The sequence below is a fragment of the Mandrillus leucophaeus genome, unplaced genomic scaffold (assembly GCF_000951045.1).
Source record: "Mandrillus leucophaeus isolate KB7577 unplaced genomic scaffold, Mleu.le_1.0 Scaffold448, whole genome shotgun sequence".
In the NCBI taxonomy this organism is placed as follows: Eukaryota; Metazoa; Chordata; class Mammalia; order Primates; family Cercopithecidae; genus Mandrillus; species Mandrillus leucophaeus.
Window position 1 is genome coordinate 2,623,920 of NW_012104787.1, and position 144,179 is coordinate 2,768,098.

Consider the following 144,179-nt stretch of genomic DNA (forward strand, 5'->3'; position numbering starts at 1 on the left):
CTAAAGTGCTGGGATTACAGGTGTGAGCCACCGTGCCTAGCCCCAAGCATTTCTTATAAGGGATGCTCAACCTATAGTATAAAAAAGAAGTGTAAATTATCTCATTTTACATTTTTAAATGAGATAAAAGATATCTCATTTTTTATATTGATTGCATGCTAAAATGATTTTGCTATTTTGGGGTTAAATAAAGTGTTTATTTAAAACTCAATAAATTAATGTATAATTAAAGGTTACTAAATAAATTTCACCAATTTCTTTTTACATTTTAAATATAGCTGCTAGAAAATTCAAAATGACATATGTGGCTCACATTTGTGTTTCTCATCATATTTCTTTTTTTTGAGACACAGTCTGACTCTGTTGCCCAGGTTAGAGTGCAATGGCATGATCTTGACTCACAGCAACATCCACCTCCTGGGTTCGAGGGATCCTCCTGCCTCAGCCTCCCAAGTAGCTGGGATTACAGGTGTACACCACCACACCCAGCTAGTTTTTGTATTTCTAGTCAATATGGAATTTTGCCATGTTGACCTGGCTGGTCTCGAACTCCTGACCTCAAGTGATCCGCCCACCTCAGCCTCCCAAAGTGCTGGGATTACAGGCGTGAGCCACTGTGCCCGGCCTTGCCATCATGTTTCTATTGGACAGTTGCTACTCTAGAGTCTGAGTGTTTAACATTGCTGCCTTAAATATGTGATAAAATACACAGTCATTAAGTATCATATTTTTATATAATATGTAATTAATAGAAAAATGTTAGTGATATAATGTTGTAAGGAAAAAAACTGGAATACAAAACTATATGATTATTTATACATAGAGAACAGTCTGGAGGGACACCCAGCCACTGGGCAGTAGTGGTTACTTCCAGGGAGTTTTAGGGAGAGCCAAGCAGAGTATGAAAGATGATTTTTATCTTTTTATGCTAGGTGTTTTTTTATTATTTAAACATTTTGCCAGGTGCAGTGGCTCATGCATGTAATCCCAGCACTTTGGGAGGCTGAGGTAGGTGGATTACTTGAGGTCAGGAGTTAGAGACCAGCCTGGCCAACATGGTGAAACCCCATCTCTACTAAACATACAAAAAATTAGCTGGTCGTGGTGGTGTATGCCTGTAATCCCAGCCACTCAGGAGGCTGAGGCAGGAGAATCACTTGAACCTGGGAGGCAGAGGCTGCAGTAAGCTGAGCTCGCTCTACTGCACTCCAGCCTGGGCAACAGAATGAGACTCTGTCTCAAAAAAAAAAAAAAAAATTTTAAGGCTGGGTGCGGCAGCTCACGCCTGTAGTCCCAGTAGTTTGGGAGGCCAAGGAAGGAGGATTGCTTGAGCTCAGGAATTCCATACCAGCCTGGGCAACAAAGTGAGACCCCCATCTCTACTAAAAATCAAAAAATTAGCCCAGCATTGTGGTGCATGCCTGTAGTCGCAGCTACTCGGGAGGCTGAGGTTGGAGGATGGCTTGAGCCTGGGAGGTCAGGGCTGCAGTGAAGAGTGATAGTACCACTGGACTCCAGCCTGGGTGACAAAGTGAGACCCTATCTCAAAAAAAAAAAAAAAAAATCCTCCTCAAACTAGACACAGTATGATCCCGGTTTTATGTGAGACAGAGAGAGAGAGAGACTACATCTCTATTTATATCCAAACAAAGAAAAAAGACTGTACAGAAAGCAACTGAATGAGAGACTTTTCTTTTTTTTGACAGAGTTTTGCTCTTGTTGCCCAGGCTGAAGTGCAGTAGCATGATCTCCGCTCACTGCAACCTCTGCCTCCTGGGTGCAAGCCATTCTCCTACTTCAGCCTCCTGGGTAGCTGGGATTACAGGCACCCACCATCACACACAGCTAATTGTTTTTTGCATCTTTAGTAGAGGCAGGGTTTCACCATATTGGCCGGGCTGGTCTTGAACTCCTGACCTCAGGTGATCCGCCCACCTCAACCTCCCAAAGTACTGGGATTACAGGTGTGAGCCACCGTGCCCAGCCATGATAGGCTTTTCTTCTTTTATCAGCACTGCATGTTCCAACTGTTTTACAGGGCTTTTATAATTAGAAAAAAGGAACATTAAAAACATTAAAAACAAAATGATGAGAACTGTGTTCTCTTTCCACCCCCTATCCCTCTGGTCCTCGGGCCCCCTGCTCATTCCAAAGCAAATCTGGAGGGCTTGGTCTGGGATTCATGATGCAAGTGGGCCTGTCAGCAGAATTCAAGGGGCCTGTGAACTTGGATGGGAAAATAACTTCATCTTTAGTTTAACCTCCAGTTGAGATTTGGCATTTTCTTCAATTATGAATGTAGGCACTGAACTGTAGTAGTAGTAGTGATACCTGTGACTTTGTCAATAGAATTATAAATATTTTCATATCACATTACAGTTGTTGCAGGTATCCTAGAATGTCACTTCTGCTTGCCACTACTTTGAAATCTTTTGATAATTAGACCTGGTACTAGATCTTGTTATAGAATACATTAATAAATAAGCCTGTGTATTACTATATCACAAATTTGTTTTTAACATATTCTTAGAGTGCATTTTATATAATTAGTTTCTTTGAGTCTGGCATATATTGTATTTTATACATTTAGAAACATTCGGAGAAAGGGACCATAAAGATTTCCAGACTGCTAATTCTCATTCCTGGAATTTACTGTCTTCCTCTGCCCTCCAGTGACTGCAAGAGGACCTGGGTGTCTCCAAGGGCCCGAAATAACAAAACAGCTGAGCGCCTATGGAATGTCAGCTGTGAGCTTCTAGGAATCCGGTGGGAGTAGCTAGTGGAAGAGCCGCAGCTTTATCAGGCCCAATCTATGCTATAATGAATGGGGACCAAGGAGAAGGCCAACCCTAAAGGATTGTCCTCTTGGCTGGCTGGTGCTGCGAATCCTGCCTGCTCTGATCCTCTTGACCCTTCTGAGAATGTTTGCACTCTTCACACTCTTGTGAGACTGGCTTATGGCATGAGATGTGGATACCTACAGAGCATTCTTCTCTAAGACCTGGAGAGTCAGCAACCCTCTGGGGGCAGCAGGACTGGGTAGATCCCCGGCTGGGCATGTGGGTGGCAGAAGAGCCTGAGAAATTGGGTCAATTCCTTCATCAGCACCAGATGCTCAGCTGAGGCAAGAAGAGCATCATCACTGCCTATTTCCAGGGGCTATACACTCCAACTTTTGGTTGACCTCTTTCTTTTTAAAACTATTTGCCACCACCCTGGAGTCTGGACCAACACACAAAGATCCTGGCTAACCCTGGTCAAGTAGATTCCTTCCTCTCACCTGGACCTTCCCATTTCAATCATGCAGATGGTTTCTTTTTGTAAAGTGTTCCCTTTACCTTTCAAATTTTAGAGAAAATAAAGACTGCATTCATCTTATTGTCTTATTTATTTTCTCAGGGCAGCAAGGAAGAGAAATGGAACAAAGCAGGGAAACCAGCCTGCTAGTTTAGTGAGTAGAATTTCACCCTACCCAGCCACCCATACCTTCTTAGACTATGGCATCTGGGGGCAAAATAAGATGGTCCAGTTGAGTCGTTTGTCAATTTTCTTCCAGCGGTAACATTTTATTATCTAAAAGAGAAGAATGTCTTCAATTATAGATATGCCGAGCTCCACCACAGATTAAGGCCAGATGTAGGACTTCATTTGATCCACAGATACAGGAAAACCAAGCCTTGATAATCTCTTGTCCTAAATTCATAGATTCTCCCACTTCCGGTCTCTCTGCCGTCCTTTGCTGTGGCCCAGGTGACCTGCTTCTTGCCTCAAGGGTTGACGGTCACCATGAATAGGCAGAGAGATGTGCCTAATCTTTCAGCTGATCAACAAAATAAGTCATGCTTATTGGCTCCATTTTTAAGGCATCCAAAGGGCATCAGGTGACAAAAATGTTCTTTTCTTCACTAGCAAGTGGACTTTTAAAAACTTTTATTATGGAAATTCTCAAATAGACAAAAGTAGAGCAAAGAGTATAAGGAATTCTCACGTACTCATCATCCAGCATCAACATTATTAACATTTTATCAATCTTGTTTCTGACATTTTTTGGGGGAGGTGGGCATGGATATTTTAAAGCACATTGCAAGTATCATATTATTCACTCATAAATACTTTGGTATGTGTTTCTAATAAGAACCTTTGCTTTTTACAAAACCAAATACCATTATCACTCCTAACAACATTAATACTTCTTGAATATCATTTAATACTTGGAGTTCATGTTTCCCCATTTGTCTAACAAATCAGGGAAAGAGAATGGTTCTTCTGAAAGGAGAGGAAGCTTTTCTTTTCATAAGCCCTAGCAAATCTCCTTGTGGCTCATTAGCATGAAGTGAATCCTGGGCTCCCTTCTGAACCAATCACTGAGGCTGGGAATGGTCTATGGTAATTGACTTAAGCCAATCACTACCCCCACCTAGAGCTGGGGTCTATCCCTCTCACCTCACCCAGTGGGGAAGAATATAGCTAATGTAAAGCACTTTTAGTAATTAGTTTAGAATTCCTCACAAGAATCTTTTGGGATAGGTTTCATTAACTCCATTTTACAGATGGGGCCAACGAGGCACAGAGAAATTAAATAGCTTCTCAAAGTTCACACACCTGCTAAGTCATAGAGTAGAGCCAGGTAGCCTGACTCCAGATCCTGCACTCTTAACAGCCATTCCCTACTGCTTCCCATGGTGGAGGAAGTTGCAAATCACTGCAAGGAAAACTCCAAGACCATGAATAGGCCAAGGGAGGAAATAATACTGGGGAAGCAACCTTATATGTTTACTACAGGGACCTATGACCTGTGCCTTATACACTGCTGGGTCCACTGGAAAGCTTGGAAAAGAATGAAGGGAAGATGGAGGAGGGGAAAAGCAAGGAAAAGGCAATGCAAGGGTGGGAGACAGAGCATGCAGGGCGTTGATGATGATGATCCTGGATATCTTCCCTGGGCTGAACAAACAGAAAACCAGGAGCATGGAGTATGAAAGGCAAGCATGCCGGGCTGCTCTCTGTGTAGCAAACAAACCATGGGTGTGAGAGCAAGGATTCACACATGTGTGCCAGGTGTTCATCCCAGATCTAAGAGCTAATCATTGTAAACAGTGATGCAAGGGGGCAGGCCTGGATTGGGGCCCTTTATGCATATCAGAGGAGGTTGGCTGTAGGCAGAAGGAACCAAGTCATGTATGGGCTGCAAGGTGCTGACCCCAGCTGCCACATCTGGAGCATCATGCTGGTATTGGTATTGGTGACACAGGGTTCTTGAGCAAACCGGCTCACAAGGCTGAGTTCCTCCATTTCCATACATTCAAACGTAGCCATTTTTATTTCACTAGAATCTTCTTTCTGTAAGACATCCTTTTTTTCTGAGAGAACAGAATAACACCTTGAAAAGAGTGTTCCTTAGTATAGACGGAGTCCTTATATTATGTGTGTTTGGAATCTTTTGGGCTATTCTATTTTATAAACTTTTCAAGCTTGCCACACTACTGGCTAGTATGATTGGCTTAATTAAGGTCATCCTATTCTTGGTTTGTGTCAAATATTTGAAACCTGAACATTTGAGAAATCTCTTCGGATATTCTCTAAGATACTCAGTAACCTTGAGGCCAATTGCTGAGGGTGAGGGACTAGTAGCCTAAATCTGGGCTACAAGAACTGGGGAATAGCAAGGAGCAGGCCTAGGCCTAGAACTCAGGGCAAAGACAGCAGCTGGAATGTAGGATGCTCAGAGTCTGTAGCTGCTGGGAGGAATCCATCTGAGTTAGGCAGACAGACAAAAGCAGTTTCAGTGAGAATCTGGCACCCAAAGGGAAAGGATTTTACACCCCCATAGCCTAATGGCCTTAGGAAATTTGAGTGATGACGGAGACACTCTTCCCCTTGACTTTTAGGAAAGGAGTGCGATTCTCTGTGTTATCCCCATCTCCTTCCTTCCTGAAGGAGGCTCCACTTGCAGAATGCATCATTTCCTGCCATCCTTAGCAAGGATCACAGCTTGGCCAGCTCACAGTGGTACAGGGCTGGGAGTGGATACTCCTGACCACAATGCTGTACTGCCTCTCATTTAAAGGCATTTTGTTAAATATCTGGCTAGAGAAAATATTTAAAATCTGAAAGTTTCCATCATTTCCCAAATTATTAGATGCACTTACAACCAACAGCAAGTGACACCAAATATTGGGAAGCTGAGCAGCAAAGAATGCAAAAGAAAACAGAGGTAGGCACGGGTATTGATTCGGCATGTGGTTGGCATTTTCAGAATATTAAGTGATAGTTGTTCCCCTTGTTCAGATTCCAGACTCCATCATTTCTAGTGTTCGGGTGCTCCTATAAGACACAGCCTCCCTCAGCACTACTTCTTCAGAATCACCTCGTTCTCAGGCTACGTCTCACCTTTCTGTAGTGTCTTGCCAAACACCAAAAAGACCGTCTAGTCTGCTCAGCCTGGGCAAGGAACATGTGCCAGTCTTGGCCTCTTGTCATGTTTCCAGAAAAGACTTGCCCCAAGTTAACATCTGAGCAAGTGAAAGGCCTTGACTCTGCACAAACCATGCTGGGGATTGGTGGCTAAGACACAGTTCGACCTTCCCATCTTGGCTCCCTGAATTCCCCTGCAACCATCCGGGCTGCTTTTCTGCTATTGACTTGTGCTTGGATATGGATATGGCTTCCTGCCTTGACAGAGTGCCCCTTAACGTACAGGAAACAAGATCCCAGATGAGAAGGGCTCAGGGATTTCAGTTGTTCCAGACTTCCCTCCCAGATGCTTCTCTAACTGCCCCAGTTCCACTGCCTTCGCTATTCCTGGCTTCTTTTAGCCTCAAACCCTTAGCTAATGTAGACTGGGGTGGAAAATCTTTTTTCTTTGGCTTGGCCGAGACTGTCCTAATACCCTAAAAATAATACTTCAATGGGAAACTAAAGGAAAAGGAAATCAAAGAAACATATGAAACTCAAGAAGCAAACAGTTTCAGAGCACCGATTTCCTAGGTGGTGACTAGCTGCCACAGATTACCTTGGTTGGCACTTGGCCCTTGTCCAACTCAACTTCGTATACAATGTTGCCATGCATCCCAAGCCCAGGAGGATATACCTTGTGTATTTAGTCTCTTTTAGTTCTGAGATGGACACTCACTTTGAGCAAGCTTAAGTCCCAAACTATGGAATATTTTGCTCTTAAACTCAAGGAAGGGTTGAAACTGGAAAGTGGGAATGGGCAGAGATGTATCTCAGAAATAACTAGAACTCAAGCGCCAAGCAACACCAGACTCCTCTCCCTCTATCGTTGAAGAGTTCCTGCAGCCATTTCTTATTTTTAGAATTAAAAAAATTCCAGGTTTGGCTTGGGTCAAATGCTCACTGTGAAGCATTCAACTGTAGTTGGGTATTGGGTATTGAAAAGCCTCTTCTACAGCTATGATATTCTCATATGTGTTATTTTGATATCGCTATCATATTCTCATATTGTAGAAGAGGCATTTCAAATCAGTCAGAAAAACAGACAATGTCATAAGTGGTGCTGGACAAATAACTATCCAAATGAAACATAAAGTTTGATTCTTTGCATCACACCATTCATACAAATGAGTAGTATGTGGATTAAAAGGCAAAAGAAGTTGTGAAAGTATTGGAAAAAATTATAGGAGAATACCTTTATGTCCTTGGAAGAGGGATAGCATTCTTAAGACAGGAAAAGCAAAAAGCATATGGGAAAAGAGGAATACATCTAAAAAACATACCACAAATAAAGTTCAAAGTCAAGTGATATTGGTGAACATATTTGAAATGGTTTTAGGGTAGATATTCCAGGGAAAATGGACTTTGAGATACAGACATTTGCACACAGCAAATTTATTAGGTGGACTCTTGGGATTGGCATCTATAGGGGAGTGAGAGAAGTGGGACAGGGCAGAGGGTGAAGTGGAACTGCGACGCAGTCACACTAAAGGATTAGGCGATGCTGTTCCACAGGGAGCTCTGGAGCTCAGCTGTCTTGAATTGAGGAAAGGAGGTTGGTCTTTAAACACCTGCAGTGACCAGTAATTGGGTGTAGGCAGCTTTCAGGGAGGGGGCATGACCTGGGTGAGAGCAAGTTCTAGATAAAAACTCAGCTGAGAGTTGGCAGCTGTGTACATTTCCAGCATCTGGGAGAATGAGTGCTTCATTTCTTCTTCTTTTCTTTTCTTTTTTTTTTGGTAGAGATACAGTCTCTTTCTGTTGCCCATGCTGGCCTTGAATTCCTGGGCTCAAGCAATCTTCCTGTCTTGGCCTCTCAAAGTGCTGGGATTACAAGCATGAGCCACTAGGCCTAGCTGTGTGCTTCATTTCTAAAGGGAATATATCAGTCCATTCTCACACTGCTATAAAGATCCTACCTGAGACTGGGTAGTTTATAAAGAAAAGAGGTTTAATTGACTCATACTTCCACATGGCCGGGGAGGCCTCAGGAGACTTACAATCATGGTGGAAGGTGAAAGGGAAGCAAGGCACATCTTCATAAGGTGGCAGGAGAGAGAGAGAGTGCAGGGGAAACTGCCACTTTTAAGATCATCAGGTCTCATGAGAACTCCCTCACTATCACGGGAAGAGAATGGGGGAAACCACCCCCATGATTCAATCACTTCCCACCAGGTCCCTCCCTCAACACATGGGGATTACAATTTCAGATGAGATTTGGGTGGGGACACAGAACCAAACCGTAGGAGGGAATCCGGGTGGTGTACCACAGCATCTGCTGCAGATGTATATGTATATAAGACTGATCTTATATTTATATAGATAATATGTATCACACAAAAGAGTAGTACCCATGTTTTTATTCATTTTTCCGTAGACTCGGGGTCTCGCTTTATTGCCCAGGCTGATCTCGAACTCCTGGACTCAAGTGATCCTCCCACCTTGGCCTCCCAAAGTGCTGGGATTACAGGTGTGAGCCACCACTCTCAGTCAGTTATCATCTAAAGAACTTCTACTTCTCAGTAAGAACAAGACACAGAACCCAACAGAGAACTTTGCAAAAGTTATAAATAGGACATTTTCAGAAGAAATGCAAATGGCCAATATACCTAAGTCAAGATATTTAACCTGACTAGTGATCAGAGAACTACAAATTAAAACAAGATGCCATTGTACCATTTTAAACCATGAGATTGTCAAAAATTTGAAAGTTTAGCAAATATTGGCAAAAATATAGAAAAATAGATATTCTTATACACTGCTGTTATGAGTGGAAGAAATGGTGAAGCCATTTCTATCAGCAATTCAGCTTCTTAATATCTGCAGTAACATTAGCCTATGTATGTAAAGAGGAGGCATTGCTCATATTAGCAAAAAAATGGAAATGGCCTAAAAGTCTATCAGTTGGGGAAAACTAATCTCTGGTATGATTATACAATCTGACATGATTAATGATTACATACTAATATACTTATATATACTAATATACTTATAAATATATACTTATAAAAATATACTTATAATATACATTGTATTTATATACATATATATTTATATATTATATACATTAGTATATAATAAACAATTATATACTAATCTCTGTATGATTATACAATGAAATAATTATTTTGGAGTAATTATTCCAAAAATCATTATATTTAAAAAATAATTATACACGTATATACTTGGCTAAATCACACTGAATTTCAGAATGATGTGTTCTGTGTAGTAAGACTTATATTTTGAAATTACACACATATAATATATATTTTCTATGAGTACATATATAGGTATGTAAAAGCACGGAAAAAGATCTAAAACAATATATAATGAATGTGTAAGAGAGGTTATCCTGGGGAAGGATTAATGGGAAATGATTTTTCTATTTTTTAAAAGCAGAATATTCTTATATCTTACTTGAAAATTAAACATTAATAACTTCAGCAGACACTGTTAGTTGTCACCCAATAGTCATTCCCTACTCTGGCTTTGTTCCAGTGTCTACCTCTGCTTTCTGTGAATGATTAACCGATCGCAGTTGTTCTCAACTCTGGCTGTGTATTTTTAAATATTTAAGATGCCAAAGCCCAGGCCTCACCACAGAGATCCATATTTCATTGTTCTCACCTTGGGAAAATGTTTTTGAAAGCGACCCAGGTGATTCTGATGGGCTGTCGGGACTGTGAGCCACTGGCCCAAAGCAACCGTGCGGATCACATTCCCTTGCAAGTGATGGTGATGGAAAAGTCATGTGGTTCAACCATGGCCGGTGGGATGTGGAAGGAGCCTCTTCAGTAGCTTCTAGGAAAGGCTTCCTCATTGATTAAAACATGAGGCACAGGAAGAAATTTTCTGTCTCCTGTTAGATGTTGTCATGGCTAAATGTGTCATGGCTAAATCATTCACAAGATGATTAAAACCATCATCTTGAGTCCGTGAGTGAAGCTGGCTGGCCTCAAAACTAGCTCACATGCTGAGGGTGGTGAAAGGAAAGAGAGAGAGAATCTGGGTTGCTGATGACGTGGTAGTGAGTCACTGAATTAACCAAGACTGGAGCTGTGTTCCCTTGGGACTTCTTGTTACACAACATAATAAATTGACCTTATTAAGTCTGTGTCCTACTGATACTATCATATTATGTTGAACCCTATAAAGTTGTTGACATTCTATGATTTTTAACCTATTTTTTAATTTTTTTTTTTTACTTTTTTTTTCTTACCATCACTGCTAGTCCAAGGCAGATATCTTCCTGACCTACTTTTATCACCTTCAATTTCCTCATCTGCCAAGTGAATGTTTGACAACTTTTTCGTTGCATTTTGCTCCACCCCCAAGATCTGTCATCTTCCATTGATTTCTGCATGTGACAGATATCCATGGAGGTAACTGACCTAATATCCTAGCACAGAGAATCCTAATAGTCCTGGCACACCCTCACAGGTGTTCACCCAAGTTTTCATCTATATGTACAATCTATTTTATCTACATATGGGTATATAATCTATATTAGCCAAAATGATCAGCTAAGAAAATCACAGGAGATGAGGTACAGCTTGCTCCGATCGGAGATTAACTGCTGTAACAAACAATGTTAACTTTAGTGGTACAATATAATAAAAGTTTATTTCTCGCTCATGTCACATTCCAATGCAGGGATGAGGGTGGGAGGGTGGTTCTGCTCCCCATGGCCAAGAAAAAAATCAATGGTTCCATTGTGCCCCAGGGCCTCAGTGTTCTCTATTGGATCCCCTGTAGCCAGCTGCCAGATGATGCAAAAGAGAGCATCCAGCTATATCCAGCTATTCCATTTCTGGGTCAGGGATGTACAGTAATAAGAGCCCATAAAAATTGTTTTTCCTGTTTTCATCTTAATAAAATCACTATGCTGTTATAGTCATCTAATAATTTATGTTCCAATGACAGCAGTTACTTAAAGGATTAAATGAATATAACTGTATTGAAAGTATACACAATTTAATATATTCTCATAAAAATGGAAATCAAAGAAATGCAAAAATAAAAATTATTTAAAAAATGTTTTAGGTTATTTTTCTTTTAAAATATTTAAATTATCTATTAAAATTAAAAGACAAATTACAGTATTGAGTATCAACATTTTAAATTCAAATTATTTAAATAATGCTGAATATTTTTATTTTTTGAAAATTTAGTTAATTCTATGATTTTTGTAAAATAGAACAATTTACAATTCTGAAGTTCATTGTCCATTTAGTTGCTAATGTAAACAATGGATATCATACTTCATGCATGTTTCCTTTATACCTATATGCCTACCAATTCAAAAGTTATGTGGGCCAGGCGCAGTGGCTCATGTCTGTAATCCCAGCACTTTGGGAGGCCAAGGCGGGTGGATCATGAGATCAGGAGTTCGAGACCAGCCTGGCCAAGATGGTGAAACCTCATGTCTACTAAAAATACAAAAATTAGCAGGGCACGGTGGCAGGCACCTGTAATCCCAGCTACTCAGGAGGCTGAGGCAGGAGATTCATTCGAACCCAGGGGGACGGAAGTTGCAGTGAGCCAAGATGGCACCACTGCATTCCAGCCGGGGTGACAGAGTAAGACTCCATCTCAAAAAAAAAAAAAAAAAAAAAGTAATATGAATTGTTTAATATTGCTAATTTTTAAAGAGTCCATAGACAAGTGTTGCAAATACACATTGGAATATGAAGAAGGACAAAAATCTAGACCCTTCGACTACTGAAATGACACCCGTTTTAATGCAAGTATTTATTATACTCATGCTGGGGAAGAATTTGGCAAGTTAATGAATTTGTCTTTTCTCTTCCCCAACTGCTTCCTTTATTCCGAGCCTCCCTATGCTCAGAAGCAGAAGCACAATCTGCACACATTCAAAGCCTTTGGGTGCAGTTAAGGGTTTCCCTGGCCCCTAAACAGTGTGAATCGTGAGAGTAAATGTTTAGGGTATCAGGTTATGTCAGCACAGAGTTCCAGAGCCTCATGTGTTTGTAAATACACTTATTATTTTCTTGTGCATTCTGGTGAAACATAAGGCTTTCAAAGTGGCTGGTGAAGGGAAGGAGCCCTTCTTGCCTGGGTCTAAGGGCAATACTATTCATGTAGTTCATATTCATGTAGTCCTGACATGTCCAGTGGGGGCCCAACCATAGGAATTCCCAGAGAAGAGGGCCCTTTGATGTGCCAGATAGAAATATGGTAGATGCCAGACCCTAACTAGCATCTACCATAGAGGTTTAATGTCAGTCTGGCCTAAAAGATCAAGTATTTATTGAACATATGAGAATTTTGCCTTATAAAGTATCTGAGAAAGTATGATTAAACAGTAAATAACTCACCTCAAATAACAACATGGTACTGAAGGAAGACCAAGTGAATGGTGTGATAACTGTGATATACATGGGTTGCCCAAAGCACTACTATTTGAAAACGTGATGAATATTCACTCAGATTCAGTTCTCTGACCTTCTCCTAATCACTGACTCCTAATCACCGACTTCTACTCTTCTTCAGTCCTCAATTCCCATGACAAAGACTACACCTGCACATCTTGCCATCACATGAACTCTCTGCTCTCTAGATAACTTTTAACATCCCACTCTAGCCACAACCTCCTACTCCTCCAACTTTCTTCCTGGCTGATTCACTTGCCCCATTATCACTCCTGTCTAGTGAAGGCCAAGCACCCATGGAGTGGTCCATCTCTCTGATTTCTATATACCAAGAGTACGGCTGGAGAAAATCACTCAGTCTCACAGATTGGAGCTACCGTGAATCACTGGTCACCAACATCAACTGGGGTTTCCATTATGCTAAGTGAAATAAACCACACACAAAAGGACAAATACTGTGTGATTCCACTTGCCTGAGCACCTAGAGTAGTCAAATTCACTGACAAAAAGTATAGTAGAGGTTACAAGGGGCTGTGAGGAGGGGTAAATGGGGAATTAGTGTTCAATGGGTGCAGAGTTTCAGTTGGAGGATGAAAAAGTTCTGGAGATGGATGGTGGTGATAGTTGCACAACAATGTAAATGTACTCAATGCCACTGAAGTGTACACTTAAAAGTGGTTAAAATGGTAAATTTTATGTTATGTATATTTTAGCACAATAAAAAACATCAAGTCTTTCAAGGATCCTAGGCTCTGTATCTGCTTAGCCTCTCCATACCTCAATATTATAGAGAAGTCCTTTGATTCTTCTAGAATTATTATTTGTTCATATGGAGTTGGTAGAAGGTGCAACTCTAGGATGAATGTTTAAGACGAAGAGGCTTCTGCAACAATCAGGGGAGGAGGTGATAAGGACCTGAACTACAGTGATGAAGTAGAAGGGTCAGGTTCTTCTGGCTGGAAAGGTAGGATGATAGGATTTGACTTTGGATATAGCTTGGACACAGCTTGATGCATGGCAGGTACTTAAATGTTTTCAAATGAGGAGGTGGGGGAAGACACAGTCAACACAGAGTTCCTTCCTTCCTCCCTTCTTTCCTCCCTCCCTCCCTCCCTCCCTCCGTCCCTTCCTTCCTTCCTTCCTTCCTTGTCTTTCTCTCTTTCTCTCTCTCTTTTTCTTTCTTTCTTTCTCTTTCTTTCCTTCCTTCCTTCCTTTCTTCTTTCCTTTTTTCTTTTTCTTTCTCTCTCTCTTTCTTTTCTTTCTTCTTTCATTCTTTCCTTCCTTCCTTCCTTCCTTCCTTCCGTCCTTTCTTTTCTTTCTTTCTTTCTTTCTTTCTTTCTTTCTTTCTTTCTTTCTTTCTTTCTTTCTTTCTCTCTCTCTCTCTCGTTCTCTCTCTCTCTCTCTCGTTCTCTCTCTCTCTCTTTTTCTTTCAGGGTCTTACTCTGTTTCCCATGCTGGAATGCAGTGGCACAATCTTGGATCATGGCAGCCTCTAACTCCTGGGCTCAAGTGATCCTCCCACCTCAGCCTCCCCAGTAGCTGGAACTACAAGTGCCCACCACTATGCCTGGCTAATTTTCTTATTTTTTGTAGTGAGGGTCTCGTTATGTTGGCCAGGCTGGTCTTGAACTCCTGGGCTCAAGTGATTCCTCCACCTCAGCCTTCCAAAGTGTTGGGTTACAGGCATGAGACATTGCACCTGGCTGGCACAGAGGTTTCTAACCAGGCAGCATACACAATAGTAATAATAACATTCTGTAATACTATATATTCACAGCTGGATGTGGTGGCTCATACCTGTAATCCCAGCACCTTGGGAGGCCAAGGTGGGCAGACTGCTTGAGCTCAGGAGTTTGAGACCAGCCTGAGCAACGTGACAAATAAACCCTGTCTCTATAAAAAAATACAAAAATTAGCCTGGCCTGGTGGTGCACACTTGTAGCCTCAGCTACTCAACAGGCTGAGGTGGGAGGATGGCTTGAGCCCAGGAGGCAGAGGTTGCAGTGAACTGTGATCACACCATGGCACTCCAGCCTGAGTGACAGAGCCAGACCCTGTCTCAGTAAAATAAAATAAAATAAAATAATAAAATAAAATAAAATAAAATAAAACAAAACTATGTATTCACTGAAGAAGGAAGTTCAGGTTTGTGGGTAGAATTGAATCCATTCCATTTTGGACATGCTGTTAATTTTAGGTGCAGGTCAGCCTTGTGGTGAGTTCCAGGAGGTAGTCAAAAGGCAGATCTTGTGTGGGAAAGAGTTAAGGGCGGCAGTCAACACGACTGCTGAAGCTATGGGATTGTATGGGAGAATATGAGTGTCAAGAAGGAGTGGCTAGAACCTTGAGGAATTTGTCTTTAAGTGGGATGAAGAGAAAGCATAGGTTGAGAAGCGAATAATCTGTACAGGAGAAGGCACTCGATGCAGGACTGAGGGAAGAGGTTTGACAATGGTAGACTGGGGGGTAGGGTAGAGGAGGTGCTGAAGGAAGGGCTCCAGGCAGAAATAACAACATGCAGAATTAGTGAGCAGGAAAGCATTCCACCAAAGAAGCCATTCAGTAACCAGATATTGAATGAATTTGTTGTGGAAGAACTGAAAATTTCAGGGATAGGTCAGTTAACATTGTCAATGTGGAAGAAGAGAGGAAGGCCAGGAAAAGGCTGTTTCCTCTGGGGTTACTGTGACTATCAATATTTGGTGGCTTGGGTATTAAAAGAATCTAATAGCCTTTGATCTACTTTGCTTAAGCTCCAGCCAAAGATATCTGGTAACCTTGGAGTGTCTCAGGTTTCTAAACATAGTGGTCATCTATCCTCGGTTTAGAGTGGGTGTTCCAATTTTCTCTGTTGTGACATATCTTTGTGCTATGTACACTACCAAGTGGTTTTCAGGTCTACTTAAATCATTACTGTTGTTTGTTTTCAGAGCTGTTTTTTTAATTTTTAAATTTATTATGTATTTTAAGTTCTGAGATACATGTGCAGAACGTGTAGGTTTGTTACATAGGTATACATGTGCCATGGTGGTTTGCTGCACCTATCAACCCATCAACTAGGTTTTAAGCCCTGCACACATTAGGTATTTGTCTTAATGCTCTCCCTTTCCTTTCCCACCTCCCTACGGCAGGCCCGGGTGTGTGATGTTCCCCTCCCTGTCTCCACGTGTTCTCATTGTTCAACTTCCACTTATGAGTGAGAACATGCAATGTTTGGTTTTCTGTTCCTGTGTTAGCTTGCTGAGAATGTTGGCTTCCAGCTTCATCCATGTCTCTGCAAAGGACATGATTCTTTTTTATGGGTGCATAGTATTCCATGGTGTGTATGTGCCACATTTTCTTTATCCAGTCTATCACTGATGGGCATTTGGGTTGGTTCCAAGTCTTTGCTATTATGAATAATGCTGCAGTAAATACATGTGTGCATGTCTCTTTACAGTAGAATGATTCATAATCCTTTGGGTATATACCCAGTAATGAGATTGCTGGGTCAAATGGCATTTCTGGTTCTAGGTCCTTAAGGAATAGCCACACTGTCTTCCACAATGGTTGAACTAATTTACACTCCCACCAACAGTGTAAAACCATTCCTATTTCTCCACAGCCTCGCCAGCATCTGTTGTTTCCTGACTTTTTAATAATTGCCATTCTAACTGGCATGAGATGGCATCTCATTGTGGTTTTGATTTGCATTTCTCTAATGACCAGCGATGATGAGCTTTTTTCATGTTTGTTGGCTGCATAAATGTCTTCTTTTGAGAAGTATCTGTTCATATCCTTTGCCCACTTTTTGATGGGATTGTTTTTTTCTTGCAAATTTATTTAAGTTCCTTGTAGATTCTGGATATTAGACCTTTGTCAGATGAAGAGATTTAAAAAATTTTCTCCCATTCTGTAGGTTGCCTGTTCACTCTGATAATGTCTTTTGCTGTGCAGAAGTTCTTTAGTCAGTACTCTACACAGAGAAACTTCTCTACTAGCGAACTATAGAAATGATCCCTGAAAGTATAGTCTTTTTTTTTTTTTTACATGAGAAATTGGATGAGGTCATGTTTCTGGGGAAAGGAGATAATGAACAGTGATGACACTGTCCATGGCTCAAGTATCATACTGCAAACATATGCCTGAAATGTGTGGCAAGAAAACAGTTTAAGCTAAGTTTGAGTTCTGCTTTCCCCAAAGACCCTACACCTGGTTTCAAAGATTGACAATTTGGTCGATATTGAAAAGATACATAGAGCTTTTAAAATGACAAACAGCCTTTTAAAGAGTTTTAGAGGCTGGGGCACAGGGCCAGGGGAAGTGGCCCTATAATTCTAGCACTTTGGGAGGATGAGGCTGAAGGATTGCTTAAGCCCAGAAGTTCAAGACCAGCCTGGGCAACACAGTGAGATACTGTCTCTATAAAAAATAAAAAAATTAGCCAGGCCACTGCACTTCAGCCTGGGTGACAGAGCTAGAGCCTGTCTCAACAACAACAACAACAACAACAACAAAATTCACTAAAGAAGAAACCTTTCACCCATTGGACTAGCAAAGATCCAAAAAATTTGGTAACAGCTGGGGCAAGGGCATGGGAAAGCAGGTACGCTCTACAGTGCTGGTGGGAGAGTTAATTGCTACGACCTCTTTGGAAGGTAACTGGCAATATTTGTTAAATGCACTTATTCTCTGACCCACCAATTCTGGACAAGATAATTCAATGCAGCATAATCTGTAGTGGCGAAAGATGGCAACAACATGAAATGTACATCATTAGAAAGTGGTTAAATAATTGTGGTATATCTTCACAGTGGAACACTTTAGTCATTAATATTTGTTTATGCATAAGTAGCTCTGGAACTATATGCTAGACACTGATAACAATGGTGGCCTCTGGGAGGGGACTGGGCTGGGTGGACAGGGTGGAAGGGACTTTTCACTTACCTTTTGTACCTTATAAATGTATTACCTATCTCTACCCATCCCCCAACTAAAGCAAAAAAAAAAAAAGTTTTCCGGTGGTAGAGGGTGCACTAATAGTTTTTAACACACGGGAAACGAGATAAATCCAAAGCAGAGTCATTAGTCATTATGGGGATTATTTAGAGTAAGTCTGAATTGAAGGCCATCTGATCTTCCCCACCCACCTTTTCTCTCCACAAGGAAAAAGGACAGGAAGGGTAGGCGCAAGAAAGCACAAAGAAGTTACGAAGCCAAGAAACACGTTGATAGACACTTTATTGTGGCTTGTTTGTAGTAAAACATTCAACCCCTCAACATGGATATCTGTTTTGGTGGTTTTTCTGTTGGAGACTACAGCGTGGTATTCAAAGGCTTTTAGCCTCATCTCTTATCAGTCTAGTCAGTGGTTACCTATAATTTGATAGTTCAATGAGTTAGAGGAAAATGTCAGGAAAATCTGGTCTTATCCCAAATTAAGGGCTGCAAGATTTGTGACCCATTAGTATAAAGTGCTTATGTTCAGTGCAAAAAAGGCAGACTCAGAAGGGCAAGCAGATGCCAGAGAAGGACATTTCCTGGGAGATGGATACGTTCTATGACTCAAGGAAGGAAAAGCCAAACTTTAGCCCAAATGGATCTAGTAGTTTCCTTACGGTCTTTTTCCTCTCTAACAGGACCAAAACTTCTCATCTGACAGATGTCCATGAGTTGTTTATTTTACTACTAAAAATCTCGGTTCAGAGGGAAATCCACAGGGTTTCTAAGCACCAAAGACACTGACTTCAGCTTTCAGTTTCTGTTTGTCTTAGCATCATGGGTGGAACCAATAGGCTGAGCTCTGGCCAGTGAGAGGTTCAGAGCTGCAGAGCTTTCTTTAGGCCCCTCATTTGCAAATTGAAGTCACTGAGTATGACACACCTTTTCTCAAACATTGTCACATCTTGGGTGGGAAGACAAGCCAGTGCATATTAAAGAAGCACTTCACCTAGTTTTCCACCAACCGGATGTGACCTATTCATTATGCCCTCATTCTGACTCTGTCCAGAGGCCCAATTCCAAGCCAACCCTTGACTCCCTCTTCTAAGACAGAGAAAAGAAGCGCACTCCCTTCCCAATGACCCCACGTGTCTGCATATCCATCCCGTGGTCCTGAAGAGACTGAATGGAAGCAGGAGGGAAAGGGAAGCAGCTTCCTGACCAATTCAAGCAGCACGAACAGGACTGCAGCTCAAATAGGTAAAATCGAGTCATTCAGTCCTACGATCCTGGCCACCATTTCTCTCCCCAGACCCTCAAATAGAAAGTCACGTTTTCTCACCCACCAACTTTGCAGGAGGGACATTGACAAGAGGCAGCTCTGTGCTTGTGAGCACCCGCTCCGCACCGCTCCCCTCACCTGCCTCCCCTGTATCCCTGTTTGGATGGTGGCCTTTCTTTCCCCTCTGGATGAATGTGATGGAGACCCTCTTGCCCATGTTAGCCTCACAGATCTGATCATTTATACATGTACCCACAGCTTTCAGATGCCTGCACCTGAAAACCCTTCTATTCAGACTACCTTCCAAAGACTCCAGGACTTCTTGTGCTTGGGAGAAGAGACACCTGGAAAACAGGTTCATTCCACAGGTAGCACTTGCCCCAAAGCCATCTCTGAATTTTGGAATGGGAAGGAAGGAAAAGAGGCAATCCTTTTGGTGTTGCTCTAATTCTCTGTAAAAGTCCTCTAGGTAAGAGGAGCTACTAAAGCACGTCCACAGGGAGGGGACTGTACAAACAGGACAACCCGGGTCAAGAACCAAAACGCAGGGAAGGTTTCCAGAGTGGCAAGTCTAAAGTAAAGTGCCTCTTTTCAATGGAGAAGAGTTTCATTTGTTCAGAAATGCTTGGGCGTAAACATCAGTGCACAGGAACATGCACACGTGTGTGAACACACACTCACTCACTCTGAGGTAGAAAGAACTGGCCATCTCCAGACAAACACACATAGATTCCACAATTTTAGAGAAACATGGCACTTGCGTGAAAAGTCCTATACTTGCCCGGGAAGGCAAGTAGGGTTCAATCCAGCTCTTTCCAACCTAGGGCAGAGCCAGAGAAGTTCCACTCCACAGGAGGAAAGAGGTGGAGGGCATCGCCATCACTGCTGTTGCCCAGCTCTCAGGTTACGTGTTCCTGGCCCCGCTGCCCAAGGTCACTTCCTGGAGCCTGAGCCATGAGCACCCCGGGGGTGGCTTGTCAGAAGCCACTGGGCACAGATATCTTGCACTACTGCGTCCCCGCTGCTCTTGGCGGCCTGCTGCACCTGCTGGACGAGGGCTGTGGCCCGTGAGTGTTCTTGCTTCACAGCAATCAAGTAGGCAGAACGCAGCTTGCAACATATCAGGTAGGCCCGAACCTGGCAGTCAGTTATAAAAGAGACAGCGGAAAGGCATCCATCACTGACAAATCAAGTACACAGAGCTGCAGCAGAAAGCTCAGGCAGACAGACATCACGTCTCACCTGCTACATTCATAACGGGATTCGTGCATTTTATGGTATTATAACAACTCTTTCAATATTCTGGACATACGCTATAACACTGTGCTATTTTATAGTATAAAAAGTTATGACAAATAAGCTAAGAATTTAAAAAAGAAGGCAGGCCAGCAGGCAGTCTGGTCTCTGTCCACTCCCTCTAACACTCTCCTCCTCACTCTCCCAGGCTCTCCAGCAGCTTCTGGGCTACAGGATCAGCACTGCTCTCACCCAGAGTTGTGATTTTGTAGTTACTTGGGTGATTATTTGATTGATGCCTGTCTCCTTAACCAGACTCTAAGGGGCAAGAGTAGTGTCTGTTTTTTCTACTCCTGTAGTATTCCTGGTGCATAGCACGGGGCCTGGCATGTAGTAGGTGTTCAGTGAATATGCATTACAGGGATGAATAAACCATCAGAATCCTAGAATGAACACATAGATCCTCCTCTATTTTTCTGTTTTCAGCCTGTTGAATCTAAAGTTTTTTTAATAATTACTGGAAATTTGAGGAGAAAGACACACACATGCAATTGGAAAAAGTCGAATTAAGTTCTAACCCCACTTAGATCTGATTTGACTCTGCCTGTTTGGACCAAAGGCAGCTGTTTCAGGATGTGCGTATGTGTGTATGTATCTCCCAGAATTGCTATCTCATGAATCCCCAGTTTGGTGGAGACAAGAGTCCCTTCCTTCCTGGCCCTGGTCTCCCCAGCACCCCCTGGTTAAACAGTGTTCTAGGCTGGTGAGCAGAGAGGCCTTCACAAGCTGCCACAGAGCTTCTGCCAGCAGTTGCCTTTCTGTCGCAATAATCCCCGTTGGTTAGTGAAGGGGACTCGCCTTGCTTCCTGTATCAATGCTCCATCTGTTATTTGTTTTGGTCACTAAAGTCTTTCTTTCCTCTCTAAGCTGAATTACAGATAATCTCCTACAGCTAGATGATGTCTGGCATGTTCTGAGGTCACTGAAGTGATCCAGTCCTGTGCTGCTTGGGTATCCACTTGCTGCCCTAGGATATTAGCTCTCCCCAGGCCTTGAGCTCCCCTTAGCATCTATGTACGCTAAGCTAAATACATCTCACAAGTTGGCAGGCAAAATTCCTACCAAGAGAAGAGGGGCATTTTGCCAGAGAGTCAGGAATGGAGTTGAATGAAGCTGTTTTTCTGGTAAGCCCCCATTGCCTCAGGTCATTTAACTGCGTTAGACAGCTGCTGAGAGAAAAATACCTGAAAAAGTAATAAGGACTATCTCTACTTTAGTGCATGTCTTTCCCAGGAATAGAGTCGCTGTCCTGCGGAGTGGGAGGCTCCGTGAAGGCTTGAGAAAGAACTGCAGTCTGGGAATCAGAGGATCTGGGGATCTGTCCTGGCTGTTGGGTCCTCAATCTGACTCTAGAAAAGTAATTCTCTACATTTCAGGATGTCAGAATTTCCTCCTTTCCAAGGAGTGCATCATGACGTTACAGAAATAAATGAAGAAATGTTTAGAAGTTGTTCTCCTTAACCCTGGAGACTGAAAAATGCCCAGTAAATTCAGTCCCGGGATCAGCAATACGGCCATGGGAAGCATGTAAGAAGCTCTTTGCCTGACGTCAATTTTCATCACAGGGGACTCAGCTGTCAGATATTTTTCCTGCCGCTGGCCAGGGCAGCTCAGACTGGCTTGGCTTTCTCATGCCCCTCCTGGCTTGGAGCCCTTCCTGCAGATGGCAGAAGGATCAATCCAGTGGTCAGCCACAAATGGGGGCATCTGGGAAGATTTTTATTCTTACTGGCACTCCTCCCAAAGGCAACGGGAAGCAAAGGTTCACCAATTTCCCAAACAGGGACGAGTTCTTTGGCCCCTGAGGAGAGGTTCATTCTGGAAACTGAGACACTGGTGGACATTGTTGGTCAAAGCATGGGGTGGGGTTTTTTTCTTACTGTACCTTTTTCCCTCTAGGATAAAGAGATACCTGCCTACTCTGGGAACCTCATTCCATCAGTCCATCCAAAGATGGAGGTGAGGTGAAGGATTTCCTAGGGATCTCTGAGAGAAGACATCAGTTTAAAATGGAGATTCAAGAGCAGCCTAGGACACATTCGTCTTGGGGATAAAGACTTGGGAAGGCAAAGACTCATGCAGTCCATGTTCACCTACTCCCCATCTATTCCCTCCTTCCTACACCCCTAACCAAGCCTCGGTTCCACCTCTGATAATAAAGAAGCTGAGATACGGGTTGTAGGGAGCTATTGTAGGGAGCAAGGGATAAAGGTGACAAGGCAAGCCTGAGACACTATTCATTAGCATCACCAGGTTTGGAGACAATTCAGCTCACCTTGTTGTCATCATTGTGTATTGCCTGGATCAGGCCCTCCAGCTCCTGTACAGAACAGAAACAGCAATGTGAGAGGGAGAAGAGTTCCATAGTCTGGGAGCCAGGGCCCAACCCAGCCTCAGCCCAGCCATTCTGACTTCAGAATGAAAATGCCTGCCTGACTTTTTTTTCTCAAAGATATGGGGTCTCACTATGTTGCCCAGGCTGGAGTGCAGTGGCTTTTCACAGGCATGATCCCACTATTGATAGCACAGGAATTTTAATCTGCTTCATTTCCAGTCTGGGCCAGTTCACCCCTCCTTAGGCAACCTGGTGGTTCCCTGCTCCTGGGAGGTCACCAAATTGATCATGAACTTAGTGCAGGCACTAAGTTCTAACACTAAGTATGTATCGGCATAATAAACTATAGTACAGAACTCCTGGGCTCAAGTGATCCTCCCGCCTCAGCCTCTAGAACAGCTGGGATTACAGACATGTGCTGCCACACCTGGCTGACTCTTCTTTGTAAACTCAACTCCTGCTTTAAGAACAAGAAAGAAAATTCAACCACAACACTAAGCTTCAGAATTTGGGGAGAAGGACAGTTCCCAAGAGGCCTGTCCACGGCCTTCACAAATGGATGTGGTTCTGTTCACTCCAAAAAGCCACCATGGGAGGACAATTCCACAGGTAACAGGCTTCAAAGGTCATCTGCTGGCCGACCCTGACCTCCTCTACAATTGTAGGAAGAAGCTCAACTCCATAGACACTTCCAGGTGCAAACAAATTTACACAGTGGGATGTTGAGGGCCACCCTGGGTATAGACATCATCTCCATAAATTTTCTTTACAGGGAAGGGTCAATTAAGGTGAGGCCATTATTGCAGAGGGGTTCAGAACGATAAAAGGATCTTGTAGAGTTTCAGGCACATTATGGGAAACAGAACAATAAAGACGGGGATGTGAAGACACTGAAATTGATGGAGGAGCCAAGAGGTACGGGAGGGAGCGTGCCTGAGGTGGAATTCTCTTGAACGCTTCCAGGCAGTTGAGGAGGATGGTGTCCCCGTCACTTTTGGCTGCCACGCCTGACTCACTGACACACTTGAGCAGTTGCCGGATCTCACTGTATTTCTCCTTCTCCACCAACTGGCGGGCAGCTCTGCAGTAGGTCATGGCAGCATCTAGCTGGAAGTCCTAGAACAGAACACGAGATGATGGGCTTAGGAGCAGGAAACGTTAACAGTGGGGAGGGAGGCAGCATTTAAAAGCTCTCACTATGCTTGGTGTAGATAAGCCATATTGATTGTGGTCACAGTAGAAAACATAAATAGACCAAATGAAAAGCAAGCATCAATTCCTCTTTGGCGTCAGGTAGAACTTTAGGAAGCAACCCCAAAAAACTGCAGCCAAGTATCTAAAATGATACATTTAGCTTGCTGCGGTGGCACTCACTGAAAATATTCTTATCAAAATCCTAAGACGAGTTCATTTTCTCTCTAATAAGTCTGCTTTTTCTTGAGAAATGGGCATTGGGGGCTAGTATTTGCTACCCTGGACACCTGGTGCTCTGTTAAGAGGTAGTCGACTTAGTGTTCAGAAACAGACCCATTCACTGAACGACTCATTTGCTGAAAACTGCCAGATAAACATCGTAAATCTGGTCTAGGAGAACCCTTATGCCACAGGGCCTGGGCGGAGCTGCCCCTCTGCCTGCCTACCAGGGTATCTGTGTGTAGTGAGCTCTGTCCAACACTGAAAATAGATGGGAAGAAAAACACCTGACTAATCATATATGAAGCCATTGATCACTGACACATGCACAATGCATGAATACCCTGCCTGCCCTAAGCTGCCTGCTGTCAGCTCCTGGGGTATCTGCATGGAGCTGTGTGGTGGTGGGCAGGTCTGTAGAGACTCTGCCCCTCATGGTCTCAGTGCCCTGCTCCAGCCCCTGGTCCAGTGCCACAGCCGGACCTGTGTCCTTTTATCACAAGCAATAGAAAACGTATTCCTCCAGCCAGCTCCTATACAGACTGAGAAAGGGGAACAGCCCTTGTGGCCAGTGGAAAGCTCCTGGCCAGCCCTCCAGCCATGCTCCCTGTGAGAACGAGCAGTGTTTCTCAGGGAAACAGCTATGGGAAACTGTCTGAGACTTGGCTCCTGGTATTTATTTGGTAGCTTTTGATGAATTTGTCGTGGGTTACTTGGTTTCTGGCAAAGTGGCCTAGAGTCTTGAATTTGACCCAGTTCTATAATAGTCACCTCCTTGATTTCATCCCTAATGTGCGTGTAAATCTACTTTTCTTGGGATAAGAATTTCCTAAAGAATAATCTCTCCCGGAACTGTGGTCAGGTGCTGATTGTCCTCAGTATGATTTGAGTAATCCAAGTCATACCTGCAGAACACGGAATGCAATTCCAAAACCATCTTCTACATTTTTCCCTCCCAGCATGACCTGAAAAGGAAAGGGAATCATGCTTAAAAACATAACAATTACTAGAGTATCCTCTTGACCAAGAATGAAGGCCCCTATTTATTCAATTATTCAACAAATATTCGTTGAGACCCTGCTAAGTGCCAGGCACTAGGGATATAAGAATGATCAAAATGGACTTGATCACCAGTCTTCAGTGGCTCATATTCTAGTGGCGAGGCAGCCATCAAACAAACAACTGAAATAACACTAGACAACTGCAATTATGATAAGTGTTCTAAAAGATGACAGTAGTCTGCCAGAGGTCTGAAACGCTGCATGTACCTTGCAGGCAACATCCATTTTCATGTGGTTATTTCCAAACAGGGTTGGCAGAGGCAAAGTGGTGATTTGAGAGGTCCCAGCACTTTCGCACCGATGCAAGAACCTGGTCACTTCCATCTGCAGCTGAAGTGTGTTCATGTGCCTGTGATGACAGAATACGCACAGTCCAGCCTCATGAGGGCCCAGGAGTGAGGTGACTGAGGCCAGGAGACTGAGAAGTCGAATAACATGGTGATGGAAAAGGGAAAAGAAATGATGCAGAGGGAAAAGAGACCCCAAATACCTGTGAGCAGTTATGACAAGACCAAAAAATGGTGATCTCGTGTCCTGCACAGACTCACAATATTACGGAGCACTGTGGAACCAGATAGGGTCCAGTCATTGAATCAACAAGTATTTATTGAGCACCTATGTGCCAGGTACAGTAACACTGGTCAAGAGAGATGAGCCCTGCCCTCAGAGTTTATAGGCTAGAAGAGAAATGAATAGTAAACAAACACATAAAATAGTTAGCAATTAAGCCTCTGAAAGTGGTAAATGGTAGTGGTAGAGCGTTTACCTCAGATGTAATGTTCTACGTAGAGGGACTGGCAAGTATTAAAGCTGAGAGGAATTAAGGACTTGGTGTGTTGAGGAGCCCTGAGGAGGCGAGGGATTGATGCTTAGCAACAAGAGAGTAGCAGGAGATAAAGATGGTGACATCAGCAGGAGCCAGAACATACAGGACCCTTTTTGCCTACTGTAAGGAGTTTGGAGTGTAGTCTGATTGTAGCCTGTGATGCTAATCCTCCCTCCACTCCCACTCCGCCTACCAGCTCCTCTGTAGGCTTTCCAGGCTTGCACTAGACACTGTCATCCAGGGATGATTCCTTTTAGATTTTTTTTTTCAGGATTTGGGGAATGGACAAGAGTAGCTTCATCACCAACAGAAACCTGCTCCCACTCTTCCTGCCCCACACCAATGGTGCCCTGAACCTCCAGCTACCTTGACACATCAGCTGCAGTCATCTTCTTTCTGAAGAACGTGGTTTTCTTCCTTCCAGAGCTGCGGGATGTTTCTTGGAGGTAGATCTTCAGGTGGTCCTTGGCCTTAAGTAGCCATGACAGCTTCTCTCCCAGTTCTGTATATGACTTTGCTTTGTGACTGAAGAACCGAATACAGGTCATGGCGGCCCGAACTTGGTCCTAGAAGAGGAAAATAGATGTTCAGGTCAAAGTAGATCAGGGGTTTGGGGGTGGGGTGTGGATTTCCACTAAGAGACCTCGTTTCCGAGCTGCTATTTTGAACCCATCACCCAAAGGTCCAAGAGATCCCGAAGTGCACTGACTGGTGGAGCTCTTCGGTAGGACATTATTCCACCACCAAAGAGATGCTAAAAGAAGATATTTCTGATTCTCCACTCAAATCGGCTTTACTTGTACTTTGGCATTAAATAATTCAATTTCTCTGTCATTTAGTGCTGACAATCCTCAGGAAGATTGGGAGAAACATGTTCCTTCTCCCTTCACATATTTTCTCTAAAAACACTAACTTTTCCATCATTCCTTATGAATTCTACATTCATATCTGATGCTTATCTTGAAACTAACATTCATTTCTTTTTTTTTTAACCTGTCAATTTCTTGCTTTCTGAAGAATGCCATTATCGACAGGATTAAAGTCTACCTCCAAACTTAGGATGGAAATCCTAATATTATTTAACAATGCTGGAGAGCAACATGGATTTGCTCTAGGGTCAGCCAAATAGCAAGGCCAGGGACCAATGACAGTCTCATTCCCTCATAGTGCACTGCCTCCCCTGCAGGGTGGGGTATCAGCGACAGAGGTAGAAGGCAGGAAGGGGCTGCCATTACCTTCATAAACTGCTGCAGCTCGTACAGAATGTGGTAGTAGTTCTTCTTCTGTAAATGTTGGCAGGCAGCAATCAAGTACTTTCCCCAGCTCTCCAAGGTTGGATCAATGGATTCTAGCAAGTTCTCCAAAGTGTGTAGCTTTCCACTTTTATAGCTTGGCTGGAAAATGCCTTCTATAAAAACTTCTGGAGGACTCTCCTGGAGCAGGGCAGGGCGAGAAGTCAGAAGTCTTGAGTCTGGTTTTGGCACTGTCTGGGATCCACTCTGAATTTCCTTCTATTGATGAACCTTCAGCATCCTCCCAATGCATTGCTTCTTAATCTTTTATGTGTCACACATACCTTTGAGAATCTCACTCTAGCGACTGCTTCACTTCTCTCCTTCCTTTTACAGAGAAGCCCCTTGACAGGGTTATCCACCCTCACTGTCTCCAATTCCCTCCTGTGATTTTTCTCTTGAACCCACTCTAATCTAGCTCGGCACCCATAACTTCCACTGAAACTGCCCCTTAGGTCACCAGTGACCACTAAACTCTAAATCTAACAGTTAATTCTTGATCCTCATTTTCTACCTGATCGATCAGCAGCTTTTGACAGAGATGGCTTCTTCCTCCTTGAAAAGCCTTTTTAAAAAATAAATTTTTATTTTAACTGAGAAAAACTCTCCTCCAGTGGCCTCCAGCACACTGTCCTCTCCAGATTTTCTGTCTACGTCTCTGGCTGCTCCTTCTCAATTTTCTTAGCTGATCCCTCCCAGTCTCCCCAGGGCTTAGGAGGAGCCTATACTCTTTTCTATTTATACCCATTCTCCTGGTGATTTCATCCAGGCTCATTGCTTAATATACTGTTGATTTGCTGATGATGCCTAAATCCCATCTCCAGATTGTTCATTCCCCCTGAACTCCAGAACCATACATCCAACTTACATCCAATTGTCTACTCAACACGTCCACTTTGAGATCTAACTGAATGCATCTACAACTACATTCCTGCTTGTTCCTTGAAACCTGCTCTTTCCACAGTCTTCCCTTTCTCAGACAGTGTCTCCATTCTTCTAGTTGTTCAAGTCAAAAACCTTAGTCATCTTTTCCGTCACACTCCTTCATCAAATCCATCAGCAAATCCTATTGACTCCACCACCACCATTACAGCACACAGAATCCGGCCACTTCTCACCACCTCCCTCGGACCACACTGGATCCCGCCATCATCGTTTGTCTGGATTATTGCAACATACTCCTCCCTGGTCTATCAGCTTCCATTCTTACCTCTTGTCAGTCTAACGCCCACAAATGAGCCCGAGTGACTCTGTTGAAACCTAAGCCAGATCACGTTATTCCTCTGCTCACAGTCTCCCAGCAGTTTCCCTTCTCATCCCTCACAATGTCCACAAGGTCCTGCATGATTTGGCCTGTGACCTTTCTGACCTTATCCGATAGTACCCTGTCCCAGTGGACTCTGCTCTAGCCACCCTGGCCTTTGCCCTCATCACACCCTCTGCCTGGACCGTGCCTTCCCCATAGATCTGCATGATTCACTCCTCGTGTTCTTTGGCACTTTACTCAGATGTCACCTTCCCTGGGTACCCAGTCTAAAATTATACAAGCCACCCCTTCCTCATCCCTGTTTTATTTTTCTTGTTCTTATTCATAATCTACACTATCTATTTTATTTCTCATGTTTACTATCTCTCTTTCTACTATGGCGGCAGATATTTTTGTCTTTTTTTTTTTTTTTTTTTTTAAGACAAAATCTCACTCTGTAACCCAGGCTGGAGTGCAATGGCACGATCTCAGCTCACTGCAACCTCTGCCTCCTGGGTTCGAGCGATTCTCCTGCCTCAGAGAAAACTAGACCTAATCTAAAAGTTGTAGGCCACATTTGAAGAAGCAGGGGCATTAGCTCTGTAGGAGAGATGGAGCACCTCAGAAGGGCAGCACCTCAAGAACTTCCATGCCATCCATTCATCTATCCACATACTCATTCATAATTGGTACTAGGTCAGGTGCCTGAATATACGGATAAGTAAAATATAGCCCTTGTTGGTCCAGATGGAAAGACTCAATTGTAAACAAACAGTTGCAATCCAGTAGGATAAATGCAGTGCCAGGGCAATGGAGGCTAATGCTGCTTAAGTGTTCTGTGAATGCTCAACAGAGAGGGCCTGAAAGAATACTAAAAGGATAAATAGAATTTTTTTTTTTTTTTGAGACAGAATCGTACTGTTACCCAGGCTGGAGTACAGTGGCGCGATCTTGGCTCACTGCAACCTCTGCCACCCTGGTTCAAACAATTCTCCTGCCTCAGCCTCCCGAGTAGCTGGGATTATAGGCGCCTGCCACTGCACCCAGCTACTTTTTGTAGTTTTTAGTAAAGACGGGGTTTCACCATCTTCGTCAGGCTGGGCTTACCTCCTGACCTAGTGATCCACCCGCCTTGGCCTCCCAATGGACTGGGATTATAGGCATGAGCCACCACGCCGGGCAAATATGAATTTTTTTAAGAAAACAAGGAGGGGCAGGGCATTCTAGGTAGAGGAAACAGCATATAAAGACTCATGGAAATAAGACAGTGTGTGGTAAATCAGGAAAATTTGGTTAAAAGTAATTTGATGAGTCTGGAGTATAAGGTACAGATAGGATCTGTGGTGAAAATAAATTAGAGAAATAAGGAGGCCTGATCCTGGTGAGTTCTGTAGCATGCTAAGGAATCTGGAGTTCTTCCTGTGGCCATGGAGATCCTCTGAAGGCCTTTTAGGGAGGGAATAACATGAGTCTATTTATGTTTTAGAAAGCTCAGTCTAGGGACAGTGTGGGCAAAGGGAAAAAACACATAGGGAAAAGGCTGGGAAGAGAACGTCTTCCATGCTCCAGGCATTCAGGTGTAATTTTCACAATGTCTTTTCCTCCTCTCCCTACCTGCTTGAGAATAAAGGTAAGATATTTCAGTTCAAGGGTAACTATGATTACAGGAGATAAAAAGAAGGTTTCTTTCCTAGCTCTGGTAAATATAAAGCAAGGGCACTGCTGTCGTCAGCTTATACTAAGCTAATGAAGTAGGCAGCTTAGCTTTCTGGATTACAGCTGTCAGAGGGAACAGAAGTAGGTGATTTCCATTCTCAATTTGTGCCTGGGAGAAACAGCTTTACTGCTAAACTTGTTTGGAAATTGAGGAAAAGGAAAAAAGTTAGCAATTCCACTCCATATAACATGACTTCTACATTATTCTTGAGACCTGGTTAGTAGCTAAGAATAGTCAGTAGCTCAGCACTGGTGAAAACCCCCTCTCTTCACTATCCTGTAGGGGTATAGTCACAATAATTTTGTGAACTGCTGATTTCACTTGGATCAATCTTAGAAAATATGTCTGTCTGTACATTTGCATTGGCTGCTGTTTTGAATTAGGGTGGCAGAATGAAACTAAAGTCTGCCTTGAGCTCATTAAATTTCCTATAAAATTTGGTACATCTCAGCCAATTTCTCCGAAAGTTATTATGGAACATTCAGATAAAAAAAGGAATGTAGCTGGGTGCGGTGCATGTGCCTGTAGTCCCAGCTACTCAGTAGGATGAGGTTGGAGGATTTCTTGAGCCTAGGAGGTCAAGGGAGCAGTGAGCTGTGATCATGCCACTGCATTCTAGCCTGGGCAACATAGCAAGTCCCCATCTGGAAAAAACAAAAACAAAAAAATGGGTCATGGTAAAACGAAGTCCCGATTGCTTATCAAGGGCTCCAAAGGCATAATATTCTTCAGTGGTGCCTTTGCTTCCAGTGGGAGGGGAGCAGAGGATGGGAGAGGAAAAAAAGTAGGGCATATTCTCCTTTCATCATCTATTTGGGGTTCAACTATAGGATTGGTGCCATGGTGCTTCCTGGCCCTTGTAGTAACAACTCTGAATGGACCAGCAGCTGGGTCAGAAGCTGGACACTATCCCAGGCCAGCTAGGGAGGCTTGTGGAAGCAGACTCTAAGCAATATGCCCAAGGTCATGCAAGACTCACACTGAACATCTCATTCCAGAGACCATGCTCTTAACCACGATCCGATTCTGCTGCATGTTTTGGGAGAAGGAATGAAACGTGCCTTTGCTGGTGAGGGCAGATTTGGGATCCAGGCTAAGACTTTTCACACTCCCTGAATAACAGTTGTGCAGAGTCCTCTGTTTTGACCTGGCTCTGCTAGAGATGGCCCCATAGCTCAACACAGGGTTAAGTGTCAGGGGGTTATTGTCCCCCTTAAGGCTGAGTGGTCCAAGCCAGAGGAGCAAGGCAGGCACTGCCTTTTTGAGCTGTGTCCGTATCCCACCTTGTTGAGAAGGTGCAGAAGAGCTTCCCGCAGGCAGCTGTGCCTCACGTAGAAGCTGATGATAGCCAGGTTGGTGCTATAGTTGTGCAGGTAGAAGAGGCATTCCTGGTAGTAGGTGTTGTTCATGATTTTCCCTTCAGGAATCACTGCCAGAGAAAGGCTCTGCGTCCGAAGGGTAGCTTCCAGTTCCCTCAGGGTAGCAAAGTAATCGTCATCTTGCTGACAGCACAGGAGAGCGAGAGAGAAAAATGAAACTCAAAAAGTTCTCGGCAGGCACTGAAAATATTGCTTACAAAGAATGTTTAACAATGTGGAAAAATGTTCACAATGCAGTGTCAAAGGTAGAACAGGCAGGATACACAATTCTACATATTATGATATGGTACAACCCCGATTTCATTAAAACACATAACATAGAAAATTCACCAGAATCTTAACACTAATTAGTCTGTGTATGGGATTATATGTCACATGTCATTTTTATCTTTTTAAACATCGTTTCCTTTTTTTTTTTTTAAATGCATCTATTACTTATCTAACCACATATAGTTACTTATCTAACTATATGTGATGGAAAAAAAATTTTTTAACTTGGTTGACGCTAAGCCAGGACTGACACTGTTAGCTGAATTTCTGCTGATTGTTTTTCCAGGTCATTGCTATTCCTGGGCCTCCCTTCCTGAGCCAGGCACTCTTCCTGCTTTGCTCTTACCAAGGATACGAGGGGCCTCACTGTGGACTCCAGGTACTCGACTACATCCTGCACCAGTCTTGAGCCATGATTCAGCTGATTGAGGTCAAACGGTGGCTTCAGACAGCGACTGAACTTCTCCCGTGCAGCAGTGAGGTTCCCAGCTTTGAGGCAGGCCATGCCCCAAGCATGCCACGCCCCGGTGGTATCAAGTCCAGTCTTTGTGGAGACCTGGGAGAAAAATTGCCCCTTTTAGTGAGGGCCTAAATGTCCCAAAGACCTATTCTATTCCCAAGTTGCCAACCACCTCATCCCCACTATCTGCCATTACTCCTTTGCTGGCAAACTAGTCATGCCCCCGATTCTTCCCCATGGGCAGGACAACTGAAAGATGGCAATATCTGTTTGCAAGGCTAAGCAAAAGCAACTTGCTACAGTGGGGTGGAAGTAAGCTTTGTCTTTGTCTCACCTCAACGCCCAGTTGGTAGTACTCGGCTTCCAAAAGCTGGTTCCTTAGTCTAGTTACCGCAGCTGGCTGCAAGATCTGACTCAAAGATGGCACGTGGCGATAGGCAGCAGCAACTAAAATATTCAGCACGTCTACCTTGCTGATGTAGCTACAAGGAGGAAAAGGGCAAGGCCATGAGGCTCCCTAGAATCTTACTTAGAGTAGCCGCTTAAAGGTTTCCTATCCATTTTCTTTTTTTTGTTTGTTTTGAGACAGAGTCTTGCTCTGTCACCCAGGCTGGAGTGCAGTGGTCCAATCTTGGCTCACTACAACCACTGCCTTCTGGGTTCAAAAGATTCTTCTGTCTCAGCCTCTCCAGTATCTGGGATTACAGGCACCTGCCACCTTGCCCAGCTAGTTTTTGTATTTTTTAAATAGGGACAGGGTTTCACCATGTTGGCCAGGCTGGTCTTGAACTCCTGACCTCAGGTGATTCACCCACCTCGGCCTCCCAAAGTGCTGAGATTACAGGCCTGCTCCATTTTCAATATGAAAGTGATCATGAGAATTAAGAGATGCATAGCATAGTTGCCATGAGTGAAAGCTCTGGAGTCAGACTGAATTCTGGCTCTATCACTTAGTAGCTCTATGACCCGGGGCAAGTTAGTTAACCTTTCTCTGCCTTAATTTATTCAACTGTAAAACGGATATACAGTCATAAGCCACATAATGATGTTTCAGTTAGCAATGAACTGCATATACAATGGTGGCCACATAGGATCATAATACCATATTTTTACTATACTTGCTCTATATTTAGATACACAAATACTATAGTGTTACAATTCCGTACAGTATTCAGAACAGTAACATGTTGTACAGGTTTGTAGTCTAGGAACAATAGGTCATAACCTAGGTGGGTAGAAGGCTATACCCTCTGGGTTTGTGCAAGTGTACTCTATGGTGTTTGCACAATGACGAAATCACCTGACAATGCATTTCTCAGAACATATTCCTGTCATTAAGCAATGCATGACTGTGATAGTGGAGTTTTAAGGATAAAATGAAATAACCCAAGTAAAAGGGCTTAGGATAATGTCTGGAACTTTTCTGGCACTTAATAAATGTTAGATATTAATGTTTGGTGTGGGGATGCTCAAGGGTATTTGAGGCAAGGCCTTTACACTGAACATTGGGGGCTTACAAGTGACCCATCTGCTTTTTGGTCCTTTTGAATCCTCTTTTGTGAGTGAGAGAGCATAGATTCAGTATCAATGGCCTGTACTCCTCGTCAGTGCACAGGCCACATCACTACCATTCCCTGGAGATGCTGCTGGGTGGAGGCATCCTGGTCCTTCACTCTTATTTTAGACTTGACATCTTCACTCTGGGCTAAGGACGGGCCCTCGTTATAGCCTAGTAGGGCTGCCTTCTGTGGTCTCACCTAATGCTTGTAAAAACCTTATAAGGACAGAAAGCCCAGAGGGCTGGATTATACTATCTGGTGCTACTGAGACAAGCCTACACTCAAGGTTCCTGAATATTGTCTCATAACTGCAGCAAAAACCTCTGTGGATCCTGAATTATCCATCAATTACCTAGAAAGGGATTCTGTACATCAGTGATTCTTAACAATGTAGAGATGGGGGAGAGGAAAGTATAGTGTATAAAAGCATCGGTACTCATAATTTGCATATTTGGGAAATGAAAACATTTGAAGTAGGTGGTGAGTTTATTTTTATGTTTTTAGAGACTGGGTCTCACTACATTGCCCAGGCTAGTCTTGAACTCCTGGCCTCGGTATCCTCTTCCCTCAGCCTCTTGAGTAGCTGGAATTACAGACAAGAGCCACTGCACCCAGCTGAATTTTGTTTTTAAACCTATATTTATTTATTTGTTTGTCTATCAGAAAGGGGTATGAGTTAAAAACATTAGAAAAATACTCTGAAAACCAAGAGTTTGTAACTGATTTGCAAGGCAACACGTGAGGAATGAATTCACTCCCATTAGCAAACTGGCGCAAAGGGAAAGATTCTTAGAGTGGGCGTGTCTGAATGCAGGGTCAGAGAAACGGCTGTTTAAACAGAAACCATTGCTGTAAACTGTCAAAGAAGCGCATGACATGTTGGGGTGAGTGAGAATCCGATTAAAGTGAGGACTTCCTTACTTTCTGCTGCCCTCCGCCTAAAAATGGATATTTCCTCTATCTATATTACATTTTAAAGGAAATACAGGACTTGATGTGAAGTTTGTTTTCCCCCAATCTAAGTATCTTTTTCTTTTTTCATTTACCTTACTGATATTTGAACATATTTTTATTTTTGCCTTAAGTCTTTTTTCATGTTTCCTTTGTTTTCCACCTTTTGGTATGTGGAAAGGTTTCCGTTTTTTTCCTCCTATCCTTTTCTCATAATTAGGTAGATTTTTGATTCTTTTCATGGTTATTTCAAAAATTTAACACATATCTGTTTCTTCATTTATCAACTTGAAAAATGATGTAGAATCTATTGCCTCTTGATATAAAGGAATCAGATTAGTTCCTTTTCACTTCCTTCTACTTTCTGTTTCACCTCCTCCTGCTTTTCTCCACCTTCTAGTTTTTGTTACTAAAAATAATACAAATTACTAACATTTTCGGGATACACAGTATATACCAGGCTTAGTTCTTCACCATCTACATGGATGATCTCATTTTACCCTTGTAACAGCCCCATGAGATCAGTATTACCACCCCATTTTATAGAGGAGGAGACTGAGGCCTAGAGGGGTTAACAGAGCTAGGAAGTCATGTAGCTGGGATTTACCATGCTCTATGCTGGCTGCTGAGTTTGTAGATAAGCATTCCGAGCAAATGTCTGAGGGAGGCAATGATACTGCAAAGAAAATTATGCTCCCTTCTCCCAAATTTGGTTAGGACTGAGTGCTGGGAACACACAATATGAGTCACACATCTGAGTGGATAAGCAGGGAATTAGGAGTTTTCATTGTCAGGTTAATGGATAGAGTCAAAGCAGGTTGTACAGGAACCCGAGGGAGGTCTAATCATACCTTTTCCATACACACTTCTACTTTATGACCCAGGTTCCTACTTGTGACACAGGAATAGATCAATTCCCAGAGTGCTTTTAAAAATTTATCATCCAGAACTCACTGAAGTCACAGTTTGAATCTGGTCAGGATTGGAGTAGAGTTTTGTTCAAGGCTAATCACCGGATGTTCAAGGAAGACACATTTTCTTTAAAAGCCTGAAAGTCCCACAGAGACTAAAGGTGCTTCCCTATATTAACTTTAATGACAAATTAGCCAATGAAAGTCTTTACTTTCTTTCTGACTGGGTGTAGGTAGAGTAAATTCTGCTTTGAGGATCTGCTCTGAAAAAGAAAAGGATGTCAGGTAGTATGGGGAAGAACACTTGTGATCTGGCAACACCATTTCGTTGACATTACAGAGATGAAAAATCTTTCAGCATGTCTTGTCAGAGGGGATGATGAGATAAAAAAAAAATCATAGTGAGGTCAGAAAAAGCAGCTGGCTAGAAACTGCTCCTACGTACAAGAATAGACTCATTGCCCTCTACCTGTCACAAAGAGCCAAGTCTTGGCTCTGGCCGGCTTTGACAAACATCATCTTGGCGCTGAACAGCAGCTGCTTCATGATGTCCGTGAGCAGCCCAGCATCCACCTCCGGGTTGGTGAGGCCCTTGGAGAGCCTGCAGCAGTGCTCAATCAGCTGGTGACCACAGGCAATGCTGTCCCGGTGCAGATTCAGGATGGCAATGCACAAGGAGGCACTGGGGGCCTGGCCGGGGTGGAAGAAGGGAGAACACACGGTGAATCCAGGGGCCAGAGCATTCTCCAGAGGCAGCTGGGTGGCAGAAATTATCCTTCCCCTTTCAAAAGGCTGAAAGATCCTGGGAGAAGGAACCAAATTCCACAAGAAAGCAGAAGTGGAACTAAACAAATTTCGTATGTTCTAAGTAGCAATGCCAAAGCTCTGGCTTTTAGGTTTTGTCATTTTACTGGGAAGAAGGGCACTGTGTCCACCTGTTACCTACTTCTTTATTTTGTTTTTTTGGAACAGGGTCTCACTCTGTTGTCCAGGCTGGAGTGCAGTGGTGCGAACTCAGCTCACTGCAACCTCTGCCTCCCAGGCTCAAGCAATCCTCCCACCTAAGCCTCCCAAGTAGTGGGGACCACAGCTGTGCGCCACCATGCCCGTCTAATTTTTGTATTTTTTTTTTTTTGTAGAGACAGGGATTTCACCATGTTACCCAGCCTGGTCAGCAACTCCTGAGCTCAAGCAATCCACACACCTCAGACTCTCAAAGTGCTGGGATTACAGGTAGGCACCACTGTGCCTGGCCTTGTTACCTAGTTCTTGACAATGTCCATAGGTCCCCTCCTTTTTCGGGTCCACTAGTGCAAGTCCTTATTGCTGACTTGGACAACAACAGTCAGCTCACTTGTCTGACCACCTAGAGGAGTTGCTGCTTTAAGCCATGGACACACTGCTGCCAAATGAATATTCCCACAGCACACTCGGAAACCTTTCATAGGTCCCTGATACCTATCAAGTAGACAGTCCTTACTGCAGAATGCAAGACCCTATATATAAATAATCCTTTTCAAGCCTACCTTTTATGAGCTCTCTATTGACTCTATTGATTCTATGTTCCCTTCAAATTAAACAACTTCCACTTCTCCAATTGTGCCCTGCAATTTTGGGCATGGTGTCTTTGATCAGATGTTTTAATTTTGTATTCTTTGTCCTTCCCCATCCCCACTTTCCTCATGACCCCCAGCTTTCTGCTTGTCACACTCCTACCATTCTTCTAAAGCTCATCTTAAATGCTACCTCTTCCACGAAGCCTTTCCTGGTCTCCCCTTGTGCAATTCCCAAGATGTTCATTATTTTCTGCGTTAATGGATTTACTGGTTTAGCTCCCATATTATTGCACTATAAACAAGTAAAGGCCAGGTGTGTTCACCTGCCTCTGTATTTCTCGTCATACTACTACACATCATAAAGAAACTTAAGTGACCATTGCATTTTATTGCTATTACCTGCTCATAGTAAAATTCACTTCGCACCAGCTCATTTTCCTCCTCTTTGAGATCCAAAATCCATTCTACCTCATCTGCTTTGGGGACTCTCACCACAAACGAGTATGGAGGGCTTTCACTCTTGGAGCTGTCTAGAGCTGAGAAGAGAAATACCATTCATGTGTCATTCACTGGCTGGCAGTTCAGTCTAACCCAGTCCTGTGAGCTGGCATGAGTTGCAGGTAGGCACTTGCCTGCTATTTCAGGGCCCTTTCTCTCTCCTTGGTTCCTTTTGTTTGCTTTAGGACACCCTACTAAGCACCTCAAACTGTCTTCCCCAGGCGTAGACCTGGGGTGAGTGTTACAGCATTTGTCACAAAACCTTCTTGCTTCACACAAGAAACCTTAAAAGGGGTGTGTTTCTCAAATAAATGGCTGAGCCACTGGATACTCTAAAAACTAACCTGTTGTGGAGAGTTACAGGCCAAACTGTTAACAGGGATTACCTAGGGGTAAGGAGGGATCATGGGGAGGTAGGATGGTAAAGGGAAACTTAAGAAAAACTAAAATCAAATCACGTACTAAAAGTTAAGAACCAAATTATTTGGTTGCTGGCCTTCTCAATGCTAGAAGCTAATGGGCCAGTGTAATAGGTTAATATGATGAACTTCAGAGGAAACAGGCTGATAGAAATGCCAAGAATTTGCTTTGGCAAACAAGTTAGATGGAGTGCATTAGTCGCAGCTGACATGCTGAAGATAGAGTTAACTTAAGTACACAAATGAAGAGTCACAGAGAATGGGATTTGGCCTTACCTTCTGGTTTTCCTGAAGGCTCCTCTGATACACTGAAAAGAGATAAAGATAAATTATTAAATAAATGCCCGAGTCACTTCTTTGTTTTGAGCTTAGTAGATGCATCAACTCACAGTGTCTCCCTGGGACAATGGAGGGCTCTTTGAGGGTAGAGTTGTTGAATGAAAGAGTCCCCCCCATCAATACGAACTGCCCATTTCAAATCTCAGCAGTATGGTGTGTGGGTAATTCCTCCCTGAGGGAGGGAGGCAGTGGTATGCTAGGGTCACGGAAACTGTAGAATAAATATGGTATGTTTTCCTTCCTATGAGATCAGTAATCATTATGGTAAATAATGACCAATAATGTTCATATCAGGACAAACACAATAATGCTATGAAGGAGAACATAAAATCTATTTAAGTTTGTAAATAAAACATGCATAATTCAAAGTAACTTGTTTTGGATGGTTGCTTTGGCCCATATTCCTGGATGCTCTAGGAGTCTTAGGTTCATGCTCCTTTGCTACTAGAAGGAGTGGAAACAATTGAGCAACCCTGAGCCAACAAACAAAGTCTTGATCTGTCTCACTGGAGGTACGAGCAGGTTCTTAAATTTGTTACCAGGTGAATTCTGTGTAGGCAAGTGTGGAGGTTCTTCTAATTATGGATTACAAGCAAGAATGACTACCTAGATCAGAGTTGATGCAAGCGATGCCCAACCACTCAGCAGGTGTGAACTCCATTTGAGTCCAGCTGAGACCAGTTGAAGCAAGAGAGGCTGGAAAATAGGTGAGCTCGTGAACTAAGCTCAATGGCCTCTGTCTGGGGAAGGGCTAAGGAACCAATGTTCCAATTTCAGAGAGAAAATCATGTAAGAGCCTTGAACACCGCTTCCTCTCACCCTACTTTCTCTCTTAGTAGTTTCTCTGACCAAGGTCAGTGTACAAACACTTCAGTATAGAATTAATGGCATTTCAGTGTGGATGTTAAACATTTCTGGATTTGAAATGCTCTCCATAATGAGACTCCTAGGAGTGTAGGGACCTGGGGGAGGGTGCAGCAGTCAATAATAGCAACAGCCCTGCTGTAGGACACTCACTCTTTGTTGCAGTAACTATAGCACTGATCACACACACGAGCAGGGTTCTCTCTGCAGCCTTCCACTACCATTTTCTTAGTGGAGCAGGAGCTGCATACTAGCCGGCCACAGCGGCGACAATGATGACGCCTGTTAAACTGCGGAATGCCATCAGGAAGAGAAGAAAGAGGGAGGAGAGAAGGGGAGATTGTCATCAATCCATCTATACATGGTATTAGCTGCCAGTGGCTTACTTATTAAGAACACCAAGTGCTTGGGTCTCTATTGAAAAAGGACACACCAGTCTTTGCCCTCAAAAATTGAACATTTAAAAATATCTGTCAGCTGATGGGCAAAGGTGCCAAGTCACGGAGTTTTGCAATAGCTCCTGACAAGTTCTACTTGCGTATGGAGGCAACATGTGAAGAAACAGGAAAAAGTAGTGGGGAAGAAGTCACTTTCTGAGCCAGTGCACATCACATTTCTACATGGTATTGATGTCAATGATTAAAAGGTATCCCTTTTCAAAATGCCTTTATTTATTTGTTTTCCCCAAGGTTACTTTAGCAGGTGCCATTTGTAACACATGATAAACATGAAGCAAGACTTTTAGGCTGGGCGTGGTGGTTCACGCCTGTAATTCCAGCACTTTGGGAGGCAGAGGTGAGCGGATCACCTGAGGTCAGGAGTTCGAAACCAGCCTTGCTGACATGACGAAACCCCATTGCAACCAAAAACACAAAAATTAGCCAGGTGTGGTGGCGGGAGACTGTACTCCCAGCTACTCAGGAGGCTGAGGCAGGAGAATTGCTTGAATCCAGGAGGCAGAGGTTACAGCGAGCAGAGATCGCACCACTGCACTCCTCTGGGTGACAGAGCAAGACTCTGTCTCAGAAAAAAAAGAAAAAGAAAAAGAAAAAAAAAGACTTTAAAAATACAAACACTTAGGTATAATTTAATTTTATACACAAATTCTTAATTTGTATCAGTCAATTCAGAATTTCTCATCAGTCTTTTCCAAATTACATACCTTCTCTATACATCCATATTCTGGTGTGTGTAATACAGTAATAATATTATCAAGCCCATCAGGTTATTGTAAAATTTAAGAGAGATAACTTAAGCAAAGCACTTAGTATCATGCCTGGAACATAGAGAGTAGGCAGTCAATAAAGGCGCACTGTTGTCATGATTAGAAACTCTTTCTATAATCTACCCTATATGTAAGTAAACCTTCTATATGGTGGTCTTAAAGCTAGAGAGCAGCTTGTCATGCAAAACTCCTTTCAGTGGCTTGTCATATGTCTCAACAAGTCACAACCAACTGTCCTCCTTGAAGATTTATAAGTTTAAATAAGGAAAATATCTGACTTTGTTTTCCTCATATATATATATTTTTAAATCTTAATTTTTATTTTCGGTTCAGGGGTACACGTGCAGGTTTATTGTATAGGTAAATTCGTGACTCAAGGGTTTAGTGTACAGCTTATTTTGTCGCCTGGGTACTAAGCATGGTACATAGCAGTTTTTCTTCCCCGAACCTCTTCCTCCTTCCACCCTCCTCTCTCTCAAGTAGCCCCCGTGTCTGTTGTTCCCTTTTTTCTGTCCATGTGTTCTCAGTATTTAACTCCCACTATGATTGAGAACAAGTGGTATTTGGTTTTCCATTCCTACGTTAGTTTGCTAAGGATAATGACCTCTGGTTCCATCCATGTTCCTGCAAAAGACATGATCTGGTTCTTTTTTATGGCTACATAGTATTCTATGGTATATATGTACCACTTTTCTTTATCCAGTCTACAGTGGATGGGCATCAAAGTGACTTTAAAGTACTGCTTCATTTCATTCTAATAGAAATACAGAAATGTAACACCTCTTTTATAGATGAGGAAGAAACAGACACAGGGCAATTACATCAACACTGTTTTCATCAGCATTGAGCTGATGTGGCATACTGGGCAGGTACTCTGTTAACTATGGTGACATGTATTTATTTAATCCTAACAGCTCTATGAGCCTAAGAATGTATCATCCTTAGTTTACAAGTAGGCATATGAGACCAAAATAGTGTATAGTCACACTGTCATTAAGAGGCAGAGCCAGGATTAGAACCCAGGTCCTCTGTCTCTGGAGTCAGTGCATATAACCACTGCTAGGTCACCAGTCTTACTGTTAAAGACATGGAGCTGGAAACAAGATCCACTGACACCTGGTGACTCCTCCTGCCTCTTTTTTATTATCTCATGACAATGGCAAAGATTTTAGAATTCACTGCTATTTGAGGGTGTCTACTATCTGTCTGAATCCAGAAAACACATTCTGATCAGGTCAAAAATAAACCCAAAGTCTTAGATTTGGCAGTTCTGAAAATACCGATATTCTCTTGGGGACAGGCGTTGACTGTAAACTCAGGCTTATGAACTAGAATTCTCCTTTACCTTCTCCTGAGGGTGACAGTGGAGACCGATGCTGCTTACCATGGTGAAGTGTTCCCTGCAGCAGACCATGCAGATACTTTCAGTCTCATCTGGTACCCACTGGTGCCTGGCAGGCGGTGTCGCTGGGGGCACAAATTCCTGTGGGGGCTGGGTTGGTGGAAAACTCCTTTCCCTTAGACTAGGGGAATGTACACCGGAGATACCTGGGAGGCAGAGCCAGAGGTGAGAGTAAAAGGTAATCAATATGCCAGCATACAGATGGAGAGGCAATGATAGAATTTCACCATTTTACAAAGCTTACTGAAATAATAGATCCAGTTAATGATCATCAGTGGCTGTTTGTGTCATAAAAGAGAGACAAATGAACATTGTGTGCCTCCTGATGGACGTGTACACCACCTGCTATCAAGTATACTTACGAAAAAATATTAAGCCTGAATCAAGTCCAGCTTCTAGATCTAATTACTAGTGTCCTGGAAATTCTGGGGATGAAGAGGCAGATTGCCACAGGAAGGCAGTCAGCTCAGCATGTGGGAAGCTCTGGGGCACAAATGACTAGTCTCCACAAATAAAAAAGAGGTAGGGGGGATAAACAAGAAAAGAGGCAGGGAACCTATTAATTAAAGGCACTTTAAGAGGCCGGTGCAGTGGCTCATGCCAGTAATCCCAGCACTTTGGGAAGCTGAGGCAGGAGAATCACTGGAGGCCAGGAGTTCAAAACCAGCCTGGGCGACATAGCTAGACTCCATCTATACAAAAGAAAAAATTACAAAAGTTAGCCAGACATGGTGGTGTGTGCCTGTAGTCCCAGCTAGTAAGGAGGCTGAGGTGGGAGGATTGTTTGAGCCCAGGAGTTCAAGATTACAGTGAGCCATGATCAGACTACTGCACTCTGGCCTGGAGGACAGAGGGAGACTCTCTTAAAAAATAAAAATTAAAAAAAGATTTAAGAGATATTTTGCCAAATGCCAAGCCATGTATGGACATCATTTAGATCTTGAGTCTAGAAAAACCAACTATAAAAAAATCTTGATGAAACAGCTGGAGAAATTTGAATACTGACTTGATATTTGAGAATAATAAGAAATTATTATTAATTTGTTTCTAGATGTGATAATGGTATTATGGCTTTGTTTCATGAAAGTCCTTACCTTTCAGAGATTTATACTGAAATATTTATAAATGAAATGATATGATATCTGGGATTTGCAAAATTTCCATAATAAAAAGCTCATATAGACTGGGTGCGGATTATGCCTGTAATCCCAGCACTTTGGGAGGCCAAGGTGGGAGGATGACTTGAGTTCAAGAGTTCGAGACCAGCCCAGGCAACAAAGCAAGATCCTGTCTCTACAAAAAATAAAACAATTAACCAGGCAATGGTGGTGTGTGCCTGTAGTCCTAGCTACTTGGGAAGCAGGGGCAGGAGGAACTGACCTGCAGTGAGCTCTGATGGCACCACTGCACTCTAGCCTGGGCAACAGAGTGAGATCCTGTCTCCAAAAAAAAAAAAAAAAAGGTCATACACTCACACACACACACACACCATCAAAGCTGCTCCGGCTGCCATTTATACAGATGCATGAAGCTGCTAATATACTTGCAAGGCTGAGCCGTCCCCTCAGCTTGGCTGGTTACCATGACGCATGACTAATTCTCAAAGTATGGCCAGAAAATGCCACAGTTTGTTTTATGATATGTAAAGAGATTTCTTCTCATCTAGCCGAGCAACATTGGCTGGTCACAGAAAAAGAGAGCTGTAAAACATGGTGCACTTAGTAGCACTCAGAAGAAGAGACCTTAGAATCCTGCTCCTTTGACCATTTGGCAAAACAAAATACTTGGCTGAGCTTCTTTTGGGAGTAGGCCATTGTGTGGGTGCTGGAGACCAGGGCACTAGAGGGGTGGTGAAAAGGGCGACCAAGACATGGCTGAGGCCTTCAAGGAGCTTGTGCTTTGTGTGTGACAGTATGAACTTGAGGGCTAAGTACAGTCAATCCTCATTAATACCAGACTGCATATTTGTGAAGCTGCTTATTTGTTAACATTTGTAACCTCAAAAACAATATTCATCTTGCTTTTTTGGTCATTTGCAAACACGTGCGGTCGTGAAAGTTTTGAGTCACCTAACACTCAATACTCAGATTCCCAGCTGGGGTTGTTTCAGCCTCTATACAACAGTGACCTGGCTGGGTGTGGTGGCTCACACATTTAATCCCAGTACTTTGGGAGGCCAAGGCAGGTGGATCACCTGCAGTTTGAGACCAGTTTGGCCAACATGGCGAAACCCCATCTCTACTAAAAACACAAAAATTAGCTGGGTATGGTGGCACATGCTTTTAATCCCAGCTACTTGGGAGGCTGAGGCAGAAGAATTGTTTGAACCCAGGAGGTGGAGGTTGCAGTGAGCCATGATTGCGCCAGAGCAAGACTCCGTCTCAAAAAAAAAAAAAAAACAGTGACCAGAAGATGGAGGTGGTAGTGGACAGTGCGGGGTAGTACAAGAAGCTCAGTGCTGGGGCTAGTTGAATGGGATTTGAACTCCAATTCTGGGACCTGTTAGTGGGGGTGGCCTCAGGCAAGTCACTTAACGCTTCTGAACCTCCTTTGTAGAAAAAAGGAAATAGAATCATCTACTATGAGCTGTTTTTAGGATTTAAGATGACCATCTATGTGAGATACGTGTATACATGTACGTATTTCCCCTAGGAGCAAGAGTTCTGGATTTTCTAGTTCAGTGTGGAGACTTTATAGACATACTGCCACCAATAACAATAATTGACTGTATGTTGAATCTTTTGAGATATATGTAAATCTGGAATGAACCAAGATAAACAATTAATAACGTTATAACTGACAATGAAAAAAAGAAGCAAAAAAAAAAAAAATTCTGAAGGACAGAATAAGGCAAGACTAAACTGAAACATTTTAGTGAATAATCAGAGCCAGCTCTTACCAGGAGGAGCAGCAGGAGAGAACTCTGCCGATGGTGATCTAGGGAGGGTCTCGGGATCTGCAGCCTGGTGGACAATTTCTTGGAGGTGAATCACAGAATCTGTAGAGAGGGAAAATGCTGACAAAATATGGTTCTACCGTAAGTATCTTGATTCACCATCCTAGGCATTTAGAACAAAGCTCTGTTGGCTTCTCTGATTGTCATTCCATGACTCTACTAGGTATTAAGAGAATGGAGAAGGTACCTCTAAGCCCATAGCATGCATGTTTCTTAAACGCCTTGAAAAACAAACCATATTTAGGCATATAAGATAATGAAATGGACACTAGGATTCTACAAAATAAATCTAAAAATGCCCAGAGGGAAGTGGAAGATGTTGAAACGATGCCCCTGGAGGGTAGGGAGTAAGAAAAAAGAGCTGGCTGGGAACATCAGTCCATACTTATTTCAGTGTCTTCATTGTAGAATAGGCTGAGTCAGCTCACATACAAGTGATATCTGATGTGATCCTGGGAATAAGGCATATTCTCAATACCAAATGATGGCACTGAAGAGCCCGCTATATCAAGGCCAGACAGACACCATTTCCAGCATATTTTGTTTTCCAAACCTTTATGTTATTATGCATGCAGTGGTTACCTACCACCTTTTAATTCTGGTCATTATTCTACTTCCTCCAAGACCAAGATCGCTCCTATATAATAAAGAGCTATCTCTCCTGAAGTGTATTCGTTCACTCTAGATCAACCCAAAATATTAAAAGGGGTGCAAATTAAAACTAAGAATGCAGCATGGCATTTCTTCCCTCCACGTAGAATCCCCTTTTAGGATGCTAGCAGTTACCTGATCGTTTCTCCCTCTGAGGGTATGGGAAGTCCAGGGCTTTCTCTGCATATCTGGAAAGCAGTGAGTCCACCTCGTCCATAGTGAAGCCGATCTCCTGTCCAATCATCAGCTGCTGCAGAGTCTGCACAGCCACAGTGGCCCAATCCACCTTCATGTTCATAAGCAGCTGCTCCAGCATGAGCAGGGGGTTAGAGGACAAGTGGGAATAGCTGGCCCGGTGCTGCTCAGGCAGGGTCAGCAGAATCTGTTTGTGGGGTAGATCCATAGAGTAAAGAAAATAGTACACAAATTTCAGAAAAAAACTGAAGATTCTCACTGGGAAGGAGAAGGGTGCATGAGAACAAAAGGCGCATAGCCAGCTACCGAAACGGACTCGCAGTTTTTTAGGCAGGAAGGTTGAGCTCCCCAGTAAATTCTGCAGATGGTAATTGAGAAGTACCCCAAGTACCTTCACCAGATGAGAGGTTAGTAAACTTTTTCTATAAAGGATCAGAGAGTAAATATTTTAAGCTTTATGGTCCATAATATCTGTCTCAAACATTCAGCTCTGCACATGTACCTTGAAAGCAGCCACAGGTAAAATGATAGTCGCATGTGTGTTCCAATAACACTTGCTTTACAAAAGCAGGCTGGGGACTGGATTTGGCCCATGGGTGGTAGCCTGCTGACCTCTGGCCTGGACCCTCCAGGTATGGTTGAGGTCTCCCTGACCCTTAATGCCACCATTCTGTTTGTTTGAGGCTTTACTCAGAATGAGAAATACAAGGTGGTGTTAGTGGTCTGATGAAACCTGGTACCTCCTATGTCCTACAGGTAAACAATGAATCTAAGTTCTCCTTAGAAGTCACGGTCACTAGGCTTGAAATATGTTCACTGACTCTGTTCACTGCCGGTTTTCAAGGGTTCCCCTATTCAGCTACGGTACATTGGGTGTATCTTCTTAAGGAACATGTTATGTAGTTTAACTCTTAGTAAGTGGGTCAGTGGTTATATTTATGGTTCTCCTAGCACTCGTTCTATTTGTGGGGTAGTATATAGGACTGCCAGGCAGAATAATTAGAAGAATGCCAGAGGGCCCTAGCTCTCCTCAAACTCTGCTTCCCTGGATTACTATTTCTAGCTGGTGGTTTCTTCTATTAATGTCTCCAAGGTTATACATCAAAGGTAAGAGCTTATCTCATCTAATTACATAGACAACTAACCCTCTTCCACTAGCACAGACAAGTTTATCAAGCAGTCGTTTTAAATCCTCACATCAGAAGCCCTTTGGAAGATGTCCAGTCCCTATCTCAAGACCAGTTTTAATTGATCTGGGGTTGAGGTGAATAACCTGGTATTTTTTTTTTTTAAGTCCAGGTGATTCTGATATATTGTCAGAATTGAGAAGCATTGATAGAGCAGATGCCATGGAAACCATAAAGGCAACTTAAGAGGACCAGGTAGAATTCACTACAGAGGCAGGACAGGAAGAGAATGACAAGTCTAGGAGACTCATCTAGGATACAGTGGGCTGCTAGGGTAAGGATTTCATATAGCACACGCCAGAGATGGCAGGTGCCTGGCAAAAGAGCCATTGAAAAGGCAAGTTCTGAAGAAGAGCTAGGCTCGCAATCTCTCCCTCAGGTATGCCTTCCCAATACCTCCTTTTCCTCCTTACCTTGGATCCCACATACAGCGCCTGGATTTCACGGTGTCGGACAGCAGTCAGTTGTCCATAGAAGTGAGTGGTGAGGTAGTTGGCCAAGAAGTGAGAAGTGGCCAAGCTAGTGTGCTGGTCAAGGGATTGCTCTGTCACTTCAAGGCACATGGTGGGGTCAGGGATTCTTTGCAGGAGCTATTGTTGAAGGGTAGAAGAGGAAGGTGAGGCATGCAGGAGAGCTCTTAGATCAGCCTTGTTTTGTTTGAGAAAGGAATATTTAGGTTTACGCATCTTGGACTAATCCTTTCTCTATACTCGCTTTTTTTTTTTAAAACCACCTCTGTAGTTTCACAAATGCCATGGCTTTGACAGGACCAGAATTCAGCAGAATTCTGGACTCAGCTGCCCCATCTGGCGCCTAACGCAAGGCTAGGCCCCTTCTTCTCAAGATGACTATAACCAGCTCCTGAAGGACCTGAAGAGGCATATCTGAGATTGCATGGGATTCAACATGAAAACAAAGCCATCTGATTTGACTAATCTTCTTGTCCCACCCCAGAAGAAAAATGGAAAGAACTGGGGGTTTACTTGCAGAGCCTTGTCATGATCTTTTCTTCCTAGAAGATGGAGAAGATGCTTTTGATGAAGGTTGATTAAATGTTCTCTTGGAATGGGGTACAGGCAGCCCCACTCCTCACACAGCTCATACTCCTGGAAGGAAACACACATGCCTTCAATACCTTTACATGACTGCCTGATTCTTCTTAGCAGTCTTGAGTCTACAAAGCCCCAGGAATGTCTGTAAGTGCTGATGGGAACTTCACTATGATGAAAATGATTGAAGCAGGCTTACTGTTCATATCACTTTCCTCTTAGCTCTACTATGAAAAAATAGCAGATGACGTGGCAACAGACACTTGGTGTCAACCCTGGGGAGATTCTAAGGAAGTGGGAAAGACTGAAAAGACTCTGTTTAAAGGACATAGCACCCATGCTATAAGAATGGGCAGGCCCAATGTTGTCAGACTTTTAAGTTACAAAACTTTTTAAAAATCATACAATTTCTGTATTTTAAAATTTTGGCAATAAAGTCAATATGAAAAAATAAAAATTCTGTAGACCAATACTACAAAGGCCAAATACACATATCGGTGGTTGGATTCTACTCATGTTCCACCTCACTACCCCAAAACCCCAATTTGTGAACTGTAGATGAAGTTTCAGAGAATAGAATTCCTAGGGCTTTGTTCAAATATTCCCACATAGGGGTGTCTGGAATGTCCTCCCCACAACCCTGCCTAGGACTGCCTTCTTCAGGATGCTTCCTTGTTTCTCAGGCTATGTTAGGTGCCCTGTCTGTGCTCCCACAATCTGAGCTTACTTCTGTCATTTGTATATTACGTTGCAGTCACCTAGGGATGCATCTTACATCACCTCTGTCCCCAAAATGTGAGCCACTTCAGGGCAAGGACAGCTTAACTATTCTTGTTTCACCATCATTTAGCACAGTGACTGGCAATAGGCATGCAATAAGTATTTCTTGAATGAACAAACATTTGAATGAGCATCTACAGTCAGCTTCTTAAAAGGTAGACAAAATCCTACTTAGCACTTGGAAGTCTAATAAACATGAACAGATATTCAAATTTATTAGTAATATGTAAATTAAAACAACAATGAGATACCATCTTATTGTAAACATTGAAAAGTTGGACAATATAAAAAGGTAACAAGGGGCTGGGCATGGTAGCTCATGCCTGTAATCCCAGCACCTTGGGAAGTCAAGGTGGGTGGATCACTTGAGGTCAGGAGTTCAAAACCAGCCTGGCCAACATGGCGAAACCCTGTCTCTATTAAAAATACAAAAAAAATTAGCTGGGCGTGGTGGTAGGTGCCTGTAATCCAAGCTACTCAGGAGCCTGAGGCAGAAGAATCGCTTGAACGTGGGAGGTGGAGGTTGCAGTGAGCCAAGATTGTGCCACTGCATTCCAGCCTGGGTGAAAGAGCGAGACTCCGTTTCAAAAATAATAATAAAAATAAAGATAAACAAAAAGGTGACATGTGTATGGAATAGCAGGAACTGCAAGTGGGAGTGTAACTGGGGTAAGCGTTTTGGAGAGTGTGTTGATAATATCCTAGTAAAGGTGAGGACGCTCGTGACCGATGACCCAGCAATTCCACTTTGAGAAATACGTTCTCTACCTAATATACACAATGTAGAAAATTTCAGGGTGATGAAATTTATATACACAGGGTGATGATACAAAAGAGTCAATTGTATTATTCTCTATACTTATCTGGATTTTGGCAAATTTCACAATAAAAAAGAATGTGGTATAGTTATTTTTTTAAAAAGTGAACACTGACATGCAGAAAGGGGCTTATACAGCCAGCTAAGGGGTTGCAACTCTGAAAGGAGGATGAAGTGGAACAACACCCAGGAAAATGGTACCTGTGCTTCTAGAATCATGTTCATGACAGTTGATGGGTCCTCAACACAACAGCTCCTCAAGGTCTGCCAGTCACACCACACGGGGGGAGACTGTAAACCCAGAATCTAAGGAAAGACAGGAAAATCCATCAAACCACACTGCAGCTTCTCCTTCCATGAACAAGTCACTGGCATGCCCACAGATGGGCCATCTCTAGATCTCTGCCCCAAAGTCAGGCTGTTAGAACTTGCCAGTAAAGAGAGCAAATTGGGCAAAGATTATTTAGAGAGCAGAGTGAACCTATCCGGGAAGAACAAGCAGGAAGTGAAGGCTGAATATGGCGGCCAGGACTGGGGCCTTTCGCTAGTGAAGACAGTGCTCTCATGCTTCCCAGATTGTTCTGGGGTTCACCTGTCCCATGCTCCTCCACCCCAAACTCCACCCAAGATATTCTTCTGGCTTGAATGCTCTGTGGGATCGCCTTTCATACACCATTTTAGCTCTGCATGAAAACTGCCAAGGAAGAATAAAAATAAACCTTTTTTCACCTGCCATTTTCACTGTCTCTGGTAGGGTTCCTGGACTCTGTCTGCTCCAAGGATATGTTGGAAAATTAGCATCTATTTTGTACTTGTTATGTAGCCATGCTTCCTAAATTTGTCTCCCTAAACCTCTTGAGCTTGAACATAACAAACATGTCACAAGAATCTTTCACTTTTGAAATTGTCACCTTCATGCATCTTTTCAAAATAGCTCTTGAAATTTTGCTGAAATTTAAAACAAACTTTCTAGAAGATATAATATACAAAAACATACACAAAGGTCAAAAAGACATGTGAAAAAACCTTTTTGGACCGTAATACACCATTTCAATGTTAATTTTGTTATTTTTACCCTCACTTCATACAAATTTATTTAAAATTACAGAAGTAAGTAACACAGGAACCAGCTAGGAGGCCTCCCTGCTGTCCACCTAAGAACTGAAGCCAGATGCAAAGCAAAACCCAGGCCTATGTTTTCTGTTTCTTAAAGTCCCCCATCATACGAGAATAGGTTGGAGTTGATCATAGAGTGAGAAGCCCATTTCTTTTCTCTTGATGCAAGGGCCCATACCTTCTGATACACCTGCAGCTCCGCCAGCTTCCTCTGTAGCTCACACTTTAGTCCTTCTTGGACAGCCGTGTCTGAAATGCAGTAGGCCAGAATCTCCAGACATGACTCCAGGGGCCACCTGTCCACAAACTGTAGGGCCAGCCGACTTCTCAGAGATGCATCCTTCACAGGAAACAGGTATTGCCAACCTTCTTTGTCTATAAGACAAAAATGCTTAGAGGCAGCAAGCATGGGACCTGAAGAGCTCAAGAGTCCACGTTACTTCTTGAGAAAGGGCTTTCTTCAATTTCATAAAACAGGAGCTTGGAGGATCCTTAAGATGCATGTGATCTTAATTAGTTTTTACACTTGGAACCATTATATGACAAGGAAAATGCTGTATCTCTATCCTATGTTTATCTTTAGGTAAACCTGATAATAGTCATGAGACTTTCAGGAGGAAGAGAAGGAAAGAGAAAGGAAGGAAGGAATAAAGGAAGGACAGAAGAGATGAAGCTCTCCATGTCTTGGCATGCTGAACATATAGGACTGTTTCAGACTCACTTTGTCAGTGAAACTTTCCTTTTCCCTGTAATTTCCACTCTATGCCATACATAACCACTTGAAAGTTATTCCAGATAGACTAGTTTCACTCCCTGGATATTCTCTGTCATCATGACTTAGATCTCTCTCTTCCACACCCATTTCACAGATATGATCTTGGAGATACAAAAAACAGACTCCAAGCAATTAAGACCACACAGCCAGTCAGTGGATTTCTCCACCTTTTCAAGGATGGATTTTCTCCTTTCCAAAGGGAGCCAAACCTCCTATCCGAAAGTCATTCCCTACATCACACCCAACTCTTGCTACAACACTGCTAGGAAATCCTAGTAGTGTTGCAGCTCATTGGCTTTCCACTCTGCTTACATGTCAAAATTTCCTGGGGAGCTTTCAAAGCAGTGGTCATCAAAGAGACCCACAATCTGCTTTTATAATAAAGTTGTATTAGACTATAGCCATGTTCATTTCTTTATATATTGACGCTGGCTGCTTTCATGCTGTACTGGAAGGGCTGGGTAGTTATGAGCGAGACTGTGGCTTACAAAGTCCTGGGCCTCTGGGGATGGGGCCCAAACATTTGTAGTCTATAGAATTTCACAAGAATTATGATATACAGTATTGAGAATACTGGTTATGAGTGCCTGTTTAAAGTCAGATGGACTTGGGTTCTAAGCTCTACTCTACCACTTAACCACCCTGGGTAAGTTTCCTAACCCCTCTGAGCCCTGGTCTCCTCTTAATAACATGAGATTATAGTGGGACTTCTCTCTAGTTACCATGAGGTTTAAAGGTGATAATATACCCAGTGAATACCAAGTATTACCATTAGTGAAAAAGGGAGGCATAGCATTCTGCTCACCACATGCCACAGCACAGCTCAGGACCGCATCCTTTATGCTGCTCAAATCGTCCACATCTCGCCCGTACACTTCAGTGAGCTGAAGGGCCCGGGACCAATCTCTGGCCACCAAGGATTCCTCGAAAGCCTCAGTCAGTACATCTAGGGCAATGGGAGAATGTAGGCCCAGGAGAACGGTAGAAAGACGGGCCCAACCACAGAGATTCACTGCCAGATTCTGCCCCTGCTGCGAGGACTCCCGCAGGGGCTCCCAGGCAGCCAGAAGGAAGGCCTCAAGCAGAGGGAATTGTTCCAGAAGGCGCTCACACTCCCGGGCTACCTGCTCTGCAGCCAGAGGCACCTCCCTGCGGCCACGAAGTTCCTTCCATGACAAGCTGGGCTTGCTGACCTTTAACCTCGGGGAAGCCCCCAGGCAGGCCACCGTAGCTAGGAGCTTTGAGCGAGACTTAAGAAAGGCCAAGGCAGAGGAGGTGAGGGCTGGGAGTGATGAGTCCCTTGGGGAGGAATAGGGCTTTCTTTCCAGTGTGGGGTTCTCAGTTGGCCTCGGAGAACTCGGTGTAGAAAGTGGGAGGTCATCTAGGCAGTGGGAGGCATGCAGCTGGGCCAGAGTACCCAGACGAGTCAGGAGGGAGGAGGTCTGTTGGCTTTGCCGGGATGAGCAAAGAGCAAGGGGCTCACAGCAGCAGCTGACGATGACCTGCGGCACACTTAGGCTGAGATTCTCTTGGGCCAGAAGGGCTGCCAGTCTGGAAGGAGAGAAGCAGAGGGCATACAAGGCTTGAATACACAGGCACCATTACCCAGTCTTACAATTTATTTATGCTTATATGAGCAAATGTAAATAAAAGTTCCTAATCGTTACACTTTTTTTTAAAAACACAAAAAGTAGCCTACTAGACATACTGCTCTGCCCTTTGTGTTTTCACTGAGCACATCTGCGAGATCTATCCATATCCCTCTATAGAGAGGACCCTCTTTAGTTTTTGCAGTTACATAGTATTCCATTATACAGATGAACCATAAGTAGGCTCCTGTTAGTGGACAATGAATTTTCTAATCTGTTGGTACTATATACGAGATTGCAATGAAATGATTTTGCACATAAATCACTTATGTATAATAAAGCTGTAGGATACATTGTCCAAACTGGATTGCTAAATCAAAGGGCATATGAATTTGCAATTTTAATAAATATTGACAAACTGCCTTCCTATGGAGGCTGTACAAATTTATGTCACACTTGCATTCTCTGAGAATGCTGTTTTCCTACAGTCTAATCAACTATCATGTTATCGAATTTTTGGATTTTTGCCCATTTATAAAGTGCAGAGTCACCCATTGATTTCATACTTAACAATATACATGCTAGAGGTATTGAGAGAGAAAGCAGGAAACAAGGCACATTACGTTTTCACAGAGTTGTGTAAGAATAAAAGATTCAGTCTGGAAGAAATCCCCACTCTCTGTACTAACCCCAAGCACCAATGCACTGAGCCCTTGGCTATCTTGATGAAATCATTAGGAAGGCCCATGGCTGACTGACTTGCATGGAGGTGGCTCCTACCTCTCTGGGGGAACTTGTCTTTCAAACAGGAGATGTGACACCAGTTGGGAAGAGCTCTGTTGCAGCAGAACAAAGGGATTTCCTACCTTGACCTCCACATGATCTGCAAAGGTAAAGAACATGATATTTGTTTGCACCACTGACTACAAGAGTTCAGAGCCCTGTTTCCCAGAATCGAGAAAAAAGTACAGTGTCAAGATGAAGACAGTATTGAGATCCTTCTGTTAATTCATTCTAGGTAAAGGGTATTCTCAACATGAACCTGACCACAAGTTTATCTATATCTTACCACTGCTCTAAAGACTTCCAATCCCAGATGAACTTCAGTGGGCACATCTAGCCACAGACAGCTAACTCCTGCTCTCTTCAAGCCGACTGAAGTGCATGTGGTACTTACTCTGTGAACTTAAGAAAGAATCTGGTACTCATATCAGAGACTTGATTCCTCTGCTGGCCCCTCGAATCCACAGTGGACCACAGGTCTGACAGAGATGTTTTTGAGTCACTAATTCCAAGAAAATTAATTGAGTACTCCCATACAGTTATACTAGCATAAAGATGAGTAAAATAGCCAGAGATGAATAAGAGAGGAGGACCTTACAAATCTACTGTTCTTGGCTACTGCTGTATCCAGAGTCTTTTAATCGTGCGTCTTTTCTCTTCCTTGGCCTGAACACTTGCAGCTGCCATGAATCTATTGCCTCTTTCTTGCTACCTACCAGGCTCAGAGCTCAAACTTTGAAGAAGAACTGCAGCAAGGGTGCTGCAGTAACTGAAGAAGGTGCCCAAGTAGTCCATCTGTCTGCTGCCTGCTGGGGTCTGTTTGCCCAGGTTCTTCTGGAGGAGCTGAGTCTGGATCTGCACAGGGTGGGCCTCTGCCTCTGGAGCTTTCTGGGCTGCCTGCTCCACCAGGGAAGACAGTGGAGGAGTCCTGGGCTCTGAGAGGAGGATGGCAGGAGAAAGGACACAGGCTTTAGTCTGTGAGTCCAGCTTTGGGTCAATTTCTGACTGGATATGTGAACTGGGCCTCCTATGCACTGCCTGGGGCATCTGATGGCCTGGGCACTACACTTACAAGGCAAATATAAAATCCCAAGTCAGTCACTTGGACAAGTGATTCTCAGCCAGGAAGAGCTTTGGGTCTGGAGTGCATAAAAATACTCTGGTGTATATAGTTCTGTTTTTATCCTTGTCTCTGGGGTGGAACAACTTTATGAAGAACACAGCAATCTTTTGCGGAAGGGTTCATCAGTATTTACTGAGCATCTGCTGGCTATATTTCTCATTCATCATGAGAAAAATGTATCAGCTAATGGAGTGTTCACCATTCTTTCAATTGAGAGGTGGGAAAACAGGTGAAGTTAAGTTATGAGACATTGAGACATGCCCTGGCTAACTAAAGGAATGGTAGAGCCCAGTTCTGGAGTCCAAGCCTCTGCTCCAAAGTGCTTCATTACTCTCAGCTGTTTCCTTTCCCCAGTTCGGCTTTTATTTGTTCCCAAGCAGACAGCCTTATACCTGGCAGCTCTAGTGCCTCTCTCAGTGACTGAAGGACCTGATCTTGCTGCTGGGAGAGGGTGGTGTGGCTGGCAACACAGTCCTCGGTTAGGCTGGGCCAGCACATCTGAAGCAGTTCAGTGATGCTGCACCGTGGAGGGCCTCCTCCCTTTTCTTCCACACTCTCTATGGAAAGCAAATGAGAAAGAAAAAGTAAAGTCTGCTGCTGACCTAATGTTCCAGGTCCAGAAGAAGAAAAGAGAAAACAGCAACTCACCTGATTTGGTTTGACTGGCTGACATAAGCAGATAATTGAGAATCTTACTGATTTGCTGAAGAACAACTGGAAAACCTCGAATGCCATCAGCATTTAGGAGTACGTGGTCTATCCGTCGACCTGGAAATAGATGAAGGAAGAGGGAATGCCAAAAAAAAAAAAAAAAAAAAAAAAGAAATGTTTTCAGAGATTGGCACTCAGTCCTATATTTACCTGTGAAATTTTATCCTCTCCAATATTAAGGAGGAAATATATGCTGTGCTATTTTGGGTGACAACCAGTATACTTGGCTTATTTCATGCCTGAGATTCTAGGACTGCTGCTGGCAAGATGCCTCAGCTGTTAACAACATCAGAAGATTCAGAATCTCTGGCACTCCTATGGAATTGCTGTCCCAAGCCAAATGGATTTGCCTTGGTACTGCCCTCAGCTGTGAATTTGAGTGGGGATCACATGTCTTCTTTAATTGCTTTAAGTGTTATCTTCACACTCCAAACACACTATAAACAACTTAATGGACACAGATTATTCCTTACATCTCTCCTATACTCCCATATGCTCAGGATAATCTGGAAACACAGTAGTCACTAAATTAATTCCTAAATCAGTATATTGAAGAGATATTTGCACTCCCATGTTTCTTGCAGCACTGTTCACAATAGCCAAGAGTTTGAAGCAACCTCAGTGTTCATCAGCAGATGAATGGATAAAGAAAATGTGATACATTTACACAATGGAGTACTATTCAGCCATAGAAAAGAATCAGATCTTGTCATTAGCAACAACATGGATAGAACTGAAGATCATTGTGTTCAGTGAAATAAGCCAGGCACAGAAGGACAAACACCACATGTTCTCACTTATGTGTGGGATCTAAAAATAAAAATAACTGAATTCATGGAGCTAGAGAATAGAAGGATGGTTACCAGAGGCTGGGAAGGTAGTAATGGGTGGGGGAAGATGGAGTTGGTTAATGAGTATAAAAAACAGTTAGAGGCTGGGTGTGGTGGCTCACACCTGTAATCCCAGCACTTTGGGAGGCCGAGGTGGGTGGATGGTGAAACCCCTTCTCTACTAAAGATACAAAAATTAGATGGGCATGGTGGCCCACCCTGTTGTTCTAGTTACTGGAGGGCAAGGTGGAGGGCTGAGACAGGAGAATCACCCGAACCCAGGAGGCAGAGGCTGCAGTGAGCCGAGATGGTGCCACTGCACTCCAGCCTGGGTGGCAGAGTGAGACTCTGTCTCAAAAAAAAAAAAAAAAAAAGTTAGAAACAATGAATAAGACCTAGTATTTAATAGCACAACATGGGGGCTATAGTGAATAATAATTCAATTGCACATTTAAAAATGACTAAAAGAGTCTAACTAGCTTGTTTGTAACACAAAGGCTAAATGCTTGAGGAGATGGATACTCAATTTTCCATGATGTGATTGTTAAGCATTGTGTGCCTGTACCAAAAAATCTCATATACTCCATAAATATATACACAGACTATGTACCCACAAAAAATAAAAAAAAATTCCTTATTGATTGACCTGAACTGTTTCAGTGATTATGAGCTTGAATAATATTTTATTTCAGGATATAAGTATTACATGAGGGGAAGGGCAGATCACTGGACAAAAACAGCATTGTAAAAGCCACTGTGTACTTTCTTTGAAGGTAATGTAAACATTAAAGGACATTTTAACCAACAGCTCAGAGGTGATTTGGAGGGGTGTAGAGAAAAGAGTTAAACAGCAGGCTTGACACTGCTATCCTTAGAACATCTGCTTGCAAGGCTGGCCCTTGGCTGGCACTGTGGACTTGACTGGTAAGAAGTTTCCTATGCTGATATAAAACTTTCCTTAAACAGTGACAGTGGCTCACTGGCCCTAAACTCTTTGTACAATGTGGTTTATGCTGAACACCTGCTTGCCTTTTGGGAACCTAGAATTTGCTACATGCTACACAGAGGGTGTTTTTGTCACCAGTCCTCAAAAAAAAAAACCTTGGGTGGCTGGGTGCAGTGGCTCACACCTGTAATCCCAGCATTTTGGGAGGCTGAGGCAGGCGGATCACGAGGTCAGGAGTTTGAGACCAGCCTGACCAACATGGTGAAACCCTGTCTCTACTAAATACACAAAAATTAGCCGGGCATGGTAGCACGTGCCCGTAATCCCAACTACTCGGGAGGCTGAGGCAGGAGAATCGCTTGAACCCAGGAGGTAGAAGTTGCAGTAAGCAGTGAACCAAGATTGAGCCACTGCACTGCAACCTGGGGGACAGAGCGAGATTCCATCTCAAACAACAACAACAACAACAACAATAAAAAAATAAACAACAACAACAAAAACAAACCTCAGGCCTTGAGTCTCTAATGAGCTTCCCTATATATAACACCTTGCAACTGCTGGCACAACTCATTGCTGGAGAAATAGGCATAGGCATGTCCTGGGTGACTCCACAGGCAGAGGACTCTCGGAAGCTTGCACCTCGTTTCCTCCAGATTTTATCCTATGAGCCTTTTTACTTTGCTGATTTTTCTTTGTATCCATTTGCTGAAATAAATCTTTGCTCTATGATGATAGGCTGATTCTTGAGAGTTCTTCTAGAGAATCACCGAACCTGGGGGTGGGCTTGGGGACTCCAGACACAAGGGGCTACTCATATCATAACCTATTCACCACTTCTCCCTCTATATTACTGAGGCAGAACAGGTTCCTTTCTCCTCCACTACTCAGTCCTTCCAGTGTTTGGTGCAAGTAGCAAGGACAGGTATGGGGAGTAGAACGTTGCCTAATTCTACCTTCACATACCTGATTTCTCTAAGAATTCCGTATGCATATTCTGCACTATTATTGACCTCAAGGTATGATTTCCCTCCAACTGGGACTCATTCAGTTTTCCCTTACACCTGGATTACAAATTCAAGATGGTCTCAGGTTTCAGGTTAAGTGAAGTTCACCAAGGAGAGGGCATGCAGTCTTAAGGCTCAAATTCCATTGACACCATTTTAAAATGTATATTTCTCCTTTGAATTCACCTATAATTCAATAAAGAATTTCCCCAAATTGCTATGTCTATTTTGTCTCTCAACAGACTGTATTTATGCCATCAGATTGTATGTGACAAAATTTCATAATCCATTCACCATCTGCCTCCTCCAATAACTGCTTTCTTCCTGGACAATTTATCAAGACTCTCAGAAACGCATCTCATTTAAGAATGAAGGGATACAGCTAACACAGCACACTCACCCCGCCTTTCAAGGCTACTATTCAAACGCCGTTCAGCCGTCTCCAAAAGCTGCTTGCAGGTTTTCCAGAGCTGGCACTGAGAGCAAGCTAGGTCAAATGCAGCCATGGCAGGGGGACTGAGGTCTTCCAGAACCTCTCTCAGGGGAGCAGTGGGCTCCACTAGAGTCGTGCTTATCCAAAAGTCCTCCTGGAGTGTGGGGATGGGGTCTCCAGAGGTGCTGAGCAGCTTGTCGGTCACGTCAGAGATAGAGTAAAACACCATTCCTGGCCACCCAGCAGTGGAATAAAAAGCAAGGGGTGAAAAGGATTCTCACTACAACTTTTATTAGGTAAAGTAGTTACTTTAAAATTGTTTGAGGTTCATGTGCACAGAGTATCTTCTATGTATATTAGCACTATCATTATGGCCCGCTCTTATAGCTTCAAAACAGTGGCATGAAAGGAAGACTAAGAGAAACTCAGAGTGGTCCAGATGAGGGAGGGCTTCTTCCAAATGGGGTCTCAAAGTAAGTCCAGAAAGAATGACATAGACCTGTGTGTGCTAATCAGAAAAGATCTCTAGAATACATTGCTAAAAAGCAAGGTAGACTGTAGTATTGTCTTAAGAGACTATTTATATTAAAAACAGAAATGATGTGTGTATATTCTTGTGAATAGGCATAGAAAATTTCTGGGATAATATGCAGGGAGCAATATGTGATGGTACCATGGTATGTAGAGCCTAGGTCAGTAAGAGTTGTGAAAATGTGGAACAAGAGTCCAACTTCAAGAAATAATGAAAAGATGGGCTCTCTTGCAGTGCATCCAAGGTTGGGAAATTGAGATCTGTGAATTCTAGGGCCTATATATATATATATATATATATATTTTTTTTTTTTTTTAGATGGAGTCTCGCGCCCAGGTTGGAGTGCAGTGGCACGATCACGGCTCACTGCAAGCTCCACCTCCTGGGTTCACGCCATTTTCCTGCCTCAGCCTCCTGAGTAGCTGGTACTACAGGCTCCCGCTACCACGCCCGGCTAATTTTCTTTTTGTATTTTTTAGTAGGGACGGGGTTTCACAGTGGTCTCGATCTCCTGACCTCGTGATCCACCCGCCTCCGCCTCCCATAGTGCTGGGATTACAGGCGTGAGCCACCGCGCCCGGCAGCCCTACATTTTAATATTCAACTTCACTTTATAGAACAGTAAAACAATATGATTTATCCCTGAGTAATTACATGGGAAGGAAATAAACTCCTAACCATTTCCTGAAGCCAGAGACAGTGGCCATCAAAACACATGTTAAAAATAGCATTCACAGTCTTCGTTGAAATCACACAGGATAAGCTTAATGCAGAAGGTCGAGTGGTGGTATGTGAACAGCCCAGGCAAGGAGGATGGGCACAGCTGGAAAACTGGATGTACCAGCTTTGCTGTTTCTCAAGGCAGGTGTCCTGTATTGAATTTCTGCTTACCCTCACGAGGAGCGTAGGATTTTGGTGGTTTCTCCCCTTTTACCCCCTCTCCCAGCCACCTCACCACTTATGTTGTTAGCAGGGAAGCCTGACCTGCTGCCGCAGCACTGCCAATGGCCTGTAGAGTTGAGCGGCCACTGCCAGTTCTCCGAATGGTGTTGCTACCCCCATCTGAGTTCTGGTTTTCAATCTTGTGCTCTACTTGGGCCAGTTCTTGGATCACTTCCTGGTAGCGCTCCATGAACATCAGTTCTCCTGAACTGGGTGAGGACTTCAGGTTGAACGTGAACAGCACCTGTCATGGGAGAGGGAGAGTGTGGTCTCACTGATTTAGGGAATGTCCACAGATAGGAGATCTTGCCAACAATTAGAGTGGCCCTAAGATGTCTTTGTGCTTTGTAGGGTCAGAAGGGCACTGAATGTTAGAAGAGCAGTTCAACTATAAAAAATAATTCATAAAAGTAAGAAAACCACCAAAGCCTCAGTAGAAAATAGGCAAAAGATGTGGACAATTTCAGAGGAAATATATATGACTAATATATAAATGGGAAAATATTTTTTCCCTTGTCAGTAATCTCGGAATTTAAGTAACAATACCATTTTGCATCTATCACAATAACAGAGTGCAAAAATAAATCCTCAGGAGGTAGTGTAACATTAAGTATCACAATTTTTTTGAAAAGCAGTTTGGCAATCCATAAAGCTTTAAAAATGTTTACATCTTTTGACTCAGCAGTTTTTATGAGGAACTTTCTTAAAAAAATAATTCAAAAGGCTTAATGCCTGAACGTAATCACCTTGGCACTATATATTACAACTATTACAAGGTTAAAAATAATCTAAATCTTGAGCAACAGGGTTAAATGCAGCTACTTGATCAGACTATTGTAAGGTCACTAAAATCAAGGTTAAAAGACAAATGCTAATATTAAAATGTAAAAAATGCATGATATAAAGTTTTAGATTGGAAATAATCTCAGCTATATAAAAGTCATACATATTTTGGAGAAATATTGGCCAAAAAAGTAAATTTTTAATATTGGTTGTTCCATACTATAGGGTTAAAAGTAATTTTATTTTCTTGTTAATACTTTCTGGTATTTTCTTATATGTACAACTAGTTCTGTCTGTATCCAGGTCAAAAAATAAAAGTTTTACTGAAAAAAAAAAAAAGACCATGGCTCAAGAAAAGGAGGAGAAGTGGAGGACATTTAGGGGCAAAATATCATGGGACTCCTAGTTAATTCCTCTGGATTTGAGCATTAGAAAGGCTGGGGAGGGGCTGGCTGGCATGGTGGCTTGTGCCTGTAATCCCAGCACTTCATGAGGCCAAGGAGGGGGGATAATTTGAGGTCAGGAGTTTGAAACCAGCCTGGCCAACGTGGTGAAACCCTGTCTCTACTAAAAATGTAAATATTAGCCAGGAGTGGTGGTGTGCACCTGTAGTCCCAGCTACTCAGGAGGCTGAGGCAGGAGAATCGCTTGATTCCAGGAGGCAAAGATTGCAGTGAGCCAAGATTGAGCCACTGCACTCCAGCCTGGGTGAGAGAGTGAGTCTCTGCCTCAAAAAAAAAAAAAAAAAAGAAAAAAAGAAAAGAAAGAGAAAGGCTGGGGCTGGGGAGGGTCCTATCCTCCTCCAAGGATCATAATTATCATTAAAGTGTAAGATCTAAAATGATCAGAGAAGGTTAAGTAAAAATTGTCCTATCACCTAGAGTTCCCTAGATTTATTCCTCAACAACTGAACTCACATGAAAGAACAATTCTGACCTACATGCTAAGTAGATAAACTACCAAATACTTTACTACCAGTAAAAGTATCATTAATATGCCAAGAGGGTTTTAAACATTAGAAGAGTACTGTTTTATGCTATTAAGTTTAATCAACAGTAGAGGATTTCATATTCCTCACAGCTAGAACATAATCCTCTTAACATTCCTATGAGGTAGAAAAACCAGGTATTACATTTAACTCCAGTTTTCAAATGAGGAAACCAAAGCTCAGAGAGGTTCAGAGTCTTTCTGATTACCATTCCAGTGCTATTTTCTCTCTACAATACAAATATCCTAGTCTGCCAGCTCTCCATACTTCTTGTATATTGAACTGGCATTCTATTTATTATTGAGACTGGGCATAATGGCTTATGCCTGTAATCCCAGCATTTTGGGATGCCAAGGTGGGTGGATCTCCTGAGGTCAGGAGTTTGAGACCAGCCTGACCAACATTGCAAAACCTTATCTCTACTAAAAATACAAAAATTAGCCAGACATGGTGGTGCATGCCTGTAATCCTAACTACTTGGGAGGCTGAGGCAGGAGAATCGGTTGAACATGGGAGGTAGAGGTTGCAGTGAGCTGAGATCGCGCCACTGCACTCTAGCAGCCTGGGTGACAAGAGCAAATCTCTGTGTCAAAAATAAAAAAAAAAAAGACAAGAAAAGGAAATTGTATTAAAATTTTAAACTAGATAAAAACATGGGCTGGGTGCGGTGGCTCATGCCTGTAATCCCAGTAGTTTGGGAGGCTGAGGCAGGTAGATCACTTGAGGTCAGGAGGTCAAGACCAGCCTGGCCAACATGGCAAAACCCTGTCTCTACAAAAAACATAAAAATTAGCCTGGTGTGGTGGGCACCTGTAATCCCAGATGCTTAGACAGGAGAATCATTTGAACCTGGGAGGTGCAGTTTGCAGTGAGCAGAAATTGTGGCACTGTACTCCAGACTGGGCAACAGAGCAAGACTCCATCTCAAACAAACAAACAAACAAACAAACAAAAACCCATGTATATGTTCATGGAAGGAGTCAAGGAGAGAAACAAAAATTTCCATGTTTTTAAGTGGTGGGAATGTGGCTGAACATTTTCTTTTACCTTTTTAAAACACTGCTATGTTAAGAACCACAAACAATTCAGTATCTTTCAATCCGCCCTGCTGAAGACTGGGCCTGGGCACGTGGAAACCCCCTCCTGCTTCTGCTGCTTCTGCTTGATGTGGACCCCTGAGTGCTCCCAGGTGGCTCTGGTTGCACATGCTCTGAGCCTTACCTGATGTTAAGTTGTTCAGGGGCTGAAAAGGTATGGCCTAGGCTCCCCTTACCTGATGGGCTTCTGCAAAGTTTCCGCGAAGGATGCAGGATGCCAGCAGTGACTCAGGTGGGGAGAACATCATGGGGATGAGTGAACTTTGAGGATGGGGGTGCAATCTGCTGTCCAGCTCATTCCGCCCAGACACGGCACTCAGACTTCCCTCTGTTGGGACACAAGAATGTGTGGGGCCAGAGAAGCAAGAGGAATTGAGGAAATGCTATATTGCTGCCACCTACCACCAAACTTTTATCTCCTCAAAGTTCTTCTGTAAAAGGTCTGTAAACAGGTCTTAAGTTTTCCTCAAATGAAGGGCAAACCTAGGCTACCATCTTTGAATACAAGATGTTAAGTGCCAACTACCTTCTTTGAGTATTTACCTCTATTTCTCCCTGTTGCTGGATAACTAAATTGAGAATGAAACAGTCCTTTCCCTTCTCCCAGCTAAAATCTGGCCATCTGCCAACCTTGAATAACAACCTTGACTGCTCAATCCCGGCTTTACACCATGGTGTGTGGCAATTCTATAACAGGGCAAACCTGCTCAAAGTTGGCAACTGGTGGAAATCTGCATACCTGATGTACTTGTGCTCGGCTCACTACTTGTACTTTCCAGGGATGGGTTGGAACCTCTGTCTCGGCCATCTACGGGTATTGGGAAGAAGATAGAAAGTCAATCATCAGCTCCTTACAGAGTAGGAAGTGTGAAGTTGGCTTGACAGCCAAGATTTGTGTAGTTAGAGACAGAGGACAATGAGTAACTATGACACCTGCTGCTCCTTCTACAGCAAAACACAACTCCTACAGACCAAAGGCAAAGGGTGGGCTGAATATGACAACAGGGTTCACCTGGGCAGTAGCCTATACCAGTGGTTCCCAACCTGTGGGTCTCAGAGCCCCAGGAACTTTCAAGTTATTTTTAGGGGTCAGTGATCAGCACCTGCTCAGTAAGCACTGGCAGTATTCTGAAAAAATAAAAGCACAACTGTTATGACCAGGAAGTAGTAGGGACACAATATTTCCCGACATAGAAAAAGGTATCTTCACACTTGAAAAGGCAGACGACTGGCTAGGTGTGGTGGCTTACACCTGTAATCCCAGCACCCTGGGAGGCCATTGTAGCAGGATAGCTTGAGGTCAGGAGTTTGAGACCAGCCTGGGCAACACTGCAAGACCCTGTCTACACAAAAAATTAGAAACAAATTAGTTGGGCAAGGGGCCATGCATCTGTAGTCCCAGCTACTCATGGGGCTGCGGGAGGAAGGATTGTTTGAGCCCAGGAGTTCAAGGTCACAGTGAGCTATGATTGTGCCACTGCAATTCAGCCTGGGCAACAGAGCAAGACCCTATCTCTATTTAAAAAAAAAATGTAGGGAACCAAAGTCTAAGACCTGGCTGGCCACGGACCATGATATTCAAAGTCTCAGAGAAAAAGCTTCTTCTCTTCTCAACACCAGGCTTCCTAACGTGCTAGAGCTTTCTAACAGAGGCTCACTATTTCTTAGTGTGCTCATTCGAGGGGCTGTCTCAGCCTCATGCAAGGAAGGCCCCTCAGTTGACTGTTTGGAAGCCCGTTAGAAGGAACAGCTGTAGAAAAGAGATGATGGATTGTGCATTCTTGTACTGAATGGGTCAAGTGGATGCAAACTCTGCCTTCTGACTCAAACCAATTAATGTAGCAGCTTAAGGGACTTAGCAATTCAACCTTCAAGGTTTCTCTCATGGCATCCTCCACCCCACCCAGTATGCTCACCTTTCATGTTGCCACTTAGCTAGAGCCTACTCATTCTCTGGAACTTGGTTCAAGAGTCAACTCCTTTATGAAATCTGTTGCCCTTACATCTGCAGGTCATGCTGATACCCTGTTTTAAGACATTTCTTCCGTTTTCAAGCAGGGCCTCAGGTCACTTTAAACTTTCCATGTATAATGTCTAAGCAGGTACATTACAAATTGTTTGAAGTCAAAAGCCTAGCTTGTGCCTCATTTACCTCCCTCAAGACACCTAGTACTGTTTAGCCCATGGGAAATCCTCATGAATTCCTTTTAATTTTTAAAAGATCAACACCAAAAGCCATAATGAAAACTTGATTCTCTAAAAATTTAATACTCCTGCATAATGTGCCTGTATTAACTTCTCTAAGAAAAGTTCATAAGTGGAATCAAAAGGCAAAATAGAGAAAAAATAATAGCACATGATGAGAAAATATTTTCCTTAATGTATAAAGAGCTTTCTACAATTCAACATGAAAGAGATTCCTAAGGAAAAATGGACCTTAGACATTAGGCAGTTTACAGAAAAATATAAACAGCCAATAAATATATGAAAAGATATTCAATCTCAAAACTAAAAAAATACTACTAAAGCAATGAAACATCATTATGATATTAAGTACACTGGTGAAGGTTTTAAAAAATCTGCTACTGACTGATGAGAGTATGTGCAAATAGGCAACCACATATAGCTTACAGAACTATAAATAATAGGAGGGAGAGAAGGATGGGGAGAGGGTGATTAATGAATACAAAATCAGAGCTAGATAGGAGGGATCAGTTCTGCTGTTCTGTAGCACTACAGGATGAATATGGTTAACTATAATCTATTATATATTCTCAAAAAGCTAGAAGAAAGATTTTTTTTTTTTTGAGATGGAGTCTCACTCTGTCACCCAGGCTGGAGTGCCGTGACACAATCTCAGCTCACTGCAACCTCTGCCTCCCAGGTTTAAGTGATTCTCATGCCTCAGCCTCCCGAGCTGGGCGCCCACCACCACACCCAGCTAACTTTCATATTTTTAGTAGAGACAGGGTTTCACTATGTTAGCCAGGCTGGTCTTGAACCCCTTGCCTCAAGTGATCCATCTGCCTCAGCCTCCCAGAATGCTGGGATTACAGGTGTGAGCCACTATGCTCGGCCGAAGAAAGGATTTTGAATGTTCACAATACAAAGAAATGACAAATGTTTGAGGTGATAGATAAGATATTACTCCAATTTGATCATTACACACTTTATAAACATATTGAAATATCACTGTGTATCCCTTAAATATGTACAATTATTACATGCCAACTAAAAACAAAAGGGAGGCCGGGCCCAGTGACTCATGCCTGTAATTCCAGCACTTTGGGAGGCCTAGACGGGCAGATCACTTCAGGTCAGGAGTTCAAGATCAGCCTGGCCAACATGGCAAAATCCTGTCTCTACTAAAAATACAAACATTAGCCGGCCGTGGCAGCGTGCACCTGTAATCCCAGTTACTCAGGAGGTTGAGGCACAAGAATCGCTTGAACCCAGGAGGTGGAGGCTGCATTGAGCTGAGATCGCACCACTGCACTCTAGCCTGGGCAACAGAGTGAGACTCCATCTCAAAAAACAAAACAAAACAAAACAAAACAGGAAATAAAAATAAAAGGGGAAAAATAATAAGACCTACTTCATAGTATTGTGAGGATTAAATAAGTGAACAATTACAAATATAAGGAATGTAGAGCAGCATCTGGCATACAATGAATACTTAGTATTAACTCTTACAGAAAAAAAGAAATACATATTGGTCTATCTTATTTTTAAGGCAACTGGGTAATATCTATCTATATTTTATATCCACATACATCTAGTAATTCTGCTGCTAGGAGCTTATCCTATATTTACACAAGTATGCACAGAAATGTATAAGGTTGTTTACTACAGCACTGTTTATAATAGTAAACAACTGGAGACTTAAATGTACATGAACAGGGTGTTTTTGACAATGGAACACTAAGCACTATTTAAAATGATAAGTGAAAAAAGTTCTCAATTTATAGTACAATACATCTGTATATATAATAGGATATAAACGAAAAAAGCAAGCTGCAGTTCTCAATATATAGTATAATGCATGTGTATATATAAAAGGGTATACAAGTTTATATTGCATGGAAAATTTCTAGAAGGATACACAGGAAACTATTAACAAGGGTTACCTTGAGGGAGTGGGAATAGGATAATTTTACAACACTTTTGTTGTCTTTGACCACGTGCTGTTTCTTAAAGAGTATTAGACAAGTAGCATTACACCACTTGCCTAATGCATGGGAATGAGCTCTTCAGATTACCTGCCTGGCTCCTTCTTGTCCGACGACCCCGGCGGACACTGGGGTGCCGTGTGGCAGGCCGGTATCTTCGGGAAGGTTGCTCCTCTGAAAGAGCAAACCCAATAGGACACACAGGAGAGTGATCAACTTTGATTTGGCCCCCTCTTGGCATAACAGGTGGGGGAAGGTTTGCACTGGGCTCTGAGACACGGAGCATAACCCAGTGTTCTACACTGGTTGCCATGGTGATGATATGCCCTGAGTTACGGGGTGACTTCCATGTACTTCTAGCTCTCTCCCATATTCCCATGATCTTTCTCCCTCCCCACCTTCTGGTTCCACCAGTTCCACCCTCCTCTCACCTGAACGATGGTTGCTTGTTACCACTTTGTATCTCCACTGGGCTTCAGAGACAACCTTGGAAAGTCGATGCAGGCGACTCTGCAGTCCATCTCTGCTTCCTGAGCAGCTCTGACCTTCTTGCTTTGGCTTCTCAGGGGGAATGCGGCTACTGATCTCATCCAGTTGTTCTTGGAGAAGCCTGAGGAAGGCCCCTATTGCAAATTCATCAGCCAGAAATCCACTGATACCACTAGTAAAGTGTTTTAAGTCCAAAAAGCTGTGCCTATGAGGCCCTGGGTAACTGTCTTTTGGCTCTGCCTTCACACAGCTTGGCATTGTATAAGCAAGGGTCTTTGGGACTCCCAGGGAACCCCGCTCTGACTTCCTTTCAGGATGTGCTATGTGCTGAGGGCTCTCTGATGGGGACCTCAAATCTGAGGGGCTCTTCCCCTCAATGTCATCATCCTCAGCATAGTCCTCAGGCAAGTGAGGCTCTGGGTGAAGATCAGCAGAGGTGATGAGAAGCAATGAGAAGATGTTTTCCAGAAGCTCCAGGCACAAAGAGTCAGGAATACTGCACAGATACTGTTGACACCTGGCCAGGTAAGTTGAGAAGAGATTTGCAGCACCTACAAAAACATGTACAAGAGACGAGGCCAGAGAAAGAGAAGACAGAGAATGCAAACATTAGAAACATTACCTCCCAGAGTCAAACATTCTCACAACTTTAGCTCATTTATTTATTTTTTAATTATAAGGGAACTGAGGTTACAGTGAGAAGAATAAGAGAGACTTCTTAGGATGTCTCGTCATGATTTGCAGAAAGATTTTGCTATTTCAAAAGTACAGCTGGCCATGGGCAGTGGCTCATGCCTGTAATCCCAGCACTTTGGGAGGCTGAGGCAGGCGGATCACCTGAGGTCAGGAGTTTGACACCAGCCTGGCCAACTGGTGAAACGCTGTCTCTACTAAAATACAAAAATTAGCCAGGCATGGTGGTGGGAGCCTATAATTCCAGCTACTCAACAGGCTGAGGCAGGAGAATCCCTTGAACCCAGGAGGCGGAGGTTGCAGTGAGCCGAGATCATGCCACTGCACTCCAGCCTGGGTGACAGAGCGAGACTCTGTCTCAAAGGAAAAAAAAAAAGTACAGCTTACTGAAAACTCATTATTTTGTATCTGCTTTGTGAATATTACATTGTTCTTCATCCCTGATAAGGACTCCATATTTCAGTTCCAGGAATGAAGGTGACATGCAGACACTTTACTCCTCAATTCTATTTCCACTTATTTTTACACTAAAGGTGATCATGGTGGGCTGGGCGCAGTGGCTCACACCTGTAATCCCAGCACTTTGGGAGGCCGAGGCGGGTGGATCACAAGGTCAGGACATCGAGACCATCCTGGCTAACATGGTGAAACCCCGTCTCTACTAAAAATACAAAAAATTAGCCGGGTGTGGTGGCGGACACCTGTAGTGCTACCTACTCAGGAGGCTGAGGCAGGAGAATGGCTTGAACCCGGGAGGCGGAGCTTGCAATGAGCCGAGATTGCACCACTGCACTCCAGCCTGGGCGACAGAGCGAGACTCCGTTCCAAAAAAAAAAAAAAAAAAGAGATGATCATGCCTACCTAGATCTCTTAACAAATCCTTAATACGCAAAAATGACCATGCTAAGAGGTAAAGGTCTATTCCAAAGCTAGGAGAGAGGGAAAACTGACCACTAGTCACAGAAGGCAAGTTAAGGAATTGTAAATTATTAAGAAAAATGAGAGGATAGGACCATTAGGTTGGTACTTTTCACACTGTAGGCTATGACCTATGAAATCACCTTAGAAGGCTACATTTAAAAAGATGAAACAGGAAACAAAAATAATCAGGAGTGTGCTCTGTGAAGTAAGCATTGTTTTTAAAACTTGGTTTGTAGATCACGTATATACACATACATATGTAAACACACAAATTATATACCTAGGTGCAAACTGGAGTAGGATGTAAAATGCCATTCCTACCGTGAAATATAGTTTTTAAAAAAAGCATTTGGAAAACACCACACTGGGAGATCAGACTCTGTTAAAACAGGCAATCACTTGCTTTTTCCATGTCCCTTCGATTCAGAGGCTGACAGACGGATGAAACCCTATCTCTGGGTGAAATAAAACCAAGGCCATCACCTCACTCCCAATCTTGATGGAAGAGGGTAAACACACAAAGCTCGCACTGGCATAGGTTGTTACCAGCTTATGTCAGAGATGGAGGGAAGTGCCGTACCTGGGGAGGAAAGAGAGTCATTCGCTGGCTCTGCAGCTGAGGTCAGGTCCTCAGAGAGGCTGTCTTTGCAGTCCTGGCACTGGGAGTGCTGGTGTGAGTTTACACAGAGGGCATAGATGGCATACTTCATGGCACAGAAGCCCTGGTAGAGTGTCAGGTTCTGACACTGGCTCAGGTGCTCAGGGACTGGAGCATCAACTGCATCTGAATTACAGAGAGAAACAGGCTGAACTTGAGAGTTAATTCATTCAGGCTGCAAATATGGGTGAAGCAAAGAGATGCTGTGCCGTACTTACAGGTCCACTTGTAGGTTCTTACCCTCTTTCCTTTCTGTCGGTCTGATCTGTGTCACTTCTAGGGCTTTCCCTCTAGTCAGTATCAATTTTCAGTTTCCTGCACTTCCTTTCCCCCACTCACCTCTCTTCTACATATCTCATGACTTCTACATGGCATTATTGCCCAGGGCCAGGTCTTACACCTGACAGTGAGTGCCTCCTTAAAATTTGCACCTTAAAGGTCTCTCTTGCCTCACCCTAGTTGCAGCCTTATTATTGCCCTTTTTTGCCTTTTCCAAGTGTGCCCCGTGGGTCCAGGGATCAGATTTAAAATATTGCATTTCTTTGGAAGGCCTGTATACTTACATGTAGGAGCAGAGTTCCTATTCCTATAGGAAATCTGCTAAGCAAGCTGCCTATCTTTCCAGAAAAAAAAAACAGGGAATGTAATAACACTGGTTCTGCAATTAGCAGTAGGTCATTTCAAAAAGTAAAGCAACATCCAGGCTGCGAAACCTCAACTGCCGTATAAGAAAGTTTGTGTCTCTCAAAGGTAAGTGTCTCTGACCTGTGTGGCAGACTGTGACTACACAATGATACATTTCTTAAGAACAAAAAGAAATGTATACATTCCACAATGTATACATGCATCAATATATATTCCCAAAATAGATACAATTATTATTAGTCAATTAAAAATAGGGTAAAATTATATGGGGTGTAGTGATAAGTGCCTGTAGTCCCACCTACTGGGGAGGCTGAGACAGGAAGATCACTTGAGCCCAAGAGTTCGAGACTAGCCTGGGCAACATAGCAAGACCTTTTCTCAAAAACAAACAAACGAACAAAAAACCATGGTGAGAATTCATTTGAGAGAGGAGGGAAATAAGATAAAACTTAAAGAAAAAGAGAGAGCTTTTTAATGGGGTCTTGAATTTAAGCAAAGATCTTAGGTTAAAAAAAGGCTTTGTTCCTGTTTCAGACAAGAAGTCCTTCTTCTTCTTCTTCTTCTTCTTCTTCTTCTTCTTTTTTCTTTTTTGGATGGAGTCTCCCTCTGTCACCCAGGCTGGAGTGCAGTGGCGCCATTTTGGCTCACTGCAACCTCCCCCTCCCTGGTTCAAGCAATTCTCCTGCCTCAGACTCCTGAGTAGCTGGGATTACAGGCGTGCACCACCACACCTGGCTAATTTTTTATATTTTTGGTAGAGACGGGGTTTCATTATGTTCACCAGGCTGGTCTTGAACTCCTGACCTCAAGTGATCCACCAGCCTCAGCCTCCCAAAGTGCTGGGATTACAGGCGTGAGCCACTGTGCTCGGTCCAGGCAAGTCTTTCTTCTAAACCTCCTGATCTGTTACATGGGAGTATGAAGTGGACATGGGAGAAAAGGCACAAAATATGCTATCAGAAAGCTTATAAGACATGAAGCCACCCACTAAGAATTTGCATAAACACTGTCTGACAATGCTGTGTATTCAGAGGGCAATTTCTAATTCTGTTTCACTGGAATGAGGCTGTAGTCCTGTGATGGTTCCACAAGGACAACGAATGCAGGACCATGCTCACAGGATTCCCTACACTTCACCAAGAAAGAAGAGGAATGCCCTATATCTCATAATCTGATTAGGACAAACAGTGCTCATTTAGAGGAGACTTGCTCACCACCCTCTTGAAAGATCTCAGCAATCACATCTGGACAAATCTCATGCGGGAAGAAATGTGCAGGAATGTTCTAAGAGGAAATGCTGGCCAGGTCATTCCATTCCAACTCACCAGGCTCTTGCTGGGGGTCCTTGGCTGGCACTTTCTGTAAGAGCTTGAGAACATCTTCCTCCCTGAGGGCTGGAAGGTTTGTAAGGTGATGGAGAGTGTAGAGCACTGAGTGGCTGTCTCCACCGTGTAAATGACACAACAGATCTCTCTTTGGTATGGGGTTGCTGAATGGGAAAGTTGGAAGGATGGAAGAGAGGCAGTTTATATTATTGCCCGAAGAAAGATCAATCTCCATTCCCTCTTGCTTTTCCTCTCTGGACCATAACGCCACAGGTTTCGCTTCCCTACAAACTAAATTTTTGTTGGTTTGGGATGGAGCATAACATTTATTTACCCTCAGGGAGGTACATCTATCAAATCAGCTCTAGTTGTCTAGAAAGGGCCTAGAAAGGACCTTTCAGGTCAGTAGAGTCTAGAAAGGTCCTACAGATTGAATTTTCTAATTTCTACACCCTCTCTAGCTTCAAATGAACACAAGTTTCTCTGGCTTTACTTTGAGTAAGAGCCCCTTGCTACTTCCCCCTCTGCCCACTGTACTTCAGAAAGTGCTGGTGAAGTGGGTGAAGAACAAGATAGAAACCTAGGTCCAGGCTAAGTTACCAGAGAAACACAGGGCCTCATGCACAGTTCAATAAGCATTCGTTGAATAAAAGTGTGATCCTGGATAACAAAAGACTAAGAATGTGGATGACATTATGAGCTGTGTGATTTTGGACAAGTTATTTTATACGTATGGGCTTCAGTTGCCCGACTTTTATAATGAATATAATATTGGTATCTACCCATCGGATTACTGTGAGGCATAATTGAAACCATCCATGTAAAGGGCTTAGAGCAATGCCTGGCTTATGGTAAGTGCACTGGAAATGTGAGCTATTGTTGTTTTTATTATTGTCATCCTAAAATTATCCTCGAGTTATGACCTGGTGGTCATGGTAAAGGTAATAATTACTTGTGTTTCATTCTTGGTTTAACAGCTGGAACAATTATTAGTAGCTAGTCAACATTGCCAACTCAAAACCCTTTATGTGGAAAACTCCTTGAAATGACCACACATGCAGAGTACAGGGTCAGCTGTGCCCTGTGGTGGGCAGGCGCTGCCTGCACAGGGCCATACCTGCTCTGCTGTATACACCACTCCAGGACTTCCAGGTGAGCCCACAACCCATCACAGGCATCCCTGAGGAGCTCATCACAGCCTGGGTCCTATGTTGATATAGGAGAAGAAAGAGATGCTGACTCAGGCACCTGGGGTTAGAGATTATGACTGACTTTAGGGCTCTGCATTCGGCCCAAGCCCAAAGCCCCAAGGTTCTCACTTCCAGCGCAGCCTGGGGTGCTGAGTGAGAGTTACCTGGGTCCTGTGCAGGGTCTGGAGCAGACTCTTGGCTGACTCTAGGCTCTGGCAGTGTGTCCAGCCCAGGAGCACGAGCAGGCAACTAAGGGGCCTGAATTCTCTATCAAGTAGGCAGCCAAGATTTGGGAAGTCTTCTTCTTTCAACAATGTTAGTGCTGTTACCTGCAAGTCAAAGAAAGCTGTTATCGGCAGCTATGTGGATGAGACAGAATGGGTTCCAGCTTACTGCTCATTAGAGAAAGAAGTATTTTAGTACAGCAGGGAGATTTCTGACAATAACAGGAGTGGTTGGCTGGGCGCAGTGGCTCATGCCTGTAATCCCAGCACTTTGGGAGGCCAAAGCAGGTGGATCACTTGAGGTCAGGAGTTCGAGACCAGCCTGGCCAACATGGTGAAACCCCATCTCTACTAAAAATAGAAAATTAGCTGGCATGGTGGCACAGGCCTGTAATCGCAGATACTCGGGAGGTTGAGGCAGGAGAATCACTTGAACCCGGGAGGTAGAGGTTGCAATGAGTCGAGATTGTGCCACTCCACTCCAGCCTGGGTGAGAAGAGGGAAACTCTGTCTCAAAAACAAAAAAAACAGAAGTGGTGAATTGAGTAAGATAAATGTTTATGAAAACACTAGACTGTGAGTTCCTTGAAGGCAGAGACTGACTTCTGTTGTAACTCCAGCTCCTATTACAGTACATGGCACACAGGATGAGATTAATAAGTATCTGCTGAATTAAACTGAAGCTCAGTTGCAATCTGGAAGGAAAAGATTAAAGTAATTAAATTCTCCTGTCAGCTAGGCAACATATTGTTGCCACTGCCTTTTCTTTCTTGCATCCTCCAGAAAGCACACACATATACATTTTAGTTTCTGCCAAAGGACTGACATAAAGTGACTGCAACTGTAAGTATGAATGGTACTGATTCGCAGAGTCTCCTTTCCCATGGGGCTGTGGGAGGGACAAAACCAAATGACTCAACACTAATTAGACTGCTTTATGTTGGCCAAACGAGCGGGAGAGAAATGAGGAATGAAAAAGTCTGGGGAGAACCCCTGGGTACCTCTGTGATGAACAATTAAGCTTGACTTACCAGAATCTGCTCGAGGAAGTGTTTGTTGTTGCTCAGGCAGTAGAAATAGGCCACTTTCCAAGCCTGGGCTGGGTTGGGATTGGAGAACAGGGCTAGCATTGCCCGCTCAGGATCTAGATGATCCGGTGAGACTGAATATCAAATAAGACGGTTATCAGGAAACCAAGAGCTCTTCTTTTCTAAGCTAGAGCCCATTTGAACAACCAAGTGATGTGAGAGTTTGCTCTTTTAAAAACAGACTGGGTTTTCCATACTTTATCTTAAAGAATCTTTACTTCTCTTGAGAGCTTCTGAAAAGCTCTTTCCTGCTATTGCTATTACTTTATTTTTTTCCTCCCAACACCTCCATCTTACACTAGAAAAACTGTACTTTATTTATTTATTTATTTAGATCGGGTCTCACTCTGTCATGCAGGCTAGAATACAGTGGTGCAAACACGGCTCACCGCAGCCTCGACTTCCTGGGCTCAGTGATCTTCCTGCCTCAGCCTCCTGAGTAGCTTAGACCACAGGTGTAGGCCACCATGCCTAGCTAATTTCTAAAATTTTTTTGTAGAGATGGGAACTCACTATGTTGCAGAGGCTTTTCTTGAACTCCTAGCCTCACATGATCCTCCTTGCCTTGGCCTCCCAAAGTACTAGGATTACAGGCCCAAGCCACCATGCCAGGCCTGTACTTTTACAAAAGAGCATTGTACCCATTTTTGCTTAGCCTCCCCCATTGGATGTCCTGAGCCACATGGAAGGCACCAGTCTAGAGCCTCCAGCAAGGCTGGGCATACTGGAATGACTGAAACTAAAGGAACAGCAGCAAAGGGAACACACCTTTTCCCGAGGCTGTAGCCCTCAGTGGCTTTTCTGTGACCTTCTCTGCATAGGTATGGCCATACAGGGACACCAGGCCCCGGCTGGCCTTGTGCAGCAGGCAGCTGAGCAGCCGTTCCTCCCGCAGGGGACTCCCCTCGGTCCTGCAGGCCTCTAGTAGTTCCTCACACAGGAGACGCAACTCAACCCCAAGTGGTTCTGCAGGGCAACGCAGAGTACGCAGAGCTCCATAGATGGCATCGACTACCCCAGGGGGCACTGAATCAGGGCCCTGCAAAGCCCTCAATGCCTTTCGAATGAGGTCCACCAGTGCATTCTGCAGAGGCCAGTGACAGAAGCCAGTGCCGTCATCCTCCCCAAGCAGGAGCTCCAGCAGGGCCTGTGCTGGCTGGGGAGACTGCCTCAGGAGATCCCAGAGCACAGAGATAGCTTCGGAGCTGAGACGAGGAGTACAGCTCTCCCTCCTTGGATTTCCATCAGGCATGGGGCCTACTGCACCCTGTGTTAAGGTCTCATACAGCTCCTAAATAGAGGATGAAGAGAGGGATGGGTGGTGGGCATGCCTGGAATAGTATCACTTGTGTGCCTTCATGCTTTCCTCTTTTTCAGTTTACTTATATAATAGTAGCAGTAGCAAATACTTTTGTAGTAGTTACTATGTGTTAGACACTATTCTAAGGCCCTTTACACAGAAAAATCAAATTAATCCTTACAATAGTCTTCAGAGGAAGATACTACTTTTACTCCTATTTTATAAATGAGGTGGAGGCTGGGAGAGATGAACTCAATTGCCCAGGGCCTCCATGTTCAAGCTAGTCCCACCTCACTGTCTCCAAAATGTATACTGGTGATGTGAATCAAGGTCTGCCAACTCACAGATCAGGTAAGATATTATGCCCATCTAAAGGCATTTACATTCAATTTTTAAAAGAACGTCAGTTTTTAACCCTTGATCTAAATCCTAGCCATGCTTTCAGTCCATTCTTTATCCTTCCATAAAACCTTCTCCAATACCTCCAACCCATATAGCTTCGATGTACTTAAAATTAGTACCATATGATTTAATACATGATAGTGTGTGTTTTAGTCCTCCTTCCTCAGTCACCTAAAAGCAAGAACCTCTCGAGCCTGTCCTCTGTTTGCAGGGTGAAGGTACAGGGAGAGAAGGGGGTGAGAAGTAGGTTATTTCCCACACTTGAGCACCATGCCTGTAGATGGTGCTCAATGATGCCTCTTCACTCACTGCCTCAGAGATGGACTGCAAGACCACGAGTCCTTTACCTAATACAAGTGAAAGTCCCTCTCTTAAATCCTACTGTAACTATGTCTTTAATTAACTGGTGGCAGGGTCATTAAGAAAATAAGTATTGGTCCTCAGAGCATATCTCAGGCACTAAAGTAGTAACTGATACATGTTATAATGATATAACTAAGACTTGATGTGAATCTACCCCCAGAAGGTTGTGATGAGAATTAACTCTAACACATTCAGTGAACCTGTTATAGAAAAGATAGTCAATGAATACTAGTTCCTTGTCCCCTCCATATTTCCTGCTATCTATTAATAAATCTTTAATTCCCAGTTATACTTGGTACTTCTGGACAATCACCTCAAAAATTCTAAAATCATATAAGTTTACCCTAACTCTAAACTCTCCTCAAAGGAGCTTCAGTGTTGCCTTGCCTGAGAACAAAGTATAGGCAACATCTTGGAGACCTGTCTCTTCTGGATCCCTGGAAGCTAAACTGCTTGAGTGACTGTCAACGCTGGGCGGATGGCACCAGGGCCCTCTCTCACCTCGAGGATGTTCTCTGGAATGTCACCTTGGAAGTCTTCTGACAATAAAAGAAACTCAAGCTTTCTCCGGAAAACAACTGGGAGTAACTTCTGGAAGAATCATAAGAAGGAAGCATAGAGATGAGATACATATTTTAGTTAACCAATTTAGTTAAATATTTCTGTCCAGTTATCCAGTTAGTCTTATTTCTACTATTTCTCTAAGATAAAGCACTTTTTTTTTTTTGAGACAGAGTCTTACTCTGTTGCCCAGGCTGGAGTACCATGGCATGATTTTAGCTTACTGAAACCTCCACCTCCCAGGTTCAAGCAATTTTCATGCCTCAGTCTCCCAAGTAGCTGGGATTACAGGTGTGCACCACCACGTCCAGCTAATTTTTATATTTTTAGTAGAGACAGGGTGTCACCATGTTGGCCAAGCTGGTCTGGAACTCCTGACCTCAAGTGACCCACTCACTTAGGCCTCCCAAAGTGCTGGGATTACAGATGTAAGCCACCATGGCTGGCCTCTCTAAGATAAAGTATTTTTAAACACAACAGTTCTGGATATGTTTTCAGATATTGTTCTTTTTTTTTTTTTTTTTTTTTGAGATAGAGTCTTGCTCTGTCACCCAGGCTGGAGTGTGATCTTGGCTCACTGCAACCTCCGCCTCCTGGGTTCAAGCAATTTGCCTGCCTCAGGCTCTGGAGTAGTTGGGACCACAGGCGCGTGTCAACACACCTGGCTAATTTTGTGTATTTTCAGTAGAGATGGGGTTTCACCGTGTTAGCCAGGATGGTCTTGATCTCCTGACCTTGTGATCTGCCTGCCTCGGCCTTCCAAAGTGCTGGGATTACAGGCGTGAGCCACCATGCCCGGCACAGATACTATTCTTTATAAATAAAAATAGCTAAACTTGGACATACACCTCTCTTAAAAACATACTTAAAGCCTACACTGATCAGCCTTAAGTTCCAAGGTTTGTTCATTTCATTCACCTTTTTTTGTCACTTGAGGTCTTTCCCCAAGGATCTCTCTTGCTGTGTTCAAAACACCCAGTTGTGGGTAAGCCTGGGAGGGTATGGCCCACATGATCCTCTTTTGGTCCAAACCCCTGTTTTTGTCATTCACTATCCTTTGCATAGCAGTGAAAGAAGAACAGTAAAGGGGGAGAAATCCGATGTTTATTGACCAGTTACTATATGCCAGTACCTCGCAGGTACTGTGTGCCATATTTTATTCTCAACACATTTAATTTCCAAATCAAACAAAACTGTGGCACATATTTATAAATTTTTTACAAATAATCTTTACTAGAGGTAAAATGATTAGGAAGCATTTTTCCCAGTTTTTTCAAACGAAAAGGAAAAGGTGATCCCAGTGTTAATGAGACATGCCATCAGAGAGGTCTAATGTATAGAGAGAAAGGCTCTGACTCTTCCTGCGCCTGCTCGTTTCACAATAACTTACCTTCACCATGTCCCTAACACTTGGAGTCTCCCCTTTTCCAGACACAAATAAAAATAACAAGAGTCTGAGACTCATCCTGAGAAACACTACCTTAAATATGAGACATCTGTCAATCTTGCTTCTGGTTAAAGCTTCCCAAAGATGAGTTTTATTGGAAGGCAAGGAACACCTGCAGGGGTGTGTGTGTGTGTGTGTGTGTACACCTGCAGGTGTGTGTGTGTATGTGCGTGAGGAGAGTTTAGAGTACAAGACCTAACTATCTCCATTCATGTACCATTCATCACATCAGAGGCTAACATGATCTAATATGTTCTTGGTCCAAATCTTATTTCTTCTAACCATGTACTTCCCTAATATGTGCATCAAGGCCATATGAAAGCTTATATAATGCCTGTGATTGGAAGCTGGTGGATAAAATTCATGCTGGGAAGCTGAGGATTAGTGCTTCTGAAGACTAACAGAAAAGAATAGATAAGATGTCTAGGACAGCAGACCCTTAATAGTCTGGCTAAGATTTTATTTAGAATCCTAAAGACTGAGTATTTCATACCTATTTTACTGCTGAAACTACTTTAAACATATTCAGGATCATAACTGACTAACATTTATCTTCTTAAAAGAGGCAAGAATTTGCTCAGCATTTCTAAGCAAGATTTTCTTACTGTAAGAGCAAGGCATGTTCAATGTAGAAAAATTAAATATACAAATAAGTAAACTAAAATATGTTATATATCTATAGAACATATATATGTCCAGTTAGTCTTATTTCTGCTATTTCTCTAAGATAAAGTGTTTTATCTTAGAGATATATATAATATATGTTATATTTTAGAGTGCAATATAATATATATATAACATATATGTTAGTTTGCTTATTTGTATATTTAATTTTGTAATTTTATAAATTTAATTTGTATATTTAGTTACATATGAAATATATAATATGACATGAAATTTACATATAACATATATGAAATATGATATATAACATGTATTATATATGAAATATGTAACACATATGAAAAATATATAACATATATATGAACAATATATATAAAAATATATATTTCATATGAAATATATGTTATATATATTCTCACTGAAGGAGAACAATTATTATTATTATTATTATTTTTTGAGACAGAGTCTTGCTCTGTCGCCCAGGCTGGAGTACAGTGGCCGGATCTCAGCTCACTGCAAGTTCCGCCTCCCGGGTTCACGCCATTCTCCTGCCTCAGCCTCCCGAGTAGCTGGGACTACAGGCGCCCGCCACCTCGCCCGGCTAGTTTTTTGTAATATTTTTTAGTAGAGACGGGGTTTCACCGTGTTAGCCAGGATGGTCTCGATCTCCTGACCTCGTGATCCGCCCGTCTCGGCCTCCCAAAGTGCTGGGATTACAGGCTTGAGCCACCGCGCCCGGCGAGAACAATTATTAAAACTGTGGTCTAAGGCCATTCATTCAGATCATTTGCTATGCACATCTCTATGCATGTATACCAAATGTACTTTTTCCTAAACTGCCTTTTTTCCTATACAGCAGACCATGAGCACCCTATGTTAGTGAAAACTCATTTGCCAAATACTTTTGAATAGTGGTATAGTATTTTACATATAGATATACTTCCATTTATTAACCTGTCCTATACTGTGGACATGGAAGCTGTTTCCAGTTTTCCTCTAATAGAAGTAGCATAGATGTGAACATTTCTGCAGCTAAATCTTTGTATAAATGCTTACACATGTAGAGATAAATCCCTGCAAGATTAAAAGGCAGAAGGCAAAAATGAATGGAGGAAAGGGAAAATAGAATTAGTATTTCATCTAATAATTAAAAGGGAAGCTTTTGGCAAAAGGTGGGAGCCTGGGAAAGGACAGGCAGCCAGTAAATTCCTAGATGATGAAGGCACCTTCAGGATAATGACTGGACTTGGAAAACTACCCCAAGAATTCACTGGACACCATGGGCCTTATATAGTTTTAAAATTCTATGAGGAACTAAAATAGTCCCACAACTGTTTAAATAAGCAAGTCATTGAAGCTTTGAAGACCATATAATCTATCTGTGAACCTGGGAAAAACGAGAACGGGAAGTAGACTCCATCTCCTGACATAGTTGAGCAATTGTCCAGAAAATAAGCAACCATTCACACATAAAGTAAGCAAATAGCCTCTACCGAGGTGAAAGTTAATATTCCATGTTTGTACTAGAGACATCCTTAATCAGTAACAATAATTCTTTTTCTCTTTGAAGATACTATTGTAACTATGGTGTTACTATTTTAGCTCAAGTTTTCTCTTTTAAATCTGAAACCATAGCCAACTCTTAATTATGCTGGGTTTCATTATTTTTCAATCTTGTTTTTCTTTCTTCTCCCTCCTACTAGTCTTTCTGTCATTTTTCTTTCCTAAACAGCTGGCTAAATCCTGGATGAGAGATACATTCAGATTAGCAATTTCTGTTACTTTTTGACAGCTATGTGAAGAACGACAAATGTCACGCAAACATGTAACTAAAGACAAGATTAATTCTGGTGACCAAGAGGAGCAAAAATTTTAAAAACTGGAAAAATGATAGACATTTTAAAAGTAGAATTTGTGGTTTCTTAGTTTTAAGTCCATCTGGGCTAAAAAAGTAGTGTTAAGGTGGAAAACGCAGAGGATTGAGGTCAGAAGATCTTGGCTTCAGCACCAGTTCTATCAAATAACTTTACAGTGTGTCCTTGGGCCAGTCATTTCTAAGTTAGAGGTTCTTTACTTAAATCTCAAAGTCTGAGGTTCAATATGAAAATGTCTCAGAGAAATTCTTTTATAGATATCAATTTCTGATAATTAACACATACATCTAAAAGAGCTTTTAATGGAAGTTTATCTTTAAAAAAAGTAATTCCTTACCAGTTTTTTTCAATATTAATTTGCTTACTTGTTTTTATATTTGGTAATTTTCTGTTCAATTCATGTGAATTAGTAAACTACAAATTAATGGAATTTGATTCTATGAGATGTCATGGAATTAGGCTAGTTAAAATAGGATTTTTGGAAGAAAAACCAAGTTTCAGCTCAGCACATTCTCTATTACTTAAATGTTGAACAGATCCAAATGTTACAGATTCATATTTTATTTGCTATTTTGTTACTTTCACTGAGTTTCCAAAAGTTCTCTTTAGACATAAGACTCATAGTGGTATTTAACAAACTGTACTATATGCCAATGTATGTTAGTGCATTAATGAATGAATTTAGGTAAGGAGACAGCAATAAAAATTTAAGCCATTCTCTGAGAATGAGTATGATGAATTTAAACATAAAGGAAGTAACAGACAGAAGGGAAATCCCACAACTACTTTCAAGTTCTTCTCAGTCTTGGCCTCGGGGGAAAATTTAGTATAAACCTACTTACCTTTTCCCGGGCCAACCATTTCTCCAGTACGAGAAGCCAGACCCAGGCTAACCTTTGAGGGTTGATGTCCTGCCCACATCTGAAAAAGGTGTAAAGAAAGACTTGTAAAAAAGAGTTTCTACTGATCTTTCATCTTTTGTCATCCAAAACAGAGTTTATTGCTCAATCTGTTTTAAACCTGAACAGGCAAGACATTGCCCTAATGAGATATTTTTAAATGTATATGACAGTTCAATAAAACATTGGAACTAGGCCGGGCAAGGTGGCTCACACCAGTAATCTCAGCACTTTGGGAGGCTAAGGTGGGGGATCACCTGTGGTCATTAGTTCAAGACCAGCCTGGCCAACATGATGAAACCCCATCTCTACTAAAAATACAAAAATTAGCCAAGTGTGGTGGCAGGCGCCTGTACTCCCACCTACTCAGGAGGTTGAGGCAGGAGAATCACTTGAACCCGGGAGGGGGAGGTTGCAGTGAGCCTAGATTGTGCCACTGCACTACAGCCTGGGCGACAGAGCAAGACTCTGTCTCCAAAACAAAAAAACAAACAAAAAAATTAGAAACAGAACAGAGCTAGCAGCTTTCATAAAAAGCCTTAATCTCACCTCCACCTCCCTATCTTAGTTTAAAACAAAACAATATTACAGAGAAAACCATAATAGCTAATACTATCTAAAGCATATTTTTTAATACAGAAAGTGAATCAGTCTTAAAAAAGGAATTTCATACAAATTTATTTTTAACTATATGCTAAAAACAGGACTTTAGGAATTCATAAGCCTTTCTCTGAAGTTAGGAATTTAGACGATAACTGCCTAGATCTCAAATTAAAGGAGAAAAAGAAAAAGAAGGGATCACTTAAGTTTCTCCACTGTATATATGCTAATACAGTATGTAAACAGTATAGCATAACAATCAAAGGAAGGAAAACCCAAGGAAAGACTTAAAACAGTACATTTGAATCCTGTATCACCAGTGGTTACTAGCATCACCGGGAGGAACTTCACTGAAAATCTAGGATGGAGAACTGTGGTTGCCAGGGAATAAGGAGGGGTTGTTGTATAAATACAAAGAGGTAGCACCAAGGAGTGAGGGAGTTCTTTTGTGGTGATGGAACAGTTCTGATCCTTACTACAGTGAAATTACACGAATCTATATATGGATAAAACTGCAGAAAACTACAAATGAAAAAATGAAGGCAGGTTAAGAAAATGCTGAAAACCAAATAAAGTACGTAGTATCATTAACAGTAATGTACCAATGTCAATTTCATGGTTTTGATATTGTACTACAGCTGTATGAGATGTCGCAATTGGGGGAAATGGGGAAAAGGATACACTGGACTCTGTTATTTCTGCAGCTTCTTGTGAGACTATAATTATTTCGAAATAAAAAGTTTTAAGTAAAGCGACAACAATATCTTCAATCTCATAAGCAAGAAGAGAGCAGGGTTTGCTTTTTTGGAGGCAAATAAAATACTTTCCATTGCAGTTCCACCATCTATATTAACGAGGATAAACAAGAAATGGCAGTTTCAGGCACACTTTGGCGGCCAGGCTTACATTCGGTTGCAGATGATAATCTAAAGCCAATATTGACTAAGTAATGGCTGTATACTATAGAGGTAAAATTTCAGAGCACATGAAATACACTGTGTCTCTGCTTATTCTTCAGAGGGTAGTTGAGTGGGGGCACATTGACCAATGCCCAGATATTGAACCACGTGTCTCTCACCCTGGGACTGTGTGGTAGGAAAAAAGATCTCTTACCTCAGCAGATTTGGACACACCACCAATGCCTGAAGTATGTCTTCCACCCTCTTTGGGATATCCCCTTGTCCCTCCTGTAGCTGAGGTACACATGCCTGTGCCAGCTCCCATTCTCCCCTCCGCAGGCATTCACAGAAAAATCCAAAAAGCTGCTTCTGCGAAGCAGCTTCCTCTTTTCCAAATGGATGATTCATTTTCCCAGCACAGAGTGCAGGGAGATACAAAGAAATGAGTTATGCCGAACACATTCTCAATGTTCTCATTCGCGGAGTACCTCCTAGAAACAACAACACACGCCAGTGAGAAGAAACAGAAGGCTCTGTATTAAGACAAAGCAGCAACTACTGGTCCGGCTGGGAAAGGCGGGACTTACTTGCCTAAGTATCGTTTTAAGTTTAATTTCCCACGTTACTTTTTGAAAACACTTTCTCCAAGGGGCGGATGCCATCTCTTTACGCAGATTCCTATATTTAATAATATTAATAGTCATATGCGCCCCGGGCGCAGACCCACAACTCTACGCCCGTATTCCCTACTGAACTTTGTGTCCAGTCACTCCAAATCCCCAGGTGGTCGCCTTCTCAAAGATGAGAAATTCAGCAGGAACTTCTCTAGTTTGAGCCCTCTGTTAAGGCAGAGGATTGACAATCAGGAGACAAATCTGTGTCATAAGTGGAAAGCAGTGCGGGGGTGGGCCGCAGGGACGCTCCCTGCGGGGGTCGTGGAGAGGGGCCCCTCCTTCTCAGGGGTGTCTTACACTCACCTGCTCCCGGCGCCAAAAGCAAGAGAGCTCTCAGCGCAGCCATGTTTGAGCCGAGTCAGGTGACAGAACCCATCCGAACCGCGGTGGTGGGGGTGGTGACAAAGTCTGAAAGCCCCACTCCTATTGGCTCAAGGCAGGGAAGATGATAATTAAGTGCCATATTTGTTTGAGTCACGTGACGCCACCTCTCCGGGAGTAGGGAAAGCTAGAAAGCTCGGAAAGAGGAAATCAGCTACCTGGCTGCGGACCATCTCCCTCAATTGTGACAGCTTCGGCGCTCAATACTTTCAGTTCTGCATTCGGCCGAGCAGGTGGCAGGAAGAACTGTGACCCTGGATTTTTTTTTCTTCCACTCTCTTATCTCCCTAACATGTGAAGTCAACATTTAGTGAACGCCAGCCAGTGATGGTGTTTTGCCAGGCGCGGGGATACCTGGAGCTAGGAGAACTGGGTTCTCCTCCATTATTATTCTAGCTACTGGGCTCTTTTGTTCCGGAACTCTGCGGTCTGAATTTCCATATTCTTCTGCTTCACCCCATTCATTTATTTGCACATTTACCCTACAACTGTTAATTGAACGGTGTGCTAGGCTTTATTTTATTTTTTTAGAGACAGGGTCTCTCTCTGTTGCTGGAGTGCGGTGGTGTGATCTCGGCTCATTGCAACCTCGAACTTCCTAGATCAAGTAATCCTTCAGCCTCAGCCTTCCTGTAGTAGCTGGAACTACAGGCCTGCGCCACTACACCGGGCTTAGTCCCTATTCTCTAAGTTGAGTAAATGGAGGTCCCTCTTCTCAAGGGAGATGCAGGCCAAAAATTAGGATACAGTGGGCTAAATTATAAGACGGAAGTATGCATAAGAGATCAGAGAGCAAAGAATGAGCAAAGGCTTTTTCGCAAACATAATAATCTGAAACCAAGCCTTTTTTTTTGAGATGGAGTCTCGCTCTGTTGCCCAGGCTGGAGTTCAGTGGCGCGATCTCGGCTCACTGCAACCTCCGCCTCCCGGGTTTAAGCGATTCTCCTGCCCTCAGCCTCCCGAGGAAGCTGGGATTATAGGCTCCCACCACCACGCCCAGATAATTTTTGTATTTTTAATACAGATGGGGTTTCACCATGTTGGCCAGGCTGGTCTCGAGCTCCTGACCTCAGGTGATCCACCCACCTCGGCCTCCCAAAGTGCTGGGATTACAGGCGTGAGTCACCGTCCCCGGCCTGAAACCAACTATTAAAGTAACGGCTTACTAGGTTTCCTCACCACAGCTGCCTTACACCAAGCCTTTTGTTTGGTTTCCTTGGTGTGCTTTAATCACAGACTCAGCTTTCCTCAGTGTGTGTGTTTCAGGTTTAGTAATTTCATTCAGCATTTCCCAAACTATTTAATCATCAAAGGGTGGTGAAAAGAGCAAATTAAAACAAACAGAACGTTTTCTTCCAAAAACTCTTCTGTGATTGGTGGATTGTCCTCGATTCTTGAGAAAACTAACATGCCTCTCTGGCCCATTAAGTTTCTTCTTTTTTTCTTTTTTTTGAGGCAAGGTCTGGCTCCTCCCACCTCAGCCTCCCAAGTGGCTGGAATCACAGGTGCCTGCCACCACATCCAGCTAATTTTTGTATGTTTAGTAGAGACGGGGTTTCACCATGTTGGCCAGGCTGGTTTCGAAATTCTGAGTTCAAGTGATCTGCCCGCCTCGGCATCCCAAAGTGAAACTGCCTTTGCAAAATTATCACTGAGGAAATTATGACAGTGAAATAAATCAGACCTAACCGACTCTATCTTGCTTCTAACCGTTAAGCTGTCCTTGTTCATTCCGGGGTGTAGACTGAACTAACTGGGAAGGAATTCAGTTCATGGTTTGACTCTGAAACAAAATTGATAACAGCCCTTTCCGAAAAGACCCACTTCTTGCCTGGGGACCAGTCTGCCTTTGCAGGACTAGTACATTAGCTACAAGTTTAGAAATTACAGTTTAGGGGGCATGCAGCCTCTGGCTCCAAGAGTCTGAACCTCCCCAAATTGCTCCTGGGGGTGACGTCACTATTGTAAGCCCTGAGATCAGTGCTTGAGATATTCTGCAGACTCTGCACTCGATGGATCAACTGACACCACTCAGACCAGTAATCTGGCCCAACCAATTTTGCCATCTTACCCAGGAACAGAAGACATTAAGAAAACCTCACTTCTGACCCCTTGCGGTTCCATCTCCAACCTGACCAATCAGCACTCCCCACTTCCTAAGCCCCCACCAGCCAAACTGTTGGTAAAAACTCCGATCCCCAAATGCTCGGGACAACTGATTTGAGTAACAATAAAACTCCAGTCTTCCGCACAGCTGGCTCCGCGTGAATTACTCTTTCTCCATCGCAATTCCCCTGTCCTGATAAATCGGCTCTGTCTAGGCAGCCGGCAAGGTGAACCCACTGGCGGTTTCAAAAGTACTGGGATTACAGGCATGAGCCACCGCGCCCGGCCTGTTTTTTGTATTTTTTGTAGAGGTGGAGGGGTGGTGGAGGATGTCTCAGTATGTTGCCCAAGCTGGTCTCGAACTTCTGGGCTCAAGTGATCCTCCCGCCTCGGCCTCCCAAATGGCGGATCACGAGGTCAGGAAATCGACATCATCCTGGCTAACACGGTGAAACCCCGTGTGTATTTTGTATTTTGCAAAAATACAAAAAATTAGCCAGGCGTGGTGGCGGGCGCCTGTAGTCCCAGCTACTCGGGAGGTTGAGGCAGGAGAATGGCGCGAACCCAGGAGGCGGAGCTTGCAGTGAGCGGAGATCACGCCACTGCACTCCAGCCTGGGAGACAGAGCGAGACCCCGTCTGGCAAAGAAAAAAAAAAGAAAAATTTCCAAACAGGGTGTTCCCTTGCCTCACATTCTCTTTGGTGATGGTCCGCCAACAGATTTTGATAATCACTGTTTTGAGGAACTGCTTCAGATTCGATCTGTTAGGCTGATCACAGTATTAACTACAATTCCCAGCAAGCCGCGGACCCAACCTGGGTCTCTGCCGGCCTCTGATTGGATACAATAGCCAGGATGACGACCCAATCAGTACTTCGGTTGTTGCTTTGCGGCGCTTTCCGCGGGGAAACTATAAAGGGTGGGGAAACTTGAAAGTTGGATGCTGCGGACCCGGTACTGGAAAGTTTCATGTGGGGTGCCGTTGTGGGGAAGTGAGGTTCGCTCATTATTTCCTGCTCCTTCCCTAGGCCCGTGGGTGTCGATATTGGGGGAGCGGAGATTTTCTCTTGGGTGCTGGTCACACCCCCTTAAGACTGTCGGGATCTTCACTAAGAACCCCGCCGTGAATTCCGGGGGTGGGGGCGGCTTCGGGCCTTCTTTTGGTGGGGAATGCTTGGAAGCTGCTCATTGTTGGAAAAAGCTCTTTTTAGGGGATTCCGAGTGATGTTTCCGCCTGTTGATGCCCATCTTCCTCCCCAGCCCCTTCCCGCTTCAGGTAGCCTGTCATTAGGGGAAGTTGAGGGACTGTCCCACTTCAGGTGGTGTTGGAGACCGTGGAATCTGGAGTCCGGTCCCTGGATTCGAATGCGAGGTTCACACCAATTGTCAGCTGTTTAACTTTGCCCAAGTTTCTCAACTCGGTGCCTCGGTATCCTGTAAAGTAAGGTAAAATATCCGAAGCCTTTGGAACAGTGTGGCACATAATAAGGAGTCAATAAATATTAGCTAATATTGTTCCTCAACAGTTGTCGTTGAACATCTAACATGAAGAATTTTCTTTTCTTGGTGATGAAGAGGACAGGGTTCATTCTCCAGGGTTGACCGTCTGCCCTCAAGTGCAACACACATACGTGCGTTCGCGCACACATACACCGCAGGAATTTACGTGCTCCGGTGGAGGAAACAAACTCGCAAACCATAATAATACTTTGATAAGATTATCGAATAGATAATGTACGAAGTTGATGAGAACATTGGAGAGGAAAAGACTTGACCCTGGGGAAGGTTTTGTGGAGGGAAGTCAGGGAGACAGGATGACAATTGCGTGACCTACCAATACACATACCATATGACTGGAGGGCAGATCATGTGAGAGTCATTATGATGATTGCTGACCTTAAGTACTATATGCCAGGCACTCCCCGAGTGCTTTAAGCTCCACTACAGTCATATGCCGTGGTAAATTCATATGACTGTAAAACAACGGTTTTAAGGAAATTAAGACACTGAGAGGTGAAGTAACTGCCAGGAAGGACAGGAACTGAACCTTGCAATGTGATGTATGAGTGAGAAGGAAGTGAGGGACCAATTTTTGATGTTTTTCTATGTGATCCTAAGAAGTTCGGAATATATCCGGTGGTCTACCAATCCCATGGGAAGTGTTAAAGGATAGTGTCTTTTTAGGAAGCTACTCAGGGCAGGATTGTGACACTGATATGACTTTTGCAGGCGAATTTGGGGCTTCTTCCTGTCTGCTCCCATAGCACTTTTAAATAGCAATTGCGATACTTACTGCATGACTGTAGTTATTTGTGTGTACCTCTCTTTTCATCTCTTAACTATGAGTATTCAAAGGGGAGGTGATATGCTTAAATTATTCTTGTACCCCAGAGCTCAGCAGGGTGTGTATTTAAATGCCTGTGGAAGGAGCCAATTAAGGAACAAATGAATGGAGTGGCCAGAAACAATATGCAATAGTCCAGGCAAGTGATGGGAGTGGCCCTATTAAGGCAGAGATAGCAGAATTGGTTGTTGTTAAAGTCCCTGTAGTTTAGAATTTATAGCTTTTTGTTTGTTTGTTTGTCTTTTGTTTTTGATAGGGTCTCAGTCTGTTCCCCAGGCTAGAGTGCAGTGGTGTGATCAAAGCAGCCTCGACCTCCTGGGCTCAGATGGTCCTCTCATCTCAGCCTCCTGAGTAGCTAGGACTACTACAGTTGTGCGGCACAACGCCCAGCTAATTTTTGTATTTTTTGTAGAGACAGGTTCTCTCTATGTCGCCCAGGCTGGTCTCAAACTCCTGGGCTCAAGCAATTTGCCTGTCTTGTCCTCCCAAAGTGCTGGGATTATAGGCGTGAGCCGCCTTCTGTGGCCCATAGTTCTTTTCTTTCTTTCCTTTTTTTAAAAATTGAATTGATCAGTCTAAATGGTGTGATTACCTGAAACTACCTGATCTGAAAAGACACTAGGCAATGTTATAGCAGGTATCACTTGGTTTTCTATTGGGGGAAACAAGTCAATGCTAACAAATTCCCATAGAGAGAAATGAGGAGGATGTTTTTTGTGTTTGTGAGAAGTGTGTGTGTATGTATTTTGTGTGTGTGTGTGTGTGTGTGTGTGTGTGTGAGGGAGAAAGAGAGAGATAGAGATTGATTCAATCTGATTTAGATAATTTAGGTGTTAAATAGAAATTTGGGCCGTGGTATTGGAAATAAACAAACATATGCATTGTCAGTACATGTACATTCTCAGTATACATATATTTTCATTCCAAAATGTTACTTCTTTTCTGATAACTATATTGCTTTATTCCTTGGATTTATTCCTTTCCTCTGGAAAGAACTGAAAAATGTGTATCTACCATCTCAATGAGATATACAGCTTCTCCTTTGTATGAATTAAGAGACTCACAGTAATTCTTTTTTAATTCTCTGAAGATAAATCTTTCATGAGCCTCATTTACCCCTAGCAAGGTACAATAGTGAAATTTAACTGCATGTGAGAATATAAGCAGCTAGTGTTAATATAGAACATTTTGGGCCAGACCCGTTTGCTTATGCCTGTAATCTCAGCACTTTAGGAGGTCAGCATGGGAGGATCACTTGAGCCCAGGAGTTCGAGACCAGCTTGGACAACATGGCAAAACCCTGTCTCTACAAAAATTGGGCGGGCATGGTGGCGACCTTGTCTCTACAAAAAACACAAAAATTAGCCATATCCAAATAAAATTTATACATGCATTGAACATTTTAAGATGCTCTACAAATGTGAAGTGGTACTATATTCATGTAGTAAATATCGAATAATTGTGTGAAATTATATTTGAGGTTGCCTTGTTTTTCTGTGTGCCTGTTCGATAAAAAATTGTCTCTCATATTTAAAACATTTAAAAAGATTCTATAGCATTCCTTTATCAGTAATATTTTTAACATAGTATGTTTCATTTTGCATATGGAGAAACTTGAGGAATTTTTAATTTTGTTTTGGATAGCCTATTCACTATTACTTATGTTATATTCTATTTTTTTTTTCATGGTTCTTTTCTTCGCTGGATCTGGAGGCATGGGTAGCAAGAAACTAAAACGAGTGGGTTTATCACAAGAGTTGTGTGACCGTCTGAGTAGACATCAGATCCTTACCTGTCAGGTAAATTTTATTTAAAATTTTTATTGAGAAGTTTTATGCACAAGTTAACTTTATACCTTAATACTTCTTAAACTTGAAATATGAAAATGTAGGCTTACAAAATAAAAAAGATAAATGATGGTGCTTTTCCATAGGCTAATTGTAAATATCAAGCTTCCTTGGGTGCATTTCCAATTGCGATTTCATTTACCCAAATTTAGTATTTTTGCATTTTGAGGGAAGAGTGGTCATGGCATAAGGTGAAGTACCAGCTTTGCTATTTATTTGTAGTTACATGAGAAATAGGACTGTAATGAGGAGATACTATTCAAAATATATAATTTCTCTTAAAAGCAAAAGAAATTAATAGACCATTTTCTTATTGATGGAGTATGCGAAATATATAGAGCAGATCTTGCATTTTTAAGCAAGGTAGTGAAGCAAATCCTCCTTAGCAGGGTAAATAAGATTTAAAGGTTTTGGTTGGTTGTTTTTGTTCTTTGTTGTTTTTGAGACTAGGCTCTCATGTTGCCCTAGCTGGTCTTGAACTCCTGGACTTAAGCAATCCTCCAGCCTCAACTCCCAGGTAGCTGGGATTACAGGCACACACCACTGTGCCTGGCTAGATTTAAAGTTTTATCTTACTATAATGAATGTATAAATCTTTGATCTGCAAGAAATTATACTTTTGTCTACATAAGCAGTATCAATTGAAGGTTTCCTTTTAACTCTAATATCTTTGTTACACATATATGTTTAAAATACTCTCTTTATGTTTCTTTAGGACTTTTTATGTCTTTCCCCACTGGAGCTTATGAAGATGACTGGTCTGAGTTATCGAGGTGTCCATGAACTTCTATGTATGGTCAGCAGGGCCTGTGCCCCAAAGATGCAAACGGTATATTTATATTTTATTATGATTTGATTATGAATGATTCCTCATCTCATTAAACATGCTTTTTTAGGGATGAGGCACATGCAGAAATAGAGATGAGTACCTCAAAAATATTGAGTTTTCTACCATAGAAGTTAGTTCTCTAAGGAAAACACATGTGAAGCAAATATTTTTTTCTTTTTTGAGACACTCTGTTGCCCAGGCTGGAGTGCAGTTGCACAATCTCGGCTCTCTCCAGCCTCTGCTTTCTGGGTTCAAGTGATTCTCCTGCCTCAGCCTTCTGAGTAGCTGGGATTACAGGCACGGTACTACCATGCCAGGTAATTTTTGTATTTTTAGTAGAGATGGGTTTTCACCTTGTTGGCCAGGCTGGTCTCAAACTTCTGACCTCAAGTGATCTGCTCACCTCGGCCTCCCAAAGTGCTGGGATTACAGGCGTGAGCCACTGTGCCTGGCCTATATGTGAAAAATTTATGTAGTTTATAAACTCATGGGAGACAATTTCCAAATAAGGGAATTAGGGAGCAACAGAAAGTTTTTACTTTTTTCTGTAGCCAATAGCGGTAGTTCCAAAGGTCATCTTTCTCTGATTGATTAGGTAGTATTTCAGGGCCTCGTAGTTAAATTATAATCTTAATTTTAGAATGCCACTTTCTTTGATATACTGACCTTTACCATCATCACTTGCTCTAGATCATAAAGTACACATAATTGTACTTATACTTGCTTATTGATTGAATAAGAGGTAATTAAAAATTTATCCTTTACTCTTAAGAAAATTTGAAGTCTTTTACAAAAGCCCTCATCAAATTGTACATTTTTTCAGACTTTTTGTGTCATGACTGTAGCTTAGCTTTTCAGATTGTAGATTTGAAACATGATAGAAATATCTTGTTTTCCCACAGTAAAAGTTTCCTAAAATTCTGTTCAGTGTTTTGCAAATATGTATTTATTTATGTGGACTCTAAGTTACTTACCTCACTACCTTATATTGAAATTTACTGAACACTGAACAATGAAGTACAATTCTCTGAAGAAGGGGAGAAGGAAGGAATGTTAGTGTCATTTGAAACTTCTAAAAACAATGAACAGATATTTGAACAACAGATATTTCCTTCCTTCCTTCCTTCCTTCCTTCCTTCCTTCCTTCCTTCCTTCCTTCCTTCCTTCCTTCCTTCCTTCCTTCCTTCCTTCCTTTCTTTCTTTCTCTCTCTCTCTCTCTCTCTTTCTTTCTTTCTTTCTTTTGTTTTTTCTTTTTCTTTTCTTTTTTGAGATGAGGTCTGGCTCTATTGCTCTGGCTGGAGTCTAGTGGTGTGATCTTGGCTCACTGCAACCTCCACCTCCTGGGCTCAAGCCATCCTCCCACCTCAGCCTCCTGAGTGGCTGGGACTACAGGTGCACACCATCATGCCCGACTAAGTTTTGTGTTTTTTGTAGAGATGTGGTTTTGCCACATAGCCTAGACTGTTCTTGAACTTATGAGCTCAAGTGATCCTCCTGCCTTAGCCTTCCCAAGTGCTGGGATTACAGGCATCAGCCACCATGCCCGGCTGAACAACAAATATTTTCCTTTGTTCAGATTTAGCTTGTGATCTGAGGAAAATATTTTAAAGGCAGGGTAGTCAGAAGGAGAATCAGAATTCGAGTTAGAAATTGGCATTAGTCTTAGCTTTATCATTGATTTCATTGCTTTGAACAGCTTTCTTTGTTTTATGGGAGAAAACAGAAGTTAAAATATTGTGCAATGATTCTGTGACTAGATTCAAATTAACTTGTTACTATTTTGAAGGTTGTAAAGCACCAGAAAATCTTTAATTTGTCATCTGTCATTCTAATTGATCAATATCCATGGCATATTTCCAGTTAATAATTAAGTAAGAGAGCATGGTCCCAAAATTCAACTTTAATTTCTACTTCCATCACTACCTTCAGCTGCCATCTTAATACAATTCCAAGTACAGTTCAAGAAGCCATCTTTCTCCTGTGGTTTACGTTCATTCTTGTAGCATTCCTTATATTTCAGCACTGCCTTAAACATTGGCTTAGTTTTTTTTTTTTTCCCCCCAACTTTTATTGTAAGTTCCGGGGTACATGTGCAGGATGCGCAGGTTTGTTACATAGGTAAACGTGTGCCATGGTGGTTTGCTGTACAAATCATCCTGTCACCTAGGTATTAAGTTCAGCATCCATTAGCTATTTTTCCTGAAGCTCTCCCTCTCCCCGACAACCTCCAACAGGCCCCAGTGTGTGTTGTTCCCTTCCATGTGTCCATGTGTTCTTATTGTTCAACTCCTGCTTATAAGTGAGAACACACAGTGTTTGGTTTTCTTTTCCTGCATTAGTTTGCTGAGGATGATGACTTCCAGCTCCATCCATGTCCCTGCAAAGGACATAATCTCATTCCTTTTTATGGCTGCATAGTATTCCTTTGTGTATGTGTATCACATTTTCTTTATTCAGTCTATCATTGACGGGCATTTGGGTTGATTTCATGTCTTTGCTATTGTGAATAGTGCTGCAATGAACATATGTGTGCATGTATATTTATAATAGAATGATTTATATTCCTTTGTGTATATACCCAGTAATGGCATTGCTGGGTCAAATGGTATTTCTGCCTCTAGGTCTTTGAGGAATTGCCACACTGTCTTCCACGATGGTTGAATTAATTTACACTCCCACCAACAGTGTAAAAGCATTCCTATTTCTCTGCAAGCTTGCCAGCATTTGTTGTTTCTCGACTTTTTAGTAATTGCCATTCTGATTGGTGTGAGATGGTATCTCATTGTGGTTTTGTTGTGCATTTCTCTAATGATCAGTGATGTTGAGCTTTTTTTTTATATGTTTGTTGGCCGCATGAATGTCTTCTTTTGAGAAGTATCTGTTCATGTCCTTAGTGCACTTTTTAATGGGTTTTTTGTTTTTTCTTGTAAATTTGTTTAAGTTCCTCGTAGAGTCCGAATATTAGATCTTTGTAGAATGGATAGATTGAAAAAATTTTCTCCCATTTTCTACCATAGTAGTTTCTTTTGTGATGCAGAAGTTCTTTAGTTTAATTAGATCCCATTTGTCAATTTTGCTTTTGTTCCAATTGCTTTTGGCATTTTCATCATGAAATCTTTACTTGTGTCTATGTTCTGAATGATATTGCCTAGATTTTCTTTTAGGTTTTGGGTTTTTTCTGTAGTTTTGGGTTTTACATTTAAGTCTATAATCCATCTTGAGTCAATTTTTGTGTAAAGTGTAAGGAAGGGGTCCAGTTTCAGTTTCATGCATATGGCTAACCGGTTCTCCCAGCATCATTTGTTAAATAGGGAATCCTTTCCCCATTGCTTGTTTTTGTCAGGTTTGTTGAAGACCAGATGGTTGTAGGTGTGTGGTCTTATTTCTGAGTTCTTTGTTCTGTTGCATTGGTCTATGTGTCTGTTTTTGTATCAGTACCAAGCTGTTTTGATTACTAGAGCCTTGTAGTATAGTTTGAAGTTGGGGAGCGTGATGCCTGCAGCATCATTCTTTTTGCTTTGGATTGTTTTGGCTATACAGGCTCCTTTTTGGTTTCGTGTGAATTTTAAAATAGTTTTTTAAAATTCTGCAAAGAATGTCAATGGTAGTTTAATGGGAATAGCATTGAATCTATAAATTACTTTGGGCAATATGGCCATTTTCATGATATTGATTCTTCCTATCCATGAAATCCATGAGCATGGAATGTTTTTCTGTTAGTTTGTGTCCTCTGATTTCTTGGAGCAGTGGTTTGTAGTTCTCCTTGAAGAGGTCCTTCATGTCCCTTGTTAGCTGTATTGCTAGGTATTTTATTTTCTTTGTAGCAATTGTGAATGGGAGTTCATTCATAATTTGGCTCTCTGCTTGCCTGTTATTCGTCCATTGGCTTAGTTTTAGTTCATTTCTTCAGGAAATTTTTTTGCTCATTTATTCAATCATTTATTCTTTTGACCTGTATTTACTGAATGTCAAGTATGTATTAGGTACTTTGTCAGGCACTGGGGATGTCATGGTGAACAAGTTTATACAGTTCCAGCCCTCTTGTAGTTTACAGTCTAGTGGGGGAAGCCAGACATTAAAATATTAATTCAGAAATAATTAGTTAATTATAATAGTGCTAAATCCTATGAAGGAAAGGCATAAGGGGCTTTGAAACTTTATAATAAGGGACACTACTTAGTTTGGGGGTCAGGAGGGCCCTTCCAAGGAAGCAGTACTTTAGCTAAAACATGGAAGATGAATAGGTGAGAGATAGGCAAAGGAGTTGGGAAGGGAGATGGGCAGGGAAGAGTTATTGGACACAGGGTATAACAGATGCAAAGGCCCTGGGAAGAGAAGGAGAATGGGGCTTGCACGAGTGGGACATAACAGCAAAGAAGAGAGTGGTAGGAGATGAAGCCAGAGAAGTAAGCAGGAGTCAGATTATTAGGGCTTTGCACGCCAAGTTAAGGATTTTGGACTTTATTCTGAGAGCAATGGAAACTCATAAGAAGGGTATACTGTAATATGTGTTTTAAAAAGATCAGTCTTGGATGTGGACAAGTGATTGGAAAGGAGGAAGAAAATATTCATGAAGATTAGTTAGGTACCTATTACTGTGTTCCAGACCAAAAGTGATGGTGACTTGTATTATTAATGCAGAGGTTATAGTGTTGATTAATATGACAGATATTTAGGAGGGATAATTTTTTTTTTTTTTTTTTTGAGACACAGTCTCACTCTGTTGTCCAGGCTGGAGTGCAGTGGTGCAATCTCGGCTCACTCCAACCTCTGCCTTCTGGTTCCGGCAATTCTTGTGCCTAAGCCTCCTCAGTAGCTGGGACTACAGACATGCACCATCACACATGGCTAATTTTTGTATTTTTAGTAGAGATGGGGTTTTGCTGTTGGCCAGGCGGGTCTCGAACTGCTGGCCTCAAGCAATCTACCTGCCTCAGCCTCCCAATATGCTGGGATTACAGACATGAGCCACTGTGCTCAGCCTAGGAGAGAATATTAATGGGATTTGGTAATTGTTTGGCTGAGGTGGTAGTGACGTACAGAAAAGTGTCAGAGATGATTCCCTGACTTTTGCTTTGAGAAACTGAGTGGTACCATTTCCTAAGATCAGGAGTACTGGAAGAGGAGCAGGTTTGAGGGAGGCAGATCATACATTCAATTTAGTACTTGTGTAAGTTTTTTTTTTTTTTTTTTTTTTTGAGATGAAGTTTTGCTCTTGTCACCCAGGCTGGAGTGCAATGGCAAGATCTCGGCTCAGGCTCCCAGGTTCAAGTGATTTTCCTGCCTTAGCCTCCTCAGTAGCTGGGATTACAGGCACCCAACACCATGCCCGGTTAATTTTTTATATTTTTAGTAGAGACAAGGTTTCAGCATGGTGGCCAGGCTGGTCTCGAACTCGTAACCTCAGGTGATCCACCTGCCTCAGCCTCCCAAAGTGCCGTGATTACAGGCATGAACCACCGCACCGTCCGGTACTTGTCTGATTTAAGATGCTTATAAAACATTTTGTGAAGATGGGAAGTAGGCAGTTAAATATATGGACCTGGACCTTGAAGGTGAGGCATGCACGTGGGAGTCATTGGTGTAAATATGATAGTTGAAGCTATCAGAATGGATGAGTGATTGCCTATAAAGTGCATGCAGTAAGACGATAAGTGTACTTAAGCCTGAAACCTGAGTGATGCCAACAGTTACAGGTCAGATTAGATGATGAGTCTGAGAAGAAGCAGCCACCAAAGTAGAAGAAAAACTGGTAGTGTCATATCACAAAACTCGTCTTTGTCTCATTTATATACATACTACTTCTCTGAAGTTTTGTTCTGTTAGTTCATTTTATTCTTTTTTTGAGACGAAGTTTTGCTCTTGTTGCCCAGGCTGGAATGCAATGGCACAATCTTGGCTCACCGCAACCTCCGCCTCCCGGGTTCAAGCGATTCTCCTGCCTCAGCCTCCTAAGTAGCTGGGATTACAGGCATGTGCTACCACACCCGGCTAATTTTTTCTTTTGTATTTTTAGTAGAGATGGGGTTTCTCCATGTTGGTCAGGCTGGTCTCAAACTCCGGACCTCAGGCGATCCACCCACCTCGGCCTCCCAAAGTGCTGGGATTACAGGTGTGAGCCACCGCACCCAGCCAATTATTATTTTTTTGACTTACCAAATCTATTATTCTAGAAATTACACTTAAAATTGCAAATGAAGTACTTTAATTTGGACAGATTAGGCTGCCTTTGCATGTTGGAGAAAGTATCCTCACATGCATCCACATTGCCTGATGATAGATTATAGACAAAAAAAATGTGTACGTAAGGATGCCTACTGAAATATTTTTTATATCAAAACATTGGAAACAATAATAATAGTAAGGAAGGAGATAAATTGTATTACATTTATGTTAGGGAATATTATGTAGGCACTAAAATCTTTGAAAAATTTTTATTTATTTATTTTTATAGAGATGAGGTCTTGCTATGATGCCCAGGCTGATCTTGAAATCCTGGCTTCAAGTGATCCTCCTGCCTTAGCCTCCCAAAGTGCTGGGATTACAGGCATGAGGGACCATGACCAGCCAAGAATTTGTAATAACAGGAGAAATGCCCAGGATATAAATGCTTAGTGAAAAAAGCAGGCTACGAAATTGTATATAGTATACATGCCAATTGTATAAAAATGAACGTTATAAAGGTATTTGGCATATATTGTTAATAATGGTTATCTTAGGATTGTGGAATTTTTTACTGACTTCTGTTTTCTTTAACTTTTTTCTTCTTTCCAAATTTGCTTTAGGTAAGTTATGTTCTTTAATTAGGAAAAAAGCAGCAATGGTTCTTGTTTGTCCCCTTGTGGTAATATCTGGCAAATCTCTTAGTCTCAGTTTTTTTACCCTTTGTGAAATGGAGATAATTATACCTGTGTGTAAATGAAATAATGTACGTGAAGTACTTAATACAGCACATAGTAGATGTGCAACAAATGCTCTTTACCTGCCTATCCTTGTCTTTTCCTTACTGTTCATGATTCTTGAATCACAGCAGTATCTAAGAGGAGCTGATGTTATTTGCTGCATATCCTAGCATAGCGACTGGACAGTGCCCTGAAGCAGGCAAAGCTAAACTGAAATGTACAGCAGACCATTAACAAACGGAGGCTGTCAAAAGCCTTTAAAATAATAAAAGGAACATTAGAAAATGAACATCTTTTAAAAATCAGGTAAAATTTTAATATCCCGGAATATTAATAAAAGTAATTTAAAAAACAATTTTCCTTATAGAGTATTAACTTTTGTAGCTCTAAATACATCAGAATGATCAAAACCAACACATAAAATCACCAGAATTCTTTGTATAATTTCTTGTGGACAAACACCAAGGATAATAAAGGAGAATTTTGGGCCAGGTGCAGTGGCTCACACCTGTAATTCCAGCACTTTGGGAAGCCGAGGTGGGCAGGCCACTTGAGGGTGGGAGTTCGAGGCCAGTCTGGTCAACATGGCAAAACTCAGTCTCTGCTAAAAATAAAAAAATTAGCTGGGTGTGGTGGCAGGCGCCTGTAATCCCAGCTACTTGGGAGGCTGAGGCACGAGAATCGCTTGAACCCAGGAAGTGGGGTTGTAGTGAGCTGAGATCGCATCACTGTACTCCAGCCCGGGTGACAGAGTGAGACTCTGTCTTGAACAAAAAAAAGGAGAATTTCAGAATTTTATAATATTTGAAAAACTCCAGATAAGTAGTGTTTCTCCCCTTGTTTGCAGGGAATATGTTTCAAGACCCTCAGTGGATGTTTGAAAATTTGGATAGTACCAAACTATATGTATACTACGTTTTTTGGATCTGATAACTGAGATGGCTACTGACTAACAGGCAGGGAGTGTCTATAGTGCGTATACACTTGGCAAAGGGATGATTCACATCCAAGCGGGATCATGTGAGATTTCACCATGCTACTCAGAGCTGTGTGCAATTTAAAACTTATGAATTATTTCTGGAATTATCCATTTAATATTTTCAGATCAGTGTTGACCATGGGTAACTGAAACATGGGAAGTGAAACCGTGGATAAGGGGTACTGTCGTACTGTGTACCTGGCTTTCGATAAAGTTGCTAGTACCAAAAGTTTTTATCTCCACTACTATTACCTTCTTCTAGCTACCATTATTTTTCTTTGGAATGATTGTAATGTCTTCCTGACAGATCTCCCAGTTTCAAGCTGTTCTTCACAAACTAATCTGAGTATGTCTTTGAAATTATAATTTGTTGTATTAGTTTCCTGTGGCAGTTCTAATACAAATCATACCCTGGGTGGCTTCAGACAACAGAAATTTATCCTCTTACAGTTTTGGAGTTCAGAGGTTCAAAATTAAGATGTAGGCAGAGCTGCGTTCTCTCCAGAGGTTCTAGGGGATTATCAGTTGCTTGCTTCTTTCAGCTTTTGGTGGCCATTAGCATTCCTTGGCTTGTGGCTGCTTCTCTCTCTATTCCGTCTTCACATAACCTTTTCCTGTGTGTATTGAATTCCCTCTGCCTCTCTCTTTTGAGTGAGGGTATTTAGGGTCCATCTGGATAATCCGTGATTATCCCTTCATCTCAAGGTCTTTAACAATCAAATCTGCAAACACCCATTTTGCAAATAAGGTAATATTCACAGACAGGTTCTGGAGATTTGATTTGGATATCCAGGGGTGGGAGTGTTTAACAATCAAATCTGCAAACACCCATTTTGCAAATAAGGTAATATTCACAGACAGGTTCTGGAGATTTGATTTGGATATCCAGGGGTGGGAGTGGGGGGTCATTTCTCAGCCTTCCACACCTTCCTTCACACTGTTCTTCACAAATGAACCCGAGTTTGAAATGATGACTTGATCACGTCACTCCTTTTTGCATCTTCAACAGAGCTGTTCATGGTTAGGCCCCTGCTTACTTCTCTAGCCTCATTGCTTGCTGTACTGCACCCACACTCCATCTTTTAGCCATTCTAAATGAACTGTATATTTTACAGTTTGTGTTAGTCCCTGTTTCCTCTCTTGCTTCTTGACCTTTCTTTGTACATTCTGCCCTCTTTGGCAGGAATAGTCACATTTCCCTTGCTTACCTAATAACTCTTTCAGATTTTAGCACAGGCATCCAGCAATTCCATTGTTTCCAAAATCTGTATCAGTTATACTTTCCCTATTACATTATCTCTTATTAATTGTGTTGTAATTGCCTGGTTTCTAGTCCTAATTTCATAGTCTCTGGTTGACTTCATAAGACTGTGAGGGCAGCGTCTCTCTCTGTTTTGTCATATCCCCATAATCTAGTACAGACCCTGGCACAGAGTAAATATTTGTTGAACAAATAAATAATAGAAGGGAAAAGGGTGGATTAGGGTTAAAGTTGCTAAAATTTAGAAAATTAGAGTTGGTTTATGTTTTTGAATATATATAAAGGTTGAAAAAAAACTTAATCATTTTCTTATTCAGGCTTATGAGATAAAAGCACAAAGGTCTGCTGATTTCTCACCAGCATTCTTATCTACTACCCTTTCTGCTTTGGACGAAGCCCTGCATGGTGGTGTGGCTTGTGGATCCCTCACTGAGGTAAAGGAAAAATTTTTCATACCTTCTTCCATTGACCTATAATCTTCAGAGCCAGGGAAAAAGTTTAGTTAAAAAACATAAATTATTTCTTGAACAGTAATCTGATTTAAATTGTAAGTACTTCAAGGATATGGTTCTCCACACAGTGCTTAGTGTGGTTGCTCTGCAAACAGAGGGGTTAAAAACAAAATCCTTGCTGACTGATTAAAATCTACTTAGGTTGCTGTTTCATTGAATTAACTTAGAAAGTGATAAATATTGCTGGGTGTGTTTATATATGTGTTTTATATATATGATACATACACATATGTTATATATACCTGCATACATATATTTATGTTATATGTACACACATATACACATGTCACATACATGTAATATATACATGCATGTCATATGTAATATGTATGCACATAAATAACATTATATATTATATCTATATTATTATATCATGCCTGTAATCCCAGCACTTTGAGCAACAACGCAAGACCCCATCTTTACCAAAAAAAAAAAAAAACCATTTAGCCGTATGTGGTGGTGCATGCATATGGTCCGAGCTACTCAGGAGGCTGACCTTGAGCCAGGGAGTTCAAGGCTGGAGTGAGCCATGGTCACACCACTGCACTCCAGCCTGGGTAACAGAGCAAGACCCTGTCTCAGAAAAAAGAAGGTAGTAAATATTATGAAATAATATTGTGAAACAATTGGGGGAATTAAAAAAGGATCACTCCTTATAAATTAGGAAGGACAATTTGAAATTTTGTTAACACATGGAAAAATTATAGTATTAAACTAGAGTGAGTTATTTTTACTTTCTGTTATAGATAAAATGTCTTCTAGGAAGTGATAGGTTATTGGATTAGTTAATACTGCTGCATAACAAATTATTCCAAAAACTAAGTGGCTTAAAACAATAAACATTGGTTATTTCTTAGTTTCTTTGTGAGTGGCTTAGCTTAGCAATGTTGATGAGGGATGCGGTCATCTGAAGCTTGGTCGGGGCTGTAGGATCTGTTTCTGAGGGGGCCCATTTACATGACTGGAAAACGGGTGCTGGTGGTTGGCAGAAGGCCACAGTACCTCCCCAGGTAGACTCTCCACAGGCTTCTTGAGTCTTATGACATGATGGCTGACTTCCCCCAGGTGAGTGGTTTCGAAGAAGGCAAGATGGAAGTGGTGATATCTTTGGCAACCTAGCTTTAGAAGTTACATGCCCCTACCTCTGCCACTTTTCGTCATTAGAAGTGAGTCATTAAGTCAAACCTACATTTAGGGAAAGGGAAATTAGCGTCTTTTTTTTTTTTTTTTGAGACAGAGTCTTGCTCTGTTGCCTAGGCTGGAGTGCAGTGGCACAATCTTGGCTCGTTGCAACCTCTGCCTCCCAGGTTCAAGTGAGTAGCTGGGATTGCAGGCACGCATCACCACACCTGGGTAATATTTGTATTTCTACTAGAGATGGGGTTTCACCATGTTGTCCAAGCTGGTCTCGAACTCGTGACCTCAGGTGATCCACCCACCTGGGCCTCCCAAAGTGCTGGGATTACAGACGTGAGCCACTACACCTGGCCAACCTTTTATATGAAGAAGTGTCAGGAATTTGAGGACATTTTAAAACCACTGGTTATTTTCCTTGAAAACTGCTTACAATGTGGTGATTTGATAGACTATGTTTATCAATACACTCCTAAGGACTTCTTGCTTGAAAGTTCTAGGGGCATAAATACTTTCAGGAAACTTCTAAACAAGAACAGATTCTTTTGTTACATTATGACAGTCACAATTTAACTGTCGATTTTTTTTCCTTGGAGATAGGGACCCTGTTTTAGATACTATACTTTATTTTATTTCCTGTCTTGCAAGAGAGATTTAAAGATTTATATGAACTACGCCTAGCAGATGCCTATTAAATAGTTGGTAATAAATGAGTGAATTAGTTATTAATAAAAATGCACGCACACACACACATCCCTTCTGCTTTTGGAATATACTGCCACCAGGTGGTGCCAGAATTGTACGATTTTACATGAACTTTTTGGGCTGAAGTTCCACTTGCTTAAATAAAGTTTATTACACTAGTGATCCACAGTCATAAACTTACTTATTTAAATAGCAAAAACATTGAACTTAAAGAAGAGTAGCTGGGAAATTCTTTTTACTTTTTAAGTTTTGGAATAATTTTTAATACTTTTTCACTTAGCTTTTATTAATGATTTTTAAAAGTCCAAACAGAAGTTACAAGCCTTTTAGGTGTTTTGTTGTTATCTAATTGGCTGACTTGGAATAGGAATATAAGTACTTTGACTCCTTAGTAGGGGCAAATTCTCTCCTTTCTGTTCTAGCTACAGGTATCCTCTTCAATCTTTTTTGTTTTTTGTTTTTCAACTGAGTACAGAGAGTATATCAATTTATCTTCAAACAAAGAATTTTTTTTTGCTTTTATTACAATTTTTAATTGATACAATAGTTGTATATATTTATGGGGTACAATGTGATATTTTGATATGTGTGTACAATGTATAATGATCAAGTCAGGGTAATTGGCATATTCATTGCTTCAAACATTTATCTTTTTTCTGTGTGTTGGGAACATCCAAAATCCCCTCTTCTAGCTATTTGAAAACATACAATAAATTGTAAATTATAGTTCCCCTAAAGCGCTATAGAAAACTAACACTTATTCCTCCTATCTTGCTATAATTTTGTAACTGCTAACCAATCTTTGGCTGTCTCCCTCTAACCATCTCAGCCTCTAGTAACCACTATTCTACTCTCTACTTCTATAAGATCAATTTTTTTAGCTTCTCCATATGAATGAGAACATACAATGTTTGCCTTTTTGTGTCTGACATTTTATTTAACCTAATGACCTTCAATTCCATCCATGTTGTTGCAGATGACAGAATCTTATTCTTTTTTATGGCTGAATAGTACTCCATTGCATGTATGTACCACATATTCTTTATCCATTTGTCTGTTGATGGACACTTAGGTTGATTCCATCTCTTGGGTACTGTGAATAGTGCTGCAATACAAATGGGAGTGTAACTTGACATACTGATTTCATACTGTGTATCATACATGCACATGCACATACACACATGTGGAGGTAAGACAGCAAGCAAAATGATAAAGCAAATTGGGCAAAATGTTAACAGTGGGTGGATGTGGGAAAAGAATACATAGTTCTGTATTCTGTTTTTATTTATTTTTAATTTATCTTTATTTTAAATTAAAAAAAAAATACATAGTCTAGCTGTGTCACCTAGGCTGGAGTGTAGTGGCACAGCCCATAGCTGACTGCAGCTTCAAACTCCTTGAGTGAAGTGAACCTCCCAAGTAGCTAGGACTACAGGTGTGCACCACCATGCCTGGCTAATTTTTAAAATCTTTTGTAGCGATGAGAACTTGCTATGTTGCCCAGACTGGTCTTGAACTCCTGACCTCAAGTGATCCCTTCTGCCTTGGCCTCCCAAAGTGTTGGGATTACAGGTGTGAGCTACTGTGCCTGGCCTTCTGTTTTTATTAACACCATTTTCCTGTAAGTTTAAAATTATTTCTAGATAAAATAATAATAATAAAAAAAAACCTGTGATGTTTGCTGTAAGTAGATATTCTTGATCAGAAATAAGGAACTTTCCTTCATTTCCTAGCTAAAATACTAATTTGGTGTTATATTTTATCAAAAGCTTTTTTTTCTGCATTGATTGAAATGATTATGTTATTTTTCTTTGGTTTATTTTTCTTTGGTGAGAAACATTTAATAGATTTTTCTGACGTTAAACTACTATTGCATTTTTGGGACAAGTTCAACTTGGTCATGATATATTATCTTTTTTTATAAACTGTTGAATTCAGTTTGCTAATATTTAAGATTTTTCAATATTTAGGATAGATATTGAGCTGTAATTTTCCTTTTAGTAGTGTCTTTGTCTGAATTAGTATTTATCTTATACTAGTTTGGTAGAATGGATTATGGAATATCTCTTTTTTTAATATTCTGCAATATTTTGCATATCATGGGAATTATTTGTTCCTTGAAGATTTGGTAGAACTTGTCTGAAAAATTATCTGATCTTGATCTTTTTCCTTCTTAGAAGATTTTTTAAAAAATTCAATTCCTTTAATGATTATAGGACTACTCACGTTTTCTATTTCTTCTTGATTAGTTTCAGTGAATGAGATTTTTAGGAATTTGTCCATTTTCTTTATATTTTCACATTTATTATAATAAAGTTATTCATTATAATCTTACAGCTCTTAAATCTGGTTTTACATGTGGTTTTTGTCCCCCTTTCCATTTCTGATATTACTTTGTTTTATTTCTCCCTCTCTTTTAAAAAAAATCTTGTCAGAGGTTTGAGTATTTTTGTCATCGTTTTAAAGAACTCAGCATTTTGTTGTTGTTCTTTGTTGGTCCTCTCTATTATTTGTTTGTCTTCTACCTCCTTTATTTCTGCCATTTTCTTATTATCTCCTTTTATTTAATTTTTTGGTGGGTTTTTTTAAATCTAACTTCTTAAATTACACATTTAATCTATTAATTTTCAGTTTTTCTTTTTACTCTGACCTTTTAAGACTGTGAATTTTTCTTGAAGCATTCTATTTTGATATATAGTATTTCCATTTTTATTCTGTTCTAAAAGTATTGAAACATTCCCATCACAATTGCTTCTTTGACACATGAATCATTTGGAATTTTAAAATATCTAAATTATTTAATTTTAAAAATTTCTTTTAATTACATTATTAATGTAATTGCATTTTTGTCAGATAACTTTGCATGATATTGATTCTTTGAAGTTCCCTGAGACATCTTTTAAGGTTAAGTTTGTGATCAACTTTGATAAATGTTGCATGTGTGCTTGAAAAGAATGATTATTCTCTAATAATTGGGTGCCCTATTTTATTTTAGGTTCAGGTGGTATATGTACAGGTTTGTTACATTGGTATATTGCGTGATGCTGAGGTTTGGGGTACGATTTATACCATCTCTCAGGTACTGAACATAGTCCCCAGTAGGTAGTTTTTTTAGCCTTTTATCCCCTCCCTTCTTCCTCCTTCTGATAGTCTCCAGTGTTGATTGTACCCATCTTTATGTCCATCTATACCCAATGTTTAGCTCCCACTTATAAGTGAGAACATGCAGTCTTTGGTTTTCTGTTCCTGTGTTAATTCACTTAGGATAATGACCAAGAGCTGCATCCGTGTTGCTGCAAAGGACATGATTTTGTTCTTTTTATGGCTGTGTAGTATTCCATGGTATATATTTACCACATTTTCTTTATCTACTCTACCATGGATGGACACTTAGGTTGATCCATGTCTTTGCTATTGTGAATAGTGTAGCAGTGAACATACAAGTGCGTATGTCTTTTTGGTAGAGTGATTTGTTTTCCTTTGTGTATATGTCCAGCAATGAGATTGCTGTGTCAAATGGTAGCTCTGTTTTAAGTTATTTGGGAAATCTCCAAACTCATTTGCACAGTGGTTGAACTAATTTATATTTCCACCTACAGTGTATAAGCAGTCCCTTTTCTCTTTCTCTGCAGCCTGGCCAGCATCTATTATTTTTTGACTTTTTTGTTTGTTTGTTTTTGAGACAGAGTCTCATTCTGTTGCCCAGGCTAGAGGGCAGTGGCACTTTCAACTCACTGCAACCTCTGCCTCCCAGGTTCAAGCGATTCTCGTTCCTCAACCTCCTGAGTAGCTGGGATTACAGGTATGTGCCACCATGCCCAGCTAATTTTTTTGTATTTTTTAGTAGAGATGGGGTTTCACCATGTTGGCCAGACGGGTCTCAAACTCCTGGCCTCAAGTAATCTGTCCACCTCAGCCTCCCAAATTGCTGAGATTATAGACATGAGCCACTGTCCCTGGCCATTTTGACTTTTTAATGATAACCATTCTGGCTGGTGTGAGATGGTATCTCATTGTGGTTTTTATTTGCATTTCTCTAATGTTTAGGGATGTTGAACATTTTTTCATATATTTGATGGCCACATGTATGTCTTCTTTCGAGAAGTGTCTGTTCATGTCCTTTGCCCACTTTTAATGGGGTCGTTTTTTGCTTGTTGATTAAAGTTCCTTATAGAATCTGGATATTAGAACTTTGTCACATGCCTAGTTCATGAATATTTTCTCCTATTCTGTAGGGTGTCTGTTTACTCTGTTGATAGTTTCTTTTGCTGTGCAGAAGCTCTTTAGTTAGGTCCCACTTGTCAATTTTTATTTTTGTTACAATTGTTTTTGAGGTCTTAGACATTAATTCTTTGCCAAGGCTGATGTCCAGAATAGATTTTCCTTAGTTTTCTTCTAGGATTTTTATGGGTTGGGTCTCACATTTAAATTGCTGACCCATCTTTGAGTTAATTTTTGTGTATGGTAAAAGGTAGGGGTCCAGTTTAATTCTTCTGCGTATGGCTAGCAGGTAATCCCAGCAGCATTTATTGAATAGGGAGTCCTTTCCCCATTTCTTTTTTTTGTTAACTTTGTCAAAGATCAGAGGTTGTAAGTGTGTGGTTTCATTTCTGGGTTCTCTATTCTGTTCCATTGATCAATGTGTCTGTTTTTGTACCAGTACCATGCCGTTTTGGTTACTATAGTTTAAAGTCATGTAGTGTGATGCCTCTGGCTTTGTTCTTTCTGCTTAGGATTGCTTTGGCTTTTCAGACTCTAACTTCCCATGTGAATGTTAGAATAGTTTTTTCTAATTCTATGAAAAATGACATTGGTAATTTGAACCTGTACATTGCTTTGGGAAATAGGCCATTTTAATGGCGCCGACTCTTTACATCCATGAGTATGGAATGTTTGTTCATTTGTTTGTATCATCTATGATTTCTTGCGGCAGTGTTTTATAGTTCTCCTTCCAGAGATCGTTCACCTCCTTGATTAGATGTATTCCTAGATATTTTATTTTTTTTTTGTGTAGCTATTGTAAATGGGATTGTATTCTTGACTTGGCTCTCAGCTGGAGTGTTATTGGTGTATAGAAAAGCTACTGATTTTTGTGCATTGATTTCGTAGCCTGAAACTTTACTAAAGTCATTTATCAGTTCTGGGAGCCTTTTGGAGCAATCTTTAGGGTTTTCTAGGTATAAAATCATATTGTCAGTGAAGAAAGATGATTTTACTTTTTTTCTGTTTTGATGCCTTTTATTTCTTGTTTTTTCTCCTTTTTGAGATGGAGTCTCACTCTGTCGCGTAGGCTGGAGTGCAGTGGCACGATCTTGGTTCACTGCAACCTTAACCTCCTGGGTTCAAGTGATTCTCTTGCCTCAGCCTCTCAAGTAGCTGGGACTTAGGTGTGCACCAGCACTCCCAGCTAATTTTTAATATTTTTAGTAGAGATGGGGTTTCACCATATTGGCCAAGCTGGTCTTGAACTCCTGACCTCAAGTGATCTGCCCGTCTAGGCCTCCCAAAATTCTGGGATTACAGGCATGTGCCACCGTGCCCAGCCTTATTTCTTTCTCTTGCCTGATTGCTCTGGCTAGGACTTCCTGTACTATGTTGAATAGGAGTGGCAAGACTGGACATCCTTGTCTTGTTCTAGTTCTCCCAAATTTTGCCTGTTTAGAATGATGTTGGCTTGGGTTTGTCATAAATGAGTCTTAGTATTTTGAGGTATGTTCATTTTGATGCCTAGTCTGTTGAGGGTTTTTACCATGAAGGGGTGTTGGATTATGCTGACAGCTTTTTCTGTGTGTATGGAGATGATCATATGGTTCTTGCTTTAAATCTATTTATGTTGTGAATAACATTTATTGATTTGCATATGTTGAACTAGCCCTGCATCCCAGGAATAAAGCTTACTTAATCATGATGTATTAACTTTTTGATGTGTTGCTGGATTCAGTTTGCTCATACTTTCTTAAAGATGTTTTGCATCCATATTCATCAGGGATATTGACCTGATGCTTTCTTTTACATTGTGTCTCTGCCAGATATTGGTGTCAGGCTGATACTGGTCTTATAGAATGAGTTATGGAGGAGTCCCTCTTCCTCAGTTTCTTGGAACATTGTCAGTAGGAATGGTATAAGCGCTTGTTTATACATCTGGTAGAATTAGGCTGTGAACGTGTCTGGTCCTGGGATTTTTCTGCTTGGTAGGCTTTTTGTTACTCATTGAATTTCAGACCTCATTATTGGTCTTTTCATTAGTTTAAATTCTTTCTGGTTCAATCTTGGGAGGTTGCATGTTTCTCGGAATTTATGCCTTTATTCTACGTTTTCTAGTTTGTGTACGTAAAGATGTTTGTAGTAGTTCTCTGAGGGTTTTTTGTATTTCTGTGGGGTCGATGGAATGTCACCTTTGTCATTTCTGATTATTTGGATCTTTTTTTTTCTTATTAGTCTAGCTAGCAGTTTATCTTATATATTCTTTCAAGGAACAAACTCCTTGATTCTTTGATCTAATTATTATTATTATTATTATTATTATTATTATTTTTGCATCTCAATTTTGTTTAGTTCAGCTTTGATTTTGGTTATTTCTTACCTTCTGCTAACTTTGGGGTTGGTTTGCTCTTGCTTCTCTGTTTCCTTTGAGTGAGATGTTAGGTTATTCACTTGAGAACTTTTGAACTTTCTGATATGGGCATTTAACACTATAAACTTCCCTCTTAACACTGCTGTAGCTGTGTCCCAGAGATTCTGGTATGTTGTACCTTTATTCTCATTAGTTTCAAAGAATTTCTTGATTTCTGCCTTAATTCGTTTGTTTACCCAAAGGTCATTCCGGAGCAGATTGTTTATTTTCCATGTAATTGTATGGTTTTTAAGTGATTTTCTTAGTATTGATTTCTATTTTTATTGTGCTGTGGTCCAAGAGTGTGATTGGTATGATTGCAGTTTTTTTTTTAAATTTGTGGACAATTGTTTTATGGTTGATTGTGTGGTCAGTGTTACAGCATGTGCCCTGTACAGATGAAAAGAATATATATTCTGTTGTTTTTGGGTGGAGAGTTCTGTAGATGTGTATTAGGTTCATTTGGTCAAGTGTTGAGTTCAGGTCTTGAATTTCTTTATTAGTTTTCTGTCTTAACGGTCTGTCTTATAATGTCAGTGGGGTGTTGAAGTCTCACACTATTATTATGCAGTCTCTTCATAAGTCTCTAAGAACTTGCTTTATGAACCTGGGTGCTCCTATGTTTGCTGCATATATAGGATAATTAGGTCTTTTTGTTGAATTGAATGCTTTACCATTATATAGTGCCCTTCTTTGTCTTTTTCTTAATCTTTACTGGTTTAAAGTTGGCTTTGTCTGTTATAATAGCAACCCCTACTTTTTTCTATTTTCTGTTTGCTTGGTAGATTTTTCTCCATCCCTTTATTTTGAGCTTAGGTTGTCATTGCATGTGAGATGGGTCTCTTGAAGATAGCACACCATTGAGTCTTGCCACTTTGTCCAACTTGCCACTCTGTGGCTTTTAATTGGGGCATTTAGCCCGTTTACATTCAACATTAATATTGACATGTGGATTTGATGTTGTCATTGTGTTGTTAGCTGGTTATTATGCATACTTGTTTGTGTTGTTGTTTTATAGTGGCAATGGTCTATGTACTTAAGTGTGTTTTTGTAGTGGCTGGTGATGGTCTTTCCTTTTTATATTTAACACTCCCTTCAGGACCTCTCGTAAGGCAGGTCTAATGGTAACAAATTCCCTTAGCATTTGTTTGTCTGAAAAGGATCTTATTTCTCCTTTGCTTAGTTAGGCTGCATATGAAATTCTTGGTTGGGGCTGGGTGTGGTGGCTCACACCTATAATCCTAGCACTTTGGGAGGCTGAGGCAGGTGGAATGTTTGAGCCTGGGAGTTTGAGACCAGCCTAGGCAACATGGTGAAACCCTGTCTCTACAAAAAATGCAAAAATTAGCTGGGCATGGTGGCATGTGCCTGTAGTCCCAGCTACTCGGGAGGCTGAGGTGGGAGGACTGGTTGGGCCCAGGAGGTCATTCCTGCCGTGACCTGTGATCATGCCACTGCACTCCAGCCTGGGTGACAGAGTGAAACCCTGTCTCTCTCTCTCTCTCACACACACACACACAAAATTCATGATTGGAATTTCTTTTCCTTAAGAATGTTGAATATAGTCCTCTAATCTCTTCCGGCTTGTAGAGTTTCTACTGAAAGGTTCACTGTGAGCCTGATGCAGTTCCCTTTGTAGGCGACTTGCCCCTTCTCTCTAGCTGCCTTTAACATTTTTTTCCTTCATTTTGACTTTGATGAATCTGATGACTGTGTCTTGGGGATGATCATCTTGGGTAGTATCTCACAGAGGTTCTCTGCATTTCTTGAATTTGAATTCAGGCCCCCAGCATTGTTCTCTGGGCCCTTCAGGTTAGGAACCTTCTGTGTTAGAGGGGCCCAGGTGTTCTTGGATCTCTGGTCACAACACTGATGGGTGGTGCCAGCCAAAATGCATTGCTGGGGTGGTGGCAGTGGGATCTGTGCTTGTTCACATGTGCCAAAAGCAGCTGCATTATGGTGGGATGCATGCTCCTTGGCTTGGATGGGGTGCTGGTGGGTGCAGGGCTGCCAGCCTTTGTGTGCATATTCACACTGGTGGCGGTGTTGGCGCAGGGGGTAGTGCGGTGCTGGCAGGTACAGGGCTGCCAGTCTCCATGTGTGTGTTCGTGCTGGTGGCAGTGTGGGGTGGCATGTGGGTCACTGTCCTCCGTAGGTGCGTTTGCACTGGCAATGGCCACACAGTGATGGGGTTACACTCAGGTTGCAGCTGTGGCACAGTGGGATGCATGTGCACATGGGTGCCGGCGGTGGAGGGAAGGCGAGGTCTACCCACACGTGCGCCAGCAAAACGGTAGGGTGGGGGGTGGGGGCGGGCGTGTGTGTGTTCCTGCTGGCAAAGCAGCACAGAGGTGGCTGCAGTCAGTGGACAGTGTGGATGGTCTGGTGTGCCTCAGTGGAGGCTGCTCTGCTGGAGCTCTTGACAGTCAGGCACTATCTACCAGTGAAGGACCTATGATGTGGGCCCCCTGGAGGCACCTCGGTTGGACATCTGAGGGTACACTGCAAGTGTGCTCTACCAGGTTGGGACCCTGGGAGAGGCCAGCAGACAAGGGGTGCTTTGACTGGACTGGCCCCATTTCATATGCAAGACTACCACGATCTGTTCAGATTTGGCAATTCCTCTAAGGCTAAAGTCTCCTAGGAGAGCATGGTGAGCCTTGGGTGATGGATAACCCTGGTTGTGCTCCACTGCAGACATTACTGCACCAAACCCTCTGGGTTCCGCACTACAGTCCTACCCCTACCACCTCTCTAAGCACCTCTCCCAGCCACCTCAAGTGTCCACGCCCTGGAGTGGTCATGGGGTCTCCTGCTGCTAGGATTTCAGAGGTCTGTGGTGAGAGGGGTTTGTTTTTCATCTCTTCAACTCACCTCTTCCTCAGGAGTCCTTGGGGGCCAGAAGTAAGTCTTGGTGTCCTCCGTATGCACGTTTGCACTGCAGTGGCCACGCAGTGGTGGGGTTACACTCACGCCACAGCTGTGGCAGAGTGGGATAGCCCAGTGCAGGGTTTGCAGCTTCTTCTTTCTTCAGCCCAGCATCTGTATTCTCCCCCTGTCAATTCTCATTGCCTTCCCTCCAAAGATCTCAGAATGTGCCAGTCTTCCCAAAGTCCTTGTCACTTGGTGGCATGTGTTCCTCCTGGCTGCATCTAGTTGGCCATCTTGCCCCAGAGTCTTTTCTCTAATTTTAGGCATTTATTTTCTTCTGGTAGTTTTGGGGTTGGTTTATTCTTTTTTTTTTCTAATTCCATTAGGTGCAAAGTTAAAATGTTAATTTGAAGTCTTTCTAACTTCTTGATGGAGAAATTTAGTGTCATAAACTTTCCTCTTAATACTGCTTTAGCTGCCTCCCAGAGATTTTGGGAAGTTGTGTTCCTATTTTCATTAATATCAAAGGATATTTTTTGATTTCTGCCTTAATTTCATGTTCACCTGGGAGTTATTCAGGAGCAAGTTGTGTCCTTTCCATATTTGTGTAGTTTTGAGAGATCTTCATGATATTCATTTTTATTTTTTTGGCACTGTGGTCTAATAGTGTGCTTGGTATGATTTCAATTTTAAAAAAAAATTATTGACACTTATTTTATGACCAAACATGTGGTTGCTCTTAGAATATGTTCCTTGTATAGATGAGAAGAATGTATATTCTGTGGTTGGTGTGTGGATCATTCTATAGATATCTGTTAGGTTTAATCGGTCAAGTGCCAAGTTTAAGTCCAGAGTTTCTCTGTTATTTTTCTGCCTTAATGATCTTTCTATCACTGTCAATGGAGTGTTGAAGCCCCCTGCCCCTGCAGTTTTTGTGTGGCTGTCTAAGTCTTTTTATCAGTCAAGAAGAACTTGTTTTATGAATCTGGGTGTTCCAATCTCGGATGGGTATATATTTAGGATAGTTAAGTCTTCCTGTTGGATTGTACACTTTTTGTTGTTGTTGTTAAGATGGAGTCTCGCTCGCTGTCGCCAGGCTAGAGTGCAGTGGCACGATCTCTGCTCACTCCAACCTCCGACTCCCTGGTTCAAGTGATTCTTCTGCCTCAGCCTCCCGAGTAGCTGAGATTACAGGCACGTGCCACCACACCCAGCTAATTTTTGTATTTTTAGTAGAGATGGGGTTTCACAATGTTGGCTAGGATGGTCTCAATCTCCTGACTTCATGATCTGCCTGCTTCGGCCTCCCAAAGTGCTGGGATTACAGGCATGAGCCACTGTGCCTGGCTGGATTGTACCCTTTATCATTATGTAATACCCTTCTGTGTCTTTCTTAGTTATGGTTTAAAGTCTGTTTTGTCTGGTATAAGAATAGTGACTTCTACTTGTTATCCATTTGCCTGCTGGCTCTTTTTTATCCCTTTTTACTTTGAGCCTTACTTACATGTCAGATGGGTCTCTTGAAGACAACAGATGGTTGAGTCTTGTCTTTTTTTTCAAGCTTACCATTTTGTGTCTTTTTAGTGGGGTGTTTAGCCCATTTACATTGAAGTTTAGTAATGATATATGGGATTTTGATCCTGTCATTGTGTTGTTGGCTGGTTATTATGTAGACTTGATTGCGTAGTTACTTTATAGTGCCTGTGGGCTATGTACTTAAGTGTGTTTTTGTGGTAGCTGGTGTTGTTCCTACCATTCCATTTTTAGCACTTCCTTAAGGACCTTTTCTTAAAAGGTTGTTCTAGTTGAAACAAATTCCCTCAGTGTTTTCTTGTCTGAGAAGGGATTTATTTATTTTTCACTTATGAAGCTTAGTTTGTAGGAAATGAAATTCTCTGTTGGTATTTCTTTTCTTTAAAGACACTGAAAATAGGTCCCCACTGTCTTCTGACTTGCAAGGTTTCTGCTGAGATGTCTGGTGCAAGCCTGATGGGGTTCCTTCTGCCCATGCATTACCGTTTTCTCTTGTTGCCTTTAAGACTTTTTTCTTTTGCGTTGACCTTGGTGAGTGTCTGTGTGCCTTTGGGATGGTCGTTATGTTGTCTGAATTTCTGTACCTGGATATCTATATCTCTAGCAAGATTAGGGAAATTTTCTTGAATTATTCCATCAAGTATGTTTTCCAGGTTGTCAACTTTTTCTCCTTCTCTCTCAGGAATGCCAATAATTCATAGGTTTGGTTGCTACTTTATGTAATCCCACACTTATCAAAGACCTTGTTCATTTTATAAAATTCTTCATTCTTTTTTTTTTTTTGAGGTGGAGTTTTGCTCTTGTTGCCCTGGCTGGAGTGCAATGGCGCAAACTCAGCTCACTGCAACCTTCATGTCCTGGGTTAAAGTGATTCTCCTGCCTCAGCCTCCCGAGTAACTGGGATTATAGGCATGCACCATCACACCCAGCTAATTTTGTACCTTTTTAGTAGAGGCGGGTTTTCACCATGTTGGTCAGGCTGATCTCAAACTCCTGACCTCAGGTGATCTGCCCACCTCGGCCTCCCAAAGTACTGGGATTACAGGCGTGAGCCACTGTGCCTGGCCTAAAATTCTTTTTCTTTACTTTTGTCTGTATGGGTTAGTTTAAAATATTCTGCTTGGTCTAGTCTATTGATAAATCTTTCAATAGCTTGACAATCATAAAGTGAAGTTTTTAGTTCCAGAAGCTCTAATTGATTCCTTTTTAAGATGTTTATCTCTTTTTTCATTTCCTGGATTGTTTTAATAGTTTCTTTGTGTTGATTTTCAGTCTTTTCTTTTATATCTTTGAGTTTCTTTCAATCCATGCTTTGAATTATTTATCTGACGTTTCTGAGTTGCCATTTTGGTTGGGGACCATTCCTAGAGAGCTACTGTGATTCTTCAGTGGTGTTACACAAATCGGATTTTTCTGGTGTCAAAATTCTTATGTTGCTTCCTTCTCATTTGTAGGTGTTAGCACTTGTAAATTTTTGTTTTTTGAGACAGGTTCTCACTCTTTCACAATCACACTCTTTCACTTCACAGGCTGAAGTGCATGAATCATGTCCCACTGCAGCCTGGACTTCCCAGGCTGAAGCAATCCTCCTGCCTCAGTCTTCTAAGTAGCTGGGACTGTAGGTGTGTGCCATCATGCCTGGCTAATTTATTAATTCTTTGTATAGACAGTGTCCCATCATGGTCTTGAACTCCTGGGCTCAAGTAATCCTTCTGCTTTGGCCTCCAGGGTTGGAGCGCTGGGATGGATTATAGACATGAACCACTATGCCTGGCTGGCACTTCAAATTTTTGGAGATATTTTCATGCAGGTAGGGTTTTCTTTCCCTTTCTTTTCTTGTGTTAATATTGTTGTTTTCCCCTTTCCTTTCCCCACTCACTAAAGGGTGTGACTTAAGAGTATGTCGAGTAGGGTCTTTTGTCTTTGTTTCCATGGCCTTATGTTCTGTCAGCAGGTTGTATATTGGACTGTAGAGTTCATCCTATGGACCGGTAGATGATGCTTATGGGTGAGAGTCAGGGATGGTGGAAGCAGACTGTTATGTACTTGATATTTGTTTACTGTGAAGAGTTCTCTGTTGTTTCAGGTGATATGCTAGACTGTGGAGTGCTTCATACCATGTACTTCCCATTTTATGGGAGTGCTGGGGACATAGCTGGGTAGACTGGATCCCCTGGCTTGTCCACAAATACCCCTATGTCAAGTGTAGTCCCCAACCCTTATGAGGGTGGCAAGGAAAAGCTCCTAGTGAATTGTGCCACAGTCTCTGCAGGAGTTTAGGGTGCTACATGAGCCCTTTCTAGACAGGCTGGAATGTAGATTGTTGCCCAGTCACACCCTTGTTCTAGAGCTCTTGACTCCTGAATCAGACACACACTGCAGCCTATCTCCAGACCACCATATGGTTGAGAGCCTTAGGAAATGTCTAATTTTTGACTCTCCAGGGGAGTGGTTTTTGGGGCAGAACTTCATCACTTAGCTTAGTATAGGTAGCTGTGTGGCTCCTCTGCTCTCCAATGTTATGATTCTTCTTCATTTAAGAGCGGGGTTGGGGGACTCCATCTTTGGGCCTCTGCAGCGGTGTGTTGGTTGTGGTGGTGTTGGCTGGTTGTGTCTGTCCATCCAACCTCAGGCAATGGGAGATGTGTTAAAGCACTAGCAAAATTGGAATAGGGTAGGGAGATCTGTAACTCCCTAGCCCCTAGATGGCCAGCTGGACCTCCTGTATGAATCTTGATGGGGTTGGATTTTTGGGGAGCCTCAGGTCCTGACTGTGATGGGAAGGGGTGAGGGCTGATACCTGGGTGAGGGGCTGAACTCTCAGGCAGGGCACTTAGGTGGTGGGAGCCCCAGGGAAGATCACAGGTCTGTGGGGGTAAGGTTTTTGATAGGGCTCTGGGCCATGACTGAAATGGTCATGTGGGGGTGGGGTAGGTGCAGTGGATGCCAGAAGGCAGCAGCCCTGGTTTGGGAGGGGGCAGTGGAGGAAGGGGGTCATGTGGAAAGCAGTCTGGCCACCTCTCTGAAGGGTAGCTGCTGGCACTGGAGTTTCTCTCTCTAGTCTGGAGGCAGCAGGGGTGCCCACGGCAGAGGACCTGTTCCGTTGCCTTTGGGAGTGATGGTGGTGGGGGGTGCACCTGGGAAGAGGGAATGGGGAACAGGTTGGGTACTCCTCTCTGCTGTTGGAGGTGCTTGAAAGCAATCAGGCTCTTTGTTCCCTCCCTAGCCTAGAAGTAGCAAGGGTGGGTACTGCAGCAGCTGCAGTGGCAGAGGGCCTGTCAGTTGCCTTTGGAAGCTCCACCCAGAGAAGCAGAGCCACTACTCACTGAAGTGATCATGTGGGGGTAGGGGTGGCTGTGCTGGGGGCCCAAGTCAGGAGGCCCTGCCCTGTGAGGAGCAGCACGGGGCTGGGCCTCTGAGACAAAAGAGTCTGGCCACCTTTCCTGAAGGCAGCTGCATCCTCCTGGAGGTCTACTTGCTCTCAGGCTCTTCACTCCCTCCCCAGCCTGAGGGCAGCAGGAGCAAGGACCTGGGAGAGGCAGTTGTAGTGAGCCTGTCAGTTACCGCTGGGAGCTCTGACCCAGTGAAATACAGAGCCAGAGCCATGACCGACTGACCGGAGTGCTCAGGTGGTAGTGGAGCACGTATGCTGGGGGCCCAGGCCAGTGTCCTTGCCTGGCAAGGAATAGCAGAGGCAGGGCCTGCAGTCTGACTGCTCCTAAGCTCTGTGGATGCGGCTTCTATCCTAGAGTTATGCGAAAGAGCTTGGCCTCCCTTGGTGGGGCTGTGACAGCTGGCACCAGGGAACTGAGGGATCCAAGGTCGGTGGGAATCCCCGACTCCATGTGGGGTTGAGCTTCCAAGATGGCCTCCTTACATGGCTTACGTGGCTGGGAAGTTTGTCCTGGCTGTAGGCAGTTCTTTGCAGTGTGAACCTCTCTACAGGACTGCTTAAGTGTCTTCATGACGCAACAGCTGACTTTCTGTGGAGTACGTGATCCAAGAGTACAGGGTAGAAATGACAATTTCTTTTAAGACAAAGCCTTGGAAGTTACATACCATCATTTCTGCTGTATTCTGTTAGTCACAGACAAACCTAATACAGTGTGGGAGGAGACTACAGAAAGGCATGAATAACAAAGGTGAGTACCATTGAGTCTTAGAGGCTGCCTACCACTAATATATGCATGTGTGTATATGTATGTATGTATACATGTGTGTATGTGTATAATTTAAAAAAAATTTATGACCATTCTATTCTCAGAAATGTTGTAGTAGGCAGAATTTCTTAAATGGCCTCTCAAAGATGTTCTGCCCTAATCCCTGGAACCTTTGAATATGATGAGATATCACTCCCATGATTATTATATGTTGTATGGCATAGTTGACTTTAAGATGGGAAGATTATTTGGATCTAATCATATGAGCCCTTAGAAGTAGTGAGCTTTCTCTGGCTGTTAAAAAGGGGAAGGAAGAAAAGTTTGAAACGTGAGAAGGACTCAGGATGCCATTGCTGCCTTGAAGATGGAGTGGCCATGATTGAAGGAACGTAGGCAGCCTCTAGAAGCAGTGAACGGCCCTGAGATGAGAGCAAGAAAGGGACCTCAGACCTAGAACTGCAGAGAAATAGATTTTGCCAACAGCCTGAATGAACTTGGAAGTTGATACTTACTCCCAACCTCCAGATAAAAGCCCAGCTCACCTGAGATCTTGATTTCAACCTCGTAAGACCTTGAGCAGAGAACCTAGCCAACCCTATCTGGACTTCTGACCTATAGAACTGTAACATAATAAATGGATGCTGTTTAAACTGCCAAGTTTGTGGTAATTTGTTATGAAGCAGTAGGGAACTAATAAAATACAGGTGTCAATGAAGGTGCCTAATTAACTGCATTGCACAATCTTTGTTTCTGGTTAAAAGGTCAAGACTAGTGTCCTAGATAGATGTCAGATAGATCTGGTGGGTGGGTGTGGTAAGGCAACTGATCGAGTGAACTTACAGTGGATCTGGAGATTGAGAGAGTAAGAATCAATCTGGAAATATTTTGCTGTCATTTTTATAGTTGCTCTTTCCTGACTTTAACTTCAAAATTTCCTAGGTATTTATCATCAGTTTTGACTTACGTGAATGTCACTGAACCTGGGTATACTTACATATTCAGTTACAACACCAAGATGAAAAGTGGAAGTAGAGAAGTACTATTCATTCCTAAAGCAGAAGCAGCAGAGGAGAAATCAGAGACACCAACTCTGCTGAACTGCTGAAGGAAGTGAACTACAGGGCATTGTTCCATTCCCTGAGAAGAGCAAACTCCTCAAAGTTTATATTATGTGGAGATCAAATCAGTTTGGTAGCCTTCTCATATGAGGTAATATAGATCAGTGTTCCTCATTCATTTTTTCATTATTGTCTCCTAAGAAGCCTTTTAAACAATTTTTTCTTAACCACACCGTCCAGTGAAATTTTTCTACCACACATATACTGTGTATCTCTTTTTGTACTGTATAAATATCTGTGCTTTATACATAAAAGAGTAAAATCTTCCCCTTCCTCCGAAACCAACTTTTACCCTTGGGGTTAATATCACCCATGCTAAGAATGCATGAGATAGATGCTATTGTGAACAGGTAAAATTAAAGTTGTATTTAAAGATACAGGTGAGGCGCAGTGGCTCACACCTGTAATCCCGGTACTTTGGGAGGCCGAGATGGGCAGATCACTTGAGGCCAGGAGTTCGAGACCAGCCTGCCCAACATGGTAAAACCCCACCTTTACCAAAAATACAAAAAGTAGCTGGGTGTGGTAGCATGCGCCTGTTGTCCCAGCTACTTGGAAGGCTGAGGCAAGAGAATCGCTTGAATCCAGGAGGCAGAAGTTGCAGTGAGCTGAAATTGCACCACTGCACTCCAACCTGGGCAACAGAGTAAGGCTCCATCTCAAAAAAAAAAAAAAAAAAAAAAAAAAGAATTCGAAGATATCATCAAAAAAGGTATTTTCAGCCAGGTGTGGTGGCTCATGCCTATAATCCCAGCACTTTGGGAGGCTGAAGCAGGAGGATCGCTTGAGACCAGGAGTGTGAGACCAGCCTGAGTAACATAGCAAGACCCTAGCTCTACAAAAAGTAAAAAAAAAAAAAAATTAGGTAGGTGTGATGGTGCTTGCCTGTAGTCCCAGCTACTTGGGAGACTGAAGCAGGAGGATCACTTGAGTTCAAACCTGCAGTGGACTATGATTGCACCACTGTACTTCAACCTGGGGTGAAATCCTGTATCTTAAACAGATGTTATTTTCATACTGTAATATAATCTAGAATACAGGACCAGAGAACTCATTTCAACACAGAGAGATGTAATATCTGCATAGTTCAACTCATGTGTACCTCTACGATAGTAAAACGGAAGCACTGCTAAATCTGTGCAATGCTAAGAATGATGATTACATCTGGATCCTTGCTCTAAGTAATGAGAAGTGACATAGCACATTTCTGCATTATTTGTATTTCTGGAGTCATTTCTATACTTTGTTCATGACTTTGGGAGGTGAGGTATCTGCTTTTAGTGGAGCAATTTGATTTTGGAAGTGACTCCCCTACTATTCCCAAATGTTAGAGACAGGATGACAGAGTTCTATTTTAGCATCTTAGTTTTTTCTTTTTTTTTTTTTTTTTTGAGACAGAGTCTCGCTTTGTCGCCCAGGCAGTGGCACAATCGCGGCTCACTGCAAGCTCCACCTCCCGGATTCACGCCTTTCTCCCGCCTCAGCCTCCTGAGTAGCTGGGACTATAGGCGCCCGCCACCACACTCAGCAAATTTTTTGTATTTTTAGTAGAAACAGGTTTTCACCATGTTAGCCAGGATGGTCTCGATATCCTGACCTTGTGATCTGCCCGCCTCGGCCTCCCAAAGTGCTGGGATTACAGGCATGAGCCTCTGCACCTGGCCAGCATCTTAGTTTTTTTCTTGGAACAATTTGTATTAAAGTTATTTTTATAATTGGCAGGATTAGCTGTGGCCTACATGACCACAGGAAATAATAAGGCAGGCGTTGTAAACTCAAATGCCTATAAGCACGAGCCATGTAATAGAAGTACATGAAACAGTTAAGTGTAAGACATAGATACTTTATTAATTGATTTCGGCTGCTGACAACAGCAGCAAACATTTATTTTTTTGCTCATGGGTCTCCAGGTCTGCAAAGGTGGATCCTGTCTTCTTCAGGCTGCAGTCAGGTTCAGATGTGCCCCACAAGTTGTAACAGCAGCAAGAAAACCAGAGAGAGATTTCAAATGGATGTTCTTTGAGTACAGTCTGCTGACATTCGTTTATCCTGCCCTATGTTTTGAAAGGCGGATAACTAGGCCTCTGTTCTAATACAGGCGTTTAGCATATGTGGTTGATTGGACCATTGTTCCCAATTCTTCACTTACTCTGTAATTTAGAAATAAACATTCCGCTCTGTAATGGTTTACTGGGGTCTTTTATGTGGCACATGTTCAGTAACTGTTATTAAATGAATGAGTATATTCCTTAATACTGTTTGATTTTTGTTAATGGTGGAACTTGGGGTACTTGTCATTTCCATTCCCTTCTGCTTTTTCTGCTCTTTTCCCATCCCTACTCTTCTTCCCTCCCTTCCCATTTACTTCCAAAACAGCAGCGATCAATATGAAAAAGGAGAGAGTGGTAGAGAGAATCCAAGACATAAACTCTTCCACATGTTGGTGTAAAGTAATTTAAGATCAAGGTTTCTTTCACAAGGCAAAATGCAACCTGGCCTTTCTGAGATTCTTTCTTTTTTTTTCTTTTTGTGGTTTTGGCTTTAGGATTTAGAATGTTAGTTATTTTAAAAATGAGTTATGTAGGTCTGAAGACCTACTCATATTTCTACATAATTGTTGAGCAAATGGAGACAAGTAGTTAGATGCTGGAGGTCATTAAAAAAATATTTTTTTAATGAAGCTTTTTAAAAACATGCTCACTGGTTTCAGATCAGAGCCAGGCATCCTTAAATTGTCTTCTGCCAGGTATTGGCTTGGCAGATTACCCTGTTCAGTTGCCCTCATCTTGAATGTGAGGAGAGTTAACTTGATAAGATTTTAGGTCCTAACTGGTCCAGATTTTACATTCCTCTCAGCCATGTAAATTTTAAGATGAGGAGGCTTCATTTTTACTTTAGTACAATTAGACTTTTTCTTGGGAATAATTCTTTTTCCTCTTCAAACCAATTATTAACATTTGCTCCCTTGCTGATATTTGAGTGATGTTCACTACTGACTTTTTTCCAGTTCTTTTACATTTCTCAAGCAGGTTGTTGAAACTTTGGCTCTAACTATATGAAGTGAATTGCTTTTTTTAACTGGTGTTTTTGGTGTGTAAATATTGTATTCAGTCTGAGTTTCCAAGAAGCAAATAACTTAGCCTATTCTGGTTTGGCATGTTTTCTCTTTCTAACCACCATTGGGGTAGAAGCTGGGAACTGAACACAACTTGAAATTTTGTGGTTTGGGTGCTAGAATTCAGAGCTAGACTATCTGAAGCTAAAAATTATTAATGTTGAAATGTTTTCACCCACTAAATAAACCTGAAAAAACAATGAAATTTAACTCCAGGCAGCCCATAAAATCACATATGGTATAATTTTTTTGAGTCTAGGAAGAGAGGAAAAAAATTTGTGAACAGGATCTGAGATTGCTAAAAAAATTAGAAATTGTTTATTATAGTTTAAAGTAAATGCTACTATCCAAACTTGAATTCAAACTCAACAAACAAACCAACCCAGAAATCTCTTACTGTTATTCACATGATGTTTTATTTTCTTCAAGACTATACTGAATCAGTACATAAAAATAATGAAGTAGGGAAAATGCCAGTTGCCCTTGTTTAACTTTTCAGCTATTTTTTACATGTTTTCTTTAAAGATGGAATAGTAAAGTAATACTTTACATTTTCAAGGTACTTGATACTTTACTGAATATTTCCAAATATATCATCTTAATTAAAATAATGGCTTGTTTCACCCTTTTAAAAATCACAAAGTATTTAACAGTTTTGAGCTCATTAAATCTGAGAACATATCTAAAACCTGGCATATGGATAGTATGTATAGAAAGGCTAGTCCTTTGTTCTTCTGCTAGTTAGCACTCTAATGATACTAATGATGGAAGATTTTTCTCAGCCCCTTTGTTGGACTTGTGACAGGGGTACCCCATTTACTTGGCCTGCCATGCTCAACCCCTTGTAGGAGGGAGCACGTGAGTGAGCAAGTGTGGGATCTGGCTGGCTGCTCCAGGTGCTGGCAGGAGCAAGCTTCATGCCCAGGTGTGAGTGAGCGAGTGCGGGATGTGACCAGCATGGCTCCGAGTGCCAGCAGGAGCAAGCTCTGTGTGGGGTCTGTGGCCAGACTAGGCATGAGCTAGCGAGTGTGGGATCCGGCCAGCCACTCTGGGAGCTTCCAGGAGCAACCTCCATGAAGGGCCCATGGAGGAACCCAGGTGAGGGTGCCTATGACCCCGAATCCCCAGAGTGGGTGTTACAGTGCTCCCTTAGTTCTGCCCTCTGCGGATGGTGGTGTGTTAGCAGCTCAGTTGGCCCCTTACCTCATTATGTGGGGCAGTTGCCCTCTGCTGGCGAGGGCAAAGGGCCAGCGTGACAGCATTCTGGGTACCCGCACTTGGTGGGCCCTGTCTGGCATCCAAGAAGAATGAGGTCAGTTGGACAATTGAAGGATAGTGAAGGCAGATAATTTTATTGAGCGATGAAAATGACTCTCAGTGGAGAGGATAGCTAGAGAGGGGACCAGAAGGGCAGGTCATCTTCCCCAAAGTCGAGTCATCTCTTCCCCAAAGTCCAGCTGTCTTCCCCAAAGTCTGGCCATCTCCCTTAAGTCCGGCTGTCTCCTTCTGTACTGATTGAGTTTGGGTTCTTTATAGGTACAGAATGGGGAGTGCATGCTGATTGGTTTGTAATTATGCAAAAAAGTTTAAAGCAAAGACACCACTCAAAGGTGGGCATGACAGTGTAGAAAACCAATTAGGAAAGGGTGAGTGTATGTAAAATAGGTGAAGGGTGAGAGGATCAGTCCACAGGAAAGTGTGCCAAACAGGAAGATGAGTTCTCACTCTGGTCAGGGGATTTAACCTGTAGCTTGGCTTTCAGGCTTTGAACTGTATCTGGCCTGGAGGTGGGGTTTCACCAGGTACCTGGCCCTACCCTATCTGCCTAGGCATTTGACTACCTCCTGTTGCTATCATTAGTAAGCATAAGCATTTCTTTGTTTCAGGATCCACTTTCAATTTTTACTGACAGAAGTTTCCCTTGCTCTCGTATCTGGTGACTAACTTGATCCATGTTGTTTTTGAAAATGAAGAAAGTTCCATAAAAAATGTTTAGAGCTCTGAATTTAGACTAGCATTCTCCAAAGCAGGGTATGTAAAATGTTTCATTAGGTTGTGGGAAGAAAATATTAAAACTTTTATTATTTCAATCTAACAAATGAAATTTAACTTCATTAACGTTTAATCAGTGGATCAACACTGACATCCTCACTTGGTCTGTGTGTCAGGCTGTTAGGTATCAGTTATAGTGCACGAGGAAAGCATGCAGGGGTTGACAGAGGCCCCTTGCTGCTACCTTTATTTTCAACATACTGGGATGAATTATAAGTCTGCATATATCTAGTTAGGTGGATATATGGATTTAACGAAATCAAAGCTTGCAAAACAGATAAATGGCAAAAAAGATTCCTGCAAAGAAACTGTAAATTGTATGCAGTACTAATAATGAGAGTGGAAGTGAGCCACACACATGTATAGGTCAGAGCAGATGCTTCTCCTATGATGCTCATGAAGTAAAAATCAACAACAATCTAATCTCAGCTGAGAAGATGTCCAGAAAAAGTGAAATTATAAGCAAGACAATTTGATAGATGGAATTATATTCATTATTGTTAACAAAGAAATACTTTCTGATATTTTATTCCCTTGAAATACTGGCTAACGATAGTAGGAAGCCATCATAATGAACATGTGGGACAGGAAGATAAACTGACAAAAGTTTTTCCATGACATTTAAAGTTATGTTATACATAACTCAGTATCTAGAAAAATGTCATTAAAATTAATGATAGATTAATTTTGTGCCTCTTTTGTGTTTTGTTAACAGCAAAAGACCAAATACAGTACATTATTAGTAACATTAGGGACACACTTGCTCATAAAATGGATGAAATAAAACATAGGAAACAATATGGCAACAATTTAAATGATTTTTTTTTTTTAAGACTAGGAGTTTTGCTCTTGTTGCCCAGGCTGGAATGCAATGGTGTGATCTCAGCTCACTGCAACCTCCACCTCCCGGGTTCAAGTGATTCTCCTGCCTCAGCCTCCCGAGTAGCTGGGATTACAGGCATACACCACCACGCCCGGCTAATTTTTTGTATTTTTAGTAGAGACGAGGTTTCTCCATGTTGATCAGGCTGGTCTCAAACTCCCGACCTCAGGTGATCCGCCCACCTCGGCCTCCCAAAGTGCTGGGATTACAAACGTGAGTCACCGTGCCCAGCCTTAAATGAATTCTTTCGTGAACAAATACTTTCAGAAGATGCGTAGCAATCTTTGAAGATGATTTGAATCATTGAGAACTTAAATTATTTAATGTGAGAGGAAGCTATATATTTGAAGTACAGATGTTTCTAACAAGGCTCAGATTATCATACTAGCTATATTTTGTTTCAATAATGAAATACATGAAGAACTAATTTTATTTTGTGCCGTTAAAATAAAGATGTATCAGGGAAGATATATTCTTGAAAATAAGTGACTTTGTGAATACAAAACAATGTATATTAGAGAATTTCCTGGGATAATGATAGTGTTTTGACTTTATTAGAGTTTAGGTTGCATACATATATGCACTTGTTCAAATTTATGAAATGGTAGACTTATAATTTGCACATTTCAGTACATGTAAAATTGCAAAAAAAAAAAAGGAATAATATTAAATTCTAGTTAATGCTATGCATGCTGGACTATTAGAGGGAAACTTTATTAATGTGTTTGACTTACTTCGAAATGCATTAAAAAAACCCTAAGATGGATTGGTGAATGGATTAATCATGCAGAAAGCATACAGTGTATTCATAGTATAGTATAAGAAATACAGTAAAAATTGTAAATGCAGAGTGTAAGTGGTGGGTATATGGATGGTCCCTGTAAAAGTCTTTCAACTTTTCTGTTGCATCATCCTTAGGTAATCTATAACAACACATAGGTTGATGTCAGATGTGCAAAGTTAGTATTTCAATATGGTATCAATGTTGTTAATTTTTGTTAAAATCTGACTGTTAGGCTGGGCATGTTGGCTCATGCCTGTAACCCTAGTACTTTGGGAGGCCAAGGTGAGAGGATTTCTTGAGCTCAGGAGTTCAAGACCATCCTGGGCAACATAGTGAGACCTTGCCACTACAAAAAATTAAAACAGCTGGGTATGGTGATGTGTGCCTGTAGTTCCAGCTGCTTGAGTGGTGGAGGTGGGAGGATTGCTTGAGCCCTGAAGGCAGAGGCTGCAGTGAGCCATGATCGTGCCACTGCACTCCAGCCTGGGTGACAGAGCAAGACCCTGTCACAAAACAAAACAAAGAAACAAAAAATCCTAACCGTTATATAGAATCCCTATTGTGCTCCGTAATGAGATGAGGAGTGACCATGAGAATCATTTGAATCACAAGAGCATCTCTGATTATCTTACAGCAAAGATTGTAACAGAATCATTGAACTTAAAAGATAGGTTGGCTAGGCATGGTGGCTCATGCCTATAACCTCAACACTTTGAGAGGCTGAGGTGGGTGGATGGCTTGAGTCCTGGAGTTCAAGAGCAGCCTGGGCAACATGGTGAAACCCAATCTCTACGAAAAAAAAGCTGGGCATGTGTGAATTTGAGGCCACTTGCAGTATGTTATGTTCATGCCACTGCACTCCAGTCTGGGTAACAGAGTGAGACCCTGTCTTTAAAAAAAAAAAAAAAAAAGAGTGAAGCATGTTTTTTTAAAAGACAAGAGATGTCAAATTTGCTGACCCTTTTTGTATGACAAGTGACTATGTAATCTGCATTGCCGATTAAACACCAAGCAACCAACCAATCAATGTAACACTCTTACTTCATTTCTTCAAGGTAAAGGTAATGTTTTAACAAGCAGTGAAAATGTAACTGCCTTTTATAAAGGCTGGGATAAAAACACATCTATGTTTTTAAAATCACTGTTTGGAATATTTCTTTTATCATGTGATTTTTGTTGTCAAAGATATGTGTGTCTTATGAAAACTTACCTGCACTCTTAAAAAATACTTGGAAAAATATTTTGTATACTCTTCAAAAATGTTCCCAATAGAGTTTCAGTCAGTGGGGGGAAGAGGGAATAGGTGAAGGAGAGATGTTGGTAAAAGGGTCTCAAGTTTGTTAGACAGTAGGAATAAATGTTGGTGATTTATTGTACAGCATGGCAACTATAGTTAGTAATAACGTTGTGTATTTCAAATTGCTAAGAGTAGATTTTAAGTATTCTCACCAAAAAAAGATAAGTATATGAAGTGATAGGTATGTTAATTAGCTTGATTTAACCATTCTACAATGTACTATAAACATATTTCAAAATATCATATTGAACTCCATAAATATATATTATTATTTATCAATTAAAAATATTAAAACAAGTAAAACCCATGATACATATCTGGTGGCAAATGAGTATTGTGGTAGAAATTCATCAAACTGCTCAGATGTGATTCGTGTACGTTTCTGGCTGATTGTCATACTTCAGTAAAAATAAATAAATGTAAGCACACACAAAAAAGTTTCAGTGGGTTTTTAAACCAGTTAAAAATGTTAAAATGTGGCATGTTTTGCTTAGTCTGCAAGATCAATTGATGTGAAGGAAGATGGAACTTTCTTAACCAAAGATCAATAAAAACATTTGCATAATTGATGGAAGGTATTGAAAAATGCAAGTAGTAATTTAGTTAAGTCCAACAAATGATGTATTTCTTTAATGTCAATCCTTGCATCTTTGTAATTATCCCCTTTCAGCTATGCAGCCATTACAGTTAAGTTCTGAAATAAGTGGAACTTAGGACCTGACATTTCAATCACCGAATCACAAAATGTTCACGTTATTATTTTTTAAAAATACAATTTGGTTTCTTATTATTTTCATTATTATCATTGCTCTACTAAAAATGGTAAGCTTTTATGAGAGCAAAAAGATCTTTTATATACGTAATAAATATTATAAAATGATTTTTAATGTTTGTGATTTTTAATTCATACTTCGTGTGTGTTTTATACTGTATAGGATATATTAGTAAAATAGTATGTATATAATAAATATGCATATATTGGAGGGTTGTACTAAATTTTGTTTAGATTACTTTTTTTGGCTGATTTGTTGGGGTATGTGGTCAAAGAAGTTTGGAGAACTGTCTTTACTGATCACTCATAATCTGGCAAGCTATTATTGACAGGAGTAATTATTTACTCTTAAAGTCTAAATGATCATTGTAAAGATTATAAACCAGCACATAGTTTTAAATATGGGAATTTTTTTTTTTTTTTTTTTTTTTTTTTTTTGAGAAATGGTCTTGCTTAGTTGCCCTGGCTGGTCTAGAACTCCTGGGCTCAAGTGATTCTCTTGCCTCAGCCTCTGGAGTAGCTAGGATTACAGGCATGTGCTAAACATTTGTGTTTTAAGGTTGAACTTTGATAAATGAAGTTTGTCTTTAGACTAAATTCTGAAACGATGGTTCTCAAAGTATATAATAACATCAGCATTACCTGGGAACTTACTAGCAATGTAAATTCTCAGGCCATAACCCAGACCTACTGAACCAGAAATGCTGGTTAACAAGCTTTCTAGGTGAATCTAATGCTCACTCAAATCTGAGAACCACAGATCTAGATGATTTAGACTCATGGATCATTCCTACTTATTTCTTCCTACTTTATAATATATTTGAGACAGTTTCTTTATTGTATGTCTCAGTTTTAGCCCAGACTTTTTTTCCTCTCTTAGATTTTTTTTCCTTTCCCCTCCCCCCCCCCTCCCCTCCCCCCAAAGGAAAAAAAAAAAGTCCTTTAGTGTTGTTTTCACAAAGAAATAGTGCATTGGTTCTAAAAATTTGGGTGTCACAACTAATGTGACAAATAGCATATATTTAAAGGAGATATTTCTAAACATTTTCAAATTAATTTTGTTAACTACTGTATTAGTTCGTTCTCACGTTGCTATAAAGAACTGCCTGAGACTGGGTAATTTATGAAGAAGAGAGGTGTAATTGACTCACAGTTCTGCAGGCTTAACAGGAGGCATGGTTGGGAGGCCTCAGGAAACTTACAGGGGAAGCAAGCACATCTTACTATGGCAGAACAGGAGAGACAGAGAGAGAGAGAGAGAGAGAAAGAGAAAGTGCCCCACACTTTTAAACCATCAGATCTTGTGAGAACTCACTGTCATGAGAACAGCAAGAGGGAAACTGCCACATGATCTAATCACCTCCCACCAGCCCCTCCTCCAGTACTGGGGATTACAATTCAGCATGAGATTTGGATGGGGACACAGAGCTGAACTACTTCTAGTTACACTTGAATATGGATATAATTAATTTCCTATTATTTCCTGCCTATACTCTTTTGGTTTCAACTTTTATAATCTCAAAATAGTTTTCTGCCAATGAAGATTTCAAAACAGACATTTCAAAGTAGGAGTCACCTAAACTCAACAGTTGTTTGTAAAACAATGAATTTGCTTTATTTCTCTTTCTACATACATATATGCATACACACACACATTTTTATTTGCTGAACTGTTTAAAAGTAAATTGTATACATCAGTACACTTCACCCCTAAATACTCTTAAAAATATGGATTAAAGTAGCCCTTAATGGGACTAGTACAACATTGTTTTGAAATGCTAATTTGTAACAAATGCTCAACCATTTATTAAAGACTCTTAAATATTTTTAAGGTCCTAGTATAAGTATCTTTATGAGGAAAAGGTGTAGAATGCCAAATTATGATGGTATAAATAAGTGAATGTTTCAGCCTTTCTCAACTAAAAGTTTCTCATCTGAACTACAAATTACAGTGGATGATTTGAGTGACTATTTTCTCCGTTCCTCCAAGGATAGTACATAACTAGTGCCAATTCAGATGCAGAGGGGAGAAGTTAATTCATTACATACGATGGATGTCTTGGGCTTAATTCTCTCCTGGGAACCCAGGTTATTTGGACTGCATATATGGCAAGGCCTTAAAAGGATTTTGCTTTGACTGGCTTGTGATGTTTATCCAAATAACATTTTTTTTTTTTAGATTGCAGGTCCACCAGGTTGTGGAAAAACTCAGTTTTGTATAATGATGAGCATTTTGGCTACATTACCCACCAACATGGGAGGATTAGAAGGAGCTGTGGTGTACATTGACACAGAGTCTGCATTTAGTGCTGAAAGGTATGAGATTTTATTTTCTATTATAATGTTTTACTTTTGTAACTTATATACAGCATGAAACATTTACACATAGGTTAACATCCCCCCTCCACCCCCCCTTTTTTTTTCTGAGATGAAGTCTTGCTCTGTCGCCAGGCTGGAGTGCAGTGGTGCGATCTGGGCTCATGGCAGTCTCCACCTCACGGGTTCAAGCAATTCTCCTGCCTCAGCCTCCCGAGTAGCTGGGACTACAGGTGTGTGCCACCATGCCCAGCTAATTTTTGTATTTTTAGTAGAGACAGGGTTTCACCATGTTGGCCAAGCTGGTCTTGAACTCCTGACCTCAAGTGATCTGCCTGCCTCGGCCTCCCAAAGTGCTAGGATTACAGGTGTGAGCCACTGTGCCTGGGTTTTTTTTTTTTTTTTTTTTTGAGATGGAGTCTCTCTCTGTCGCCCAGACTGGAGTGCAGTGGTGTGATCTCGGCTCACTGCCACCTCTGCCTCCCAGGTTCAAGCGATTCTCCTGCCTCAGCCTCCCGAGTAGCTGGGATTAAAGACGCCTGCCACCAGGCCTGGCTAATTTTTGTATTTTTCATAGAGATGGGGTTTCACCTTATTGGCCAGACTGGTCTCGAACTCCTGACCTTGGGATCCACCCGCCTCGGCCTCCCAAAGTGCTGGGATTACAGGCAGGAGCCACCATGCCCGGCTACCCCCCCCTTTTTTAAGAAGACAGAATGCTGTTTTAAATAAAATTTTCTTTTAAAATTCACACAGGAAACAGTTTCTTTTTGTCTTTTGTATTCCTTATTGATATAAGTAGGGATCTGGGCTAAACTGTGTTTTGCAGAAAGTCAGGAAGATGTTAAGTTGAAAAAATAAGGAGGAATTTAAGTAGAAAATGGGACAAAGAGTAAACTAAAAAGAAAAACAGCAGGTTAGCTGCTTTGTAAGGACAGATGTTTCTCAACTTACAATGGGACTCTGATTATGAAATCCAGATACCATTTCTTAATCAAAGGAACGAGTGTTCCTTGGGGAAATGGCTAACTCAATTCTGGGGTAGGAAATTTTAAAGTTGAGTGTGAAACATCATATTAGTTAGTGAGGAAGCTACAAAGACTATTTGGGGGTGTCCAACAGACTCAAGAGAGGCTCCCACTGGTCAAAGACGGAACAAATTGTAGATCAATGTGAATAATAATAGCAGTGGATTAAAACATGAAATAATTAAATGAGTCCATAATGACTTTAAGAGATGAAAAGGAACCAATTGATTGTCATTGGAGGGTTCTGAAGAAGCAACTCATTATTGTGAAAATGGGCAAAAAGAGAAGTCAAGTATCTATTTTTCTGTTTTTATATGAACTTTGTTACTGAGTAATAAACTGATCTTTTTTTTTTTTTGAGACGGAGTTTTGTTTTTGTTGCCCAGGCTGGAGTTCAGTGGCACGATCTCCGTTCACTGCAACCTCCGCTTCCTGGGTTCAAGTGATTCTTGTGCCTCAACCTCTGAGTGGCTCCCAAGCGTGCGCCACCACACCAGCTAATTTTTGTAGTTTTAGTGGAGACAGGGTTTCACCATGTTGGCCAGGCTAGTCTTGAACTCCTGACCTCAGATGATCCGCTTGCCTTGGCCTCCCAAAGTGTTGGGGATTACAGGTGTGAGCTGCTGCGCCTGGCCTAAATTGGTCTTTTTATAAATGTATCCCAGTAGTAAATGAATAAGGAATGTTAGAATATTACCAAATTACAAACTCTGACAATCTAATGGATCTAGGCATTTAACATCACGAAAAGATGACGAGTCACTGGGGTACTTTCTGATGGAAGAACAATCAAATTTGAATGTGATCAAGGCTTCAGATCCAGCCACCAGTTTATAACATAGCTAGGGAAGAGAGGAACACGTCAAACTACTCTAGAAAATGCAATTAGCAGAATCCAAACTGTGGGAAATAACAGAACAAGCAACTTGGTTTCCGTAACAAATAAATTGTAAGATTAAAAAATAGTTGGAAGGGGAACCTTTGGATTAAAACAGATTTAAAAACCTTGTTGATCAATTGCTGTGTGATGAACTTATTTGGATCTTGACTTAAATAAGTGGCTAAAAAAAAAAAAGAACCAAAGAATAAACATTGAGACCACTGGAAATTTGGACATGAAAATATATTTGAGATTAAAGCTGGTAAAGACAGTGGTTCACTCAAATTGTCCAAGTACTCTTTGAAATGCCAATGACTAGCCTTCAACTAACAAGCCAAGTAGGTATTAAATAGCCAGTTATGTCATAAATATCTAATGTGCAAATAGCTCTTACAAAGGTCCTGGGGAATTTGGGTAAATAATTCAAAGATTAAGATTATTTTTATAACAGCAGTTCAGTTCACTGTAATGGATTTCTGCTTTCTGTGCACCACATACAAAACTGAGTTTAGGATGTCTTCTTAAGGAGTAAACTGTTGCATCTGTAATTTGTGATTATCTCTAATATGGACAATATATTGTTAATTCAGTTCATGTATACTGGAATTCTAATGGTTGCCAAAATTTTCATAGACTAGAATGTGGGGATGGGTCACTGGATTAATCAATTTATCTACATTCTCAAGGTATGTACAAGCATATGCTACCTAAGACTATATCATATCTTAAGCAGAAGTCCAGTAGGTTAAACAAAACAAATAAAAAACCAGCAGATCTTCTCTGGATCAATCAGATCTAGTATTACAGTTCAGAGCAGTGTAAAAACCTTATCAATGAATTGGGTGATATCTGCATACATACAGTAGCAGAAGAGTAGCAGGTGACTTGTCTGCATTTTCCAAATGAATTTATGGAGAGTCTTATGTTTTTTGTCTTTGCATAGAGCCTTAATTATTTACTTTTTGCATCCTCCATATTTACTTATTTCTCCTTCATATCTTTTTCTGCCTATGTGCATGTTGGTATTTACATCAGAGGCAGGTTGGAAAATGAAGAGGTAAGATTTTAGTTCCTTTGTTGGAATTATGTTGCATAGTTCACAAGGAGCTCCTATGAAGCTCATTTGAGAATAGGTGTTGAACTTTATATTGTATTTGGTTTTTTTATTCCATTCTCCACAAGGCTTAAAATGAGTGATTGATGGACATTTGGGTTGGTTCCAAGTCTTTGCTATTGTGAATAGTGCCGTAGTAAACATACATGTGCATGTATCTTTATAGCAGCATAATTTATAATCCTTTGGGTATATACCCAGTAATGGGATGGCTGGGTCAAATGGTATTTCTAGTTCTAGATCCTTGAGGAATTGCCACACTGTTTTCCACAATGGTTGAACTAGTTTACAGTCCCACCAACAGTGTAAAAGTGTTCTTATTTCTCCACATCCTCTCCAGCACCTGTTGTTTCCTGACTTTTTAATGATCGCCATTCTAACTGGTGTGAGATGGTATCTCATTGTGGTTTTGATTTGCATTTCTCTGATGGCGAGTGATGATGAGCATTTTTTCATGTGTCTGTTGGGTGCATAAATCTTTTGAGAAGTGTCTGTTCATACCCTTTGCCCACTTTTTAATGGGGTTGTTTGTTTTTTTCTTGTAAATTTGTTTGAGTTCTTTGTCGGTTCTGGTGTACAGCACGGCAACTATAGTTAATAATACTGTATTATATACTTGAAATTTGCTAACAGATCAGATCTTAAGTGTTCTCACCATACCAAAAATAAAATGGTAACCATGTGAAAAAAAAAAATGAGCGATCATCTGGCTCCCACATGGAATGGATTTTGAGGTCTGGTGATAGGGCCAGGTAGAATAAAAAATAGGAATGCTCTTTGATATATATGCCAGACTTGGCATTCTTATACCACCTTCTAGTTTGTCATGTGGGTCATAGAATGGAGCTGGCCCTGTAGTGTCTGATCACATTTCCTTCATTCTGTTACAGGACAGCTTAACCCCTATTTGGAATTATCAGGAAAGGTTGGTCAGTCGGTTAGGAAAGCTTACTGCTGCAGATAACTGACTACCCAAAGAACAGTGGCTTAAACAAAAACAGGTTTATTTCTCTCTTATAACAAGACCTGAGTAGGTGGTTGCTGGCACTGGGTCACTCAGGTCTCAGTGATGACAGGGAGACCTAGGGCATGTACATTTTCAGACATTGGATTCATTCTGTGCTCAAGTCAATGGGAAGGAAATGGGCCAACTATATCTTTTATCAGGAAAGTGTACTTTTATTCAGAATATCTGCCTCCTCCCTTCTGTGGATTTCCTTTTTGCTGCCTGTAGTCCTCTTGCAGATTTCTCACTGAGTCACCTCTATATGTAAAAAGAGGCTGGGAAAGTGAGGGGAGAAGATTGTCATAACAATCATGATAAGTTGTCTGGTTAATATTGCTGCCTGAATAAAACTGGGACTCTCATAGCAAGGAAGAAGTGGAAATGGATATTGGATTGGTAATTAACAGTTTCTGTCCCAGCCCCAGCTGTTTCTGGACTTAGAGAAGAGGCAAGCTGGGGAAATATGAGAGTCAGAAAGGACTATGTTGTAGCTCTGTATGTTTTAGCATTGTCTCCACTTTGTGCTTACAAAGCTAGCCAGCTAATCAGCACAAATGAGAATGTGTTTAAAGGATTAATATGATGAAGGATTAAAGGATTCACATATATAGAATTTAGGGTAAGTGAGAAAAAGTAGAAAATAATTTCTTCCTATAAATATCTAGATATCTTTTTACTAAGAAGGAGGGAGAAATCAAAGGAGGAATAAATAAAAATTACTTAAGTTTAAAATGTATTACAGAAAACAAAAAGAAAACCCTGCAGATAATATACTTAAAAGCACTTTGGAAAGGTCAGTTCTATTTTTAGAAGCAATGCACTAAGTAGTTTGTTGTCTTTTAGAAGATAGTAATCTAAATAGTTGTTAATCATACTTGTTCATCATAGACCACAATTGTATCTCCAGATTATTTAACAATTAGAACAGGTTTGTACAACCCACAGCCCATGGGCCGCATGCAGCCCAGGATGGCTTTGCATGTGGCCCAACAAATTCATAAACTTTCTTAATGTTAGTACTTTTTCGTGATTTTTTTTTTTTTAAAGCCTATCAGTTATCATTAGTGTCCGTGTATTTTATGTATGGCCCTAGACAATTCTTTTTCTTCCTCTGGGGCCGAAGGATGTCAAAATTGGACACCCCTGAATTAGATAATTGTGTAGTCTGGTGCTAACCAGACTGAGTTACAGGGATTGCCTTGGGGAGAGGGGAATGCTATTCAGGCAAAGATCCGTATCCTCTTCTGATTGATCCAGAAGAGATCTGCTGTTTTCTTGCTTGTTTTGTTTAACCCACTGGACTTCTGCTTAAGATATGATATAGTCTTAGGTAGCATATGCTTGTACATACCTTGAGAATGTAGATAAATTGATTAATCCAGTGACCCATCCCCACATTCTAGTCTATGAAAATTTTGGCTACCATGAGAATTTCAGTATACATGAACTGAATTAACAATATATTGTCCATATTAGAGACAATCACAAAAAGTTGGCACTGTGAGTTAAGAATAAAAAATGAAGGTAATATGGATGGCAAATAGTAATAGACGTATTGAAATAACGCTTTTGGAGAAATAAAATGGGTAAAGGAAAATGAAGGTTTGGTTTTAGAACTGCAAATTGAAGGGGATCAATAAGTATGTGAGAAAACCTGAGGGATGTAGGGAAGTAAGAGATGAGAGCCAGGAAGGTCCTGAGGAGATAGGATATACGACTGGAATTTTAGGAGGTAGAAGTGAATATTCCTGAGTTGTAATGAAATCAGAAAAACTTTTTTTGAAAAAAAAAGTTTTCAAAAAAAACTTTGAAAATTGGGAAGACAATTAGTCCAGCAAGGGAGGAAGACAATCAAATAATCACTAAAATGTGAAATTGTAAATATTATAACTTAGTATACAAAGGAGAGGTACTTGTATTGGTAGTGTGTGGGAGCAATGGCTAAGCTTAGATCTGAGGGAGCTGCTGTATTTGGTGTGCATGTCACCTCTCAGGGTGCCAAGTTCCCCACAGATAGTTATCTTTAATACCTAACAAACTACAGTCATGAGCCACATAACATTTCAGTCAAGGATGGACTGCATGTAAGATGGTGGTTGCATAAGATTATAATACCATAATTTTTCTGTATCTTGTTAAAGTTTAGATACAAAGATATTTGTCACTGTGTTACAATTGCCTACAGTATTCAGTATAGTAACACCCTGCACAGGTTTGTAGCCTAGGAGCAATAGGCTATACCATATAGCCTAGGTGTGTAGTAGGCTATACTATCTAGGTTTGTAGAAGTACACTTTGTGATGTTCGCACAACAGTGAAATTGCCTAATGACACATTTCTCAGTACATATCCCCATTGTTATGTGCCATATAGCTGTATTTAGAGTATCATTCTTTCTGGATTTGTATATAAAATTGGAGGCAGGGAGTGGTAGTGACCAGCCATGACTCTGGCTGATTCTGAAGGTAATACCAGTGTGGTCTTAAGACCGTTGACATATATGCTTTTTGGTATAAATTTGGAATCTTTGACCCAGAAAGAAACAATAGGAGAGATAAATTCCCTCTTAATCATTTTTTTGAGATGGTTTCATGACACTGGGTAGATTTTCCTCAGTTCAGTTTTTGCTGCCTTATCATTTGTAAATCTAGGTGAATTAGTGGGGAGGGAGATCCTGAAAAGTTTCTAGGATATACAGTAGAAATAGTCATAAGTACTTATTACTGTAACAAAGCTTTGGAATATTCTGGAATCTGTAAGAAATTAATAGATTCATATCATTATATTCAGTAATACATATTGGATGAATGAACAGAGAAATAGTGCATATGTGCAAGAAGCTTTGAGAAGCAGTAAGCCTACATTTTAGCACATTTATGATGCTATATTTTAACTAGGATTTTGGAAAACTTTTTACGTTAAGCATATGTTTTATTTCAAGTTGGCATGTGGTCACTAATGAAAAGCTTTTATTTTTCCTTTTATATAAGAGCTATGAAGTCACATAGGGAACTAATAATTCTGAACAGGGTTTTGCTCCTTAATTGACATATGCCTTTTGATTCTGGAACTGGTTAGGAAAGAAGTCTCTCTGTATCCATGAGCAGTTAACTCTTTCCAGAATTGGAATCTTTAAAGTGCATTGTAGCTATCAGGTCCAAATTAAGGCATAGATAGTCACTTGCAAGGTGAGATTTGATGGTAAAAGAAAAACTAATATGTGGCCTAGAACTTCTTTTTCTTTTAAAAGAGGAGCACTTCTAACCATTTTCTGAGGCGTTCTACCACAGTAAATCCTTTGATTGTGGGATTGATAGCATTATTTGTGTATCAGAAATGAGTGGTTCTGGGCAGTGGGACATTGAGAGTATATGTAGGGTTAGGCTAAGTTAGATGATATGGAAGGGGAAGTTGGGAAGGCAGTGGTGTTTTACCTCAGGACATCTCCACTAGCAATTGATACGCAAATGATTCATCCAGGGAGGAAGGAGATTTTAGAAATAAAGCTCTTAATAGGTTTTCAGGGATGTTTTGGGGTTTGATGGACTAAGAGTATAAAGGTAGCTTTTCTGACAGCGTGGCCCTTCAGAATGGTGCTACTTCCGTTTTATAAATTAGTAGTTCTTAGTTGGGGGAGTAAGGCAGACAGTTTCCCCTTTAGTAGGTACTTTGGAAATTTGTAGGGGGGTGCAAGAATAAGCAGTTTTTTTTACAGTAATAAATAGATGTGGTCTAGGGATGCTAGCCATTCTGTAATGTGATGGTCATTAAGACTGATAATGCTATAAATAATGTTTTATAAATTAGAGCATATTGCAGCATGCTGTAATTGACATTCATCTCAGTTGATGCATACAGCAGCACTGTCAGGTGAGGAGGGGGGTATTATGATCTTCATTTTAGAAATAAGAAAAATGGGACAGAAACCGTGTGATTTGCCCAAGATCATATAGCTAGTAAGATAGCTGAGAGGTAGGCCGGGTACGGTGGCTCACGCCTGTAATCTCAGCACTTTGGGAGCCTGAGGTGGGCGGATCACAAAGTCAGGAGATCGAGACCATGGTGAAACCCCGTCTCTACTAAAAATACAAAAAATTAGCCGGGCGCGGTGGCGGGCCCCTGTAGTCCCAGCTACTCAGGAGGCTGAGGCAGGAGAAAGGCGTGAACCCGGGAGGCGGAGCTTGCAGTGAGCCGAGATCCCGCCACTGCACTCCAGCCTGGGCGACAGAGCGAGACTCCGTCTCAAAAAAAAAAAAAAAAAAGATAGCTGAGAGGTGAACTCATGTCCTCTTTCCACGAACTGTGGTTGGAAAAAATGATTGACTCTGAGAAAGGATCCAAGTAGTGTTTTCATTCATTCATTCAGTAATACCTGTTTGACATTTGGGCTTTCCGTCTATGAATCTGTCTTTATCCCATTTCCCATTGGGCTTCCAGTCTTTTTATCCTTGATTTGCAGAAGCTTTTTGTATGTCTTCTAAATATTAATTGTCAGTTTTATACATTGTAAATATCTCCTCCTGCTCTGTTATCTGTCATCTTTATAGTGTCCTTTGTTGAAGAGAAATTTATAATTAAAAAAAATTTAGTAGAGATGAGGTCTGACTTAGGCTACAGTGCAGTGGCACAATCATAGCTCACTGCTGTCTTGACTTACTGGGCTCAAGGGATTCCCTTGCTTTAGCCTCCCGAATAGCTGGGACTATAGGCGTGTGCTACCATGCCTGGCTAATTAAAAACATTTTTTTGTAGAGCTGAGTCTCACCATCTTGCCCAAGCTGGTCTCGAACTCCTGGACTCAAGCAGGCCTCCTGCTTCCGCCTCCCAAAGTGCTTGAATTCTAAGCATGAGCCACCGTGCCTGGCCAGAAATTTGTAAATTTGAAGTTGTTGCCCAATGGTATTGGTTTTCAGATCTTAATTAAGTTTTCCCCCACTATTCGGTATCAAAGATACTGTCTTATAGTTTTTTCCTAATATAGTTATAGTTTTATCTTTTATGTCAATATCTTTAATCCATCAGAAATCCATTAAGGATATATTTTCAATTTTTGTGTAAACTGCCACATTCTCCTCTAGAAATATTGTATATAATTGTGTCTCAACCAACAGTACTTTGAGAGCCTTCACCACTGTTTTTAGTTTCTTTAATTTTGTCATACTTATGGGAAAAAAGGGATAGCTCGTTGTTTTAACTATTGTGAGCCAACATATATTCATTGTCCATTTATATTTCTTTGGCAAATTGCCTAGAAATACACTTTGTCCATTTTTTCTAGTTGATATATATAAATGCTTTGTGTATTATGGATATTTATGTTTACATGATTTTGTTCCTAGGCTAGAATTCTATAATTTGTCTTTTAACTTTGGTTATGCTATCTTTTATTATCTATGATTTTTTTGGTGGTTGACCTTTCAGATTTTGCTTTATGGCTGTAGTTTTTAAAGTTTTAATTTTCAGGACCCTTACACTCTTTAGGTGGATTATGTCAATTGATATTTATCATATTAGAAATTTAAACTGGAAAATTTAAAGAATATTTAACTATTATCTATTATGCAGTAAGTCCATTACATGGTGTGTTTTTGTTTGTTTTTGTTTTTGAGATGGAGTCTCACTGTTGCCTGGGCTTGAGTGCGGTGGTGTGATCTTGGTTCCCTATAACCTCCGCTTCCCAGGTTCAAGTGATTCTCCTTCCTCAGTCTTCTGAATAGTTGCAATTACAGGTGCCCACCATTGCACCTGCCACCACACTGGGCTAATTTTTGAATTTTTAAATTAAAGACAGGGTGTTGCCATGTTGGCCAGGCTGGTCTCGAACTCCTGACCTCAAGTGATCTGTTCATCTCAGCCTCCCAAAGTCCTGGGATAACAGACGTGAGCCACTGTGCCCGGCCATTACATGTTAGCATATTGTACCAAAACACAGCTCCATTAGAAAAATAGAACCAGTAGAACACATATATTAAGAGAGTTATTGCAAAGAACTGGCATATGCAGATGTAGAGTTGTCTGAAATCCACAGGGCAGGCTGTTGGAAAGGGCAGGCTAGAACTCTTAGGCAAGGGCCTAAGCTGTTGTCCATAGGTGGAATTTCATCTTTTTAAAAGAAGCCTCAGTTCTGCTCTTAAGGCTTTTCAAGTGATCGAATTAGCCCACCCAGATTATGTAGGATAATCTCTTGTACTTAAAGTCATCTGTTTATGGACATTAATGACATCTACAAAATCCTTTCACAACAATGCGTAGATTAGCGTTTGATAGAATAACAGGAGACTATGGCCTAGCCAAGTTGACACAAAACTGCCCGTCATACTTTTTTTTTTTTTTTTTTTTTTTAAAGAGACAGGGTCTCGCTCTGTCACCCAGGCTGGAGTGCAGTGGCATGATCATAGTTCACTGTAACCTCCAACTCCTGGACTTAAGAGAGCCTCCTGCCTCAGCCACCTGAGTGGTGGGGACTACAGATGTGAGCCACTGCACCTGGCCTTTACATGTATTTTTTATGGGAAATAAATACATTTTTGACTAAAAAAGGTGGGAAAAGAGTGGCATTGTTTTACGTTTTTGCAAATCTCTTTAGCATCTGACTTAACAGAAGACAGCTGGATTCAAATATCTACTTCTGCATTCAGTCTTTTGCAATCTGTTGTTTTGGTTGAGATATGAAGATCTGGCCTTATACTGGTTATGGCTGGAAAGGGAGGAATATTTTAATATTCTCTTCAGATAATTAAAGATATGCTTCTTTGATACTACACCAGGAATTGAGTAATAGTTGCCTAGAGGTTGGTTGTGATATAGAATCTGAAACCATATTATTGCATTTTTTCCATAGTTACATTAAAATCTATTCATCTGTCTTAGGCTCTTAATGGATATTTACCCATGCATGATTTTGTAATATTATGCATTTGTCACTCAGAAAATATTGGTTCACTGTCTTATGGAGTTCTTCTAAATGTTGACACATTTTATTACTCAATATAAAAAAATTTCATTAGTATCTTCACTGATCTGAACAAAAAGTATTTAAGTATTGGGATGCAGTCAAACTCATCGTAGCAGATGTAAGTTTTTTAGAATTTTGATTTTTCATTAAAAGCTTGAATTTTATCATTGGCAGTAAATATTGCCACTTGTTTTTTTCGAAGTGTCAGGCTTATTTTGCTCATTTTGAGAAAACATCTACCAAATACTTAAGTCAGAAAAAGCATAGCTTATCTGTCAATCATTCTTTCAAGTAAAAATGGTCTCCCATGGAAAAAGTGACTTCTTAATCTTAGAACCCAATTATACAGGTGTTTTTACTTGAGACAACAGTTATACTTCAGAATGTAGTAGAAGTGCTTCTATTTTGTCAAACAAAATATTAAAAATATGTCTGTGTTCTAATAAAACTCTATTGACAAAAACAGGCAATGGGCCAGGCATGGGCCATAGTGCACAGTTTGACAACCCCTGCTTCATTTACTTTCTTGAGCAAATGGAGAAGATTAATAATAGCCGTTTTGAGGTTTTTATCTATGAATGCCATCATATATATATTTTTAAATCTGTTTTTTTTTGACTGATTTTTCTCCTGGTTATGGATCTTTTCCTCTTCCTTTACTTGTCTGGTAATTTTTAAATTCTATGTTAGACATTGTAAATTTTACGTTGTTGGGTGCTGGATTTTAACGTATGTCTTTAAAGAGTGTTAGGTTTTGTTTTAAGGTACAGTTTAGTATTAGTTTGATCCTTTTGAAGGTTGGTTTTGAATTTTGTTGTAGAAAAATCCCAGGTATAGTCATGCTTTGCTTAACAATGGGGATATGTTCTGAGAAATGCATTGTTAGGCAATTTCGTTGTTGTATGAACACCATACAGTGTACTTACATAAACCTAGATGGTATAGCCTATGGCACACCTAGACTATATGATATAGCCTATTGCTTCTAGGCTATAAACCTGTACAGCATGTTACTGTATTGAATAGGCAATTACAACACAATGGTAAGTATTTGTGTATCTAAACAAAGGAAAGGTATAGTCAAAATATACTATATAAGCTTATGGGACCACTGTTGTATAAGTGATGCATCATTGACTGAAATGTCGTTATGCAGCGCGTGACTGTGGTTTTTATTCTGAAACTTATTTAGCTCCACTACTAAGGTAAATGCTTCTGAAAATTCTGCCCAATGCCCAGTGTATAATAAGGTCTCTTTATTCTTCATCTTGTGTAAACCCGAATGTTCCCACCCTGTGTCGGCACTAGGAATTGTTCAGTCTGATACTTTCTGGTGGTGCAGATTAGTTCTCAAGTGGACCTTTCTGCAGATCTCTGCAGTGCTCACTCTGCACACCTGCTTCCTCTCTGGTACTCTGCCCCCTAAGTTCTAGCCACCTTAGCTTTCCCGAACTCTGATCCCCATCTCCTCAACTCGGATTGTCTGCCAGGCTCTGTTTGCTTTCCCTTTCTTGTTTTGCAGCCTGGAAACTGCCTCTGGAGCAAGCTGAGGCGATTGTAAGCACATTGTGTTTGTTTCCTTTCTCTCAAGGATTACAGTCTCAAGCTTTCTATTGTTCAGTACCTGAAAGCTGTTATTTCATGTATTCTGTCTGATTTTCTACTTATTATTTTAGTGCAATTCTTGTACCAGTTAATCCTTTGTGGGCAGAAGTGGAAATCCTTTCTTTCATTCTCTCTTGAGTTCACTCTATCCAGGCTTTAGTTCCCAGCTCTATAATGCAACTGATTAAAAAAATTTTATCCAACCCAATAGCAGCATTTGAAAGAGTTGATCACTCTCTTTTTCTTGAAAAGCTTTCTTCCCTTGACTTCTTTTTATTTTTTTAGACAGGGTCTCACCTGACTCTGTCACCCAGGCTGGAGTACAGTGGTGCTATCATGGCTCACTGCAACTTTGACCCCCCAGGCTCAAGCAATCCTCTCACCTCAGCCTCTTGAGTAGCTGGGACCACAGGCACGTGCCACCATGCCCAGCTAATTTTTAAATTTTTAGTACAGATAAGATTTTGGTATGTTGCCCTGATTGGTCTTAAACTTCTGGGCTCAAGTGATCCTCCTGCCTTGGCCTCCTAAAGTGTTGGGATTATAGGCGTGAGCCACCATGCCCAGCCCACTTGGCTTATTGGAGCCACTCTCTCTTATTTTACACCTACCTTCTTGATCACCTCCTCCTCTCAGTCCCTTTTGCTGGATCCTCCTCATCATTTTAACTTCTAGGCT

The 144,179-nt window shown here is 41.6% G+C and overlaps 3 protein-coding genes across 7 annotated transcripts in view; 2 read left to right on the top strand and 1 right to left on the bottom strand.

Moving 5' to 3' along the window:
- Positions 1-3,376, top strand: part of RDH12 (retinol dehydrogenase 12 (all-trans/9-cis/11-cis)) — a 33,053-nt gene extending 29,677 nt beyond the window's left edge. Inside the window, exon 9 of the mRNA XM_011994220.1 lies at positions 2,674-3,376. Coding sequence (XP_011849610.1) covers positions 2,674-2,776 — 103 coding nt within the window. The 3' untranslated portion in view covers positions 2,777-3,376. The remainder of the gene's footprint in view (positions 1-2,673) is intronic.
- A 14,670-nt stretch (positions 3,377-18,046) lies between these two features.
- ZFYVE26 (zinc finger, FYVE domain containing 26) lies at positions 18,047-84,757 on the bottom strand. Of its 2 annotated transcripts, none has more exons than XM_011994250.1 (42): positions 84,702-84,757; positions 83,939-84,215; positions 82,169-82,247; positions 77,322-77,411; positions 75,524-76,046; positions 74,699-74,829; positions 73,608-73,772; positions 73,371-73,459; positions 72,254-72,417; positions 70,206-70,409; positions 67,954-68,562; positions 67,613-67,696; positions 64,093-64,161; positions 63,530-63,681; positions 60,528-60,729; positions 58,979-59,242; positions 55,736-55,855; positions 55,480-55,644; positions 54,681-54,899; positions 53,962-54,064; positions 52,398-53,143; positions 50,996-51,192; positions 49,903-50,007; positions 48,039-48,161; positions 47,469-47,645; positions 45,809-46,055; positions 44,966-45,064; positions 42,049-42,212; positions 39,593-39,729; positions 38,513-38,544; positions 37,719-37,855; positions 36,233-36,453; positions 32,677-32,824; positions 32,229-32,438; positions 31,517-31,735; positions 27,214-27,411; positions 26,345-26,544; positions 25,360-25,501; positions 24,997-25,056; positions 23,612-23,794; positions 22,619-22,663; positions 18,047-20,184 (listed from the first exon to the last, which is right to left on the bottom strand). In XM_011994250.1, the coding sequence occupies exons 2-42, from the start codon at positions 84,130-84,132 to the stop codon at positions 19,981-19,983; spliced, it is 7,620 nt and encodes a 2,539-aa protein (XP_011849640.1). In that variant the 5' UTR covers positions 84,133-84,215; positions 84,702-84,757; the 3' UTR covers positions 18,047-19,980. The 2 variants fall into 2 exon arrangements, with proteins under 2 accessions (XP_011849640.1, XP_011849641.1); XM_011994251.1 differs by having other exon boundaries at positions 84,698-84,755.
- Positions 84,758-87,773: 3,016 nt separating this feature from the next.
- RAD51B (RAD51 paralog B) overlaps positions 87,774-144,179 on the top strand; it is an 802,721-nt gene continuing 746,315 nt past the window's right edge. For all 4 annotated transcript variants that reach the window (XM_011994252.1, XM_011994253.1, XM_011994254.1 and 1 more), the window contains exons 1-5: positions 87,774-87,840; positions 90,944-91,029; positions 91,793-91,906; positions 101,366-101,482; positions 130,777-130,913. In XM_011994252.1, the coding sequence (XP_011849642.1) occupies positions 90,946-91,029; positions 91,793-91,906; positions 101,366-101,482; positions 130,777-130,913 (452 nt within the window). In that variant the 5' untranslated portion in view covers positions 87,774-87,840; positions 90,944-90,945. The remainder of the gene's footprint in view (positions 87,841-90,943; positions 91,030-91,792; positions 91,907-101,365; positions 101,483-130,776; positions 130,914-144,179) is intronic.

Coding starts and splice junctions, on each gene's coding strand:
- ZFYVE26 (XM_011994250.1), bottom strand. CDS start 84,132: ATGAATCATCCATTTGGAAAAGAGGAAGCTGCTTCGCAGAAGCAGCTT. Junction 54,065..54,680: donor AAGTTTGAGCTCTGAGCCTG/GTAGGTAGCAAG, acceptor TTACCTTTGCAG/ATCATGTGGAGGTCAAGGTA. Junction 25,057..25,359: donor AAATGGATGTTGCCTGCAAG/GTACATGCAGCG, acceptor TTTCCTTTTCAG/GTCATGCTGGGAGGGAAAAA.